The 108,852-nt window shown below is 39.7% G+C and overlaps 7 protein-coding genes and 1 long non-coding RNA gene across 16 annotated transcripts; 5 read left to right on the top strand and 3 right to left on the bottom strand.

Annotated features, from left to right (window-relative positions):
- Positions 1-11,236: 11,236 nt before the first annotated feature.
- Positions 11,237-23,422, bottom strand: LOC112563508 (DNA cross-link repair 1A protein-like). Its single transcript, XM_025237437.1, has 10 exons — positions 22,385-23,422; positions 21,476-21,574; positions 19,358-20,359; positions 18,741-18,874; positions 18,190-18,308; positions 17,554-17,697; positions 15,101-15,246; positions 14,692-14,846; positions 14,159-14,300; positions 11,237-13,224 (listed from the first exon to the last, which is right to left on the bottom strand). The coding sequence occupies exons 1-10, from the start codon at positions 23,139-23,141 to the stop codon at positions 12,995-12,997; spliced, it is 2,928 nt and encodes a 975-aa protein (XP_025093222.1). The 5' UTR covers positions 23,142-23,422; the 3' UTR covers positions 11,237-12,994.
- LOC112563513 lies at positions 14,238-17,556 on the top strand. Its single transcript, XR_003099070.1, has 3 exons — positions 14,238-14,351; positions 14,685-14,789; positions 17,419-17,556. It is a non-coding gene; the product is annotated as an uncharacterized LOC112563513 (long non-coding RNA).
- Positions 23,423-23,476: 54 nt separating the features above from the next.
- LOC112563509 (hexosaminidase D-like) lies at positions 23,477-32,643 on the top strand. 2 transcript variants are annotated; one of them, XM_025237439.1, is made up of 5 exons: positions 23,477-23,611; positions 25,610-26,428; positions 27,162-27,392; positions 27,799-28,452; positions 28,591-32,643. In XM_025237439.1, the coding sequence occupies exons 2-5, from the start codon at positions 25,616-25,618 to the stop codon at positions 29,509-29,511; spliced, it is 2,619 nt and encodes an 872-aa protein (XP_025093224.1). In that variant the 5' UTR covers positions 23,477-23,611; positions 25,610-25,615; the 3' UTR covers positions 29,512-32,643. The 2 variants fall into 2 exon arrangements, with proteins under 2 accessions (XP_025093224.1, XP_025093223.1); XM_025237438.1 differs by lacking the exon at positions 23,477-23,611 and adding an exon at positions 23,691-23,812.
- Positions 32,644-33,907: 1,264 nt separating this feature from the next.
- On the top strand, positions 33,908-40,062 carry LOC112563510 (hexosaminidase D-like). Of its 3 annotated transcripts, none has more exons than XM_025237442.1 (5): positions 33,908-34,128; positions 34,910-34,966; positions 35,757-35,987; positions 36,372-37,025; positions 37,164-40,062. In XM_025237442.1, the coding sequence occupies exons 1-5, from the start codon at positions 34,039-34,041 to the stop codon at positions 38,082-38,084; spliced, it is 1,953 nt and encodes a 650-aa protein (XP_025093227.1). In that variant the 5' UTR covers positions 33,908-34,038; the 3' UTR covers positions 38,085-40,062. The 3 variants fall into 3 exon arrangements, with proteins under 3 accessions (XP_025093227.1, XP_025093226.1, XP_025093225.1); XM_025237441.1 differs by having other exon boundaries at positions 33,989-34,966; positions 37,164-38,094; positions 38,830-40,062; XM_025237440.1 differs by having other exon boundaries at positions 33,992-34,128; positions 34,227-34,966.
- A 2,970-nt stretch (positions 40,063-43,032) lies between these two features.
- On the top strand, positions 43,033-48,008 carry LOC112563504 (hexosaminidase D-like). Of its 3 annotated transcripts, none has more exons than XM_025237430.1 (5): positions 43,033-43,209; positions 43,501-44,145; positions 44,717-44,947; positions 45,304-45,951; positions 46,094-48,008. In XM_025237430.1, the coding sequence occupies exons 1-5, from the start codon at positions 43,120-43,122 to the stop codon at positions 46,784-46,786; spliced, it is 2,307 nt and encodes a 768-aa protein (XP_025093215.1). In that variant the 5' UTR covers positions 43,033-43,119; the 3' UTR covers positions 46,787-48,008. The 3 variants fall into 3 exon arrangements, with proteins under 3 accessions (XP_025093215.1, XP_025093214.1, XP_025093216.1); XM_025237431.1 differs by having other exon boundaries at positions 43,035-43,209; positions 44,089-44,145; XM_025237429.1 differs by having other exon boundaries at positions 43,033-44,145.
- Positions 48,009-48,069: 61 nt separating this feature from the next.
- On the bottom strand, positions 48,070-72,564 carry LOC112563503 (transcription elongation regulator 1-like). Of its 2 annotated transcripts, none has more exons than XM_025237427.1 (22): positions 72,431-72,564; positions 71,569-72,149; positions 70,497-70,803; positions 67,534-67,704; positions 66,462-66,612; positions 66,178-66,234; positions 65,535-65,830; positions 64,724-64,853; positions 63,646-63,782; positions 61,440-61,528; positions 61,089-61,228; positions 58,596-58,650; positions 58,056-58,221; positions 57,172-57,380; positions 56,612-56,762; positions 51,378-51,545; positions 50,762-50,947; positions 50,338-50,514; positions 49,718-49,801; positions 49,436-49,536; positions 48,952-49,012; positions 48,070-48,533 (listed from the first exon to the last, which is right to left on the bottom strand). In XM_025237427.1, exons 2-22 carry the CDS (start codon positions 72,081-72,083, stop codon positions 48,393-48,395), a joined length of 3,492 nt encoding a protein of 1,163 aa, XP_025093212.1. In that variant the 5' UTR covers positions 72,084-72,149; positions 72,431-72,564; the 3' UTR covers positions 48,070-48,392. The 2 variants fall into 2 exon arrangements, with proteins under 2 accessions (XP_025093212.1, XP_025093213.1); XM_025237428.1 differs by having other exon boundaries at positions 61,440-61,525.
- A 20-nt stretch (positions 72,565-72,584) lies between these two features.
- On the top strand, positions 72,585-90,035 carry LOC112563505 (phosphatidylinositol 4-kinase type 2-alpha-like). Of its 2 annotated transcripts, none has more exons than XM_025237432.1 (9): positions 72,585-72,969; positions 78,361-78,561; positions 79,819-79,950; positions 80,239-80,392; positions 80,704-80,786; positions 82,508-82,607; positions 83,862-83,995; positions 84,445-84,504; positions 85,044-90,035. In XM_025237432.1, exons 1-9 carry the CDS (start codon positions 72,616-72,618, stop codon positions 85,197-85,199), a joined length of 1,374 nt encoding a protein of 457 aa, XP_025093217.1. In that variant the 5' UTR covers positions 72,585-72,615; the 3' UTR covers positions 85,200-90,035. The 2 variants fall into 2 exon arrangements, with proteins under 2 accessions (XP_025093217.1, XP_025093218.1); XM_025237433.1 differs by lacking the exon at positions 72,585-72,969 and adding an exon at positions 75,446-76,136.
- On the bottom strand, positions 89,442-102,643 carry LOC112563507 (proline-rich protein 14-like). 2 transcript variants are annotated; one of them, XM_025237435.1, is made up of 3 exons: positions 101,968-102,643; positions 91,613-91,911; positions 89,442-91,134 (listed from the first exon to the last, which is right to left on the bottom strand). In XM_025237435.1, the coding sequence occupies exons 2-3, from the start codon at positions 91,850-91,852 to the stop codon at positions 90,511-90,513; spliced, it is 864 nt and encodes a 287-aa protein (XP_025093220.1). In that variant the 5' UTR covers positions 91,853-91,911; positions 101,968-102,643; the 3' UTR covers positions 89,442-90,510. The 2 variants fall into 2 exon arrangements, with proteins under 2 accessions (XP_025093220.1, XP_025093219.1); XM_025237434.1 differs by lacking the exon at positions 101,968-102,643 and adding an exon at positions 100,629-101,014.
- Positions 102,644-108,852: the final 6,209 nt, after the last annotated feature.

Raw genomic sequence — 108,852 nt, 5'->3', positions numbered from 1 at the left:
ACTAACTTCTTCCCATCGATCCACGCGTCTTCTCCTCCCACTGCATCTGCCCTTCAGCCCTCCACCAATCCATCAAATGGCTTGGTCGTGCACTTTGTCTTTATCCGCCAGCTGTCCGTCCGGCCAGCGGGTCAGTCGGTCATCACCAGCAGTGGCTGAACTGTGCTCAGCCTGCATCCTACATGAATTTTGCAGGGTTGGCTATGGCGAGGTGGGGGATGTGATGGCAGACAGTTGATGACTGGCGCCGCGGTGCCGGCGGCCACTTGACTGGGTCACTGGGTGGTCAGGTCGCCAAATCTGGGCTGCAAGGGTCAAGAGAGGTACAGCAGCTGCATCACGTGTTCTGGCCAGTGTCCAGGGCGACCAGAAGGAGGGCGATGGGTGGCAGAAAATGTAGTTCAGTGGCTGATTGTCGCAGGAAAGCATGCGCATTCATTTCTACTTGCTGTCAAACCGACGAATAAGTCACGGAAGCGGACGGAGGGCTGGCCCCTAGGTCGTCTCTTCTACCAACACTTGATGCTTTGTGTAAAGGAAAACAAAACACAAACTGAACGGACATAAAAAGATGAACTCATGAATGGTCTTGTGACTGGCACGTGCCTGGCGAGTGGTCAGTGAGTGATTGTAGATTGTAGAGAGTGGGTTTGGGGTCAGTTCGACCCCAGCAGTTTCCCTACTCTTCGCATTCCGGCAAAAAGAAATGTTTAGGTTTTATTTTCGGTTGATAAAGGAGAATGTGGGGTTTGAACACTCAGTCTCGGGGTTCACGTACACTGACTTTAACACAACACCGCTTGATTGGACTTGTTGGCCGGCAATTGCACCTCCTGCAACAAAAACGGGAAATACCACTTCATTCGTCCATATTTTTTGCTTCATTTACTAATTTATGATTGATGCTTACAGCATAAAGCAAGTTCTTAATTTATATATTTTAACAAAATTTTGCAACCTAAACAGTTGCCCAATAAATATTTATTTATATATGTGTTTAATATATTCAGTGAACAATCTCTATTACCAGTTTAATAATATTTGCACAAAATGAATACAGAAATAAAGATATATTTAGTTTTCTTCCTCGAAGGGTGAAAACGAACTTTGTCAGTAAAAACTAGACCAAGAGGCGGAGAGAGACACGCGCAAGCATGTCGGGACAAACGAGGGCGTTTACCCAGTTGCTGAACGAGAGCAGTCAAGCATGACGGAGCCTGTTTCTTTGTGGGACAGGCAAATAGAGAAAGAAGAGGAGGGAACTGGCATTCACGCGCAGAATCGCAGAAGATAAGGCAGCCTCCATGTAATTTCAATAACCAAACCTTTCATAAAGGAGACTGAAGATCTCAGCCATCCCGGGTGCAGAATACCCTGTGAATGCACTGACCTTCACGCCCACGGCTGTGATGTCAATCAGTTGCGCAGTAAACTCGCTCACACCGACTGTGAACACTGAAGTCAAGGGTGCTGCACGCGCGTGAACAAGGAATCAACGACATCCACTGCTCCTCAAGCTTGTTTGTCGTCTTTTGTTGAAGCTGGTCCCCGAAACAAACATCGGTGACATTTTTGTGGACCCCCTTCCTTGCTGTCTGTCAGTCGGCATGAGCCTCCATTCGGTCGTCGAGTGATGAAAATATTCTTTCAATTTGCCTTTAAAGGGGCCATGATGCCAGGACGCCGATGTAACTGAGGAGAAGAGAGAGAACAATAAAGTGAAGTGCGTAAAGCGGATCCCGAAATAAAAATTCTCTTCAAATTATCATTTGCTCAGCGCCGGTGAGAGACGGGCACATTAAAATCCTGTGTTTGAAATGAAATACAGGGATCACATTTCATACTCCTTATGTTATCTAAACGGAATACATGAATCACATTTCATATTGCTTGTGTTATCTTAACGCTCCTGACCGACTTCTCATTCACACCCTGGGGTGCAGGTACAGTCTACCTAGAGAAGGGTACATCACGTGGATACGATGGCTCCTTCATCTTTGCCCCTCCTGCCCCACAGGTAGAAGAGGTTTCTGCTAGTCTCGAGCGTGTCTCTGATGTGTAAAACCTGTGTCTGTAAGTATCCCTTCAGGCATCAAAATGTCGAAACAGGACATGTTCACGGTCGGTGGCGAGGAGTCTACCTTGTTTTTGTCGCAATGATCATGTTAGTCTTTCTTCATTTTACCACTTTCGTGACCAGTACCAATAGCATCCTCAGCACAATCATCAGCGCAGTCATCAGCAGCAGCATTGTCATCCCATGACCTTTCACACCTTACACCTGGAGTTAGCTTGTGGCCTACAATCAGTATGACGCCTAAGGGAGTGGGGTTGGGGCTGACAATGCACTCAGCAAAAATGAACATATTGTGAAAAATAATTTCATTAAGGTGAAGTCAAATTGTTTTGAGTCGTGTTAAAGGAAGGGGTCTCAGCCCAGAACACAGCCCTCGCCTTCCTCTATCTGTCTATCATTACATAATAAACCAAGCTTTCACTCCTGCAGAAGAGCTACTGGGTGGGCAGAGATGGGGTGGTTACCTTCTGCTCAGCAGTCGAGCCCCCTACCACTAGGCTGCGCTGCTTCCCTTTTACTTTTTGTTAACAATAATGTTTGACTACACAGTAAAATATTGCGCAACATGTATTCAGCACGGAAATGACGTTCATTGACCTCACCCCCCTACCCCCACCCCAAACACCTTTTATCCCTTTTCCGTTGTAGGTGCGCACCTCTTGGTGGGTATGATATTTCCTCGCCAGACTGACCATCGGCGTTTTCTCTGGCGTTTTCTATATTTTTTTTTCACTTCCCTCTCTTATCCCATACCGCAATCCCCTCTAGGGGGCAGCACTAATCTCTCAAACCTACCAATCAACCAGAGATCGTGACTAGAATGACAAAGAAAGATGAATGGCTGATGTTCTGATGGCCACCACGTACAGGTACCTGGGATGCTGCTTTTCAGATAGAACGATATCATTGGCTTGTTGAAGGGGAACCATCTGTATATCTACTGGCAGACTCGACAGCCACGTCACATCCGGGTAACACTACCGTTGAGACGAGAGAGAATTTTGAATCTACCTGGGCCTTCAACAGCTTTTTCGTTTTCAAAAATGTGCTTCCGCTAATATTCCTCTGATTAACTCTCCTGCCCAAAGAGGGAGAATCCTCCTCAAGGATCGCAATCCTTGTTTGTAGCACAGTTTTCAGAATTACTCAAACTGAGTGCAGCTTTGTTTCATCCGCTTTCTCTGATTTTTCTCAAACGTACAGATGTTATCTCTGTCGACGCAAATGTTTGCTGTTTGTGGTTATTATTCGAATGCTGAAAGCAGTAAAAAAAAAAATTACTAAAAAAAATAATGGGGGAGGGAACAAGAGAAGCGTTTGCATAGAAAGGAAACCTTACAGATACAGTCACGCGACGCCTGAGAGAAAAATACAAGAGGGCTAGACGACTCATCTGACAGGAAGAGAGAAGAGGAGACAGCATTATCAAAGAAAAGAAATGAAGGACTAGAAGACGCTGACAGGAAAGAAAAAGAATGATAGCAGGAAACCTTTGGAAGCAAAAAATAAATAAATAAAGGGCAGAATTCACATAGAAGAGAAAAACACGAGCAAAATACTTTTCCAGGGAAAAAACAAGAAGAGAAATGTTTTGTTTTTAAAAACTACAAAGCTTGGCAGGTCAGACAAGTCTACAACAGGGAGCAGGGAGCTCTACAGTCTCACGGACACGAGTTGATACAAAAATACCGAGACAACAAAACTCTTCTGCAAACATGTTTTGACAATGGTATCTCAGTGCAGCCTGGCAGATGATGTTGATGGTAGCACAGCGTCCAGCAGCTTTATCAGTCCTAACCACCCAGTAGGTAGTTCTGACCTTCGTGGTGGCGGCTGTGAGGGGGGAGAGATGATGGCGCCACAGACAAAGGGACGAGCATCGGCGAGTATTAAATGACTGCAGGTACAAGTGTTGTGGGTTCGCTGGCAAACACACTAATCCCAGGAGCTTATGCTTGCAGGTCCCCAAATGTCCCCAAAATAGGCGTTTATGGGTGTCGGGCGCTGATCCTGAAAGACATCCGGGTTACAAGCGGCACGAGACGGGTATCATCATCCCTCGCCCTCACGCGCTCCTCTATACTTGGGGGTGGGGTGGGGGACGAGATGACGACGCCACAGACAAAGACACGAGCATCGGAGAGTATTAAATGACTACAATTACAAGTATTTTGGGTTGGCTCGCAAACACACCAATCCCGAAGCCTAGAGTTCAAAACACACTAATTCCCAGAGCTTATACTTGCAGGTGACCATGACGACCCAAAATAGTGTTTCTGCGTGTCGAGCTCTGGTCCTGAAAGACATCCGGGTTACAAACGACGCTACACTGGCGTCGAGCCCTCCCCTCCCCTCCCCCTACACACACACCTCATCTACATTTCTCCCCTTTCCAGTTTCCTCTCAGTCTTCTTTCATTTTCTACAGACGTCGCTCAATGCGCACCCCGTGACCCTGGAAATCCCAGAGGTCAAGCTAAAAATAACATTTTGACAATAACCAGAATCAAGTTGTAATGGTTACCAACCTAACGTGCGCTGAATGCAAGATGCAGGGGAGGGTGAGATGGAAACGTAGTAACTGAATAAAGGAAGCCACTCACAGACTCGCGTGCCTCGGTACCCATGTGTTTGTGTGTGTGTCCGCACGCACTCGCGTGTTTAGAATAATGTCAGAGATAGACGTCAGCTTCAGTTTCTGTGATTGTCAGGACCGAGCCTATTATAATCTGAGTAAAATATTCTACAAATTAATGAGAACCTTAAATTTGACACACAACAAATACAAGAGAGAGACAGAGACGGAGAGGCAGAGACAGGGACGATTTGAAGGACGGGGTGTGGTCAGCCCATATTTCTCTCTGATAATTATCTGGTTAGATTCCAAACCTCCAGCAGCGAGGCCTTGCAATAACAAAAACAACCTCGCAATGTGACACCTTTGTGAGTGGCCGTGAAGGTCGCAGCAGACATGACGGCCGCCATATTGATTCCACGGCTCTGTAGGAGTAAACACAGTTAATCGTGCAAACATGGCGGCTAATCCAACATCACCAAGATGCTAACACACAGGGTCTCCCTCACTCTCTTGCACTCATCATACATACATTGCTTTTTTCTGTCTCTCACACACGCGTATGCAAATATACAGTCTTGTTATCTCTCTTTCACAATGATAACACTACGCGCACTCATTCACGTTTTTCGCCATTCCTTTCTTATTCTTCTGTTTATTATTGTAATAGTCACTAGACGTCACATTCATTTTCTTTGTAGTTTGCGATTGTAGTGGCTTAGTACGCATTTCTTATGTTATTTGTTGATATTTAAAGACCTACCAGATAGGTGACACATATCACGCTCAAAAAACTGCTTTCACATCACTTATTAACGCCTCGAACATGAAATTGCAAGGAGACTCGAGAAATTAAATAAAAGCGATTTCGTCCATGGTTCAGCCCGAGACGAGATGTGAACCCAAGGCCTCTGTTCTTGTGACAAGCGAGAGTTTTAACTATTGCTCTACCATTTCCGCCACAGACTTCTATGATCTATGGAAGTCTGTGATTTCAGCCACTTGAAGTGCTGCCTTTCCCCAGGACATCCTAAAAGATAACTTGGAAGACGGTGTACGCATGCGCAGCACAAGTTAGCCAGCAGGGCCGGGAGTCGAGGCCATCCTGTCATCAAGCACTCCCGCTACAGACACTCCCTGGGTGGCAAGGTGGCGCCGCCAGTCACAACACCCAGTGGCGCTCCTGTCTGTCCGGCTGACCGACTTACAGACTTATTTTCACTCCACTTACCTGACCGAGCCTCGCGTTAGGTCAGCTTCTTGAGCGACCAGATTAAAAATAGAAACTGATGAAACTGTTCCTTTCCCCTTAGGGATCATGTTTCCTTGAGCTGCACACCTGTGACACCACAAGGGGCCACATTTTCTCGCACCTGTAAATACCCAGCGTTTGGTCAGCCGGATTCTGTTCCTCGCTGCTCAGTGAGATGCATGTCACGAATGTACACACCTCTATGTGATGTCTTGTCACATCGTCTGGCAGTTCTTGCCTGGCACGTTAAGATCACACAGACAGTTGCTGCACCAGTTACCAGGAGGAGGACTACCAAGCCTCCCGCTCTCCCTCTCTCACGATGCACGCAGGCTGGCGATAGTAGGCTCCGTACTTTCTTGCACCGGAAACGAGGTCGCAACATCTCTGCACTTTACTTAAGATACGACTGCTGGAGTAAAACTTGTTTTTCTCAGCTGCATTTTAAAAAATATCTTTTCGCCATTAAAAAGTTTGATCACAGACATTCTCAGAAACCTTAGAAACTTTTTACAAAGCAGCTATAAGCAGATTTAACGAGTGCAGGACTCAGCAGGGTGTGTAATACCATTATTGCTCATCACAGCAAGATGCCACAAAACTGGGTCGCGAAACTGTTACGACTTTGAGCTTGTCGATACAATTAAGGTGTAACGGTTCTGTTCTGCCTCATGGCAACCATGACTACAATATTCTTGCAAAGGCGTGCCTGATCATCATCATCTGCTTGACTGGCAGCTGTCGGACCCGTCGCACGCCGGCCAGCAGGACCTCGTCGGAGGAACTCGGTGAGACGCAGCAGCCAACAGGGCCGGTTTGGGTCATCCGTTAGGTCTCTGTCACTGGGCATCCGGTCTAGTCTCTCATGTTTGCCAGCCAGTCCTGTCCTGTTGTCTTCTTTCCACGTATTCCTGTAGGAACGTCTTCGGTAAGGTTGTACTATCACAGTCGAGTCAAGACAGTTTTGTAGTTTGACGGTGGTGAGCAGATGGCTCATGTGGACCCACCAGGGTGGCGACTTGCGCTGGGTATGAATTCGTTCTTGTCTTTCTAGTTGAGCAAGGTCCACGTCTCAGCCGCAGCATAGAGACGACAAGACACTTGTACAACTTGCATTTGGTGACAAAGCTGATATTTCTGCTGTCCCACAGTCCCTTCAATCTGGACATTGCTGTTGTCGCTGTTATGATGTTGAGACGGTCCGCCGCGTGGCTGCTGTCCCTGGAAAGTGTCATACTTGAAGCTGTGTCTTGGAGGCTTCGAGCTGTACACCGCTCAGCAGATCCCCGCCTTCCCCCTGCCCGAGGGTGTTCACCATGAGGTGACTCTTGTGTCTGCTCATCTTCATCTCATGTGCTCTGGCGCTGTTTGTGAGGGTTTTTTTTTTTTAAATTCCTTTCACCTGCTGTTGCTGACTGCCATCAGATTGATGTACTCAACCAGTACTGTTACCTTTTTTTTTAAACTATATTTTTCAAAAATCTGAGTGAAGACAGGCATATACATTAAGATTATTATATAATTTATTGATGGTACGTTTACCGTCTGTTGGACACACGCCTGCGCGAGCGCACACACTCACAACCCCTCCAGCTCTCTCAAAGACCTAAACAAATTTTAAAATCTCTGAATTCAAATGCTGATGAATTGGCCTTGAATAAATGGCATTTGCGCCTTAATTTTGTGTGTGTACATATTTCAGAGTGGGAAGCACACAGCGTGCGCATACAGGTTGCCATAACCGTGCAAACAAAGCAAAGGAGGTCCGTTGCCACGTCTTCTGCAACCATGCCAGCCACTCAGTCTGGGCTATTTTTAGTCGCCTTTCGAATCCCGTGAACAACTCGTCTGATAAACTGCCGTCTGCCAGACAATCGATCGACGTCTAGCCACATTTTTTTCAGCCGCAAAAGTTCAATATTTTGCGAACTTTCGATATGTATATCTACCTCCTTCCCCTTTGCCTCTCATGTATTCCGCCCCCGCCCCCAACCCCCTTGTCTGCGTTTCCATACATACAAGCAAACAATCAGAAGTGACCAGCATGTAGGGTTTGCCTGTCTTGCGATGTTTACATGGGGTTTATCATGGGGAAAGTGAGAGTGGCATTAGTGGGCAGACACCTGAACGTGTCCATCGGCACATGCGATGATCATTGCACATCCGGGTCTTTGTGTCCTCGCGTTACTTGGTGGCACGATGAGCGGCTGCACGGGTATGGAGGCTGGTATCGTTTTCTCAAGCCTTTCGCTTGTCAGCTGATTGACCTTTTCCGCTAGTCTGCACCCTAACGAAGCTGTAACAGTTATAGTTAAACAAGGCAGCGACCCTTGACAGCGGCCTTCACCTGCCAGTCGCCCCAGTCACGCCAGGTACCCGTGGGTACTCGGAGGCGAGAGAAGATTAGTCTGCTGGGCAACCATGCAGCCATTTGGTCCTCAACTTGAACTTTCTTGTCCTCCCACACATTTTGTTTGCTTTTTGCTTTCCCAGCAGTGTAATATTGTTCATCTGATCTCAGACGATAAAAACATTGAAGAAGACGACGTTCCTGACCTACTTGAACCTAAACAATCTTCAGAGAGAAATAGAGAACTCAAGCTTTTTATCGACATGTGGCCATTACTGTCAAACCCTTCTCAGCTAAAACATTTGTAAGAGAACCAAGCCAGTTGCTTAGTGTTGCCTGTATTTTCATGTCAGCGTTTCAATGTCCCTTGTCGCTGTATGGTGATGCGTTTTGAAGAAAAGTTTGACGGATATCACACTGTAGTGTAGGCAGTAAAACAAAAAGTTAGTCATCCTCAGTGAGCCCTACAAAAATCGTTTATAGAACGAGTACAAGAAAACTTCCTTATTGCGACCTCATCTTAGTTACAACTCAAAAACGTTTCACGGATGTTTTTCCCTGCATGACTATCAGCTCTATAAATAGCAGCTGTCACCACTTCCTCTCCAACTCCACTGACGACAGACAGTTAGTGTTCTGTAACATTTCTACAGAAGTCGTGTGTTGACAAAAATTTACATTTCTAAATAGACTGCTTCTGGCCAACCATTTACCCTGTATTTCTATTTTCTGCAGAAATCACGTAAAATAAGTTAAGTACGTTTTTAATGAGACAGCTTGTTCATTGTGTTACCGGTCATTTCCATCCAAACCATATCATTCCAGTCAAATCGACCCCGTGATGACCATCTCGTCCCAACACCGAAAGGCAAGCGAATTAAGCTGGTATTTGGTCACGTGACCCGACATGACACCCTCTCGAAGACTGTCCTCAAGGCACCTTGGTGGGTGGCCGGCGCCGCGGTAGTCAGAGGAAGAGCTGACTCACAAAGGTCAAAGACTGGACAGGTCGTCCTGTACAGACCTGCTGCCTGTCGCCCACAATAGACAATAGTAGCGACCTGTCAGCTGCCAGTCCATCCATGTCACCCCCCCCCCCTCACCACAGGCAGCGGTCAAGGGACGACAGACAAACTGAGTAGCTATTACTGTCGTTAGAGCAGTCAGCCACCATCTTACTAAATAGATATGTCCGCTTGGCAATGAGTACAGGGAGAACAATGGAATTAAATAACTTAAAATAGGTTTGTTTTTTCATATGTTCAATCTTTTCTGCACTATGACTATCCTGACTCGTCAGAATAAGAGAAACCTGTCGACTTGGAAGATGCTCAGCCTTTTCTTTTCTTTTGGTGGGGGATGGGGGCAGAACTCCACGTCGACACTTTCTTGCCTCCTCAACATTTGTTTGTTTGTTTGCTTGAGGGGACGGCTGATGTAAACTGTGGTCTAAAACTTTCGTTACCATGCCAACCACCAGCATAATTTTATATTCATAATAATTTTTCTGCGATCAGCGATCGTAATTTCAATATCAGGAACAGAAAGTCGACATTTATGCACAACGAATGAACAATATTAACATCTGTGCATGAAGAACGAGTGGCATTCAAGCATGGCGTCTGCGTACGACAAACTCATCTGCGGTCTTTGCGTAAACTCGTTTTTTCGGATAATGTAAATGTCTTATTTTGAAGGCGAGAATGAGTCATAGACTGACCGCCTGAAGCATGAAGCAGAGAGGTATAATCTAGCGAGTTCTTGAGTGACAAGTGAAGGCTTGAACCGAATTAGGGAATCAGTCAGCCGAGAGTATTTACACGTCCTGTCCCTTAGCTTGCATGAAGTGTCCCGTCAGTGATTTGAATACGATACTGTCGTTCTGTGATCCTCTATAAGACTTGATAAGGGTAAAACAGTCGCCATCTATCCCTCCCGGATCTTCACAAACGTCACTGACAGCGACACCATGGTAACTCCTGCCTTGTGACGTCACTGAGCACCAACAGACTCGTCGCACAGCGAAGTTCGTTGATCTTCCTCCATCACTGTTCGGCTGCGCGTGCGTCAACACTTCTACCTCCCGTCCCCGACTTCCCACCCCGAACTGAAGTCAACGAGCCGGTAAGTGCCTCATCCCTTGACTTCTGACCACGAGGTGCCTTGTCCTCGCAATCGTTCGTTCCAGAGGCCGACAGCTTCCGGCCGGAACCAGACTCCAGCAGGAATCTTCTGGAAAGATGGCCGCGAAACGGTTTCCGTAGAGAATTGCACGCAGCCCCAAACTCGGATGTTATTTCTGCAGAGTGCATTGAACAAATGGACCTCAAGGACTGACTCCAGGCACAGGATGTGTCTACAAGGGGAACAAATTTCTATCAAATGCCGGATTATATTTAGTTTTCATCAGTCCTACCCCTCATCTGTAGGATTAAATGACAATCTCCAAAGACAACTAATCCTTACTGTATTGGTGATAGGCGCTAACCCTTGCGCCACCGGACCACCATCTCTCCCCCTCCCTCCCAAGACACACACGGGCAACTGGAAAAGGGAGGAAAGCAAGAAACGACGTCGTTGAAGAATCTGGTCAACAATTACAAAAACCATGGAGCAGTCGGAAGAAATGTACAAAAGTGTAAAGCGCACCTGGAATAGCTTTGGGTGAAGTCTAGAAATGCGTCAGGTGAAACATTGCTGAGTGAATATTGAAATGTATGAAGTGTACAAACAGACAAGCTCGCCGAGATACGAACGCACCTCTTCGTGAAATATGAGAGTGCGTGAAGTGTAAAGTCGACAGACGTCAGATGAAATATTATGTAACCTGAATCTTTTTCTTCAACTAACAGTGGTCATATTGACTTCTTTCCGTCTGATTGACAGTTTGATACGAGGTATGCAGTAATGACCCTACTACACACATCGACTTAACCCTCTCCGCATTCATTTCAACAAATTAAGTGCAAAACACGGTACAGAATTCTGTTGTGCTGTAGTTTATTAAGTTATTATGTGTCAATATAATTCTTCTTGTTCCTAGTCAATCAGTGGAGTATAGGGCCGCAAGCAAAAAGCTGCAATCTTGTTTTGTATAAACAAGTAGTGTGTAAAGACGAATATATCAGAAGGAAAATGCATTCTGAAGATAAATGTCAATATATAAACACGTAAATCAGAAAATTTGAAGCTGAAATGCTGTTACATTTTAACATTTCCACACCACAAAGGACAAGGGCTTTGCTTTTAATTTAATCCCAATAACGCTCTCCGAGAATACGCGTCCATTGAAGCGAACAAGCCATGAGAAGTTTGGACATAATCCACAGGCTTCGAATCTTGAAAATATCCTTTTGTGCAAATTATTCAAAACAAAACAGTCTTGTAGCACTGCCTGAAGTGAAACACATCCATGTAAATCCAAAAAGACCCACCTGCGTAGGCATGCAATGACGATGCGGAACGTCTGCCGACGAGCAACACAAGGTTTTCGATCCCTGAGTTGATGGATGTTGAGGTAGACTACCCTGCTAACGACAGTGTCAACCAGAATGCCCTTGTAGAACTGAACACAAACACATCTCAGGCTCTTTGATAATACAAGCATTGCATGGAAGTATGTGCAACATCTGAATCCTTTACACATGCCACATATTTCAAGAACGAAATTTTTTTTTTTGCGGATGTCCTGCAGTTATTGAAGCAAGAGGATTGTGAGTAAAATGCCTTCTCAAGAGACCATAGCTTTAAGACCAAACTTCTTAAACAACTTTAGCAAATAGTTCGTCTATATTTGTCCCTTTGAAAGTGTGGACAGACAAGATAGCGGGGAGAGGAGCTTTCAAAGACTCCATAGCATAGAGTTGACAGCTTGTAGTTTATTCTAGCTTTAACTGGTAGCCAATGAAGAGAGTGAAGAAGTGATGTGACATGTTCACATTTGCGAGTCCGGAAACCGATGCTATGCTCACAGGTTGATTTTAACAGATGGAATGGATTGGTAAGGTCACAGTGTGGCAAAGTACTGCTGCAGTCGATCAAGGCCGCTGTAGTGTGAGGTCAAGGAGGCCACAAGCTAGTCTAAAACTTATGACATAATGATGTAGGTTTACTGGGGATTATTGCTTCTACCTCAGTGGTTCACAACTTCCAGATCTTGCTGTTTCATTCTGCTTTGTCCTTTGCCTGGCCTCATGCCAGATGTAATACTCACTTACTATTATTAGCCCCAGTCATCACACATGGTAAGTGATAAATCTTGCTTGCAGTAGTTAATTCATTGCTTCGTCAGGTTACATATCAAACGGAAATTAGTGCTGTTATTAAGATACAGGGTCCCACATATAATCTTCCAAAAGTAGTGTACATCATGACTTTACACTTCCGAACATTGTTTTCTAATGGTTTACAACACAATCAAATACCAACAGACCATAAACACATCACTTTGCTGAGTGATCAAGAAATTAGCAACAGTTTCTCTGGACTTGAAATATTATGTAGTATTTAGCACAAAGCAAATCTGCAAGACATTTAATAGCAGGATATTCATGCAGCACATTCCAAATCATCAAAGGATTTATTCATTATATATTTTGAATTACATGCGGATTATGATTACATGTTTTATGGAAGACACATTTGTTACTTCATCTTTATGAAGGACAGTTCTCGAATGGAATTCAACAAAGCAGTAATCCTTCCACAAAACCTTTGTTTCCTTAAAAGACTGCAATGTCATTTAATTCCCAAGCCAGTGTCCAAGGGACTGCTGACTGCTCTTTCTGGAAATGAACTTAGCTCCAGTATTTTCTGCAGTTTGTTCAGACAGCCACTGCTTAAAAATAGCCTCCATTTTTCTTCTGGAGCCAGGACTGCCATTGTTGACTGTTGGAATAATCTTCTTAGGTTGAAGGAACTGTACAAATCTCTTCATCTCTAGGAAGCTGCTGTGCTCACTGTACGGGACTCCTGATCATTAATTTGAAAATAAGAAAAAGATTTAAATGAAATTAGTTGTTAGTTTATTAGTTGTATCTGTACTGCTACACGCTTGTGTATAGTCATTCTATCCCTTTAATATCCCAGACTTTTAAAACCTAAGTGCAAAACCCTAAATGTGATGGAATGCAAGGCAACAGCATACATGCAAGTTTCTATGTCATTCAGCATGCTCATTTTTGTGTAATCACTATTTTTCACACAATCACAGCAAGAAATCACCAAAACTGACAATGCTTTATGTCTGTCAGATAAGCTGTATCAAACACTAACCCAACTGTATTTTACATCACAAGCAACTAAATTTTAGCCTCATGAAAGTTCAGAGGTTAAAGCTGAGAGCTAAAATCTGAATGAGTTACACATCCCTGTGAACATACAAAATATATATATCAGTTTGAATCAAACTCTATGCAGGTGATCTATTGTTGCGTTCTTTGTGAGCATAGAAGGTGGCTGTGCAAGGTTTGAAAGTACAGTTTCTTGCAGTGGCTATTTTCAAGGCCTGGCATATAAATTCTTCACTTAACTTTTCTGAAGAATTTGGAATTTCACAAAAAGATCATAACTGAAATGACTACAGGTGAAGTTTGTAAACGATTTCATTTCCTGTGCAATCTTTGAAGTAAAATATAAGCCAATTACTTGTTATGGCTATTATTATTATTCTGAGGTTCAGAAGAAAAAAAAAGATGCTGACCTAATTTATGAAAAATCATGTGCAGTTTCTTCAAACTAAAAATAAATGCTGATGTAAATTTTTTTTAAGGATGATGTGCTAAAAATATATACTGATGTAAGTTTTAGGGTCATGTACCAGAATACTAATCAACTTCAAATCTTCACACACCAAACATTTTCATCTTCAAAAGGAAAGGACATGGAACATACAGTCAAAACCTACCATAAACAGTGATTCCATTCTGAGAATATTTAGGCCGAATATTTTCCAGAGACAGACAATTTTTTTTGTATGTCCAACCAGTAGGTTCAAAGGCCAGGACAGAGGAAAACTGTGGACACTGTTGAAGGTGTGCCTCCAGACACTAAAGATCAGAACATCACCTACTTTGTTTGACAGTTGTAGTTCCTTTAATGTAAGTTTCATATTAAAATAGCTTTCACTCTTAGTCATTCCTTTCTTTAATGCTCTCTTGCTTTTTTGCCTCTCTCTCTCTCACACACACACACACAGAATATACTGTAACTAATGAAACACAACATATTTTAGAAATATTTCAGTGAAGGATAGATAAATCATTGGAATGATAAATGTATGGATTTTTCCATTACAGATATATAAAATGCATGGGCTCATTCCGTATTTCTGTAAGCTATCCCCAAAAGTTACTAATGTTAAGAATTTTATGTCTCTATGATCAATGCATTTCTACTTTTTTCTGTTCTCCTTATTCTCCATTTTCTTACAGTCTTCACCTTTGCATTCAGCTGACCCATGGGTAGAACATGAACACATCCATCTGACCAGCGTACACTGACCATCTTCTTTAACTGTGGGTCTTCCAAACAGTCAAGTATGCGTTTCTTTGTGGCTTGAACACACACTTTAGAATGTAGAGCCTCTGCTATGGCTGCACACACACATGCATACCTTTTCTCTATTATTCTATATATATAAATATCAGAATAACTTCCTGGTTCATACACACTGCAAGGCCTCTCCTAGGCCTTTTACTGAACATGTACAAAAGAATTTGTACTCTGAAACAATGCATGCAATACTAATAATAATAATAAAAAAATTTAAGTGATGCTCAAGAATGTCTGTATCCCTCATGTCAAGGGAGGCAATTCACTCAACATGCAAGATGATTGTCATGAGTACCTGCGAAGATTTTTTCTTTGCCAATGGTGTAAGCGCCACAAACCACAAGCGTTTTAGGTTCCTTCTGGACTGCTTTTAAGGCTGTGGTCACAGCAAACTGTACTACCTCTGACTGTGGTGGGAAGGCATACGATGTATTACAGTATCTGTAAATAACATCAGAATGTCATCCCAAGCAAACTAACAATGCCTGCAAAAATATATTAGGAGTGACATGAAATAAATACATTTTGCCCATGGCTGTTACACCATTAATATTTTGTGTGGAAATCTATAAAAATCTTGTCTGTAGAATGATTTAAATGTACCCAACCAAACTTTGTTTTCAAAATACGTAACAGTTATTCAGCACAAAAAAAAGTTTGTCATAATTTTCTCCAATAAAAACTATCAATTTTACTTTGATGATGAAAATGATGATAAAACAATATTAGAAAAGATCATAGTGATTGTAATATGCAGCTTGAAAATGTAAATGTCTGTTACAGTTACAATGTTATATGTTACATCTGAACTATGTGACCTTACATCTCAAATACAACTGTCTTTGCATTTTTTTTTCTGACAGTGCAACACTTTTCTTTCCATAAGACATACATTTTGTTTAAGTAAATAAATCATTGATTAAAGGTAAAAACTGCATTTTTGTGCTGAAGATATAGCTTATCAATAAAGACAGTTCGCCACTGGAATGTCAAGCATTAACAATATGCACATCTAGAAATCCTGAAAGAGTTAAAAGTATGTTTTGAAGATAAATTCATGATCATAGCTATATTTTTCAAATTGATGAACCTTAAAAATACACTTTCCTTTATGCAGGGCATAGCATTGGAAAACTTGAGTTCCGCTTACAGGGTCGGGGTCCAGGGGCCGACGTACCCCTGGTGGGGTGTAGGGGCAAAACCCCTACTGGGGGGTCAGCTGAAAGATTTTCAGTTTTTGAAGCATTAATTTCACCCTTTTCCTGCAACGTTTTGCAAATATTTTCATTCACAATAACATTAACAAGACACACACACACATGTATACCAAACATAAATCCATTGGGACCAATGAAACACACACACACAAATTATACTTATATAATTATTTACTTGGCTGTCAATAAAACTAGCAGGAATTGTCACAATATCAGCTTGCGTTGGTTTTTTTTTCTATGCACTGTCAAAACTAAAGAATGAAGACAGCTTTGTTTGCTTCTTTGGTTTGTCTGCGACAACTGTCACAATGTTCAACTACTTGTCAGCGTTTTGAATATCCTCCCCAGCACCCTTCTGGCTGCTGACAACATTCACTCCTTGGTTAGCATCTTCATTATCCTTGACACGTTACTAGGCTGTCAATAAAACTAGCAGGAATTGTCACCAATATCAGTTTGCATTGTTTTCTTTTCTATGCACAGTCAAATCTAAAGAATGAAGACAGCTTTGCTTGCTTCTTTGGTTTGTCTGCGACAACTGCCACATCAACTAATTGGTCAGATATATCCTCCCCAGCATCCTCCTGGCTGTTGACAACATTATCCTTGACAGCATCTGCTTTCTGGCCGTTGACAACCCTTTCTTGGTCAGGATTGTCATTCTGGCTGTTTGTTTTCTGCTTCTTGCTAGATTTTCTTTCGAGCACTGCTTCATCCAGTATTTTCCTTTTTTCTTTTGCTTTAGACGGCAGTTTCTGATCAGGTTCCAAGCCCATTTCATGGCAAAGTTTGTTCCTGGTTTCCTGGTTTGTGTTCTCTGATCGGCAGATTATTTTCTCCTTGTGAGAAGATGTGTCACAATGGACTTTGATGGCAGTGAACCCTTTATTCCCGTAGGCTACTTCTTTTCTGCATACATCACAATATGCCTTGCCCACTGCTGCGAGTTTTTTAATGCAATGATCGTAGCACAAGATCATAATCTTGGTCTGTTTCCTTTCTTCCCTCCTTTTCAGACACGGTAACACTGTATTCTTTTTCAAGCCATTCCCAATTCCACGAATAACGGGAAACCCTTATCGCTGAATAGCTCACCGCGCCGTACGATGTCAGATCTTGCCATCGTCGAACGTACCACAAGCTTTTTTCTTTGTACTCGCAAATGCCGCGCAGCGTAAGAACTGACTAAAGCCAACACGTGTGGCGCGCAAAGGAAGTAATACAAAATGCAAGAATCGGAGACCGTTTGGGAACCGGAGACCGTTTGAGTACAAAATGTGCTACTGACGAGGCGAGCGCGATCGGCGTACGCTACTTCGAAATCGGCGTAAGTCAGAAGTCAAGTCGGCGTAAATGCGCCGAACGGCGTACAATGCTATGCCCTGTTTATGGGCAGATACCACCTTGAACAAGACATCATGGCTGAGCTTACCTGGAATCAATGATCTAAAAGATGCTAAGAGTTTATTAGCAGACCTTGCAGTGGACTAGAAAGAATGACAGATGCAAGGGAGACAGTCCACCAACATACGTGGTATCCAAATAGAGTTCATCAACTCTGATGTTAGTCAATGCAGGATAACTCTCCATAGAAGTATCTGCACGGAAGTCGCCAGTATGCAGGATTTTCTTTCCATTCAGCAACTCAAACAGGATGATGACGGCACCAGGACAACTGGCAGCACACAGCAAACATTGGCTTACTTTTCCCCACCATGTTTCCACCTCACTATTCTTTCCCAAAAAATCCTTCCCTTGGCCCACATTGAAGCATATTAGGGTCCTCCTGATCTTCTTCACCAGACAACATATTTTGCGAATGTAATTAAATGAGATCTGCTTTTACAGATGGTTATGCTACTTTTCAAAACTATTTCAACATTATGTCATTATCTGGTATTTATAGTTTCATAGTTATTTTAAAAGAATTGACAGTTTTGCTTTGTGGTGCAACTTTTTTTAATCCCCATTCTTTGACTATGTTATAACACTCAAAGGATTCAAAGAAAAATTATGAATGTTGAAAGAAAAATATATAAAATATAACTCATTTTAAATGCTGCTTGTCTTTGTTACATTATTAAGAATTTTCAAAGAAAAAAAATATACAGCTAGTGGGAAAGTGAAGGGTTAGTAATGGCTACAAGATCAATTGCAACAAACTCACTGATTGGCCTCCATGAGAGTCAGCCACACATCAGTCACTTGACACTGCTTGTTTAGGGGTAAACGATTGATCCAACAGCTAGCCACACCGAGCTGCTTCTCTACTAAGTTGCCTGTCACCTGTGCAAAGAATGCTTTGTCACTCATCAAACACGTAAAATTTTGATTTTCCACTGATACTAGAAGCTCTTACCAAAACACAAGTTAGAAAGTAAAGGCAACTGGATAAGATAAAATGATTAAAAGCCTATGCTGTCTATACTGTCAGTGAAAGACTTGCAGAAAAGAATTCTTATGCATTTAAAAATAACCTGATCTATTAATATTATCACAAATAAAAGTATGTTTTATAACATTACACAGACAGGCCAGGTGCGCATGCAAAATATTTACTGGATATTTACATATGCAATCTTTTTTTTTTTAGAGTGGCACTACATATCAAACCCAATGAAGCTAGAATTGTTTAAGTGCAAAAATAGTGTTAAACTGGCATTATGCAAAGATAAGAAAACCTATGTAATGAATTGAAATAGTAGCGATAAAACTTACAGGACTACAGAAGATGGGATGGGAAAATCGTTTGTTAAGACCGTTATAATGATCAGAATGGAAGTGAGTAAGAATATAGGCCTCACAACCTTCAATCTGTCCATAGCTGAATGCATCAACAGTGATCTTTGTACCTGAAAACAGTACAGAAAGTGTTCTTAGGGTGTCTTATAATTTATTCAGTTATTATGCGTGTAATTTATTAGTATTAGCATATATTTTATTCAAACACTAATCTGAAGAGAAAAAGGGAAGGAAAGAAAGGATTTTAAAAAATGTTTTCTATAAAATCAGTTTTTCATTTCAAATAAATTTCTAGATATTTAGAGGTACTTTTAATCCATTAATTTTGCACTTTGTGGTGCACTAAAAGAGAGACCCATATTTTAAAATTTTATGGTTTAAATCAACTGCATTAAAAATGAAAAAGAAAAAAAAAAACTATATGCAGATAATCTTGTTTAACATTTTTATTTAGGATCATGTTAAATCAAAATAAAAACCAGACAGATGTTACAAATGAAATATTGATCCTTCACACCGTGAACAATTACAGTTCACTGATTTTCTAGTCTCTATGCTTTGGGTAAACTTCATTAAAATAAGAACAATGTTACCTGGAATTTTCTTGTAAAATGGGCATTGTTTCCCTGAATTTCTTCCTGGCACAGGAAGCCTGTTTATAGTTAGGTCAGAGTTCCCTCTCTTTATTCCACTTCTGCTGCTTTTTTGCAAAAAAGCAGGGTGGGAAGACAACGCAGGTGAAATTACATTCAAGGTCAGCTCTGAGGCATTTTTTGATATATGAAATTTCATGTGAGAAACAGTTTCATGGTCACTGTTCTGTTCCACTTTAGGTGATAAACTGTTCAAAGGTTTTTTAATTATTTCAGGTAATAAATGTTGAGATTGTTTAGTCGTGCGGCAATGGGGCTGAAAGAATGAAAAGAGTGACATCTGCCTTTTAAGGCCTGTCCGTGGCAGTTCAGAGCACACAACACTTTCTTGGGAACTTGGAGCTGAATAACTTTTAGAAGGTTCTACAGAAACTGAATTTGGGATCAAAGATTTTTCCAAACTGTCACCTGTATTCCTGCCATATCTCTGTAGGTCTTCTGAAAAAATTGCTAAAGTTTCATTCTCTGACAGCTCACTGTTGTTTGCCTCATTGAAAAATCCACCATCATTCCCAGTGACCTCTTTAGCCTTGAAATTTGCCTCGTCAGGTTCTGACTCCATTACTCGTTCTTTTATAAAATAGTTGTTGCCGGTAGAAAAGCTAACTTTCCCAGTAGTTCTGCTCTCTGAAGCTGGAAAATGAGTTGTAGGTTTTTCTACACTGGTCTTCAAATCATCTTTAGACGAAGAATGGGAATTTCCATTCTTGCCTGTAGGTGATAGGTAGACTAACATACTTCTGCTCCTAGGAGATCCATCACCTTGACTAGCCTGGGTGTCTGTAACAACTTTGACCTTCTTTGCTTTCGAGCAAGAGGTAAACAGCTTCCGTTTTGTGGATGAGCAGATGGTACCTCTACTTTCCTGACATTCCGTCATGTTTTGGGAACACTTATCAAAAGAGGAAACACATTCAATGGTGTGGTCTTGACCTGCATGCTCTGTAATTAAATTAGATTATCCTGTTAACCTTTCAGTTACATATAATTCAATGCATAACAATAAAATGCGTCTGTGGTAATATGCTTGCATATATTCTACTTCTATAACATTTTAACAGGCTGCATTTTTTTCACACAATAATGCAAATAATACATGCTATAAAAATCTGAAATAAAAGGTAACTGCTGTTAACAACATACAGTTTTCCCCTTCAGATGTCTAATTCCACACAAAAAATACTATTATGTGATTCACAATTATTTTCAAAATGTTTAAATTCTGGTACAATTAACTACATATGCATAGAATAGCAATTTCAAAGTAAACAGTACAGCTGCAAATAAATGTATTAAAGTACAGTCGTACCGGGGTATATCATAGTTCACTTATTGCAGCTTCACTGTATCGTATTTTCTTTTTAATATATCTAATTCTATATCATGAAGTTTTTGCTATATCATGAATGTTGTGGTATACAGGTATTTAAATATTGATGATTTTAATCATTCAATTTGTAGCATACTTCACTTGGTGAATTCACATCATTCCGAATTTTATATGTTGTTAAACATATGTAGGCTTAAGAGTGTAGAAAGTGTTTAAGAGCATATGAAGTGTTTATAAAAATGTGAGAAAGGTTAATAAGAGAGTGGGAAAGTTTTACAGGAGTGTGGGAAGGGTTTATAAAGTATTAATATATGTATAAATAATAAAATAAATATAATGCTACTTTGTGGATTTTCACCTATTGAAGGGTCTCTGGATGGTACTAGCCATCCTTTTTCTGACAATCAAATATCGATGACAGTGCTGACTGTGATATTTTGTCTTAACTGTCAAATACACATGATCCATCATATTTCTATCACTTGTACAAACACCTACCCCAAGATAAATTATTTTCGTGTGCAATAGTTTACTGATATTCTGTTTCACTGTGTAGCATCTAACAAAAGAGTTCAATTGCTATGATTCTAACTGAAAAATTTAAGTAGAGTTCTATTAAATTCCATTCTATTTACAAACCCATATTTCACCTTTGCCAACCCTTTCAACTAATTATTATTTTTTATTTAATGTAAATCATCCATGTGCTAATATATAAATTCATTTACCTTGAGTCAGTCCTGCAAGCTGCATTGCCAAATTTGAATGAAGAAAACGGCGATAGTGACTTGGAATGGTGCTATCACAATAAAGTCCTGCAGAACACTCTATAGACAAAACAAAAAGACAAACAAAATTTGGTGCATTAAAAATATATTTATCTCAAGCAGACCATTTCTTTCTTTAGATAATATAAAGATGAAGGGAAAACATGTCTAGTGCTCAAAGCAAGGAATGAGATCATCCTCTCCTTCATTGTGTGTGCTAGCTGCTTGTTCCTACTCACATTCAGTACAAGCGTTCTATACTCTGCTTTTATTTCTTTGAAGGCATTTGTCCTGCCTCTTTTTTCAAATTTCTTTACTCCTACATCTCAATCAGAAAACTTTGCTCTTTGTCTGACTACTGCACACTGTCTACTCCTGTCACTAAAACAATAATGTATAGCTATGAGCTTTTGAACTATGGTGCAGCAAAGTAGCAGAATTGTTCCTTCTTATATTTGCCACTTGCCCACCATTATTTTAAATATGAATTGAAAATTACATCTTTCCCTTGAGCGCTACTCCCAAATTCAGTCCACAATGCTACAATATTGCCCATCTTTCCATTCATTCATGTACTTCATGTTAATCTAGTTTTACACTATGTGCATGCTCCTATATCAGCATGATTTTGTGCATATAAATTACACATTATTATTATCAAATGCGCCAACAAGTGCTAATAATAAAAAGCCTTATCACAAACAGCCTTATGATACAACTGCTAATCTGAAATTTAAATTAATAGTTATAAATAAACAATACACGCACGCACCACCACCACCACCACCACCACCATCACCACCACCCATATATACACAGAAAAAAAACCCACTTGCACAGAGAGTCAAAATCAAAGACAAATAAAGAAACCTTCAGTTGTTTTCAAAGGGATATCCATGCACTGCATCGTGTGACTATTGGGTGATTCCAGTCTCAGAATACTGAAAGGCATCTGGCAAAAGGGACAACGTCCATCTGTTGCATTATTTCCATCACAGTCTGGAGACTTGTTACTTGAGTCAGATACTTTGCTGAATATACTGCATTCATGCTGGACAGCCAAATTGATTTTGGAAACTGAAACACATTCAGGCAAAGTTTCTGGAAGAATTTCTGATTTCTTTGGTGAAACAGATTGCGAGCGTAATCGTTGTGGGCCTGTGGATCCCATGGTTCCTTTTGAGTCCTTTGGGAAAGACTGAGAACAAATATCCCCAAGCTTCAAACATTCTCTCTCTTTCAGTTTGCCAGAAATATTCTTTATCTTCTGGTGTGACTGCCTGTTTTTTAGTTTGTCTATAGAAACGCTATCTTTAGTGAGCGCTTTTAGTTTTACATCATGGGATTTGCATTTCTGTAACTTTGAAAGTTCTGTTTTCTTTTTAGTTATCTTCTGTTTGGTAGCAAAAGAATTCTCTGTCTTCTGATTGATAAATGATTTTGAGTTAACGGATTTCGACTGTGTTTGCTTGACAGACCGGCTTGCCTTAGATTTAGCAGTCTTGCTCTTGGTTTCCTCATCAAGCTTGGTGCTCTCGGTACTCTCAGCCACTGAATCATTGAAGACAGATCGTCCAATTCTTCGAAGAGATTTGAAACTGAAAATATCGTCGTCATTGTCACACATGGTCACACTGTTTGATTTTCAACTGTGGTACGATTGCATCTGCGGATCATCTGAGACTTTGCTGCAAAAGCATTTCTGGCGCCTTTCGGGCAACCGATTATTTACAGCTTCTTTAGCAGGCGCAATGCACTGAAAGGACTGGGACAGTATTTATGTACACTTTTCAAAATGACTCGTCATATTTTTCGAATCGACTGCACAAATGAGTAAACTAAAATTCAACCGCATTGTTAAATCTTTCGTACAATTCGAGAATCAACTCGTATTACACAACCTCACGCTGTGACAAAGGTCAAGGACTGTGTTTGCCACTGAGGTTGTGACCTCGTTCAACCAATGGCGAGTCTCGGTACAACTGTGTCGTCGTCCATTCGTACTTTCGGTACCATCCGAGGTGCTGGCAATCCTGTGTCACGCACTCCACACCGCGATGACATGAAACAAACATCTGCATGATTACTAATTAACTGGTAAGAATAAAAATAGCGGAGTTTTAAGCAAAGGTGTGTTTGTATGTTGCTGCGCCCATTTACACCTCGGCGTCAGAGCTCATGTAGTTTCACAGGTCGATTTCGATGCCTTTTCATATGTAATGCGTTTCCTGGTGCAGCGTACATACATTCATGTCAGTATTTTACAATTGCTGCCACACCCTGGGAACCACATTATGCGTATGTCAAATTTGTTATCCTCTAGTTGTCACTGTGTAATTGTTTCCGTGTAACAGGAAAGGCTAGCATTATTTTCACCAATATAAATTTGTGCGTCAAATAAGCCCCTATTGTAATAATAGAGCATTTTGATGTAACAGTGTTCCCATAAAAGCTAAACATTCTCAACTCTATTCTGCAAGAAAAGTCAGCGAAATGGTCGGTAGTGAACGCTGTCTAGAAATGTGAACAGTACATAACATAAGTTACATAAATTGCGACTATACATTAATTTCCTCTTGCCTTGAATGGACTGAGCTTTTTGTAAAACTCTTTGTGATGAGCTACAGTTAGAGGGGAAGGGCTCGAATAACCGTCTTTCTTTAAGATTTGAAGCGTAAAACCGTAATACAAATATTAAACCAGCTTTAAATCAAAGATTGAACTTCAGAAAATGCATCAGGTACTCTGCTTATATTTGTCGCTACCTGTGTGTGCATGCATGGACTCGCCTTCATAAAATTTGAATGCTTACTTCACAGTCAGAATCTGTAATATCATCTTCATATAATATGGAAAATAAATATGGTCTAAGAATGGTATAAGCCAAGAGATTACAGGTCCAACACAAGTGCTGAAGCATATGTTGTAATATTTTGTATGGGGTATTGTGTTCCAGCAGCGGAGTGTCGGGAGGATTGACTTTACATTTGCCTGATTTCTTGACAGGGATCATTGATCCTTTCACATCTGTTACTACTATAAGATTTGGGTTGAAGTTAGCCATCATCTTATTCACCTTCCTTTGCTTCAAAAGAGCATTATTGTGTTTTTGTTTGATGAATACCTTGATTCCGTTTATCTTTATATCTTTTAAGTTTTGTTTTTTGCAACTTCATCTCTATATCTAGCTTGATCATATGCTGGGTGAGTGACACTCTCTCAAAATTTTGTCCTGTCTTGTCTTCCAACAAGAGGAAGTGAACTTAGTTGTGCAGTGTGAAGTCATGTATATTCTGCAAATTTCAAACAATTCCTGTTTACAACTTTTCCTTTGTATTTTGGCTGATCTTATGGTTTTTCCTCATTGGTTTTTTTTAAATGGTTCTGTCTGTGCATTAGCTTTTGATCATTGATTGATGATGGTACAGTGTTTTATATTATAAAACTTCATGAATTGCATCCAACAAGTGCTTGTAAATTTTGGGCCACTATCAAATAAATGACTTCAAGATACGTGAATACAGAGAATATTGGTGTGGCTGATTTTACATTTGTGCTGCATGGTACTTCTGCAATTGGATACCTGGAGTTTCTTTTCTAATCTAAAGTAATTGTAATTGTATGCACTTATCAATGATTGGATAAAATAAAATTCTCAGTATTGGTACCTAGCTGGTTGACTTTGGCAAGCCATCATAGTTTTGTAATATGCTGCAAGATGATTTCCCCTTCATTTTGTTGTAATGTTTGTGGAGACACAGTAATAAGTCAGACAGTATGACCAAAAGAAATTGAGAGAAATTATGTTTCTTTGCCTTTATTTCTCCCTTTCAGAACACTTACCAATTACTGATTTTGATTCTGCTGTCTGTCATCACTTAAGTTTGATGATGTGCACATACATTGGACTCATTTATAAGGCTTAAGAGCGAAAAGTATGATTGTAGGCATAGCTGTGAAGATTTCACATGTAGCTTCCCCCCAGAAGAGTGAACAGTAATGATTGTCCATATTTGGGCATATTTATGTCTGTGAAGGGGGGTTTAGGTGCATGCATATAATTGATTATTAATAAGTTTTTGCCTCTACTTTCAGGGACAAATGAGATTACTATCAGCCAAAAATAGAATGGCTTTGCGTGGACGTCTGGGACTGTTGACTTACCTTATTGTTGGCACGGCTGGCATTTTAATAGTCTACTATGCCTGGAATTCATTGTTTGCTGCTGCTGCCGTGCCTAGTTACAAAGTCAAAGAAAATAAGCGAGAGAAAGATATCTCTAGGAATCCAGACCCTAAATGGTCTGTTCTGGAAGAGCCGCCAAACGCTGTGAAACAGGAATTGCAAAAAGAAAGAGCACTTAACAGGTGGAAGCAGGAGAAAGCACTTCAGGATAGACTAGATGAAGAACGTCTTCTTCAGGAACAGGCTGCACAACAGAAAGAAAGGGAAAAGCAGCAAGAGAAGGCTCAGGATCAGAATTTCAGTCCAGGACTCTTTCAACATCCGGATCCTGCTGATGAAGCCTTTTTCCATCAGCTGCAGCGCTTGGTCCACCTTGATCTCAAAGGTGCCCCTCCCCTTGTGAGCTACCTAGAACAGTTATTTCCTTTGCTCAAGTCTCTTGGTGCTACAGGCCTGCTTATAGAGTATGAAGACATGTTTCCATACAGCGACAGCCTCAGCCTTCTTGCTGCAGGCAATGCTTATTCACAGACAGACCTGCAGCGCATTCAGATGGCTGCTCGCCAAAACGACCTCGAGATTGTGCCTTTGGTACAGACATTTGGACACATGGAGTTTGTGCTCAAGTATGAAAAGTATATGAGTCTAAGAGAACAAAATTTTACACCACAGGTCATCACCCCAACCAGAGAGGAATCCTACCTGCTACTCCAGCAGATGATTAAACAGGTATTTGATAATTACTGTATTTCTACTCGTGTTTCTATAATTTTATATGGTACATTTCTTCAATAATAATAATTATTTATGACGCATATATCTGTTACTGATAGAAGAGGTCATAATACTTACAAAGGAAAAGACAATTGAAAAACACACATCACAGACTGATATGTCAAACATTTACACATAGAAACAGCACTGATTGAAAAAAAAAATTGTGTTCATAATACCCAGACACTGTACACCTCAGACCAACCAACCCAAAGTGCAAAGTCAATTTCAGTGACTAATAATACTTTGGTTTATTTAACAATTTTGATGTATTTAAAATATTAATGCATTTTCATTTGCAAAATACAAAATGCATTGGTAATATCCTGTCCTGATATTGTGACACGGTACCAATTTACTTTCAAAATAACTTACTGACAGGCACTGTACTGATAATTCTTAAAGAGGTTGTTTTGTGTATACTTATCTAGTACTAAAAAAGTTGCTTTTGTGAGTTCCTCACCTTGGCAAAAATCCATTTAAAATAATTTTCTTTCATTGCTTGAAATTGGCATGATAATGGTTTCTTAAAGTGAACTTCTATTTAGGCAATAACAGTAAAACTGGAGACTCTAGATGCCAATGCAAATGCATGTTAGATGATAACTTTCTTCAAAAGGTAAGAGTAAGTTGCATTTGCTTTATCTTTCCTTGTTTTCTCTTATTCTTCCCATTTTGATCTGTTAAGATTCTAAAGGCTCACCCTGAGGCAAAACGCATTCATCTGGGCTGTGATGAAGTGTATGATCTTGGTGAAGGCCAGAGTCACACCTTGTTGATTAGAGAGAATCTTACTCCAGGGGATCTTTTTCTTCGTCATGTGACCAGACTGGCTAAGTTCATCCGATCAACTTACCCTCACATTAAGCCCTTGATTTGGGATGATTGGATTCGAAATATCGATGAAAAGACTATAGAGGTAACTAAGTTAAGAGACTTGAGTGTGCAAGTGCTGCATGCCTTGTTAGCCTTATTAACTGTTTTTTTTTCTTTTTGAAGGGGAACAGAGATATGGTTCTGTTTTATGTTGGTTAACCACTTCCTTTTATCGTTTTTAATTGTGGTACAACGATGAAGCCTTTTAAATCTACCCTATTCAGTTCTTCCAGGTACAAATATTAAAACTGTTTCAGTTAAATGTAACTTTGTGCACCCTAAACCCTTATTTTTAATTTGACTGTTAAGTTTTGTGAACTATTGTTCCATAGGTGTATTGGACCACAAATTCTGTTCCCTAAAACAATTTGTTTTATTGTAAATCTAACTTTGTTGCTTTTTCTCAGTATAAAGAATTTCCAGTTTTTTTGTTTCTTTTTTAATTCCAGTCGTCTGAATTAAACAAGGTTGTGGAGCCAGTGGTGTGGTTTTACGAGCATAACATCATGGACCGTATTGAGCAGCGGGTGTGGGAGAAATATGGCCAGCTCTTCGAAGGTGTGTGGGTGGCGTCAGCCTTCAAAGGTGCCACAGGTAGTGGCCAGTACATCACTAACTCCTCTTTTCACATTGACAACAACCTTCAGTGGGTAGCCGTCATCCGTAACCTAGGCATCCAGCAGAAGCTGGTGAACTTCCGAGGAATTGCCCTGACTGGCTGGCAACGCTATGACCACTTTGCCACATTGTGTGAGCTTTTGCCTGTTGGGCTTCCCTCATTGGCCATGTGTCTTTCGGCAACCCAGAATGGAGGCTTTAGTAAACAGCAGCAGGTAACAGCCAGTCGGGTATTAAGATGCTCTTCTCCTCTAGATCTGGAATTACCTGCTCTTCATGGAGAAGGTGCACATGTAACTCAAGACTGCAGCTTCCCAGGTAGTGATGTCTTTTATGCAGTGCAGCAACTGTGGGGCATCGTAACTGCTACAGAGCATAACAATCACTTGCAATCGCCTATATCAGGTTGGCTGACAAACTACCAGGTGCAGAGAGGTTTCTCCAGCCCTTGGCATCTGCGCAACATGCATAAAGAACTTGCGAAGGTAAGTAAAAACGTGGTCCAGAGTTGTGATGTTATAAAATTTGTTTAATGAAAGCATAAAACCTACGGACTTTTAACAAATTAGCAGCTGAATGTTTTGGAACAGGTTCACCTGGAGAGACTTTCTTGTTGTTGACAGGTAATTGAGCGTCTTCAGCCTCTGTTGAGGGTTCTGGAAGAAAACTTGCTGAAGGTCTATGACAGGAGTACAGTTGACGAGTGGCTGGAGACTAATGTCCAGGACCGCATTGACAAGCTAGAAGATATTTTAGGCAAGGCAGAGGCTCTTATGAAGAAAACCACATGGCCACGTCGTCCACTGGGGCCTCCACCTATGAAATCACGGTCTGATGAAGTTGGCCAAAAGCTGCAGTCTAAGGATTTTAATCCAGCAACCCAAGGTGTGGAAATGGTGCCCATCCAAGGACAGGTGGATAGCATTCAAAATGTGCCCGTCCATTTGAGAGCAAACATTCCAGGAAATGGGAATATCCCTGTTATAAATTCCCAGGTCCAAGGTGTGAATGGCGTCATCACCCATGGAAGTGAAGGATATTGGCAGGGTGTGAAACTATCTGATGTCCTGCGTCAGAGCTTCACTCCAACTGTACCCAGCAAACTGAGATACATTCAGAATGGAAATGCTGAAGATGGAAATATCCAACAACAGTTTATTGCTGACCCCAACCAGAAGAGTGGAAGTGCATTTGCAGATGTTAAACATGGACTAGGACAGAATGATTACATACAGAATTTCCAGCAGCCTCAGCAAGTTGTTGGTAGCCAGTACAAAGGTCAATCTGCAAGCAGTAGATGGAATAATGCTGTACCTCAAAATGGTGACAATCGTTTTCCATTTCAGCAGCAGGTCCAGACTAGACAGGGCAAAGAGGAAATAATACCAAACAGAGTTGATGACATGACCGGCAGGGCAAACAGAGGACGTAGTAAAGAGGATGGAGTCAGAGAACAAAAAGTGAAAGCAAAATGGCAGAGGGGTGAGAAGGATTTGGAGGGCACAAGATCAAAGGCTTTCTCTCTTGACCGTTCTCAGCAGTAGGGAAACCAAGGCATAAGCTAGAAAGATAAGGAGGATTTTAAGAATGTAAGAGCATCATTGAATGACACCAAGATAAGAAGTGGTTGACTATTACACTGGTGGTAATACACTGAGAAGGGTTGATTGTTTACAGGAGTGTGTAGGTGGGTTGGAAATGTTATTGTGGCTGTGAGGGACATGGGTTTTGATAGTGGATTTTACAAGAGGTGATGTGTGTTTTAACTTTTTTCAAGAATTTTTTCAAATTTCATTTCATCTTTTCTAAAGTGTTTATATTGCAATGTGATTCAGTCAAGAGATTCAAACTATGTGTGCATATTAGCATGATTTTATACCAGTCTTCACCAAATTTCAAAACTTCTCAGTCCTTTGCTGGCAGACTGTCTCAAAATTTAATGAAATTTCCAGACCTGAAAAACAAGTCTTTCCTGTTTCCTTGACTTGTCCAGGCTTATAAAACTTTATGTAATCACTTAATCTCATAATATATAGTTCACCGATAAATCTTTGCCAGCCTTATCTTGAAAATAAATTTGGTAAAAGAGCAGTGAAAACTATAATCGAGTTGTAAGGTTGTACACATTTTATACACATGTATATGTTTAGATGGTTGGACATATTGCCATATTGATGGATCGTTGTACTTCTATTTGCATACATGTTTGTTCACAAATGCACTGATCTCTTTGCTCTTGTGTAATTTTATGAAACAACAAAAATGAACGTGAAATGTGCTATACATTTTGTGGCAACACCTGAAGTGTGAAGCGAATGCAAACCAGGAAATTTACACTAAAAGTGGACAGATCTGGCAAGCAGGCAACTCACTATTTTCATTGTATTGTTGGCTGATAGAGTGAATTCTGAAAAGTTGCCCTTGACATTGTTGCTCGTAGGTGCAAAATGTGTATACTTATTAGTACTACCACTTTTGTTCCTTCATGACTTATTTGAAGGTTTATTTTCTGTCATTTTGCTTGTTTTCTTTTCACTCGGTGGTTCTTTTCACTCGGTGGTTTCAAAAAAACGGGGGGAATGGACTGTGGCAGTAATTTAGGGAAATATATGTCAACCTATTTTGCAAGCTTTCAAGGAATATTTAGGATCTGCAAATTTATGATAATGCTTAGGAAGATCGGCATGCTAAAATCTTTTTTGTCCAATGGGGCAGCATAATTTTTTCAACTTTTTACAATTGACTGTGTCAAAGCATTGTTTTTTTAAATGTTTGTCGATGTATATATAAAGTAATTCATTTCTTTATTGGCAGTGCCACAGGATTGAAAAATAGTCATTGGAGCTGACATGAGTTCTTGTTTTAATGTTGGGTATCATTTTTGCTAATGGCACAGTAGATATTATGCCTGTGTTTTGCCCCGTGAGATGATGTACACATTGTGACAACAGAAGTTAGGATTTTGTGTATGTGTGTTGTTGAATTGATGCTTTTAAGAACCAGATAGTTTAACAGTATATTTTTTACATTTGGGGTTAGGATAACTTATCACACGTCCTTATCCTAGGATTAAATAATGTTCATACCAGTTTGTTAAAATGATATGGCCAAAAAAATTAAGGTAACCACTTGAAACTAAGAGTGGTACTTTAGTTCTGTGATGGTCATATTGAGACTATGCATTAAAAACAAGAATCATTTGATAGTTGTTCTAACATTACCTTCAGCTTTTTTTATAAGCCACAGCCCCCTTATTATTGCAGTTCATATGCAATACTATGTATGAAAAAGGAGCAATCCATCCATGCCATGTAATTCAATCTAAGGTTTTTTTGTGGACCTTCTCCAATCTTTGGTTCAAGGCACTTGCAGCTTTGAAAGTGAGCCTGGCATAAATTGTCCAAGATCTGTTAACCCAACTCCTCACCTTCATCAAGGCCACCCAGGTGCTCTTGTATTTTATTCCATGTCAAATTCCAAATGTTCTCCTCCATTGACAGTACAAGTGTTGCTAGCATAGAGAATTCCATAAAGCAGACCATTTACATTCCATTCTTTTTGTACTTTAGTTTGCTTTAAGTATTTTCCAGAAGTAAACTTTGAAGCTGGTGGTTTTCAATAAATGGTGTACTTTCAGTCTCATTTTGGTAAAAATGTGTGCTTGTTTTGCATCATATATAAGGTAGGTGAGGGGGGATAAACATTTTAACCCCTGTTGTTCAGGATGCTTCAAGTGGTGCAAGGGGTCACTTAATCTGTAAGCGGCAAGCACACCATACACCCAGTCTGCCTAAATTAAGTCATTGATGTTTTTTTTTTAAATTTATTTAAACTTTAACATGCTTTCAGATTTATTTATTATTAACAAGTGTTTGGTGTTGAACTTACTGTAGATATGCTTTCAAGTGCAACATCCGCATCTTAAAGATCAAAATTTAATTTTTTCAAGTGATTGTATAATTAAAAATCAAGAGCTGTTTTAATGAAAAATGCAAGTGTTAACTACATTACTTTATTGAATTGTGCATGGAGAAATGCATGTTGAAAAGGTTTTTTTTTTTCCTAGGTAGTACCTAAAACAAAGTGGGACAGGAGAAAAAATGTGTAAATCCTCTACCCATCCTCATTAACTAGAACAAGAACTTGTAAAAGTCCTTTAAAGAAATATGAAACTTCTGTGTTTCCGGTTGGTGATTATGTATGCCTGATTGAAAAATGACTTTTAATCACCTGTACACAGAGTTCAAATGTAAATATTGTAAGTAGGGTGTTTTTACAGCTTGGTTTTTGTAAATACCGTGTGTAAGTGCTGTGAAGAGATTTCAGTGATGTAGATATCTAATTTTTAAACATTTCTTTTGAGATGAATTTGAGTAATTATGGAAAATAGTGTTGAATTCACTTCCTGTTTGCATCTACTTAATTGATACAGACAAAGAAGAGAACAAAACAAATTATCAACATCAGGAAAGAACAAATGCATATTTAAAAATATATTTAGATATTTCTTACCATATTTGTTTTGTGTTATGTTGTGTGGTTTTTTTTGTGTTCTTTCAGTAAAAATTGTGATCTTAAACAGAATTATTTTGCACATAAAATCACTGTGTACCTACATGTACACGGTTACTTTGTGATCTCATGTGTGAAAAATATAAAGTGACACATAAAATGAGTTTCCTATCCGTTTGTTCTAGCCAGATGGTGATTGATAGCGGAATGTTCTGAATATGGGGGGCGTTGCGCTTGATCAACCACGGGAACGCGTATTGTCGACAGGTGGTGAAGAGAGGTCTCCATCAGGTTCCTTGATGCCAGACCTCTGCTGAGTGGAACCGCGAATGCTCTGGTATAACACCCACAGGTGTGCAGGCTGCTCTCAGCCATGAAGTCTCGAGGATGGTTTGACAAGTGTTGTTTACGTAAATTGCTAGGCAGTGTTTTGTTATGAACTGTAATTATTTCGTAGTGAGGTGCGGGGAGGTCGGGTGTAAAGGAAACCGAGCCTGACTTCAATTTGTGGTTATTTTTTAAAGTTACATGATCCCAATAAACTGCTCAAAATTTTATTTTCTTCCGCCTTTAATTAGAATTTTAGTAGTGTGACCTAAAGTGGATTAAAGTACATCAATTATTATATCCATTAATAAACGAGCACCAGCAGAGGCCCATCTTTTCTTTTAATAAAATAGAAAATCAGTGGTAGGTCCCATGCGCGGAGGTTATGGACTACTTTGCGTGTAGGCAGAGGATACTTTGAACCTCTAACACCACCTCACAAATTGTTTGCATTAATATTTAATATTAAGCTTAAAATCTACTTTTCTCATACTGCGCTTTGCAACCTCCACAGGATGAAGAGAAGAAAATCATTTCCCCCCCCCCCCCACCCAGGCCTGTTGTGCCAAAAGACGAAGAGGACTACATTCTTTCAGTCAATTTAGAAGATAGTACTATCATAATTTAATTGAAAACAGGCTGTTTTTATGATCGTTGACTCATCCACTCGTGAGCATCTAGCATCATTAACTCGCTAATCGCTAATCAACTAAAAATTCAAGGACTGAGGGTTCAAGCACGTCGAGAGAAAATAGATCCGTGTGGATCTACGCTCATTTTTGCTCACAAGATGGCCACCACTGGTGACATTAATTGTGTTGGCCGCCCATCAGTCAAATGCCGAATTTCTCAGTTGTTTTGGGCAGCACCACTGATGAAGCTCTTGGATTCTTGTGCACGTGATCAGGCGGATGATCTCGTCCGCTGTCCGAGAACTTGCTGTGGCATTGAAAGAAGTCAAGAACTTTGATCACTTTTCATTTTGACAAATGAGTCATTCCAGTCACTCGCAAACACAGTCTTATCCCTTTCCATTTAAATATGATTTTACCTTTATTTCAGTCCATTGTCCGATTATAGTTTTCAGTTCCGCTGTGTCCAAGTTCTTATGTCGTCACTTGAGTTTGACGAGGTCCACGCGTCACACGTCACACGTCATACGTCATACGTCACTCTCGCCGTTGTAGAGACATGGCGGGTGTTTACAGGTTAAATATTACAGACATGTCCGCATGTACAACGTATATCACCCACACAATTCTCTGAGTATAAGTTCGATCGTGTACACAGCGGAAAAGATCTCACATGCAGCTTCAAGAAAAGTAAGCAGAAGTAGTTTTCAATATTTTGGCAAATTTGTGTCTGTGGTATGGTTACATATAACTGTTTATCCATAACTGTTTTTGCCTCTACTTTTAAGGGAAAATGCGATTGATGTCAACCAAAAAACGAATGCATTCACGTTTTGGACTGTTGCCTTACTTTATTGTTGGCACGGCTGGCATTTTAATAGTCTACTATGCCTGGAATTCATTGTTTGTTACCCCTGAAGTGCTTGGTTACAAAATCAAAGATGATAATAAAGAGAAAGATATAGCTATGAACCCAGACCCCAATTGGTCTGTTCTGGAGGAGATAAAACTTCAGGATAAAAACCAACTCAGTGATGAAAAACAGGATGCACAACAGACAAAGGAAAAGCAGCTAAAGAAGGCCCAGGATAGGAATCCCAGTCCAGGACTCTTTCAAAATCCGGATTCTGCTGATGAAGCCTTTTTCCATCAGCTGCAGCGCTTGGTCCACCTTGATCTCAAAGGTGCCCCTCCCCTTGTGAGCTACCTAGAACAGTTATTTCCTTTGCTCAAGTCTCTTGGTGCTACAGGCCTGCTTATAGAGTATGAAGACATGTTTCCATACAGCGACAGCCTCAGCCTTCTTGCTGCAGGCAATGCTTATTCACAGACAGACCTGCAGCGCATTCAGATGGCTGCTCGTCAAAACGACCTCGAGATTGTGCCTTTGGTACAGACATTTGGACACATGGAGTTTGTGCTCAAGTATGAAAAGTATATGAGTTTAAGAGAACTAAATTTTACACCACAGGTCATCACCCCAGCCAGAGAGGAATCCTACCTGCTACTCCAGCAGATGATTATACAGGTATTTGATAATTACTGCAGCTCTTAATCATAGTGTTTCTACAATTTTATGTGGTACATTTCTCCATAATAATAATTATTCTGTATATACCACATACACCTGCTACTGATGGAAGAGCCCATACTAGCTATAAAGGAAAATATAATAAAACATTCAGACACACACACACCTCTGACCGAAGTGTAGTATACATGTAAAGCGGTACTGATTAAACTCATTATACTTGGACGCTCCACTTTAAACCAACAGACTAATCAACCCAAAGCTCAGAAGCCAACAACACTCACCAGGCATAGTTTGGTGGTTTTAAAAATACTGATGTATTTAAGTTAATACATTTTTATTTGCAAAAGACAAACTTAGCTGAGATGATACTGTCCTAATAGTGTGAAAAAAATATTATTCTACTTTGACAATAGCTTGCTGACAAATTCTGAACTGATATTGTGATAAAAGTGTGCATTGTGTACTCCAAATCTTATTATTTCTAAATGTTTTCATTCTTTTGTGAAGCGCTTTGAGCCAGCCTTTAATGGATTGTATAAAGCGCTATGTAAAATTATTATTATTAAGTTTCTGAGTTCATTACCTTGGCATAAACCTATTACAATAATTTATTTTCCATGCTTAATATTGGCATGATTATTTTTTAAAGTGAACTTTTTGGTAGGCAATAACAGTTAAACTAGAGATTCTAGATGTTAATGCAAATGAGATGATGAAGTTCCTCAAAAGAAGAAATTAGTTGCATTTTTGTTTTCTCTAATTCTTACCATTTGGATCTGTCAAGATTCTACAGGCTCACCCTGAGGCAAAACGCATTCATTTGGGCTGTGATGAAGTGTTTGATCTTGGTAAAGGCCAAAGTCACACCTTGTTGATGACAGAGAATCTTACTCCAGGGGATCTTTTTCTTCGTCATGTGACCAGACTGGCTATGTTTATCCGATCTACTTACCCTCACATTAAGCCCTTGATTTGGGATGATTGGATTCGAAATATCGATGAAAAGACTATAAAGGTAAATAAGTTGAGACGAGTGTGCAAGTACTGCATGTTAAGTTAGCTTATTATTATCTTTTTTTTAAAAAAAGCACAGAGATGTGTTTCTGTGTCAGTTTGCCCCATCCTTTTACCTGTCTTAATTGCAGCACGGTGATTAAACCTTTTGAATCTACCCTATTCCAGTTGCAGCTATTGAAACTGCATTCAGTTAAACTGTAAACTTGTGCATCACAAGCCCATAGTTAAACCTTACTACAATATTCAGTAAACCACCATCCAATGGGTGTTTAGGACCACAGATTATATCCCCTAAAACTCTTTTATTGGGTGTAAACCTACCTTTGTTGCTTTTTCTCAGTATAAAGAACTTCTAGTTTTTTGGGGTTTTTTAAAATTCCAGTTGTCTGAATTAAACAAGGCTGTGGAGCCAGTGGTGTGGTATTACGAGCATAACATCATGGACCGTATACAGCAGCCAGTGTGGAAGAAATATGGCCAGCTCTTTGAAGGTGTGTGGGTGGCGTCAGCCTTCAAAGGTGCCTCAGGTAGTGGCCAGTACATCACTAAGTCCTCTTTTCACATTGACAACAATCTTCAGTGGGTGGCCGTCATCCGTAACCTAGGCATCCAGCAGAAGCTGGTGAACTTCCGAGGAATTGCCCTGACTGGCTGGCAACGCTATGACCACTTTGCCACATTGTGTGAGCTTTTGCCTGTCGGCCTTCCCTCATTGGCCATGTGTCTTTCGGCAACCAAGAATGGAGACTTTAGTAAACAGCAGCAGGTAACAGCCAGTCGGGCATTGGGATGCTCTTCTCCTCTAGATCTGGAATTACCTGCTCTTCATGGAGAAGGTGCACATGTAACTCAAGACTGCAGCTTCCCAGGTAGTGATGTCTTTTATGCAGTGCAGCAACTGTGGGGCATCGTAACTGCTACAGAGCATAACTATCGCTTGCAATCATCTATATCAGGTTGGCTGACAAACTACCAGGTGCAGAGAGGTTTCTCCAGCCCTTATCATCTACGCATCTTGCTTAAAGAACTTGCAAAGGTAAGTAAAAACGTGGTCCAGAGTTGTGATGTTATAAAATTTGTTTAATAAAAGCATAAAACCTACGGACTGTTAACAAATTAGCAGCTGAATGTTTTGGAACAGGTTCACCTTGAGAGACTTTCTTGTTGTTGACAGGTAATTGAGCCTTTTCAGCATGTGTTGAGGGTTCTGGAAGAAAACTTGCTGAAGGTCTATGACAGGAGTACAGTTGACGAGTGGCTGGAGACTAATGTCCAGGACCGCATTGACAAGCTAGAAGACATTTTAGGCAAGGCAGAGGCTCTTTTGAAGAAAACTACATGGCCACGTCGTCCACTGGGGCCTCCACCTATGAAATCAAGGTCTGATGAAGTTGGCCAAAAGCTGCAGTCTAAGGATTTTAATCCAGCAACCCAAGGTGTGGAAGTAGTGCCCATCCAAGGACAGGTGGATAGCATTCAAAATGTGCCCGTCCATTTGAGAGCAAACATTCCAGGAAATGGGAATATCCCTGTTATAAATTCCCAGGTCCAAGGTGTGAATGGCGTCGTCACCCACGGAAGTGAAGGATATTGGCAGGGTGTGAAACTATCTGATGTGCTGCGTCAGAGCTTCACTCCAACTGTACCCAGCAAACTGAGGTACATTCAGAGTGGAAATGCTGAAGATGGAAATATCCAACAACAGTTTATTGCTGACCCCAACCAGAAGAGTGGAAGTGCATTTGCAGATGTTAAACATGGACTAGGACAGAATGATTACATACAGAATTTGCAGCAGCCTCAGCAAGTTGTTGGTAGCCAGTACAAAGGTCAATCTGCAAGCAGTAGATGGAATAATGCTGTACCTCAAAATGGTGACAATCGTTTCCCATTTCAGCAGCAGGTCCAGACTAGACAGGGCAAAGAGGAAATAATACCAAACAGAGTTGATGACATGACCGGCAGGGCAAACAGAGGACGTAGTAAAGAGGATGGAGTCAGAGAACAAAAAGTGAAAGCAAAATGGCAGAGGGGTGAGAAGGATTTGGAAGGCACAAGATCAAAGGCTTTCTCTCTTGATCGTGCTCAGCAGTAGGGAAACCAAGGTATGAGCTAGAAAGATAAGGAGGATTTTAAGAATAGTGGTGTGAACATAGAATTTTTTTAATGATAATACAGTTTGATATTTTAATGAGACTAATAACCAATTTTTACTTAATTGAGAACAGCGGAAATCTCTACGATGTCAAAAATAATAAATAAACCCAGCAGTGTAATATATCACCTACCCATTAGACCTCTCTGAAAGTAGAAGGTTAAAGTATAGAACGAAGGAGCTCTACTATGGACTTTTTCGGGAGTATCTAGTGTGAATGAACAAAAGGTTGGCAAATTCACATTTGGCTACCTAGTCCAGAGTATGGTAATGAAGGATGATGGCATTTCAGTAAATAAGAAACCTATGTGAATCTAATGTCACTGACGCTTTCAGTTACTTATTGATTGTTGTTTGCGCTGAATTCTGCTGTACATTCAATATATAAAAACAAATGGGCTTATTTTAAAATCCTGCGGTACTTTCTGAAAAGTAGCCAAGGAGTTTCTCCTCGTTTAGCTGAGATCATTGATGATAATGCAGATTGGAATAATGAGGTTTATCCTGGAAGAAGTAAAGAATTTGTTATTGTGATAGCATTGTGGACCATGGATACAAATATATCACTATTAGCTGAAAATCTTTGAAGTTTAACAGGAATAGATTGTACACAGCTGTTATTTAAGTAATAATAATTAGTAGACCACATCAGTCCATTATGTGCAATCACTCGCACATCCTTCAGATGAAATGGAGTGTACAAACTGCATCACATGAAATGGAAAGGTGAAGATGGTGGCCACAGCTTCTGCTTGGATAAATGCCTGACACAGAACAGTAAATTCTTAGGTGATAGATTTTCTTCTGTTTTTCAGTCAATGGAAATATTCGTATTAGCGTGATTTTATACCAGCCTTCACCAAATTACAAACATGAACTGATCTCTTTGCTTTTGTGTAATTTTATGAAATAACAAAAATGAACGTGAAATGTGCTATACATTTTGCGGCAACACCTGAAGTGTGAAGTGAAGGCAAACCAGGAAATTTACACTAAAAGTGGACAGATTTGACAAGCAGGACTACTCACTCTTTTCATTGTATCATTGGCATAGGTTGCTGATAACCTTAAAATGAGAAAAGTTGCCCTTGATCTTGTTGCTTGCACTTGAAAAATGTGTATACTTTTTAGTACTACCCTTTTGTTTCGTCGTGGCTTATTTGAAGGTTTAGTTTCTGTGATTTTGCTTGTTTCTTTTCAATCTGGGATTTCAAAAAAAAAGGTGGGGGGGGGGGATGGACTGTAGCAGTAATTCAGAACCAGACAGTTTAGCAGTATATTTTTTTTTACATTTGGGGTTAGGATAACTTATCACACATCCTTATCCTAGGATTGAATAATATTCAGACCAGTTTGTTAAAATGATTTGGCCAAAAAAAAAATTAAGGTAACCACTTGATAGTAAGAGTGTAAGAGTGGTACTTTAGTTCTGTGATGGTCATATTGAGACTATGCATTAAAAACAAGAATCGTTTGATAGTCGTTTTAACGTTACTTTCAGCTTTTTTGGTAAGCCACAGCCCCCTTATTATTGCAGTTCATATGCAATACTATGTATGAAAAAGGAGCAATCCATCCATGCCATGTAATTCAATCTAAGGTTTTTTTGTGGACCTTCTCCAATCTTTGGTTCAAGGCACTTGCAGCTTTGAAAGCCTGGCATAAATTGTCCAAGATCTGTTAACCCAACTCCTCACCTTCATCAAGGCCACCCAGGTGCTCTTGTATTTTATTCCATGTCAAATTCCAAATGTTCTCCTCCATTGACAGTACAAGTATTGCTAGCATAGAGAATTCTATTAAGCAGACCATTTACATTCCATTCTTTTTGTACTTTATCTTTAGTTTGCTTTAGGTATTTGCCAGAAGCTGTTGGTTTTCAATAAATGGTGGACTTTCAGTCTCATTTTGGTAAAAATGTGTGCTTGTTTTGCATCATATATAAGGTAGGTGAGGGGAGATATTCTCGCTCCTTGTCACGTTCTTTCAGCGACTGAGAGAGAGAGGGAGCGCTGCATTTCCTCCTTACTTTTCTTTATGTTAGCCTCAACACGCTCTTGTTTTTCTTGTCTCCTCCTCTTCTGAGTCCTGTTAAATTTAACACAAAGAATTGCAAAATGCTGAAGTAGTTTGTAAACTGCTCATAATATTTTTTGCTCATGGGGAATATTCTTTAAAGAACTTGGATTAATACTTATGCTACAACAAAAGCCCTGGTACACGAATTGGCAATAAGTTCAGTATACTTGAACAAGATAGTGGCACAAGAAATAAACACAAACTGTACTAATAAATTGGAGAGGGGAGGGACAAAGAGATGATGGAACTATCACCAGCTGCTGGATGTAGTCACCATTTTTAATGACCACCCTTGAAAACTTCACTTTATTCTTATGATTACCTGTTAATTATGAAAACTTTGAAGGTGGTCACTGCACAGTAGACATGCAAAGTCTAATTAACACACGTCGGTTTCTGTACAGCAGACCATGAGTAGTGAATACATTCTCTTCATTGTTAAATAACTTTGAGCAGAGGAGATGCACATGCACATGGTTAGTGCGATCGCGCACCCAAACAGACGTACAGACGCTGAGAAAGATGGAGTAGCGGGTGGGAGGGAACGAAAACTGAGAAAAATTAGACGAATTGAGCTTACTTGATATTTTATATCATTTGTGTAAATATTTGTAAAAGCTCTCGACCATATTACTCGTTTAATTTGACGCTGAATTGCGTTGAGCTGTTTATTGGGGATGTGCGCTGAGGGCTCGGAGTCATGTGTGTGAACACCAGTCAGCAATTTGTAATAACAATATTAATATAATATTAGTAAATTTATGCAGCGTTATTGCCATGTAGGCTCAATGCGCTATGCAGGAGTGATACCAATCCGACAAGCATGCAACACACACACTCACACACACACACTCACACTCACACACACTCACACATTTAAATGCACATATGCAGGTCCCCACCACAAACACACATAACTATTTAGAGGAAAAGTGTCGGTAGCTGGGATTTGAAGGCGCCATGAGGCCAGGGACGGCACATGAGGCAACTGCGTACGTCGGTTGTCTGACCAGGAGTCTGATGGACTGGACCACCATGGAGACTTCTGCCCACGTCCAGCGTGCGCACATACACACACAAAAATTGCTGGCAAGATGCCTCACCTCAACACAAAGGCCGTGCACAACAGTTCACACGACATCAGAAGGTTTCAGTCCACGCTGCTGATGCATGTTGAACCAGCATCCAAAGTATCGCGAAGCGATTCAAAATGAGAAATTGTGAAATTTGCAAGTGATGGAAGTAGAGAAAATATATATGTCTGTAGACATCGCTAGTCCACAGCATCATGCGACGAATGACACAAGAAACCGTTACTTCAGATATGAGTTGATCTGGCACTTTGTGAATTGTCGAGCACTAGTAGAAGCTTTCTCAGAAAAGAATAATATCACAAAAGATAGATTACTGGAGTGTTTTTTTTTTAAGAGCACCAAATCAACAATCAACAGTGCTCACAAATGGTAAATGGAGGCCAGTTCACAGACATTGTATTGTAGATAACACAGTCATAAAGAATCTGTGATAACAGCAGATCGAGTTAGAGGTGGAAACAGTCTTGTCTGTAGATAACATCATCTGTACATCACTACCATCAACATGATACATGATGCATTGACAGTGAAGCAGAAGACTGCACCGTGTGACCTCACCCACGAATGGGGCGAAGAAGCCGTTACAAATTAAGAGGCTGTCTTTGGATGGGACAACAGAAGGCCGTAGTTGAAGCAGTAAAGCCGCGGACAAGCAGATCAACTGAACAGAAAGACGAAGAAGCATGTAACAAATAATAGGGACACTCACAGCAGGTCATCGGAGACTACAATACAGAGAACTAGTCCAGGCGAGGAGACATCACTCAGTCTCATTTAATGTTGATGTATTTTGTACACGCAGGTCACTGGTGTGTGTCATAGGCCGGAGACAGTGACTGACATGTCATCACAATCCACTCCGTATAGTTCAGACTACTAAAATTCTTATTAAAGGCAAAAGAAAATAAAATTTTGAGCAGTTTATTGGAATCATGTGATTTTCCCTTTATTTACACTACATGTAGACAAAGTTTGGAATTTTGTTTATTATTTAGATGAGGAGTGTTATTATACCTTACGAACAAATGTACATTCTGTGTGCTATTCACTCCAACCCTGACATTTCTAAATTGTAGCGATTAGCGCCTAATGCTTTGCGGAGGTATTTTGTTTGTTGTTGTTGTTGTTGTTGTTGTTGTTGTTGTTGTTTTTAAAGTTTTCGCGTTCGTTGTGAGCCATTATTGTCTTCTGCTGTTATTAATACAATTGAAACAAAACACAGTGTCGACTACTAACGGCTGATTTCGCCACGTTGCACAAATAATCAACTTTCCTCTTTATGATTTTTTTTAACTGACATCATCATCATCATCTGGCAACTGCTCGGAGGGAATAACGCACGTGCAACGTCGCATCAGGAGACTGTCCACGAGGCTGGAAATTTGGATATCAAGAAGTTTTCTGTAGATTGTGCTGTAAAAATGTATTTATTTTTGTGAAGCGCATTGAGCTTTCCCTTAGAGTAGGGATAAAGCGCTCTACAAGCGACCTAACAGGGAGGGCGACCTGTCGTAGTTTTGTAGTATATTGCGAGATGGATTCCCATTCATTTCCTTGTTATAGTTTTAGTGCGGATGTATTCGTGAAAAAATGAGAAAGAAGGGCCGAAAAAAAATTGAGAAGAAATGTCTAACTTCGCCTCTATGTCGTTGTTTTCAGTTCCGCTGTGTCCAAGTTCTTATGTCGTCACTTGAGTTTGACGATGTCCACACGTCATACGTCACACGTCATGTCATACGTCACTCTCGCCGTTGTAGAGACATGGCGGGTGCTTACAGGTTAAATATTACAGACATGTTCACATGTACAACGTATATCACCCACACAATTCTCTGTGTATAAGTTCGATCGTGTACACAGCGGTAAAGATTTCACATGCAGCTTCAAGAAAAGTAAGCAGAAGTAGTTTTCAATATTTTGGCAAATTTGTGTCTGTGGTATACTTTTCTACTTTTTACCTCTACTTTTATGGGAAAATGCGTTTAATGTCAATCAAAAAAAGAATGCATTCACGTTTTGGGCTGTTGCCTTACCTTATTGTTGGCACGGCTGGCATTTTAATAGTCTACTGTGTTTGGAATTTATTGTTTGCTACCCCTGAAGTGCTTAGTTACAAAGTCAAAGAGGATAAGCAAGAGAAAGATAGAGCTAGGAACCCAGACCCTAAATGGTCTATTCTGCAGAAGCCGAAAAACGCTGCGAAGCAGGAGTTGAAAAAAGAAAGAGCTCTTAACGGGTGGAAGCAGGAGAAAGTTTTTTTGAACCCAGACCCCAAATGGTCTGTTCTGGAGGAGAAAAAACTTCAAGATCGCTTGAATAAAAACCATCTTAATGAAGAACAGGATGTACAGCAGATAGTAAAGGAAAAACAGCAAGAGAAGGCCCAGGATCAGAATTTCAGTCCAGGACTCTTTCAACATCTGGATCCTGCTGATGAAGCCTTTTTCCATCAGCTGGAGCGCTTGGTCCACCTTGATCTCAAAGGTGCCCCTCCCCTTGTGAGCTACCTAGAACAGTTATTTCCTTTGCTCAAGTCTCTTGGTGCTACAGGCCTGCTTATAGAGTATGAAGACATGTTTCCATACAGTGACAGCCTCAGCCTTCTTGCTGCAGGCAATGCTTATTCACAGACAGACCTGCAGCGCATTCAGATGGCTGCTCGCCGAAACGACCTCGAGATTGTGCCTTTGGTACAGACATTTGGACACATGGAGTTTGTGCTTAAGTATGAAAAGTATATGAGTTTAAGAGAACTAAATTTTACACCACAGGTCATCACCCCAACCAGAGAGGAATCCTACCTGCTACTCCAGCAGATGATTATACAGGTATTTGATAATTACTGCAGCAATAGTAATTATTCTGTATCTACCACATACACCTGCTACTGATGGAAGAGCCTATAATACCACAAGACAATAAAACCTCTGACATGTATTATACATGTTAAGCGGTACTGATTAAAAAAAAATTATATTTATTATACTTGAACGCTCCACTTTAAACCAACAGACTAACCAATCCAAAGCTCAGAAGTCAACAACACTCACCAGGCATAGTTTGGTTGTTTTAAAAATACTGATGTATTTAAGTTAATACATTTTTATTTTCAAAAGACAAACTGTGCTGAGATGATACTGTCCTAATACTGTGACAAAATATAATTTTACTTTGAAAATAGCTTGCTGACAAATGCTGAACTGATATTGTGATAAAAGCTACATCATTTTACTTTGAAAACAGCTTTATTTCTTAAAGTGAACTTCTAGGTAGGCAATAACAGTGAAACTAGAGACTCTAGATGTTAATGCAAATACATGATAGATGATGAAGTTACTCAGAAGGTAGAAATGAGTTGCATTTTTGTTTTCTCTAATTCTTCCCATTTGATCTGTCAAGATTCTACAGGCTCACCCTGAGGCAAAACACATTCATTTGGGCTGTGATGAAGTGTTTGATCTTGGTAAAGGCCAAAGTCACACCTTGTTGATCAGGGAGAATCTTACCCCAGAGAATGTTTTTCTTCGTCATGTGACCAGATTGGCTAAGTTTATTCGATCTACTTACCCTCACATTAAGCCCTTGATTTGGGATGATTGGATTCGAAATATCGATGAAAAGACTATAGAGGTAACTAAGATAAGTGACTTGAGTGTGCAAGTGCTGCATGCCTTGTTAGCCTTATTATTTTTTTTAAAAAAAGAGCACAGATGTGTTTGCATTTTGTCAGTTTGCCCCATCCTTTTACCTGTCTTAATTGCAGCACGGTGATTAAACCTTTTGAGCCTATACCCTATTCAGTTCTTCCAACTGCAGCTATTGAAACTGCATTCAGTTAAAATGTAAACCTATGCACCATAAGCCCATAGTTAAACCTTACTATACAGTAAACCACCATCCAATGGGTGTTTAGGACCACAGATTACATCCCCTAAAACTCTGACATTGGGTGTTAACCTACGTTTGTTGCTTTTTTCTAATTCCAGTTGTCTGAATTAAACAAGGTTGTGGAGCCAGTGGTGTGGTGTTACGAGAACAATATCATGGACCATATAAAGCGGCCGGTGTGGGAGAAATATGGCCAGCTCTTCGAAGGTGTGTGGGTGGCGTCAGCCTTCAAAGGTGCCACAGGTAGTAGCGAGTTCATCACTAACGCCTCTTTTCACATTGACAACAACCTTCAATGGGTAGCTGTCATCCGTAACCTAGGCATCCACGAAATGCTGGTGAACTTCCGGGGCATTGCCCTGACTGGTTGGCAACGCTATGACCACTTTGCCACATTGTGTGAGCTTTTGCCTGTCGGCCTTCCCTCATTGGCCATGTGTCTTTCGGCAACCAAGAATGGAGACTTTAGTAAACAGCAGCAGGTAACAGCCAGTAGTGCCTTGGGATGCTCTCTTCCTCTGGAGTTGCCTGCTCTGAGTGGAAAAGATGAATATATAATCGGAGACTGCAGATTCCCAGGTAGTGATGTCTTTTATGCAGTGCGCCAACTCTGGAGCAAGGTGACTACCACAGAGCATGATGATCGCTTAAAATCACCTATATCAGGTTGGCTGACAAACTACCAGGTGCGCAGAGGCTTCTCCAGCTCATGGCATATGAGCAGCTTGTATAGAGAACTTGCAGTGGTAAGTAAAAACATTGTCCAGAGTTGTGATGTTATAAAATTTGTTTAATAAAAGCATCAAAACCCCACTGTCAACAAATTGTGTAAACTTAGCACCTTCTTTATAACAGATTCATCTTTAAAGACTTTCTTGCTGTTGACAGGTAATTAGTCATTTTCAGTCTCTGTTGAATGAGCTGAAAGGCTATTTGCTGAAGGTCTATGACAGGAATACAGTTGATGAGTGGCTGGAGACTAATGTCCATAGCCGCATTGCCAAGCTAGAAGACATTTTAGGCAAGGCAGAGGCTCTTATGAAGAAAACTACATGGCCACGTCGTCCACTGGGGCCTCCACCTATGAAATCACGGTCTGATGAAGTTGGCCAAAAGCTGCAGTCTAGCGATTTCAGTCCAGCAACCCAAGGTGTGGAAGTGGTGCCCATCCAAGGACAGGTGGATAGTATTCAAAATCTGCCCATCCATTTGAGAGCAAACATTCCAGGAAATGGGAATATCCCTGTTATAAATTCCCAGGTCCAAGGTGTGAATGGCGCCGTCACCCACGGAAGTGAAGGATATTGGCAGGGTGGGAAACTATCTGATGTGCTGCGTCAGAGCTTCACGCCAACTGTACCCAGCAAACTGAGGTACATTCAGAGTGGAAATGCATATGCAGATGTTAAACATGGGCTAGGACAGAATGACTACATACAGAATTTCCAGCAGCCTCAGCAAGTTGTTGGTAGCCAGTATGAAGGTCAATCTGCAAGCAGAAGATGGAATAATGCTGTACCTCAAAATGGTGACAATCGTTTCCCATTTCAGCAGCAGGTCCGGACCAGACAGGGCAAATGACTGGCAGGGCAAACAGAGGACATAGTAAAGTACGGGATTGAAAATGCAATTGTGGCTGAGGAACATGGGACTTGGTGGATTTTACAAGAGCCCAGTGTTATTTTTTATATTAATGATTCCCAGACCTTGTCTAGAATTATTCAGACATCCTTTCCCAAACCTGTTTTAGCTGTAACATGATTCAGTCCAGAGATTTGAAGTTCTCTCTCACACACATAACGTTTGAAGCGAAATAGTTTACTGTAGCAGTATTTGAGATTTGGCATTGTTTTCATGCAATCATTCCCTCGCTGTTAACTGATAACACAGATGAGTCCCTACGTGTCAGGAAAAACTTAGCATATTTGAAAAAAAAAGATTTCCAGTCCTTCAAAAAGTCAGCATTTAAAGTAATTAACGATCAGGAAATTCGCTAAAAGTATTATTTCTGTAATTGTTTCTTTTAAAAAGTGCTTTAAGTATAAATTTAAATGGCTACATTTTGGTGAGGGGCCCAAAATATGCGAGAGTTACACAGGTACTGCAGAACTTGAAATTATTGGTCTACTTTCTTCAAACTAGTATTGAAATGACAGTCTAGATTAGAATGATAGCAGCTGAATAGCTTAAATCGATCAGTTGTTCACCAACCAGCTGTAAGTTTGTAGGAGTAGGTAATGAGAATGAACAAAAGGTGTAATAATTTGGGAAGCATATGGATTAAAAGGAATTCTTTCTATTTGGTGTGGAACTTGTCATAAACATTGACAAGTGACAGCCACACATTTAAAAAAATGATAAAATTGAAATATTTGGTAAGTGAATGTGCTGTTCAACCTCAAGCATGTTTTGGTGCAAAAACATTTCTATTGATGACAAAGGGTCGTTATATTTTTTGTTTGCTGAATTGTGCATTAAGCAATGCACATGAAAAAGGACTTTTTCCTGCAAAGTGGGACAGATAAAAAAATCGTGCAGGTCGTGAAGTGATTCATAGACAAAGTACACAAAACAGATTATAACATCAAGAAAGAACAAATGCTTATTTTTAAAAAGGATATTTAGAAATTTCTTCCTATATTTGTTTTGTGGGTTTTTTTTTTTTTTTTAGTTAACTGAATTTTTCAAATAAAAGCATTGTGTGCCTACATGACTACTTTGAGAGCTTTTGTATGAAAAAAAAAAGGCTTAAGAAAATATATATGTAAAGCATCCACAAAAGTAATAAAGACAATAAAATGCATACTGTGGGTCAGCTTAAACCTTTTAACTAGAAACATGCATTACAGCAAGAAAAGACTGAGTTCTTTTGGCTGGTACTTTATTTTCCTTGAAATACCATTTGAAGCACCATTTTGTCCTTGACATACTGCCGCGACACAAAATCAAATCCTACTCAATAAAACATTTATGCTAACAATTACCCTTAGAGAATCAGGTTTTGAATTAATCCAACTAGCATTAAGCACTCAAAAATTGTTTATAAAATGATGCTGATTTCACACTAAGCCATACTTGTTTTTTAAAAGATGCAGTGGCAAAGGTTTTAAACAAGAAACTTCGAGGTACCCAAGAAAATGTCATACAAATTTTACTTAAAACGTCAAGCATATAGAACAATGGTCCTTTATTTCGTGCTCCGGCGAGAAGGCTCTGAGGCTGTTGGTGGTGGGGGTGGCCCCTTGCGGTCAAGGTCGTTGATGTACTGCATTAGAATGCTGCGACGTTCATCTTGGACACAATCCAGCGTCAGGTAACGCTTGTCATTCTGTAACACAAATATCTATAATAAGCATAGCCGCCCAGGCTTTCCTTCATGCACACTGCATATGAAAACATGCCGAATGAACAATACTCCCCGTGCACATGTATGCCCATAAATTAAAGTGCACATAGTACAGTTTAGCATGTTCTCTTTTCAACATTTTATTTTTTATCATGGCGTCTCCAGCTGCAACTATTATAGCATATCCTTTAGCTATACCAAACCATCTTCATGATGATCTCTTACAGCACATCCTTTAGCTATATCAACAGCATGTTCCTTATATCCGTTTATCAACAAAACGACACCAAGTATCAACTCTTTCTATCAACATAAACATGAATCTGAAATCAGACCCTCTGTTGTTAACATGAGTGCATACTCAAAAATGATGTCATGGGTAAGAGACAAGCATGCTCACCTGCAGTATCTTTTCAATATCTGCCAAGTGGTTTTCATTCTCCTCAATAGCCTTCTTGGTCCTGAAAGAGTGTAAAATCGAAACTGTTCAGAAACACAGTGAAAGACCCTACTCTCATGAAACCTTTAAACACTACGAATAAAAACAACACCAGCACAGTTCAAGGTTCTTGTATGTCCTTGGTTAGAAGATGCTGCATGCCCTGGAACTTTACAATTACATAAAGGAGAAAAAAAACCCTCCTCCCTCCATCCCTCACAGACATATAAAATATCTGAAGTCCTGTGCCATTATTAAAAGAAATCTTAGTTTGGTACATTTAAGTAGGTGATGTATCTAGAACATTTATAGGCAGAAATGAGGTCAGGGTCACCTACAATATTAACAGCAAATTATCAAATATTACACGAAGGATTAAAAAAGAAAAAAAAGCACTATCTATTGCTTCCTACATCAAATTTTTTTTTTAAAAATGTTTTCATACTTGTGTGTGATCGTCTTTGTTTCTTTCAGAAGCTCCCGGAACTCTGTTTTTGCATTGACAAACTTTTCGTGCATGTACTCATTGAATTCTTTTTCACGTTTCTGAAAAAAAAGAGGATATTTTCTATATTATAAAAAATAACCAGGTAGTTGAGTTGATGAAAAGGTCTAACACATACAAGTGGATATGAGCACAAGAAATATTTAAACAAGATTACTACACATTACTACACTTTGTTAAGAGAAAAAGAAATACTTTTCACATCGTATATATTATACCAACCCTGTCACTGGAAGAGAATTTGCTGTAGCGTGGATCATCCTTTATCAGTTTCTTAACCTCTTTCCATGAAGATGTCAAAGAAATCTGATAAAAGGCAAGAAACAGACCTATTAGCATTTTAACAGCTACCACTTAAGTTTTTATATATATCCACAACACACATGGGCAGGATCACTGGTGTTACTGTATATGACGAATGCTGACATCATATATGATTTTCTTATGCACAGGACATTATAATAATAAATGAGAATTTAAATAAAAAGTCATTAATGCATAAATTTGTTTAAGGATCCTGTTATTATTAAGCCGGCGCAGAAAACATCTTTATCTTTTATGAAAAAAGTTGTAGTGAGTAAATATTTTAGTTTAAAGGAACAAAAGGTTGTCATGCCAGAAGAGGTGTACCTACCAAGAAATTTCACATGTAATCAAAAGCTGCACATTTCTTCAAGATAACCAAGGAGCATTTGTAACATAGCAATTATAACAGGTGAAAAATAGTTTGTTGTGGGTTAAGGCTCACGTGAACTAGAAGGTAAATCTGAAGAAAGAGGAAACAGACATTTAAACATAGTACCAAAACATAGGAGGAGGAGGAGGAGAATGCTTTGCCTTACTGCAGTTTCTTCAAGCAGTTTGTGAAACATGTCTTTGTTGCGACGTGTCAAATTCTCAATGTGGGCCTCAAACAGCTTTTCCTTTTCCTCCTTGTCCAGCTGCTCTGTCAAATCCCAGCGGTGATCCTTGCGCAGCTGTTTTCGTGTTTCACGCCATGAACTCTCTGGATTCCGCACCTTAAAAAAAAAAAATTATCTTTTAGTTGACACCCAACACTCCCAATTTTTGAAAAAGAATCAGCAACATCTGTTCTTTCTTCTGACAAAAACAAACTGAATCCTCAAAACCTTCAAAAACACAAGTCTTATCAACACAATTTTGAACAGGAATACAATCAAACATTCTGCAATAAAACCCTTAGGACCAAACATAACTGGTCCTTTTTGTACTGGAAAGAAAACTAAATATAAGTGAATATTGTACCAAATCTGCAAGCAAGGCGTTGAAATGCTGGACAGCTTCATCTTTCTTATGTTGCTCTCGCTCCTTGTCACGTTCTTTCAGCGACTGAGAGAGAGAGCGCTGCACTTCCTCCTCACGTTTCTTTATGCTAGCCTCAATACGTTCTTGCTTTTCTCGCTCCTTGCGTTCTTCGTCTTCGGAGTCCTGCTGTTAAATTTAAAAAAAAAAAAGTTTGCCCAGTGCTGAAGTAGTTTGTGAACTGCTTATAATACTTTTGTCATAAGGACAAGACTCCCATGAACATGCTTTATAGAACTCCATGTTTCTTAATTTATGTAATAACAAAAACCCTTGTATAGGACATTTTCCAGACTGGCAGTGAGCTCAGTGTAAGACAAGGGCAAGAAACAAATGTAACAGTACAGTTACAAACTATAAAAAATAAGTTGAAAGGGGAGTGAGCAAGAGATGACTGGAAAGATCACCAGCTGTTGGAGGTACTCGCTTCATTCTTATGACCAACATTTTATCCATCCCCAACACTACACATACATCTGCAAATGGCTGATTGGTAGATTTTATACCTGCATCCTAAAACAATGCCACTGAAAAAAACGGATCGTGTTAACTAGCCTACCTCATCCAGGGTCTTGATGTAATCCTTGAACCAGTCCTCGCGACGAGAACTGCTGTCCACAGCCTCGTAACGAGGATCAGAGTTGATCTTCTTCTTAATGTCACTCCATCGAGAATGACGGTCAATCCCAGATGTTTCCTTCAACAGCTTCATGAAATCCGTCTTGAGCTACAAATGGCACAAAACAAAGAAGACCACGAATGAAACCAAGCTATTAGAAGCCTAAATATCTACATGTATGACCCTGCAACAGAAAGAAAATTACACCAAATCTGACAAGCATGGCCACTCACTAATGAATGACTTCAAGACAATGGCTGAAAGAAGATAACAGATGATAAAATGCAAGGCAGCAATCAGTTTATGAGCTTCACACACCAATCTAATAAAAATCTGACCTCTTCTAACAAAATGTTACCAAAGTAAAAAAAGAAAAGAAAACAAAAAACCCCACTGAAGCAATGACTCCCCTCCCCACTCAAAGGTCTAGTTTACTTTCTTCATTGTAAGTCATAAACTTATGGGTAAAGAAAAAATACGTGAATCTGAATTCTAAAAGCAAATGTGATAGTTGTGGTTGACATTAGTCTCTTTTAACTAGCACTTTACTTAACCTACTAATATCTCTGGAACATCAGAACCCTCTATGAAAGTGGCAAGTCGAAAAACAAAAAAAAGTGGCCCTATACTCCTCGAGGAGTATTAAGGACTAAACTAAAATATCTAAGGATTACCAACTTATTAACAGTGCTCGAAATTTTTCTCAATGATATTACTGACATTGTACCAGATATTTAGTTTGTAAAACAAGCAAAAAATATGAAAAATAATTTGTATAATTTAATTATTTTAGCTTTAGTATAATAGAATTTATGGTGTATATTTTTAACTGCAATCACTGCATTCACATTTCACTATGTTCTTCTTTCAACCATTGTTGTTGCAAAACTTAGCAAGGACCATTCCCTTTTAAAGTTATGCAAAGGGGAAGTTCAAGACATTAAAATGGCATATACAGTCATTTCCACTAATCTGGTAAACAATCAGACATTTTGATAAACTAAGGCTATAAATCCATCATATAAATTGTTCATAAGCTTTTCCACAATTTTTTCACTTAAAAGAGTTTTTAAAATTTGAATTTCAATTGTGTACCTAAAAGCTATAATGAAGCACACACTACAAGTAGTTGTCATGGAACTTTAGACATGAAACCTGCCCATAACAAATTAAACAACTCCATTAAAACTAGAGATTACAAACCTCCAATCTGATTATACTGTCAATTAATCATGAAAATATAGGATGAAATTCTTTTCACTTTTACTTTGATGGAATATGCTTAGATCATTATCCAACCAATGCAATTATTATGCAAGAAAAAAGTAGGTGTAATGTCTTTTAAGTTTTGGAGATCACTCACAGTGTGCGTTGTGGGCAGGTCTCACTGACAAACTTTGTAGCAGAGACAATTGGCTTTTTCAGTTTGTTTAGTTATTCATGTGTATGCATTCATATGTGGATAACTAAAAAATTATGTTCAAATGTGTGTGTTATGTGAAAAAGTGGCGATGCCAAGAAGACTAACCAACAGGACTCAATACTGGCCATTAAATGATGGGCCACAGAAAAAAGTTTGCATTGCTGTTTTGTGAAAAATTGTGTGCATGCAGGCATAAATCTTGAGTGTTTATGTGCAAACATGTATGTGTGTTCACCTGTGAATATACAAGCTTCTCTTTCTTAAATTTCTTAAAAGAGTATTTCCAAACTGTTCACAGAAAGAAGAGTACCAGCACAATTCTGACAAGAGCAAGATTGATAGCCTCTTCACTACCCATTAGTTTCCGTTATTCTTTAATTTCTGAATCCATGTTCAGGCACCAGAGACACATTCTTATGCAAATCCTTCTTTCTGAGAACAGGGATACTAACCATGTACATTAATCTGAGCAATATGTATCCATGTACATTTATAGAATCTACTGTAAAGAACCTATATGTATTCTGAGTCAAAAGCAAGTGTAACTTGTCATTTCATTGAACCTCAAATAAAATTTACAGATAGATCCAGCCAAGAATCAATGATCATGAAGGAAAGTAAAGAAGTAGATAAAGCAGAATGAAAAAAAGGAAGAACAAGAAAAATAAACATTACCATTTCAGCATATCATGGAAGCATACATATGAGCTTATCAAATAAATGTATAGGTGACAGCTTAACAGTTTTGCTAAAAATGTGTGCATAGAAAGCTGAGATGAATGGCTTGTGTCTTGAAAAAATTATATCAATACTGATGGACTAAATACCAAGTCCATCCATCAATCTCAATTTAGAAGTATCTATTGCCAAATAAAACAAGAAGTAAGTTACGGGTATGAAAAGTGAAGAGTATTTGACCTTGCATATTGCTGGATATTAACATTTAACTAATATTTGTCATTTGTACATAGGGATGTGTAGGTAATGAGTAGCAACAGCAGAATGAATGAAAGTGTGACAGGCAAAATACATTCTGGCTGAACCTACCTGCAAAGGGAATTATTTATCATTGGAAAAAAGCGCCATATAAGAGCAGCTGAATTAAAAATATTGACGTTTTGGAACATTTACCAGGTATAAACTATCTCTACTATTATCCACAAGGAGCTGGTTTTGGCTAAATAATTCTAACAACTTTCCTCTCTTCCACTTGCTCTAAATAATCCATGAAATAAATCCTCACAATACTTTCTTTTACCTTTTTACTCCTTAACTATACTTGCCCCAACACTTCTTTTGAATATGGTTGTAAGAGCACTTCAAGCATTTCTGTCAATTATATTCCCACCCACCACCCCAAGAACACAGTGTACATCCACAATGTTCCAATCAAAATTGCTTTCTTTCTCAGCTTTAACCCCTAAGCCCTTATCCCTTTACTCTCTCCATATTCCACCACAAGCCTGCAAGAACAGTCCAAAAAAAAAAAAAAAGCACTTGCTTTTGCTTCAGCACAAAATTAACAAGTAATGTTTAATATTAACAATTAAAAAAAGCAAATCTCAGTTTTCCTCATTAGCCATATTCCTAAATAACTTTATTGTCATTCCACCAAATGACTTAATAAGAAAACCTCTGTAACAGAGCTTCACAAGATGCAAATACTGTAGACTAATGAAAGCAGTCATATACCAGGCTCTTCATCATTTTGTCTTTTGTGCCGCGCAGTGTGAAGTAACGAGGGAAGAGATTCCCATTATGGGAGGGAACTCAATGACACCCTGACAGCACAATGCCAACGCAACCTGGTCGCCTACTCGATCTCGCCTCGTTCTTTGTTGGACAAGGGACATAAATCATTAGCACAAAATAACAACCAATGACTTTAAAGTAAATTTGATTGATTCATATATTTTCATTTTCTAGATGTGCTTGATTTTTTAAAAAAAGAACGATTTTTTTAAAAAAAAGAACAAAATGTTTCTTTTTAGTTTCATTTAATTTCTTTGAAAATGATCCTTTTAATATTTCACCTTGTGAGATGTACATTACAATTTACTCTTTTAGTTCTGGAAGTTATTAAAGAATAAATCTGTAAGAAATAAAATCTGACTAAAACACCCAATAATGTTCTGAAAGAGATACCTATGTCATAACTGAGTTAAAGTAAGAGAATCTTATGTATGACAGACTGGAAAAAAAAGGACAACCAAGCTGAAAACAATATAAATATTACAGATGTATACAATTAAATAAAACATTCAGTGAGCAATAAACATTAATATATAGACCCAAAATATTTGTATGGTGAAACCAAATGTATATTTCAAAGCAACTTACAGGACAAACTACATATTGAAAAAAATGATTAATAAAGATCTGTTTCTTAAAATAATTAAAATACAAATGAGTACAACCTTGCAATCATCACATTCTATGTTTGTAACATTCTTGAAGTCACATTCAAGTAATAGCACCACATAACATTAGCAAGATAAACTATCCCACAGTTTTGAACTTCTCAATATAGCTGCAGCACTGAAAGAGATGCATAGAAAACATGTCACAGTAATATATAGAAACACATCACAGTAATATATAGATTCTTTAGTTTCCTTAAATTATTGTTAATGTCCTCAAAGAAAGCAATACCAGCATTAAAATTCCGTACCAAAGAAAAAAAATGGACAAAACATGACAAACAAAGAAATGGTTGACTCTATAACAGTGGCTTTACAACTAAGAAGCCCTAACATTTCTTTTATGATGAAAGTTCACTTACTTTAAGATTAAGCTAAATAATAATAACATGTCTGACCATTAAGGCAATTAAAAAATCGTGTCATTTTAAAACATGCACATTTTTCAATAGCTTCTCACATTAGCAAACATGTCACTTATACAAGAAGGAAACTCTTTTGTATGACAGTTTACAACTCCTAGTTTGCTTATAAAAAACACCTGCATTTGCAAGGCCATAATTCTGAATATATACTCACCATCATCATATTGCTAAGAGGTGGTGGTGGTAGGGGGAAAAACCACATGAAATATCTACCTTTTACTTAGACTTCTCTTAAGCAAATGAACTTTCATCTTAAGCATTTTTTAAAGCAATTTTTGCCAAAAGCTCTTGCCAAGATCAAAGGTCCTGCTTAAATACAAGTTGCTGTATTTTGACACAATCCAAATTTCATAAATGATCAAACACCATGTGAACTTCACTTTTTCACATCCCCCCCCCAGCCCCCTCCCCCCAAAGCACCTACCAAAAACAGAAATAACTCACGATGCCCATAAAGTCAATTGATGTGTCTGCCCTGAAGTGAAGTCTTGCAAAACTGATAGCCACAAAAATAAAAAAGACCAGACCCATTCAACAAAGCCTCTAAACCCACCAGACACACCTACATCTTAATTGGCATAGACTTTTACTTAGAAATACCTTCCATGTCTACTTTATTCTGTCCTTTGTAATATATAAAAAAGAAAATCCAAAGGCCTTTACCTTTCCCATCAATCAGTTACCAGTTTCTGCTGCTACAAACTAATCACCATAATACAGACACTCCCCAGTGTCAAAAACATCTATGTAATATTTAGGTGTATGTTTAATGTTACTCACCCTTCAAGAAAAAAGATAATAAAGAACCCTTGATCCTGATTCACACTAAAATTGAACATATTATAGTCAACCATTTCTGTACTGTTTCAAATGTAGAGCTCAAGCCACCTTTATATTAATACCTACCTTTTCTCTTTGACTTGACTTCTCTTCCTTCTCACGGCGACGCATGTCCGAAACAAACTCGTTGAAGACAGACTCGCGATCTCTCATTTTGTCAATGCCTTTGAACCTCTCATCTTTACCATACTTTGAAGCAAAGTCACTGAAGGAGGACCTAAAACAGAAAGAGCAGCCTGAGAGGTGCATGGATTATCAAACATTTCAAACAGCAACCTGAATAGCAACGTTCCATGCTGTATTATTTTTCTGCTAAAGCATTTTTTCAGCTCTTACCCTAGAGTCAGTGGTTGGGGGGATGATAAGTTGAACTTGTTATTTTTCAGACTGGTGAATGAGGTACTTATTTATCCCCACTTTCCTTCTAAAAAAAATCTCCTCAAATGGTTTAACAGACAGCCAAGCAGCTATCAGTCCCGAAAATATGTACTTTTACTGTTTTATTTTTTTAAATATTTTTTGGAGGGGTAGGTGGGGTTAAACTAAAGGTTTTGAGGAGTGGGTGAAGCACAAAATTCTAAATTTTATGTTTATGATCATGTAGTGAACTGAAATAAAGAACTTACTTTCCATGCAGTTTGGCATCCTCCAACAACTGACGGAATGCTTCCTTCCTCTCTTTCATTTTACGGTGCTTTTCACGGCGCTCCTCCTCTGCCCGCTCCTTCACATACTGGTCAAACACCTGCTTACGTTCCTTCGACGTCAACAGAAGGTAGCGAGGGTCGAACACAATCTTGTGAAGCTCTTTCTCCCACGTGGAGAAGGCCGATACCTATTAAAGTTTTCAACTATTTTGTGACATAGGGGTTGTGTTGTCTGGGTTTTCCCAATCCCATAATCAATAAGTTTATAATAAAATCACTGCTATCAGCTCATTTCCATTCACAGAGGTTTAAAAGATTTCTTTAAAATTTTCTTTTTAGTCTTTTGATTAATGTGTGTACATTAATCCCAATAAGATAAAGTTGGCTAGGTCCCTTAAAAGATTGCAGCCACATGTATAAGCATCTATTGATCCACTTATCAGTCTGTCATGTTTACTTCTGCAGCTAGTAATATTTCACGTGACATAAAAACCAAAAAAGTGACATCAAATGCAAAAAATAACCACCTGAAACATGAATATCAGAAAGTCAATAATCCATACCACAGACCCCAAGAGATCGTACCCACTGATAAAGCCATGGTATCTTTTGAAACAGAGTCAAGTTACATAACTCCAACCAAATAACCTTTTGTCTACTGGAAGCCAGAATATTGGGACAATAAAGACCTTTCTAAACAGGCTATTGGCAACCATCCTGATATGAATTGCCTATCCCCCCCATGTGAAAAGGTTAACCTTAAGTTTGTCTAGAACTAGAAAATAAATAGCAGTTAAAAGCAAAACATTTTCAAAAGAAAAACAAAAAACAACAACAACAACAAAAAATCAACAAAGCTTCACCTCTTTCTCTGCCAGCATATCGCGGAACTGTTTCATCCTGATTTCAAGGGGGACCACTGCCCGCTGTCTGGCTGCCTGCACCTCCGCTTCTATGGCTGCCTCTTTGCCCATGTCGATCTGTTTTGGTGCATCCTTCTTCTCCTCCTTTGGCTCCTCTTTCTCCACCCTGCCATAAATAAATAAAAAGTTAGAAAAATATACATTGCAAATCACACTGACAGGAGTATTTAGTATGACGTGATTATGCACAAGGTTACAAAGAAAAAAAAAAAGTAAGAAACCTATACCTGATGTCTACATGGAAAAAACAAACAAAACCAAAAAACCGCTCATACGTTACACTTCAGCAAACAGCTTTTTCAAGAGAAATCCAGAATTTAAAGACCGCACAAATGTACTTGTCTACACGTCTAACAATTCTCATGCAAACACTATAATTTTTCTTGCACAGCCAGTTCCCAGTACTTGCACTTCATCCCAATGCCAAATATGCCTAGGACTCTTTCTACACATTTAAAAGAAAGTTTGGTGTATACTGACTTCTTGCGCTTTGCCTGTGGTTCCTCATCCTCCTCTTCTTTCTTCTTCTCCTCTTCTAAAAATGGGAGGAAAAAAGTAAATAAACTGTCTCCATCTTTGGCAAAATTAGCTCACATTATTTTGTGTACAGCTTTATGCAGCAACGACAAAATTATGCTGCAGGGGGTAGTTAGAGGGGGTTCCCAGTCACTTAATCCCCAGACACTTCATCCCCGACACTTCATCCCCGACACTTCATCCCCGAGACATTTAATCCCTAAGCACTTCATCCCCAGACACTTCATCCCTAAACTAAATTCTTAACTATAAAAATTATGAAGTCAGCGAAAAATTTATTGAAATTTATTAATTGAATTTCAAATAATTCAAATTCAAATCATGCTATTAACTTCAACGTCATTTGAACATCTACAACATTAGTTAAAATTCATATAAGCAAGTAAATGTAATGTTCTTCAACAATATGATATGAAAATTGTTCTTGAGTGTTCGGGAGGTAATTGCTGTTAATCAATATGAAAGGTAAGCTAATGATCGGAGGTACAGAAGACGATCCATTGACTCATATTTCTCTACAATGTTGCTAATTCTCCTGGCTAACTCAGCGTATTTCTTCTTTGGACGTTTCTCTGTGCCGGCGCATGATTGTAGAACAGACGCCTTGTGTAGCTGACAATCCTTACGTAGACCATCAAGGAATGTCCACATCGTTGGGTGATGACAGGAGAAGAGAGATTGAAGGGCGTGATGCCAACCCTCCACAGAGTTGTTTGTTCGTGTTATACAGGCATTAAAAATGCTTTATAGAAGAATAAGTGATTAGAAATCACACATTGCTCTGTACAGGAATAAGTGTGTGGGGATGACGTATTCTAATTCAATGCTTTGACAGAAGCAATACATAATGCTTTATAAAGGATTAAGTGTCTGGGAATGAAGTGTCGGGGAGGAGGTGTCGGAGAGGAAGTGTCAGGGAGGAGGTGTCGGGGAGGAAGTGTCGTGGGCTCACACTCCTGTCCGCCATGTTGACGGGTAGTGCGGGTTAGTCACCTGTCACACAAGTGTCGGGGATTAAAAGTCTCGGGGATTAAATGTCTCGGGGATGAAGTGTCGGGGATGAAGTGTCGGGGATGAAGTGTCTGGGATGAAGTGTCTGGGGATTAAATGTCTCGGGGATGAAGTGTCGGGGATGAAGTGTCGGGGATGAAGTGTCTGGGGATTAAGTGACCGGACACCGTTAGAGGGTACTATCTTATAGTGGTAACAGTTATGAATTATGTCAGACTAAGGGGCATATCTGATATGATTTCTTGGGGCTTAGACACTTAGACATAGGACTTTTACTCATTTGAAAGGAAACAGGCTTCTCTCGTAATAAATTTTATGTTTATAACAATAAGAATGTAAAATGTTGAATTCCAGCGTAAGGACTAGCTCAAAGAGCTTTAAGTTACCAGGTTATGCCTAAGTAAAATAACAAATACTCCACAACTCTCTCTCTCATGCACACCTTATTCTTAATTAGATTGTAGTGGGAAGTGTTAATGTAAAAAACATCTCCAGAACAAAGGGGTCTTTAACTCATTCCCCATGAATGAAAAGCAAAGTGATTCATCGCTTAAGACCAGAATGGTGGAACGAAGTACAATGTGTTCCAATATTTACACCTATTAACCTAAAGTAAAGACAACTATCATCAATACAACATTTTAAAGAGCATTTTTAAACATTTAAACACAGTTTTTGTTTTCTTCTACTAAATTCAAATGAAAGATGGTAACTGTATGGTATAGACTATAGAGAGCTCTTGTCATAAAAGTATAAGGCAGAAATTTAAAAAAATTATTTACACAACATATACAAACATTTAAGTGCAAAACAATGAAATATTTTTTAAGAATATACATGAGACTTCAAATGTTGCTATTTTCTTGTAATTTTTGGCTGTTAAACTGAGTCACCAGAAACCATCCCAAACATAGCAGTTGAAGAACTGACTTTTTGCCTACTTTTAAACGTAATGGAATATCTGATTGGTTGAAGTAATTTATAGTAGAACAATTCCTGAAGGTACCAACAATTTCTTTCCTTATTTATTAATTTTTGCACAGCACGATGTATTTTGTAACACTACACTGTTCACATTACAGTATGTGAAACGGGCACTGGTTATGAAGAAGTTTGCTTCTGAAAATGTGAAAAGCTAGGAAAGAGTCAAACCCTACTGAAACATGAACATGCCTTCACTGTTTAATATAAATGATTACTCTCAATAATCTTTAAATGCTCTAAAACTACAATTACTTGTCAGAATATTTTTAAGGGGAAGAAAAGGCAGACCAACAAATAGGAAAAGAGCCACTAATTAATTTGATAAAAAAAATCTGAAATAAGGAAAATTGTTTCTGATTTACTTTAAAACTTGATTTTATGTGCAGAACAAATAGGTTGAGCAACTGATAATAAAAAGAACGGATACTAGAAATGCCTTACCTTTGACTGGGTCCTTGTTGCCCTGAAGAAGCTTGTCCACATCAGACCGTCCCTGTAATTCCTCCGGTTTCTCCCACAAAGATACGCGCTGGCTTGGGTTGTAGAAGAAAACTCGGCCATCCCCAGTCCACACAACACACCTGGACAGCCAATGAATGCAATCTTCTATCTTATTATGTACTGTGGAAATCCCCATCTACTTAACAAAATAAAATCTTGAATTATTAGCACACGTGACACTCCTTTTGCTGCTAATCCTGTCAATATTATGCTGCTAGTTCACTTTGATGCAAAAGACAAGCTACAGTATTTTAAGACTTGCACCACCACCCCTTTTAAGAAACAACCCACCAAGGCGTGCCAGGAACAGGTGTGCTGGAGACAGGACGTGATTTGTCCACTATTTTCTGCTGCTCTACCTTTTCCTCCTGAACTGGCTGCTGTAACAATCATAAATACTATCTCAATATACTACACAAATGCATGTTCAACAATAACTATTAGCATTCACATTGATAACACTACCCTCACACAATACCAGCTTTTTATTTTTCATGTGCATGCAAACCCATGAACAAGCATGATGATATGATTATGTATAATTTTGTGCTGTTGATATACAATTGTTTAGGACAATATGACATGATCGCACTGGATAAATTTTGGCAACGACGGTGTAACAGATACACCGGGAAAAAAAACCCACATTTTTTACCATCTTTAAAGGCCAACATATTTTCTATATGATAGGGTTAAGTTCACAAAATATGAGTACATAATTATGCTTAATTTTCAAGATAAGCCTTCAAACATTGCCTTTCTCACCTGCCCCTAAGAAAGTAGAAGAAAATTACTCTAAGCTGGAGAGGTCTGTTGCACACAAGTAGCATTTGTAACAGCGAGTGTGGCTCAGTTTAGTAAATCTTTGCATGTCTTCAGGTCAAATGAAAAAAACATCACTCAGGTTGTTGCATTTAAGAAGTGATTTTTGCCCAGAAAATAAAATGGCTGATTTTGGAATACAGCCCTACAGATTTGAACTTTATTTCGAAGCTCTGACTGTTAAAAGACTTAAAAGGTACAAACTGAATTCACTTGACAGACTGGTAAGTAAATCTTCTCCAGATCAAAAATTTAATGGGCAACAATCATGGACATTGAGGTCTACATTGTATTATTATTGATTCTGTTACTAAGTGGGTGCATTTGAATTAATTTTTCCATGTGTATTTTTGTTATTAAAATACAAACAATTCAAATGTGCGTTTGTCGAAAATAAACCCCTGCAATTCTTTGTCATTTGATACATAGTTAATTTCCAGCACTGCATTTTCATTTCATAGTTACAGCAAGTCTGCTGATAATGACTTTTTTACCATTAAAAATATAATTACCAAAAGTCCAAGATTTTTCTGCACTGTGTAAGTGACTGAATAACAATAGATTTTGAAATGTTTTGAGCAAATTCTTGTGTGTAATGTAGGAATGAAGTTTGCATTAAACAAAGCATAGGTCTCATAGCAATTATAATACACTGGCGTTTGTAGCCAGTATCTTTAGGAAATACAACTTGGAATACAACTCTAAGCATCGAAGGGAACATTCAGCAACAGCACAATGCATTCTAGTTTATTTTCTTTCACCGAGGACTGCATTTAAAAAAAATTTAGCTCATGCACATTACACTATTTTTAGAAATACTACCTTATCCTCACTTCCTGTTTTCTTGACAAATCCAGATATGATTAAGAGAAAAACATTAAGGTAAGCACATAACCGGGTAGAAGACATTTTCCTGTTTTCTTTATGATGAAACCACTAAATATTAATATACTTCTTCAAATTTTGGACTGAAGAAGCATAAGCCACCCCTCATTATGTAAATTTATTTGGATGGTTGTAGAACCTTATTTTTATGTAATTTATATTTTAGGGGTAAAACATGATACGGATTACACCATGTAAATGATTGTCAATGGTGTCTACACAATAATAAAGATATCCCTACACAATTTGCAGATATATTTTACACATGTTCTATGATGAAATGAACTATTCTTAAACGGACTAATGTAATAGAAAAAGTTTTCAAAGTGTACAACTGATCTCTAAATTTTCTAGCTGTGAAAAAACATTTTACTCTGCACCTTCAGGTCCGAGTGTAGCTCAATTCAAAGAATACAATAAAAATCACGAATTCACAAAATTTTATAAAAGTTGGATAAACACTTCAGGAAATATTGTGACAACAGTGACATGAACAGCCAAAGCACAACGGAGAAATACAGATAAAGATTCCTAACCAGTTTTAGTTTTTAGTTTATAGGTCAATATGAAAATATTTCTTATTTATAATTATTTATACAATGATGTTGCACATGAGCCTGATTATTTATGGAACACTTTCTCATCATGATATGCACGTTTTTCTTTGGAAATGATGAACAGGACCTTTGCACCCGATTGCTCCATGCTATTTGCTAAGCCTTCATGAGAATTCAAAAAAGAAAACATTCTGTGTTATTCTGTTGAGGAATGGGGGAGATAATCTGCTTACCTCCTTTTTTTCTTCCTTAATTATGTCTGTGTCCATCTGGGTCTGTTCTGCTGTCAAAGGAGATGAACTGCCAGGTGCTGGTTCCTGTTTGATCTGTACAGGTGCTGCCTCCTGTGTTTGAGTTTGACTTACCTTTGCTATAAACCACAAAGCACTTAATAGTATTATTCTTTTGACAGTATACCTACATTCATCACCTTAAACTATTTAATGAGATCTGCTCTATATAGGTCTATTTAACTTCTATTGTTCTCCTTAAGGTTACAGCGCTGAGACAAATCCTGAGAATTATTCTATGTAAAGATAAGAACAAAATGTTTATGACTTATGGTCCAAGATGCTTATGTGACTCTATAGTTTAGTTTTATAGCTTAAACAGTCTCTTTGAGACTGATCATTATTTACTGAGTCTTGACCATAAATCAGACAGCCGTTTCCACTGCTACCAGGCAGAGAAAAGACAACACACATTAAATGCAAATCACACGGCTAGCACAGTTCAGGCTCATCTGCTGGTGACTTTTGTAAACAGGGTAACAACCATTAGACAAGTTGATGAGCAAATGGACAGTTCGAAAGGAAAAACAAACACTACGAGCAAGGAAAAATAGTCTGAGATAAGGAGCCAAGCAAGAATCACAGGCAGATAACAGGCAAAAAAAAAAAAGTCAAAACATAATGCAGAAAAACAGAGAGATAAAACAGGCTCCTTTAAGCTAGTAAGATGAATGGATATCTCCCTCTTTCCAGCACTTCATATTCCTTTCTTATCATCAGTGAATGCATTCATCAGGTCCCACAAGACACACTTTTTTCTACTATAAAATCTTTACAATAGATCCATTCTCAATATCTCTGCTTTTCTACGTGCTTTGTAATATTGCAAATTTCCTGGTTTTTATTTGTTTATCTATTTCTTTTCTATTTTTATTTCTATTTCTTTTATTATCGTTTTTCGAAATAGTACCAAAGAGGACTACAAAGTTATAAATCAAGTAATTATCACACCTCAAATGACAGGTGGATGAACAGCCTCTGTCCCACCCCCCTAATTATATCTAAAAAGACTGGCACTCACCCTCCCAGTCTGTAAGTATTTGTGGCTTCTCCCATGTGGACTCCATGGTGCGTGAGTTGTAGTAATAGCTTCGTCCATCAGTATTCTTGTGTTCTGACCATTCCTGAACTTCTTGTGGTTTAGGTGGCAACTGTTCATGAGACATCAATGAAAGCATCAATAAAAATTAGATCACACAGCAGTACAAAAAAAAAAGAAAAGAAAAAAGATTGAGAACAATCCCCTTCAATAATTCACCATCCCCACCCACCGGAAAAAAACTGCACCGAGAGCACTCATTTTCAACAAGTTTATCTTTCCATTACTTTGCATAAACCAGGTTTTTAGTCTCAAAAAGAACACCAAGGTGTAGGAGGCCCTGCCTGAAGCATCTCCATTGTCACAAAAAAAAGAAAAAGAAAAAAAAAAGCAGTACTATTGGGGAAGCTGATAACCTAGTAATGGCTTTTAAACCTAAGGTGCACACAACATTAAACAGTTCAGTACTCCAGTAACAAAGTGCATTTCCTAGCTTTCCCCTAGCTGAACCAGTTGTAGAATAGGTACCTGACTCCTCAGAAAGTTGGGAAGGTGAGGTTGCACTTTTTGACTTCTAAAATGCTGACTTTGAGATAAGCAGAGTTGCAACTGTAAGGAATGGAACTACCTTACCATTTTTACTCTTTGAAGCTGTCACAGTTACCTACTCTTGACAATACCAGTGTTGTACTCAAGAGTACTCCACAAGTTAGCAAGAAAAATGAAATCTGATGAAGCAACAAACACTGTGTACATTACTACAAGATAATTTAATACAGGTTTTAATCAGTACCTGAGATGAGGGAGTCTTCTGCATGGCAGTAGAGTCTTGGCCGGCAAGTGCGGCTTCAGGCGAACTGTTTTCACAGGCTGCAGCAGCTGTGGCAGCAGCTACAACTGCTGCTGCTGCCGAAGCTGCAGCAGCTACTGCTTGGCCCATGGAAGCCATCATCATTTGCTGCTGCTGGTGTTGTTGGGATTGATGCTGCTGCATCATCTGTGGGTTAAAGCCTTGCATCATGCCAGGACCATATCCTTGCCCCATGCCCATCCCCTGAGGCATTCCACCAACTGGCATACCAGAGTGTGCTGTGAAAAGATGCACTAGACAGTCACATTTTTCACCTAGCTACAAAGAACACGGGGTTGAAAGTACTACTTAGAGCTTGTTTTATGACAATAAAACGTCAATAAAAACTGATCTCAAACAAACCATTATAGGTGATAATTATAGAATTAAAAAAATATATACAGCTGGTTTCTAATTTTTTTTTATGATCTTAATGACACAGTGCTCAGAACCATATCAGGACCAAGCATAAGTAGTTTGATGAGCAGAATGACATTTTTATTAGTTGATATATTAACTCCTGGTTTGTCTTTAATCTCTCTTTCACACACCAAAAGAAATATGGAGTCTCAAAGTTAGACATTACCTGACATTGTTTGTGCAGCAGTCTGGTCTGGAGATGTCTGGTGATTGGTTACTTGAGCTGCCATAAAAAAAAAATCTAAGGTCACAAATAAGTATTAATCCTACTCTGATTAAAAAAAAAAATCCTTGCTGCAATCATCCATTTTCTAACATTTATATCTGGCAGTTTCCTTAAATTATATTTAACAGCAAATAAAAGCTTTCAACAATATTTAAATTTTGCAATTTTGAATTTAGAACAGTGTGATGGGATGCCAAAGGCAACAGGAAGAATAAAATTCTTGCCTTGAGCCATTGCTGCTTGGGCAGCTGTAGAGGGCACAGCTCGTCCTGCTTGTGCCTGTGCCATAGCCTCCACCTCCTCCTGTGTTATGATCTTGCAGTTCTCAGGCTTTGTCCATGAAGCCTCTCTCGTTCGAGCATGATAGTAATAAACCTAGAAAAAGGTAGCAAAAAAAAAAGGTACAAATAGTAAACTTAGTATGGTAATATAGCTTGCATATCAACATGTACTTAATAAGAAATGCCTACATAATCAAGGAGGTAACCCTTACTTTCATGTATTATTAAATAATCCTCTAAATTTGTATTAAAAAAATCCTCTCTAACAGCAACAACCATGCATAAAATGCTAGGAGCTTTAGATCCTCAGTTAGTATAGTTGGAGAATTTAAGCTACTTAGTTAAAAAAACAGTACACACCAATGTTTGTTATTATCTTGATTCTAGATGTTAAGACTGTTTTATTACTTTACATGCATGTAAAATATGTTTAGATAACTAGTAATGACCATTAACTTTCCTATCCATCACAAAATGACCTAAGAAACGAGGCTTCTAACCTGTTTTCAGACCCAACCTTTTTTTACTGGAATTTTTAGCTCTCTTACATTTCTATGTAATGGGAACAATACTGCCCCCCCCCCTATTTCAAAAAAAAAAAACAAAAACAAAAAAAAAACCATGCCTAATTTAATTGTTAAATGTTAAAGCTTAAAAACAGTTTTGGAATTGTGTTTCTTTAGTTTCTGAAAGCTGTTTTCAGATCTATTCATTCACTATTTCAGAAAAAAATTACTAGGTAATGAAACATTAAATGCTTGCTTATGAAAATGTTTCATAATTTATAAAAAAAACTCTTTATAAAGTAGCATAAATTCTCTTTGTCAGTATCATACAACAAGGACTATGTGTGTAAAGTATAATACAACTGGGACTATATGTATAAAGAAAATGCATATCAAATCAGCATATACTCCAACTAGTGCCTTAACAGCTTTATGCTTAGTATGCTCTGTCCAAATAGCATAGGTATATAACATGTGATACGAAAAGCCAGATAACATTGCATAACAACCTTTCCTTCTGCTGTTTTTGTTTCCACCCATAATTCTTGGTTAGGATCTAAACCTGCAAGACCACCCTGACCCATCTGTGGACCCATTCCTCCTGATGTTGGGGGAAAGCCGGGTGGTGGCATGTTAAAGTTAGGTGGAGGGAATCCTGGCGGAGGCATCATTGGTGGGCGCTGAAACATTATGAAGTGCACATACACTCACAAAGCCTTCAACAGCAATTAAGTACAGCATTTTACTGACATTTCATACCAAGTACTAAAAATGATATTATAATTAGTAGATAGTGGCAATAAACATTTCAAAATCAATTTCAAAAAAATTAAAGCCAGACAGAGTCCTGAGATTATGGCATATTATAAACTTAACTGTGGACTTTTTAACAAGTGCTCTCCCCAGATAGGAAAGCGCTTGTTGGCAAAGTAACATTAACAATATTTGAGATGGTAGGAAGTAAAACATCTAAGAATTCTCAAAGAAAGCTTGTGGGTATTGTGTCAAACTAACAAGTTGTTGGTTTAGCTCTGAGAATTATTGCATTTACATCAGCCTCGGAGACTGGTTGACAATCAGTAAGAGAGCATCCCAGGAGAACATCACAAGAGATGTAGTCAGATGCCAACATCAAGTCTAGGAATGATCAAAGGTCAGATCTTACTAGCAAAAAAGTCCCTAAAACCTTCCAGTGAAGCAGGGTAGGCAGTGGGCAGTGGTGTTGTCATGACAAGTCCAGTCATTCGATTGCAGATGTCAAAACAGGTTCTTAGGAAAGGTGAAGTTTATTGCTATTGCAACAATTACTAATGTTAAAACCTACTAAGTTAAATAAAGTTAAAGGACCGAAATTTCATCCCGCCCGCATTTTTTTCTGCACTGCTTAACTTCAGGCGAGCGCTGTGCGTGGGAGCTGTCACCTGTTTGACTGCAGCTTAGCTCTTGGGCCTTGACATTTGCATACGCAGCCTTGACACCAAGACCTTGAGGGAATACCTAGGGAAATCCATGTGTGCACATGCACAAAGCAACTTGTAGTACACGTGCGGGTTTTCCCCAAGAATCGTAGGACAATGCAACATCTTTTCACATCGCACTCTTGACAAAAAGCTGAAATACGCTGCATCTTGTGAGCATGGTATATAAAGTATTATGTTCTATTAAAATCCATTTGATATGTTTCCGTGATTTTCATTTTTTTTTTTTTTTGGCAAATAGTATTTGAGAAGGCAGCAGGATGTCATTACATCGAAATCTTAAACGTTGATGGAGTGCTAAATCATCCCATGAATCAATGGGATGAGTTCGATCGTGAAAAAATCTGCGAAGATTTCTTTCCGCTTCATACAGCGAGTTAGAGATGGGAAGGGCCGCCTCTACACTTGTGGGTGGAATCACCTGCTAGCGCAGCGGCAACTTGACCTTTGCTGCATATAAAGGCTGGGCAAACCTTTGATGGCCCCTAAGTGCCCTAGCAGTGCGATGTAATTTCGACCCCAAGTCTTTATTTTGTATTGTTTGTAAAGCATTACAATCTCGGAAAGCATTTTTTTTGGTACACCACAAATTGTGCAAAGACTCTTTTTAATGACCACACTGAATGGGTTGCAGTTTGACAAATATTGTTAAGTTGTTTGAAAGGCACACGATAAGCTTCCACTGGACAATTTTCATTTTTACCATCCACACTTTTAGTGAAGTGTCTTTTTCAAGCATTTAAACATTTTTCAAACATTTCAAGCCATTAAATATATAAAATAGCTATGAAAAGTACTTTGAACAACCAAATCAATTTTAACTCACCAGAGCCATGCCCCTCTGGCACAACCCTTTCTCTATGGATGCATGAATTTTCATCATTTCCAACAAATCATTTAAAAAATTTAAGGTACAACAGTACTTTGCTAAAATCCACTAGAATCAGGTTATACAGTACAACTTTATTAATCCACAAGGGCAAGTCAGCCACGTTATTTTTTTCTCTGTACCTTGACTTTGTTAGAATGTTACAGACCGCGGATTTCTAACACTGTTGTACTACTTTACTTGTTGTAAATTAAATTTCGATCAAATTTTTAACCTAGGCTGAATAAAATAAAACTGAAAACAAGTGCACTTTGCATTTTGGAAGTTAGGCTGGTTGAAAGACTGTACTTTGCCCACCCCTTCTCTACGTAGAACAAGACTGAGTTGCTAAAGCTCAGAAAGCCATTGTGTAGTCTGTGGAAACTCAGAATAGATCAATAAAGACTTAGACCAACAGAGATAAATTGTAAGAAGACTGCTGGTAACACAAGCAGAAAATTGATGACTATTTGATCATCCAGTTATGGACAGTAGTAATGACTTGGAGAAGAAACCGGTAAGGTGTCAGGCAGGAAAAAAAGAAAAGAAAAAAAGACAGTCAACAGGAAATGTGAAACTCATAAAGGAAAAATAAGTCAAACAGTACTTCACAGTAATGACACAAATCAAAACACGAAAAAAAGACAAAAGTCTAGCTGTTTTGTCACTGACAATTGAAGGCTTGAGTTGTTGCTCAGCTATATTACATCTACTATATCAACCAAGATTGTGAGTTATTACAAGTCAGATCTACAGCTTGGAAAGCCATTGTATTGTCTGTGGGAAATACAGAAAAGATCAAGAGATACTTGGGCAAACAGAACTGAAATCAGTCTGTGGTTATAAACAGCAGATACATGCTCAAGTCATGCAGAAACTAATGACTAATTCAAAGAAATTGAATTAACATTCACCTGAGCCATTGTTTGTTTAATACTTGTTGTAAGCCATGACCACTAAAAATATACTTATTTTTTTATCTGCACGTCAAGTCAGAGTAGTGACTGCCTGTAACTAGTATTAGCTACTGATAAAAGGTTTAATTTGCAGCTGGCTATAATCTGTTCTGTTTAAGAAATTTCTTTGCTTTGAATGAAATATTGATTTATGCTAACTTATCACTCACCATGCCTGGGGGTGGCATTCCTGGAGGAGGCATGCCATGGGACATTCCACCTGGGCCATTCATTGACATGTTGTTGGGACCACTCATTGGCATACCAGGTCCAGGTGGGCCCATGCCTTGGGGTGGACCATAATTAGGGTCAAACGGGGGTCTGCCAAACATTGGTGGCCCACGGGGCCCTCCTGGACCCCGCATAGGTCCTGGTCCATGTGGGCCTCTCATTCCAGGTGGCCCACGCATACCCATTGGCCCAGGTGGGCCTCTGAATCGCCCTGGTGGTCCAGGTGGTCCACGGAAAGGGGGACCCCTAAAAAAAAAAAAAGAAGAAAAAAAACCACAATTTAGCATTGAGCGAAAACATTCTACACAAATATAGTTAAGATATTATTCTGCTTTTAAGCTTGTCATACCAATGACTGCTGTGAAAAATGGAAGAATGCTATTGCAAAACTGAATAAAATCTCATTTTTGCATCATTTGTAATATAACCAGCTGTAGTCAAAGCAGAATTGCCCCAAATGTACCCTGCTTTCCCAAAGATAGAATGCAAACAAGATGTCTGTTTACATCCTTCTTGTGAACTATGTTTTTCGACATATTGTAGCTTTCCACAGTTCTTGTAGATTGTATGTTTTCTATGCTTCATTAAGATTGCTAACTTTCTGAGCACCTTGAAGATTGCAGGCTGTTTACCAAAACTACGAACCGTATCTCAGCATCATCTGACACTCTTCTTGTCAAATGGGTCTGCTAAAATCATACATTAGAGTCACTTTATCATGGTGGCCTTCATGAATTAGTGTGAAGCTGGATTTTAGCTGGGATTGTAAGTAAAGAATTCCTTTGCGACCCAAAATTTTGATTAGACACGATTCAGAATGTCAGTATCATTGAAAGTTGACAGTTCGCCTGTCTATCTCTTCACGCATTTATAGCGAAATGTCAAGTTTGACAACCTTTCTCCTAAAGAATTCTTTGCTGTAAGACCAGAACACTAAATTTCAATAAGAGAATAAAAGCAATACAGAATGATGGTAATAATTTAGAGATAAACAGAGGCTGAAATTGTTACCTTGGTCCACGGGGACCCATAAAGCCTCCTCGTCCTCGCATAGGTCCTCCTGGACCAGGGAATCGGTTGAATCTTCCCATATCGCCGGGCGGATACCCCATTTCATTCTGCATATTGTTTGGTGGCATACCCATACCACTTCCAGTCATATCATTCGGAGACATACCCATACCACTTCCAGTCATGTCATTTGGAGACATACCCATGCCACTTCCAGTCATGTCATTTGGAGACATAGCCATTCCACTTCCAGTCATGTCGTTTGGAGACATACCCATTGTCATATCGCCGCTTTGCATGTCCATTGGTATCTCACTATTTTGCATCCCCATAGACATGTCATTACTCTGTATTTCACCTGCTTGCATTACTGCCATTTTGTCTTCACTCAATTCATTCGGTACCATAAATTCTTGCTTTACAGATCCTCTGTCGAGCCTTTCGTCAATATCGGAGGATCCCTCCATTTCATAATTTGATATTCCGTCCATCGACACTCCGTTCTCTTCCTCCATCTTTGCTGATTATTTATGCACGCGGTGGTTGATACAAGAACATGGATTGGGAGGTGCAACAAAAACCTTTATGAACAGGAAAAAAACAGAAATAAATGAAATGGACAATTAACTAGTTTAATCAAATTTAAAGAAAATTTCAATAACAGTTTTTACGGAAATTACATTTTTTCTTTATTATTTTTTAAAAAGATTATAACCGTAAATACTCTTCATTAGGAATAAAATTTGCAATGTATTTTAAAGCTATAAGTAAAAGCAGTAAGTAAATAGTATCATCATGAATTTATTATTTATATACTTTTAATGCATTAATGAGTTGAATTATTTAAATGACATGTACGAACCTTACGGAAGTCCCTACCTCGCATTACTCTCCTTACCACCAAGCGGAAGTTGTTACACAGGTGCTCGTGATCTATGAATGCTATCTTCAGTTGTAACACGAAAATAATGTATACATCTGTGACATGTAGATCATTCAGTCAGTTTAGAATACCTTACTAATACTGAGCGATTGAGACTGCTCGACATGATAGATACAGATAGTGACACTGCGCTCATAAGTGTAGTGGAAGATATGCAGGCTGACAACCAGTTAGGCAACAGTGCACATAGAACTGACAGCTATCAAGAGTACAGAGCCAATCAACCCCGGTCTCCAACTGGTGGTCGAGGCACGGGTAGTGGTAACAAAGAAAGTTCACCGTTATTAGGACCTAAACATGACCACGATCACCATGAGCACTATTGGAACAGCTTTCCAGATGACCCCCGTTTCGAGGAACTTGTGAGGCAAGCAGAAGATGCGATAGAAAATAACGTTTTCCCCCAGAGGATATACCAAGGATCTAGCGGCAGTTACTTTGTAAAGAACGTTGAACATGTGAGTATTTCGGCTGGGACAAGCCACATAAATATACGTGAGAAATACAATCTGCTATACTTTAGCGAGAATAATATTACTGTTTCAAGTATTGTCCGTCAGGTATGACTTCCTTCAAAACTCAAAGGTGAGTAGATCCCCATTTCTCGACAGCGTACATCTCCCCTCCCACAGAGAGAGAGAGTGGGAGACTGGGGGGAGAGAATGAACAGCGACACAGAAAAGGACAAATATGGTGTTTACTTGCATAATATTTAAAAAATATGTGATCGATGCACAACACCAGCATGGATGAATTTGCAAAGCAACGGTTCTATACAGTTAAAAACTGTGGAGACAAAAGAACAAACTGTGGAGATAAAAGAACAAACTGTAAACTCAGCATAAACCTGCAGTACAAAGTCCAGCCCCAACTTTTTTTCACAAATCTATACTGAAATGTCACAGAATCACTAATGCAGTGATTGCATTGCACTAAATAGGGAGGTAGTATGAGGCACTCTCAAATAAGAGCGGAAAGATGTCTTTAAACTTGTTGACAAATGAAGCTTCACTGTAAGGTTTCTTCCACAGGGCTGAAGGCCTGTAATCAAATTCAAATATAGTTTTAGCAATGCTTTTCTAGTCTGTTTTATCTCATAAAAGCATTTTAAATCTAATGTTACCTATAGCATTTCACAATGTTGTACAGTGGACTGTATTATGTACTATCCTAGACACTTTTTTAAACTGTATTGTCCAGTCTAAGAGGAATTAATATGCTTCTGTCAACATGTTATAGATGGTGGTCTCCTGGGAAAGAAAATTGAAGGACAGTAAACTGAAGTCTGTTCTGTGTGTGTATTGTTTACATTAGACAAATAGAAGCCCTTTTTCAATATGGTGGATTATGAATTTACAGATGTTCTTTCCTATAGCTGCAAAAATAAATTTTAGAAACTGGTTCTTGCCAGATAGATATGTGTTGACCAGCATATATGTATGCACAACACAAAGCACATCATAAGAGGATAACGAAGTGGTTAGAGCATTTGAAGCTAGAGGTCTACAGTCCAGCTGGTTCAAGACCATAGTGTTGCAGGAAACCATTGACTAGGTATCTTAACCTTTAGAGGACTGGATAAGGAGAGGCAGCAAGAAAGCCCTCGCAAAAAAATCTAGCGTGGTGTAACATGACCAAACTTATAAAAAAGTTCCACAGCCTTAAACGTTAGCTTAACCCTTATACTGTACTACCATAATCTTCTTTGATAAATCAGGTACTTGTAGCAGATATGATGGTCACGCAGGGGGAGTTTTTCACTCACATTGAACTTCCAGCCTATATTATCAATTATTTTTTACTAGTAGCATCTGTTTTTACAAAATATTTTGGATTTAGTTTTATAGTTAAAATGATATGTGTGATATAGTGTTATGTTTTTTTTTAGATGTATTGATGGGCATTATAAACAGACACTAATATATTCCAATTCATCTGTAATTATATACTGCTTTCAGTTTCAGTTATGACAGAAAATAAAATAAATTCCTAATGAATTGTTGTATCCGCCTACTCTAAAGTCACTGGAACAGCCTAGAGTGCTCATCAGACTTTGTATAGCAGGCAGATACTTCTGAAAGTGTCTGACATTCTTCATGATGACAGGCATGTCCTGTTGGGAGAATTTTTCCACCTCCTATCGGGCCACCAATTCTGTGTACGTGCATGCAAGACCAATATTGGCAGATATGGATATGTTGTGGTATTGTTTAGTGCTTTGATAATGAGTTGCCCTGAATTGTCCTCTGGGATAACTAAAGTATCTAATTCCGCTGTATTAATCTCAACTGCACAAGCAACAAAATGTTACCTAAAAGTGACAATGCCAGTACTTTAGTACTGTAGTTGCTGCCATTAGGTTGAAATATCTGACAAACAAGGATCTAAAACTCATGGTTAGGCATTTGGAGACGATAAATGTATTGAAGATTCAATGCAGTTACGTGTTGCTACCTTTCATGGCAAAAGTGTTCAGTATAGTGTGAGAACGCTTTTACTTTTCCAGACTGTGTGTGTGAGAGAGAGAGAGGGAGAGCGTTGCCCTTATTTTAATGGACGAGTTCTTGACTACATGGTTATTCCTCAACCCAAGTAACTACGGCAAGTTTGTCTCGGAAGCAAAATGTTCATGACATCCTATGATACACCAGGGCGGAGAGGGATGTGACTGGCTCACGTATTACGGTCAAAGCAGTGATGGGAAAAAATTTTGAATAATGTAGACTAGAGATTTACTTTTCCGACATCTTATATATATTTTTAAAATTTCTCGCTTTTTATTTCGCTGTGTATGTTAATTATTGATTTTGCCGCCCACCGACCTCGCCATACGCAGTGGTTCGTGTCCCGCGATAACCGTAACGACGACGGACCGGAAACGTGTCGAAGTGAGTTTGTCGTGTCACATGCCGTGTAGAGCGACACGGAGAAGCTGGGGCTAGGCCTGTGTGCTGTAGGAGGGGGTGGTAGCACCATCTGTTACACTAGGTGTAGGCTGGCGTGTGCAGCAATTAGTATTTGTAAACAAGCGTCGTTGGTGAGCGAGCACCACTGATGTCTGACTGATGTCAAAGCGAGCGTTTGAAGACGACACACTGTTATTTATCTACTGTGTGGATAAGCTCAGAGTTTGGTGCGAATGCCATGCCACGTAAACTCAGCGCTCAAACTTCTTATCGTAACTGTACGTAACTATTGCGACATTACTACATCTTTTGCGGTTTTCTGTACGAAACAAATCATCGCGTGAAAAGTGAGTGGTTGAGACATTTCACAAAATTATCGACCTTCTTCATCAGAGAAGCTCAGGAGTATCGGAATGGATGGGGGAAATTTTTCACGGGACACTACCCGTATTCTCGAAGGAACTGATACCGGATTAACTGTGAATCCTGCAGAGAGGAGTAAGAATTCATCAACCAGGATTTCGATCCCAGGGGAGACTGGGACCAATGTTTATGAAGTGATCGGAGGTCTTCCAGACCTTGGCTATAACCACTTTCCAGAGGATACTGAATTTTCTGCCATTATCAGAGAGGCAGAGATGGCGTTAGATGCTGGACAGAATCCGTCTCTCATCCAAAAAGGCACCAGTGGATGTTACTTTATTAAAGACAGAGAAGGGGTATGTAGAATGAGCAGTGCATCAACTTTAAAGAATTGTGGCATGTTAACCTATGTATATGAGAAAACAGAGCGATAAAATAACAAGTAAAGTCATATTTTTGTTTCTTATAATAATTATGTTTAGCATTTACCAAGTGGTTATACAGTTATTTTAGAAAAGCCTAATATGCACTAAACAAACATTGGTACCAAGAACACCTTTAACAGTACACACATTTTTTATGGTGAAGTTGGAAGGAAGAGCAAAGTCAGTAGCTTTCTGGCTGCTTGTCAGCTCTATTTCTTGCTAGTGTGAAATAATGTAGTGCTAAATTCTAAGTCAGGTAATAAAAATATGTAGATTTAGATGAATGATATCAGCAAAAAAATTATCAAAGCCTTTGATATTGTACCATGTTAAGACACCAGTGAAAAAGGGGTATTTGAGACAGCTATAGCTCTAGTCTATAGTAGGTTTTTTTTTCACTTGCAGTTTATTTATAAGAAACAACAGTAACAGCTTTCACCTTACAGCCATGATTGTGTGGTAGAGGTGATTGTGTTTTGTGCATTTCTTTGTCAGTGTTGTGCATCCTTAGTCCACAACTGCATCTTACTGCAGTGATTGAGAGATTAAAAAAAATAAAGTTGTACGTTTTGTATGGTTCAGTTTTCCAACTCCCTTTACTAGACATACTTTTCCTCTAGTACAAGATTTACAGTTCTTTAAAGTGCCTGCAAATAAGTCATCAGAAAACCAACACAAAGATGAAAAACTTAACCTACCTGTGAATGGAAGGTGTCTGGCATCATAACAGCAGCATCAGCTTTTCAAACTACCATTGCAGTGTTTTCCTCAAAAATTGATAAGGTTGCTTTATTAGAAACTTGCAGCACTATCCGCTGCATAATTATTTAGTGTCTTTAATAAACAGCAAGTAAGCAAAGACTTGTTTTGGTGGAAACTATTCATCAGCGTTGATTAAAAACCTACAGAGCAATCTGTAATCAGCAGTTATTGGGGCAGCTTTGTTATAGTCTAATTGTTTCAGGAGCTTTTATACGACAGATGTCCATCCTGTTAACAGTGTATTGTAAAGTCGAAGGCAAGTTTGTTTAGCACTCACACATCTCTCAGCGGGATCTAAATTAACAGCGAAAATTAACTGTTTCAGACAAAGACAGTATTGATTTTATACATATGTCTAAAACAAACACAAACGTGACAGGCACATGAGCTTACACCCTGACCTACCAACAAAAAAAATTTTTTTTTTATTTGGTCTGGTAGATTACTACTGATAAATTTTTTTGATGTTACATTCTGTGGTTAAGATGCAAATTTTCTGTTTGCTGTATGGTGTTGGAGAATTTTCCTTAATTAAGGATGAACACAGAACAATGGGAACATGAAAGTCACTCTGCATCATTGGTTCAACAGGATGAACTTTGCCCTTTGCCATAGGGACTGCACTTCACATACCAGTTTATCAAATCATGAGACAAGATACATTGAACTGATTTTTGTTTTTCTTTTATGAACATATCCTGCTTTATAGGAAACAATGATAAGGAAGTACTTTTAGTCATTCCCTTATATAGTTGTGGTTTTATGTAATGTAGCACATACATTCAATTGTTAAAGCGTAAAGATACTTTAGTGAAAATGAAATACTCTTCCACGTTTGAAAGTTCAGTTAGGTTGTTTTCCAACAATAATTTTGTTAATACTGGAAGCCTACCCTTTTCTGATATAAAGATAACACTTTACTTTATAGGCCTTTAAAAAAACTATTTGATCTTGCCTTGAAAATTCATCTTTTTTGGATGATCTTTGATCAGGATTAATTGTCCCTGAAAGCCTTATTTTTATGTGCGTGTGTATGTGTTGGGGAGTATGCTGTATATTGTGGATAAAATGAATGAGGTGATTTAGTGTACCTAGTATTATGTTTTTATATGGTGTTTGATCATATGTTTAGTTTAATGTCTGTTTTAGCATTGAAAAGCACAATGAGCATGCTTAATGACGTTGCACTCTGTAAATGTACTATAATAATGATATTACTATAGTAATGCTGATTTTAGAAGATAGTATCAGTTTGAAGACGCTGGAGGTATACATCAAGAGAGTTGTGAACAAGACAGATAGCCTTAGACACTTGCATTGAAATCTCACAAAGATGCATTCTTCTCATTCTGGTTTGATGCATTTGTAACAAACTAACTTTTACATTTTGCAGAAAATAATAGGTGTTTTCAAGCCAAAGGATGAAGAGCCATATGGACAGTTAAACCCCAAGTGGACCAAGTGGATGCACAAGCTTTGCTGTCCTTGCTGTTTTGGCCGTTCATGTCTTGTTCCCAACCAAGGCTATTTATCTGAAGCAGGAGCAAGCCTAGTGGATCAGAAGTTGCAGCTAAATATAGTCCCCAAAACAAAGGTGATTTTCTCACTGTGTTGTACCAACAGCTGTTTAAGAGAAGTTCAGCAGTTTAAAAATGGCTGTTAATAATCATCCTTATCACAGTTATCATTGTTGATTGGCCAGAGTGTTGTGTCTGGCAAAGCAGGTGAGGTGGTCATTAGGCACAGCTCTTCAAGTGCTATAGATGATAGCTTATTTATCTCTAAATCAGAATTTCGAGGATGTCTTGTTTTAGAATTAAAATTTCCACCATATCTCCCACTACCCCAGCGGTTCTCAACCTTTTACTTGTGCCCCCCACCCCCCAATGAACAAAGGTACATCTGCGTGCACCCTTTAGCCAGCAATGTAAGCTAATTTCACTAATACTGGTATAAGAAACTTTTAAAAAATGACCACCTTCGCGCCCCCCTTGTATGTCGCGCCCCCCTAGGGGGGCCCCACCCCACCGTTTGAGAACTGTGACCCTACCCCTTGAAAGAACCCACTAACAGGCTGTAATTGTATCCAGGCTTTCCCTTTAGAAAGTAATAAAGTGGAGATAACTTCTGTTAATAAAAATAGTTCATTTTTTTAATTGCCTGACACTAAAGCTTTAAATTATTGTAGTTGACACCAGATTACTAACTTTGATGCTTCCTCAAAACTTGAATCTTATTGTCTTAAAGCACTAAGAGTTTGGCTCCATGAGAGAAGTGTTGATATTGCAAATAGAAACCTCTAGAGCTAAGCTGCAGGAAGATCGATGACAGAGATAAGTGTGTGATTTCTTGATCATGCACAGGCTTTGGCATCACTGTTGGTGAAAGGACCACCATGTCTGCCTGTAGTCCTTAACTTACAGGACTAGAGAGAATTATTTAAAAAAAATTTTTTTTTACATTTAGTTATTTCTACTTTCTCATTCTTTCAAAAATTTTAATCTGGAGAAATTGTATTCTTCGTAGAAGCTTAAACACATAAGACCTTTAAATGTCTACCACAGTACTAAACTTTTTTTTTTCTAATTGGCTGGAGTAAGTTTTTGCAAACTGTAATATTTCCCCAAGTCCAAGTAATCTCCATCATGCTCAGAAAGAGGTGAACAGTATACATTCCTTTTTGGTCTGCTTTTGATGAAAGACATGGCAGTCTTTTGATTATGTGGCTTTAAGTACTGTAACTTCATTGGGTTCTTCTGTTTGGTAGGCTGTGTATAGTATGAGGGTATGCACATATTCTTATCTACAGATCTTGTCCATTACTTTCATTAACTGCTTTTTTTTTTTTCAGGTAGTCAGATTAGCTAGTGAAACATTTAACTACAGTGCAATAGATAGGGCCAAGGCAAGAACGAAAAAGAACATTTATGCCAAGGTTCCATCAGTAGGTCGCCGCTTTAATAGAATTGGGCTTCCACCAAAGGTAGGTTTTGTATTAATTTGTTTCAGATATATTTTTCATATGAGAAAACTAGCATTACTTAAAGTTAGTTATGCAAGTTTGGACTGGTCATAGAAAGAACTTTTTCACATTTGTGACCTGCAAATTGTAAAATTTTAGGCACAGCAGGAGCTAATACAAAGACTGAAACAGGCTAAAATCATATGAAACAATAGTAAGAAGGAGGGCAGGAAAGGTATGTGCTGGCTGATGAATAAGAGTGTGGAAAAAACCCCAAGTGCTTACAGCTTCATTTGTATATTTACACAGGTGGGATCATTTCAGCAGTTTGTTGTTGGTTATAAAGATGCTGACTTCTGGTTACGACGATTTGACAATGAGGCATTACCAGAATCAACGGCTAAAAAATTCCAGCTACTCTTTGAGAGGCTGGTTGTCTTAGATTACATTATTCGTAATACAGGTAATGTTTCTTTTCTGAGAGCTGTTCATTTGTGGTTAAATTATCTGTAACACAGATTTCTGTCTTTTGAGACCTGTTGTGTAATCATCCCATTTGCACTCACTGTAAACAGCACTGTAGAATCCATATTAGTCTGAGGTTGTAAACACAGTGTGTGTCTCTCTCTCATTTGTGTACTTCTTTTTTATGAAAGTACATTGACTGTTTATGGATAAGATATATGGTAGTTTGGCTGCCTTTTGGTGACATTGAGACATAGTGAGCTGGAATACTTATAATGTTCTTTGGGTTTTTTTCTTTTTTGGTGGCAGATAGAGGCAATGACAATTGGTTGATAAAGTATGAGACTGCATCAGCGGCTGCTGTTACTCCTGAGACAGAATCTACACGAGATGTAAGCTTGTTTAAATGTGTGTGGTGTCATCTGCACCCCTCTCCCCCCGTCCACCAACACCACGTGCACACATACGGGCATGCGCACACACACACTTACTCTTGGCCTTGTATTATGTTTTACTTCTGTGGGGAGGTGAAGGGGAAATTGAGATAATGGATTCATTTCAGTGAATCCTTGAGGACAATAATAATAAGCGAATGTTAAATATACCATACTGCTGTCATTATCTGATACACAGATGTAATGTTTTGTGTCTGTTTCAAGTCATTTGCTGCAATACCAATGAGGACATATGAATTCTAATTATGTGTTATAGTATTGTCAAGACATATCTGATACCGGGTGTCAGAATATTTGTTATGCAGATGATGTTTACTGGTATATCTGGAGTACAAATGTAGCTTATGTGTACGACTTTCAGAACATGTACAGTATGTGAGTGGTGTGTTTAGATTCTAATGTGTAAATGCCAAATTTATGGGTAAAATTTGGGTCACAGGAACACAGATTTTCAGTTTTTAAATTTGTCAGACTCTGACTTTTGATCTTTTCTTCCTTTTTTGGAGGATGGGGATGAGGTTTTCATTTGTTAGAATATGAAATCTGTAGTTGAATTCAAATTTAGTTTTTGATAATTGTCACAGCCAAACCAGAAAGTTGCTTTACTGGTCTTAATTTTAAATATGCACAATTTTTTCCTGATTACCAAAATGAATGTGCTGTGGCAATTTCCTTCCACACACTACTCTTATTTTTGGAGTTTTTAAACTTGGCGAAATATGTCTACTTAACATGATTGAGGTCTGCCCTTCCATGTTTGTGCCACCAGCTGCAGGCAGTTCTGTGCAAGATGATTCTGATCAAATTAATTCCTGTGAAAATTCTTTTTTTTAGCAAAATTGTCAGTTTATTCTAACAAGCCTTGGGTGACGAAAACAAAGAAAGTCTGGAAGGGAATAAAACTGATGAGTGGGAATGGGGGCAAGAAGGGAGATAATTCTGATCAGAGCTCTGAGGATGCAGATAAACTGAATACATTCTACTCACCGTTTTGACTAGAATGTTACAGAAGAAAGATACAAGCTGAGGGAGAATCGAAGGGAAAGTGAAGTTGTTTTTGTTTTTTTTTAAATAATAGTATAGAGGAGGAGCTTTATTAGGTGCACGCTTATGAAGGAACCGGTCTTAAAAAAAAAGAGTTCCAACCATTATTTTTTTATATAGACTTTTTAATTGATGTCATTCTTGCTTCTTTTTACTTCTTTTTGCCTTTCGTTGGTTGAACCATTCTTTCCAGCCTTAATGTAAAAGTTTGACCTTTACAGATGTTGGCCTCCTATTTTAAAGTGTTCAAAGTGTGTCAGTTTTATGTGTACAGGACATTAGATGAATTTCACTTTTTGTTTGTTCAAATGCATTAAATATTTTCATAAAGATTATTTCCAGATGCTTTTTATTATGTCAGTTAATTAATTCAGAAAGAGAATGATAAACATATTTATTGCCTTTGTGTAGTATTTTCCTTTCTCCAAATTTTCCTGCTTGGAAAGCAGCATGTCTTCAGAGGTAAACCACCCTAAAAACATCTTCTTGCCATCATTTCAGTTTGAATATTTTATTGCCTAAAGATTTTTGAAAGATTTTCGTTAATCTCTATGGGGTGCGGGGAACCAGTTGAAATTATGATAGAACAACAGCAAGAAATCTGTGTTTTGCAGGATGGTGACTGGAGCATTGTGAGCAATCCTGAAATATCCATAGCCGCCATAGACAATGGTCTAGCCTTTCCATTCAAGCACCCAGATGAGTGGAGAGCCTGTATGTTTGACTTAGTTGCTATTTTTGTAACATTTTTATTAAAAAGAAATATAATGTCCCCCATAACCGTTTATTGTAGGAAAAAGTTTACCAAGGAGATAGCTGTATAGATTATAGATTGTTTCTAAAGAGTGCCTTGCATTGATATGTTATGTACACAGGTGATTCTTGGTTCTTTACTGCTGTTGATCAAGGCAGCACATTGTAGACACATAATAATAATGTGTACTTGTAACACACAGCATCATTACCAAGATAGATCACAATCTCTGTGTAGACCAGTAATGATAAATTAAAGGTAATAGACAGTGGACAGTGAGACATGCATAGGCACAATGAGCAACATAAAGATGAAGTAAAAGAGTAGAATGTAAAGAAATAGATGAAGGTATATAGGTACTGCAAACAGTGTAAGATGGAGCCCTTACATGATGGTTAACATGACATTATTACAAGGGAGTGAGAAGTAGTAATTCAGGGATAGTACTTTGTGCACAGATATTTTTTTAGAGAATATTTGAGTGTCCGAGTGGCAAATGTGATGTGGAAAAGAGTTCCACTGCTTGGCGGCACAGAGGGAGAATGTCTGCATGTGACTGTTTTTGTAGGAGGGAGGATAGAATGTGGGAGTCTGATAAGGAGTGAAGGTTTCGGGCAGGAGTGTGGACAGAAAAGATTTTAATAAAGTAGTGGGAGGAGGAGCCTTCAAAGAATTCATATCGTAGAGTTGAAAGCTTGTAGTCTATTGTAGCTTTAACTGGTAGCCAATGAAGAGAGTAAAGTGATGTGACATGTTCACATTTGTGAGTCCGGAAAACAAGATGAGAAGCTGAGTTCTGGACTTTCTGGAGCTTATGAATGAGGTATTGTGGACAGCCAGCAAGAATTGAGTTGCAATAGTCTAGTTTAGACACAACAAATGAGCAGATGAGAACTTTGGTGGTTGAGATGGACAATATGGCAAATGAAGCCAATCTTCCGGAGCTCATAGTACACAGGACAACAGATGTGAGAAACTCTTGATGGCCAGCATGCTGTTATTAATGATCACTTGAGATTTTGTATGTTATTTGTTTATCAGAGTTTTTTTTTTCATGAGAGGCAGAATGGAAGCTGTTTTGAAAAAAAATGTATGTATTGACTGAGCCATGCATACTCTGCCCTATAGTGTAAAATACGTTGTTAACAATTTATCCTTGCTTTCACTTACTTATTCTTCTCTCTCCCTTTCCACCTCCCATTTTTTTTTCTCAGACCCCTACCACTGGGCATGGCTACCACAGGCCAAGGTACCATTCTCAACTGATACTCAGGAGCAGATTCTGCCCCTTCTGAGCGACATGAATTTTGTGCAAGATATGTGTGATGACCTGTATGATCTTTTCAAGGTATTATTATTAAGATGGAGAACAGAATTTTCCATACATTTTGAGACATTAATGATTTTCATATTGAAAACTAAAGGGGAGGGAGATGGTGGGCTTAAAAACTGTGGGCCTTTCTGATATCTAACGAACAACCAAGGGTATCACAATTGGTATGGAAAACTGTGAGCCTTTCTGATATCTCACATATAGCCGAGGGTATTACTAAAAAAAGTAAAGGGCCATAGTAAAAAACAAAAATTGGTGGATTAGGTAGAGTTAATGATAGGGTTAATTGTATTGCTGACCAACATGAACAATTTTTGTAGTTAACTATTTTGTTGGGCAAAATATTGGGAGCGTAGACCAGAACTGCAGTAAACTGATTTAAAAATCCTGTAGTGGGCTACTGCTTTCTAACTCCTTGCATAGTTGTGATGGTAACTCCCACCCCCAACTTTTTTTTAATACAGCACGACAAGGGCTTTGATCGGCACACCTTTGAGAGGCAGATGTCAGTGATGCGAGGACAGGTAAGCATCCATTTAGTAAGGTAGGGACATTATGAGTGAACAAGAAATGGGTTTAAGATGCTTTGGATTAAAACTGCGTCAAGTTGATTGATTAATTTCCAATCATTACTTTCTAATAGACTGAAAGATGCATGGTATGGTGTAAGAATATTGTTGTTGCAAATCCTTTTACAGCTTTGTACTTCAGGAGTTCTCCAAACAGTGAAAATCATCTTTTGTTTACTCAGTTACATAGAGCAATTGTTGACATGCCACTCAAGTTTGGTGTCCTAAAAAACACGATACGTACAGCATCTAATGCACACTTTTCTATGGACAGCATTTTTTTAAAACTCCTGTTCTGGTGTGCCTGCATGATATGCTATAGTCCTGTTGTGTTTAACAGTAGGTGCAAATTAAAATTTGGCCGCCTGCTTAATGAAATCCCCATTCAGGCAAGCTCATTTTATAACATTTTATAACAGATAAACATTACTCATCATTGCAGATTGGGTCACTCCAAATTCTTGATTATTTCGTCATTTATTTGATTTCTGCAGATTTTAAACTTAACCCAGGCATTGAAGGATGGGCGGTCTCCAGTTCAGCTGGTCCAGATGCCTGTTGTGACAGTAGAGCGGAGCCGAATGCGACAAGATACGGACATTTTTACACAAAGTTTTTCTCATCGGGCACCTTTCTTTTCTTGGTGCTAATAGTTGCTCTTCTGGTTAAAGACTGCTGTAAACTGGTCCTGGTATCCATGCAAATAGTTTGGAGCAGAGTGAAATGTGGGACGCTGGTCAGCTCTGTCCATTAGCTCCTCTGCCTGTTGGCATCAGACAGCAGAAAATGCCACCTAAAGAATTGCACAGCCTAAGCCATATCTTCCTGTGAAAGCAAGAAAACAATCACATAATGACGAGAAGATGAGGTGCTGCTTTTGTAACTCAGTTGCTAATTGCGTTTCTGTGAGGGCTCCGCATTAATCCCAATTTTGGTTTGGTGGATGCTGTTATCTCTGTATTGCTGGGAACAACATCTCTTTTTCTGTCATGCGCTAGTGCATGTCAGGTGCTTTCAATAAGCGAATGGGGAAGAGGAGTTAACATTGAATGAAAAAGAAAACCCCTTGAAACAGCCATTCATTGCAGACTGGTTTGGGATAATTTATTTTCACTGTAATTTTGGTTGTATTTTCCTTTTGACCTATACCATTCATTGAGAATGTCCAGAGCGAAATGTTCAATTGCTCTCCATGCAGACGATATTTTTGAGTGTTGGTTTCCAGAATCTAGTCAGCTGCAAATCTGTTAATCATTATATGATCCTTTCTTTTCTTTTCTTGTCTTTTTTTTCATATGGGCTTTGTTTATACATGACCTGGAGCCTTGTGAGCTCATGTCTGTTGTGCTATATTTGCACTCATTCCCGCAGGAATTTACTTCATTGTCTTGAACCCCTTTGCCCTAGATTGGTAGGTAGTGAGGAATAGGTTATGCTGAATCTGCATTGGTGCTTCAGATCACCAATAAGTGACATCCCCACACACATTTGTCATTATAGGGAACTTAACAGGTGCAGATCTAAGTGTAACCACATATACAAACCAGGAGGTCCCCGGTCTGTTCAAAAAGCTGATTTATAAATAAATTTCATAAAATAATTGAGCTCGTGGTTGTTGTAGCTGATAAGTGGGGTTAGATCCCCTCCCGCTTCCCCCCATCTACGTCAACCCCCTTAAACTAACCCTATCACCACCATCACCCTCACCCAACCCAAAACTTAAGCAAAAACCCCTAAATAAATGTCCTTCTGGGCTACCAGTTGGGTTATTGTGAAACATTACTGGTAGTCTCACTATGACTACAGCAGCATTTCTGTGGTGTTCACCTCTAACTTAGAAAGCTAGGAGTGAAAGTAGTCACCCTTTGAGATCACACTGGAAAGTTGTGAATGTCATTTTGAGGGCTTCATATGGAAAAACACTTTAGATAATTTGGTGTTCTTGTGAAAATGGCTGGTGTGCTTTAAAGCATAAAAAAGTCTTTTTAACTGAAGGCTGAACGTTATTTGGAGGGGAACATCTGTTGCCACTCAGATCAGAGCCAGTAGGTCAGCTAACGGTGCCACATTATGAAGTCTTGTTTTCATAATGTATTTGCTATCATCAGCTTCTACTTATTGTGTAGAGTCACAGATCTTTTTAATGCAAAACATAAGATTTACCACTCTGTGAGCCTGTGATTCTGAAAATCCCAGCCTTTTTGTCTATGGGGTTTGGTCCACCAAATGATGTACAAATAGTTCTAAATACATTTTGGGGATACATCTGTGTATGTTAAGATTCTGTAATTCTGTTTGTGTCATTTTCATTTTGAGAGGGAAGGCACTTAAAATTTCAACTATTTATATTTTGATTTATTCTAAATAAAAGTTTAAAACCTTCTGCAGTAGTTTGCTCCACTTGTGAAATCGCAAGTTCAGTCAGCATAATAATGTGTATCTACGCTGTGCGGATAGGACTCATGCTGTCTGTCTTGTGAAATAATGTTTGGGCTCTTACTAAGAACATCAGTAAATACATACTGGTGTAATAGCTGCGACTTCTGAGGAACTCTCAACTCCCATTAATGATCATTGAAATGATTGATACAATTGTGAACTCCATTCACATTGGTAACTGGTATTCCTGCCTGCCTGTGCATTGCCTTATTTTCTCTACCTTTGGCCAAAACCTCTACACAACTAGTACTTTGGGTCTGTTGATCTTTGTGGATGATCTTAGGTCAATATAAGCATGTATTTTGTTTTAGATGGAAACATGAGTTAAGGAATTGGCTCAGTTACAATTAATGTTGGTTTCTGTATTCCATTATTATAACATACCTGTAACCAGTTTTGACAGTTCAATAAAGGTAAAGGCTATTTTGCTTTTTGCTTTTGTATTGTATCAATCAGCAAAGTGGGTAGTGGGGGGGGGGATTTCACTCTGCTCACAGTCATATATTTTTGATTAATGTATTGTCAGTTTGGAAAATTAAACATGTATTTTAATTTGTATGGACGCCATGTCTACAAACCCAGAAAAATTCAGCCTTGACAAGAAAAGTTGGAGGGGTTTGCAATTTTAGCTCTCCTTAAAATCAGTATATAATAGTGCTTTCAGAGAAGTATTACTATCTAATAATGGTAAAGACTATGATGATAACGATTTTGGACCCCTTATCAAATAACTTTGTCCAGAAGTCCCATTTTATGTACAGTGGCTGTGTATTTTTGTAAAGTTTTATAACTGTGCTTTCCAACTTATCATTTTCAGTAACCAATTTCATTTCTACAGTAGTCTATCAATATGGGAAAGCAGTTTTTTTTTTTGGCTTGTTTTTTGTATACAGGTACGGTGGCCACTAAGGGAACAGATGATAACAAAAGATTCTGGAATGATCAATGTTCTTTCAGTCAATATTAGAGTGTTGTACACTGAACATTCGTAAGGGTATAGAGATTTCACTTGTGCTAAAAGGTGGCTTAGTTAGGTATGAAAAAGTTATATTTATTCTTTAAAATATCTGTGGCTTCAACCAGTATGCTAAATTGACTAGTTGTGGACAGCGTATGGTGCAAACAGAGCAAATGTGTATTATTTTTCTTTATGTGTGAAAAGATTGAGCAGTCAGATAGTGTTTGTGCTGTGTGAAAGAGACATTCAGTTGGCAAAACATGCAATTCAAGATTGTATAGCTGCCTTCATGGTAATTGTTTACCTCCAGAGCTGTATATTTTCGTTCATTGAGATTGTTAATGTTTGAGTTTTGAAGTTTGATCTTACCACTGGGTATATGTTACATTCCATGTTTTCCAGATTGGAAAGATGTGATCCAGCCCAGGGCTGTATTTTGTACCTGTGTCACGTATCGATCTATTTGTTTACTAAAGTAATTCATGCAACACTAAGATACTTGTCCTGCTACCATGTCATATCCTGGTGATGGGAATTCAGTCACTACTCTTTTTTTATCATGTTAACAGTTGCAAATATTAAGAAAATGACATTCATTGTTCATTGGTGGGCTTAAGTTCAGTTCTCAAAATAAAAAAGCAGCACTTAGGAAGTTGTAGTTTATACCATCTTTATGAAGATAAAAAGGTAAAAGAAAATTTTTTTGTTAAGTATAGTACTCTTACTTCTCCCATCTCTTTTCAACATTCTAAAAATGGCTTTAGAATACACTGGACTTTTTTTTAAAAAAAAACTTCACTTTGTCCTTCAGTGGGCGCGTGCACATACAGCCTGACTAGCACAGTGACTGGGAATTGCTTTTTACTCGCCATTACTGAGGAATCAAGGAGAGAATGAAATACGTGTAGAGTTAAAGATGAAAACAATGTGGGAAACAATAAGGGAAAGCTATATCCACAGTGTCTCAACAAGGTTCAGTTGGAAATAGGAGAACCTAGTTTTCTCAGTTAACAAGAAGGGAACCTTACTAAACATAGGTAGTTTTTCTTTGTTTTGAGGTTTCTGAACAAATTGACTAAAAGTTACAGTTTGATGAGAAATGGTTGTAATGTTATATTTGCTGAAAATGACACCAAAAGGAATTTCTAGATTTATTGCTTAGGTTAGGCCTGGTTCGTTGTTGCGTATTTAGGCTATTGAAAATTTTTGTTATGCAGTTGATAATCCAGCTACTGTGAAGGGTTGAGTGTTAAAGTAACAGTTTTAATTATCATCAGAAAAGACAAAAAAGTGACTTCAGGATGTATAAAATTACATTTGTTTAACTGTTGTAGCGTACTGTGTTTAAATTTCTTAAAAAGAGGCATTTCTTTAAAGATTGTGGGTATTTGCAAGGGGTGTCATCTCTGCCAGACTTTTAAAGAACACCCACTGTCGTTTGTGATGGAACATCTTGTATATGCTTGACCAAGTCCTCTTCTTTTTTTTTTCTCCATCTGTCTGTTTGCTGATCATGGTGTCTGGTCTTGGATGCATCGTGAATTTTGATTTATTAAAGACTTTTGGGAAACATTTTATAAACACACCTGAGTATCCATAACAGGTATACAGCTGACAAGTGACAGTCGAGTAAAAAATCAGATCCGATAATCATTGTGATTCTGTTTTCTGGGTTTGTATTTTTTTATTTTGATCTCTTAACTTTGTGCTATTGTGCATTTTCTCATGGAAATGACTGCAGATACCTGTGATTAGTTGTGTAGATGGGAAAATGGAGGCAAGGAGTGGGAGAGGGGATGGTTGTAAAAAGAAATTTAAGACAAGATTTGGCCACAAGACCTACGCTTGCATAGTAATGATGGCGGTGGTTCCACCTACCCCTTCGTGTTTTTTTTTCTCCTTTTTGTACGGGAGGGAGTGCTACGTAATGTATAAAATTTATAGTTTTTGTCTTCCTCTGTGATAAATGAACGTTGGGGCATGTCAAACGAGGTTATTGATTGATTTTTTGTGGGGAGTTGCTGATATAGGAGTGTGTTCTGATTTTGAATGAAATGGCTGCAGTTGCTGAAATAAAAAGCCGTTTTGATTTGCACTTTTTGGTTTGCTTTTAGGGAGCTACATATTTTTTTTAATGATAGTAAAATGACAGACAATATACTTAAATACATTGTATTTATTGTAATAATATCAATTATCCAGCCCCTTTCAAGAGGATACTGACTACCAAAGAAACAGTTTGTTCAAGTCTTATTACCAAGTTTCGACATTTAATTCACAGGGAACCTTCTCTCGTCTTCTCGCATTTTTGTCTTTCAGAATCTCAGGAATACCCTGTACTTAAAATTGAGGGCGAGGTAAGAGGAAGGACCTTACCCTGACGCCCGTGTCACCATAGCAACTCGCCGCGGGCCCAGCATTTTGTTGGCAATGGCGACATTTTCTGTTCTTTTCGAGTGGTGGCATCTCCCAGGTGGAAGGAAAGTTAAAAGTGGTCGTTCCTCACCCACCCCTCTGCCTTACCGTGTATCACCCTCTAGCTAACAACCGTAGTGCTGCAGATGTCAGGAGCCCAGGTGGGAGCCGTACACAAAAGCGTTATCGCCCTTCGATGATCGGAGTTGCAGGCCGCGAAGTCTGTGAGGTGCAGGACTGTGTTCCGAGGAGGGAACAGTTCTTGCGTCACAGTTGACCGTTGGTGACAGGTCTCCATTTGACACCACTGAACGTTGCGACTTGCCTGAGGGAGTCTCCTGGGCAAGACCAACGTGTGTCGCAGAAACGACGACGCTATTTCCGGGATTACTTTTCTGGCGGCGGACTGATGTGGGCGTCCGCTGCTCTTCTGGTCGTCCTTCACTTCTGTCTGTCACAGTCGCAGTGCGCGCGCTACTTTCGCTGCTTCCATCGGCCGGGTGCTTCGGGGTGGGCGTGGTAAGCGCAGATAACTGTCGCGGTCGGGGGAGGCGAGTTCTGGCAGCAGTGCCATTAACAGAAGAAGGGGAGTCGCCGTTCCTGCTACTGACTTCGGGCGAACGAGGGCTCAGACGGTCTGGCGAACGCCACTGGAAGCTGTCGCGATATGTAGTGAGAGAGGGAACCCCGCCGAGGTCGTCTGTAGGTCCCGACATTTCGAGGTTAAGGCCATAAAATCTGCGCGACAGGATATCTGGGGGCTGAAAGTCCTCCTGCCCACAAACACCACATTTTGGTTGTTAGACATGAAGATAGCATGCTCGTACATGATTTCAAATACGTTAGAATAAGGTATTTAAAAAAATAAAGAAAATGTACCCCACAAAGAATCAGTTGATGTATTACAGCGCCAAAGAAAACAGTAATCGGCCTGTTCGTGCATTGATGTCTAAGTGACAAGAGTTAAATCACTTTGTTGTACAAACAGTATGTTTGGGTGTGGTGTTAGGAGTGAACATATCAACTTAAAGATAACAACTATCGTACTGGGTCAGAAAAGGAAGGAGGGATGTTGGTGAAATGTAGGAAAGCCGGAGAAAGCCATCTACAGATGCCTTAACATCCCTGACCCTTACAACTCTTGACTAAAGTGAGGACAAGCGAATATCTGACCACTCCGTTATCAGACCGCCCCCGTGCTGGGACAAGGTGTGCAGTCTGATAACTTGTGGTATGTGACAGTAACTTTACCTGGTAGGTGGACAACCCACTGGCCAGGCCGTCGCTCCACCTCCTATCTTTCGTTCTGGGAGCACGAAAAGACAGCGACCTGCCCAGAGGCGTGGACAGAGAGCGCCTGGCTGCTGGGCGTGGCACGCTTGCACTCAGCTTGGCATCCAGGGCGGAGCTTCGGCTAGTGGGCGTGACCTCGAGCTGTTTACTAGGCGTGGCTGAGCCTGATCTTTGCGGTTGAGATGGCGGCGTGATCATGGCCGACAATGGGCGTGGTTTCCTGACTTTCTTAGTGACGGCTGTGTGAGTAGCTGGTGCTGGAACATTAGAAACAACACACACCATTGTCAATATTAACATTCTTTACAAGAGAACGTGTATGTGTGGTAGAGCCTTCAGCCCCTCCACAATTTTACATTCAAACTTAGTTTGTGCTGAAGCCAAGGTAAGTGATTAAATGTAATTCAGTCCGACAAGAACTAGCTTCTACATCTCGGTTTCAAATCAGCAAGACATGGTCATGTAAACCATTTATTGACACCTCCCGCGCTGAATTTGTTCAGGCTTGATACCCACACGAGTTCCTGGTGCGGGATAGAGACCACTGTTCATGCGCTTCGAAGTCCAAAAGTAGAGTTGAATGCCATGCCTCCTCGTTGATGCAGCTTTGCTAAAATATTGCTTAGCTATAACGAAAGCTTTGAATACAAATGAGGAGTTTGTATGGGAAGGATTGAAAGAGGTGGAGGTATAAAATGTATAAAATCTAGCCTGCTAATCCAAGTCTATTAATGATGTGGTCACGTACGGCAGACCTTATCTCGTACTTATTTTCTCTTTCTGTGAAGCTTGTGAATACGCAACTTGTCATAGACGGAGAAAGGAAAGGTGGAAAGTTTCGGGGTGGCAAAGACAGCGAGACGGAAAGGGAGAAAAATCGACTCGGCGACCACACCGCCGCCTTACTGTGACGTTGCAGCAGTTGTTTCCCTTGTTCATGAATTAGCGGCGACCCATGTTGGTGACGAGCACGAGTCATACATGCATTCTCTAGTACTCTGATTCATCCGCTTTGGGGAGACCAAAGATGATTTATTATAAAGATCGTTCACTCGGTCTATTTCCTTTATTCTGGAAAGCGGTTATCTCCCTTAGCTGTAAAGTCCTTGGGGATACTCAAGTAACATCACGGACACATTCGATTTGCTCCTGCTAATAAAATTTCGAGCACTGAAAAATCTGTCGGCGAGCAAACTCAGAGACAAATGATATCCAGGCTCTAAAACCTGTGTAAACTCCGCGATGTGAGACGAATGTCATTAACGCAATTCAATAAAAACAATTTGCTGTCGAATGTAAAAATATCACATCTGGGACCCGTCTGTTCCATATGCTACTTTCATCAGAAACAAATATACCCTTTATAAAATAGCTTTGTATTACAACACAACTTTATTAGTCCACAAGTGCAATGACTGTGTCGTAGATGAAATAAACTTTTTACTTCCCGAGGTGTGTAGGGAGAGGGCTCCTGTGCGTTTGCGTGTTATTTCACACAGGTTTACCCTTACACACAAAAAAGCCTAAATATACATTTATACCTTGGAAGATTTGCGTTAAACGACGAAACGAAGATGGACAACTGAAGCGTGAATACGCGGGTGTGTATTACCGCCTGCAACCGCAAACGTCTGTCGGGAATTGCTTCTGTATAAATTGCAGTGTGGTTATATAAAGTCTGCTCACCTTTACAATATAATTAACAATATGCTCATCCAGTCACATACGGATACATGCTTGTGCTAAGAGACAGACATACAGACGAGTACTGACAAAGCTAGCATGAAAACCCTGAACTTGCATAAAAGTCGAAAAACGTTTTTCATTTCTTGTTACTCAAGGAACGACTTCACGCTTGGCTGTCTGCGTGTAGCACAGTCGGGTGCAGGCAAAGATGACTAACACTAATCGGATAGAGTATGCCAGGGTAACGAGGTTTTAATGACACCATTTATCTTCGGCTCGCTTCCATGGGACTTTAGTGACCTTTTTTAAAAAAATAACTGTGCGGATTTTCAAAAAACTTATGCCTAGCAGATGTACTGGCATTCGTGTTTATCTACCCGCCTGCAAGTAGGATCATTGACTTGTGGAAAATCCGCGCAATATTTTTTTTGATAGGTCACCAAGGAAAGGAAACTGCGGAAAAGACTGGATAAGGTCTCAACATCTTAATACACAAGTAAGAGGTAGTCCTAACATGTTCCACACTTCCTTCCCCGCCCTTCCCTTGTGTGTGTATGTCATCTCAAAGTGGCCGCTGTTTCAACTACCTCCATTTTTTTTTTAAGAATAAACATTAGTTTGTCGTTTTATTTATCTTCTGTGTCTTTATTTACCTTCTTCGTTGTTTTCATAGTGTAGGCAGCTTAGCGGCTTGATTACAAATACATCGAGGGACAAGGGTTTGGATCCCGCCTCCGTGTACGTTTATTTGTATGTGGAACCTATTTACATACATTCATTTCCTCCCCCAATGGATCGCTGACTCGGGTCACGTGACCTAGAAAAGCCCTAGCGCTGGCACGAGAGCCCAACCACATTCACAATCGTTTGCGAATACAGATAAACACAAGTTTTCTGTTGAAATGTTGCTGACGGCCAGAAGATAAGCATCTGACTACACCGATACATGTTCATTTAGTCTTTGAATTTCAGTTAAGTAACTGACATCGACAGAATAATTTAATTATTTATTCCATGAGTTAAAAAATATCAGCTAGGTCTAGCAAACGTTCACGCATCCATGCTTGTCTACCAGCCTACCCGTTTCACTCAAAAGGGTACCTTACGGTAACATGGAGCTCTCGGGTCAGAGGCGGACCTGACACTTATGATCCTAGCCTCAGCAAGGTACGATTTTGTAAGTGTCTGCTAATGATGACTATGCATCTGACATGCTTCTGGTTATTCCAGTGACAGCCTCTCTCTAGTACCAGTGACAGCCTCTCTCTAATACCAGTCACAGCCTCTCTCTAGTATCAGTCACAGCCTCTCTCTAGTACCAGTCACAACCTCTCTCTAGTACCAGTCACAACCTCTCTCTAGTACCAGTGACAACCTCTCAATTCACATGATGATATCTACATCTTTGGAGCCTGATTGTCGTATATATAAAGTCCAGCGCTCGTCTCGTTTTCGGGACTCGCAAATGTGAACATGTCACATCAATTCTTTGAAGGCTCCTCCACCCCCACTACTTTACTAAAATCTTGTCTGTCCACACTCCTGCCCGAACCTTGGCTCCTCACCAGACTCACATTTTATCTTCCCTCCCACAGACAGTCACAGACGTCCTCCCTTTGAGCTGCTAAGCAGTGGAACTCTCTTCCTCGTCACATTCACCCCTCGGACTACAAGGCTACATTCACACGCTCTGTGAACACATGTCTGTTCACTAAGTACTATCCCTGAATTACTATCTTAACTCCCTGGCAACACTGTCTGTCATGTTAACCATCATGCAACGACTCCATTTTACACTGTTTATAGAATCTACATCCCATCATACCTTCCTCCATTCCTTTACATTTTACTCGTGTACCTCTTTATGTTGTTCAGTGTGTCTGTACATACCTCACTGTCCACTGGCTGGACATTTATCTTATTTACTTTCATTTATCTTTATTGGTCTGCGGACAGTGTGATCTGTCTTGGTCGTGATGGTGCACTTTAGAAGTTATTATTATATAATGTAAATGTTTATTCGTATGGAAGATTTATATACTGCTCTACTTGCGTATGTGTCAGTGTGTGCGTGCGCGCGTCCATATGCCCATGTGTTTAAGTACGTATACGTCTATGTATGTATGTACGTGCATTTGTGTGTGCGTGCGTGCTTGTTTAAAATTACCCGCGTGCCTTTTTATTTTTTTCTTGGCTTGTCATTTCTGGCTTTTCCCGTCAAAGACGACGGTAAGTATCTGTGTAAGAGGTCCTCAGGTAGGTGTGAAAGTTCTAAATGAGTTTACTTTGCCGGTGACTGTACGCGTCCAACGCACCGAGTCACGTGCTTCCCCCCAGCAGCCCCGTGCTACCTCCCGTCGACCCACTGTTCGCCATCTGTTCTCTGCCCCACGAGCGAGCAGCCAACCTGCAGACATTGCGGCTTGGTTGCCTCCAAAGTATTTTATCGGCGACAAGTCGAGAATCTGCTTGCTAGTTCCTGTGGTCACGCGATCCTTAAAAGAAACAAATTAACAAAAAGTAAAAAAAAAAAATTGCCTGCACATTCCAGGCTGAACACTCATCGCTTGCTCTTGCTTCCCTATACAAGTCCTTATACATCCCGCGAGCAGACTGACCAGTGCTAGGCTCAGTGCTAGCAGAGTCTTTGAGTTTTGTGCCGAGTCAGCAAGAGGTAGCAAAATCGTTAAAAACCAGCGATAGTGCCAAGTAAAGGACAGATAGCCCCAGTAATTCTAATAACTTTGAACATTCTCAAAAAAATCTACAGTATACAGCCCGGAAAATAATTGTCTTTCTTTTTTTTTTTTTGGAGGGGGGGGGGGGGGAGAGGGAGAGAACACCCCAGAGAGAGGGAGGAAGGACACTCACACATACCTTGTTCAGAATGGCATTGCACTCTTTCAAAGGGTGTGTACCAACATAACAGTGAAAATAAAAACGGGGTACATAAGTTGTCACAATGTTCAGAATGCAGAAAGCCTTAGAATTAAAGATACACGTTCTCAGAGCATGATGATTGTGTGAGGCAAGCCACATAAAGAATAAATATTCAGTAGTTTCCTCAAAGTTTTCATGCAGGAAAAAACAATTTACAAACTGGATTTCATTCTCTTTATCTCGCTTAGGAAGGTGGAAATTACAGGTTTTCATGTATGGAAAGATCTACATTTACAAGGTAAATTACACATGTAAATATTGGGTCAATTGGCACGAACACTCAACCTCGCCAACATTTTTTTACTTCCTATGATTATCTCAATCATCTGCAGTCCGTTGCATTTCACACATCGTCACACACGGAACACACGTGACGTCGTCGTTGTACAGCTCGCCAAAATCTCCTGATCGTTGTAGATTATCCCCCCTCTGGCATGAAGAAGTTATGTAACCCTCGGGCTCAGCACAGAGTGATTTCCCCTGATATGCTCCTAATGATGACAACATACGATGAGTCATGTAACAGGTTCGTTAACGACTGCAGGGCTAAGCAACCGCTTTACGGCACAAGACCTGCTCTGCCAACTCGCAAAGTGATGATAAGGCTACCAGCGGCAGCTGTCTCCTCGATGACGTGTCCCGTTGTCTCCTGGGTCGCGATGAAGGCATCTGTCGCCGCAACGAGATGAACAAGACATAAATTTCATCATGTGTTTGTCTGCGCGTGCATGTGTGTGTGTGTGCGCATTTACAATACGTTGATTAAGTACACATTAATAATATGTAATGAAGTATGTATATGTAATGTATTCCTCTCTCTTTTAACACAGAAGTGTCTCAAGTCCAGTTTATTTTGACGAGGACAGTGCCCGCTCACTAAATGCCTTTCCTTCCTCATCCCTCATACGGGGTCAGGTATCCATTCGACAGCTCGAGAAAGTAAGTCGCGCGACTTACGGGTATCGACCCGACTAATCCACTTGTAATTAGGATTATGAAGTGTGAGTGCCACAAGCCTCTTGCAGTACCCGCTTACAAGGCTGTGACAGAATTATTTCTTGATTACACGTTAAACGCCAGCCACCTCTTGGGCCGGACAGTGGCGCCCACGGGTACATCTTTGCTTATTCCTCCGAGAGAGTTGACAAGACAAACCGCGCCGAGCCCCGTATCAGCCCGGATATGACGTAACAGCGTCCACACCACAACGACCTCTAAGGTCACTGGCATACAAGTTCAGTGTTGAAAGAGTTGAAAGGAGGGAGTGGAGCTGCACTGCTATTGACCTCCCAGTTTAAAGACGATCATTAGTATTTGTTGGGTCGAGTTCGACTTTCCGAAACTTTCCTACCAGTTCGTACGCGCGTCTTACTTAAGTGTAAGAAAATAAATGCCTACAGTCGTATTCTGTACACAGATGCAAATCAGATTCAGTGGAGCGGGCAGAAAGCCAAGTTGAATGCATTCTGTGTTAAATCCGGTCACAACACAGTCGACAGTCTGTCCTCATTCTTTTTGTTGCTCTGTTTGCTTGCAGGAACCAGCCTAGCATATCACCAAGCTCAGACACCTTACAACTTTCAAATGAGGTAGTGTACTATTTTATATTTACATCGACAGGACAGAAAATTGTAGAAAGAATGATAATGATGACTTTAGGGCAGCACGCCGGGCTCCTTATACACTGAACAAACTCCACGCCCGACCTCGTCTGAACATTAGCATCAGACTGAAGTCACTCAGCCGAGTCGTCTGGTGACAAACGTCATCAACAAATGCGTTTTTGAAATCTGACATACTTATTCGGGGAATAAAATATTAGCTTGGGGCCTGAGCAGACACGTGTGAGCGAAATATTCCTACAGGCACGATGCAGCCCAGTATTAAATGCGACGCACCTAAAGAAACAAATATTAAATGAGATATTCTCTGAGAAATCACCACAAAACGCGACATTGTAAAAACAAAAATACAGAATACAATCCTACGTCTTCAAGAAAGCACACTATACCATTCAATGTACAAATGTACAAACGTACAGCAGGAAATAAACTGCCAAACTCGTGACATCACGCATGTCCGTGTACACACCCCATTAACACTGGCTCAGCTCTCTAATTGGCTAAAGTCTTAAAATGTCAGCGAATCCATGAACACTTCTGATACCAGTGTTTTGGGGCCTTTTTAGATATAGTTGTACTTGTAGGCCATTATCTGTAAAACTGAGGATTATCTACATTAAAAGTTTAAGGAAATACCATCTAGAACTAGGCCCAGCGTATTCATTTGGGGAAGATGGGCTTTGTCGCGACAGCAGGACCTAAAGCTAAGCCCTTATTGCTGCAGTGCTCCACAAAGCCCTCCTACAGCTTAAAGGTTCACAAACACAATGCACTTGTGTAGACCTTTAAAACCGCCAGACACCAATAAGCAGTGCTCAGCACAACAGACAAAGGTGTTCGTTTGGTGCAACGAAGCAAATCACAGTCTCCACACCCTCCGACCTCAGTCCCCTCCTTCTCGGCACTCCTTATTTTATGCTGAGGCCACGAGATGTTTGCTTCTCTCTAAACAGCGGGTCAGGTAGCCTAGTGACACGAAGCCTTTACACAGAAAAATTGTATGTAAAAACGTTTTACGATAAGTATTTGCTGATTGTGTGGCTGTCTAAGCCAATAGCTGACACTGACGGCAGCACATAATTCCCCCTCCCCCGTAATGTGTGTGTGTGACTATAAAAGCCACTGACTGTGTATGTGGGAGGGGGGCGTGGGTGGCCGGAAGGGGGTTGTTGTTTTTCCAGTGCAAAAGACACGGCACTTCAGACTTGTTTATGTCTTTGTCTAGCGAACGATATCCACTCTCTACAGGGTACTCAGTGTATCACCACAAGAACAGTTTAAGTAACAACACACACCTTAAAGAAATTATGGTAGTCATCGGACGTATTTCAGCGTGTGCACGTGTGTGTGTGTGCGCATGCGTGTATTTCTACATTACGTTTCGTAATTTCCCTCGCCTTTCTTAAAATTCGACTTTTCCCCCGAAGACTATTATCCTATGTATTCTCTGGCAGTCGTCGGTGACCTAAAAGAGAATCAGGTCGCCCCCATTCTCTCTCTACAACCTCCAGGCCACGGACAGCGCTTAGCCACGAGGACTGAAGGGCGGCAACTCCAACTTCCGGTAAAATAAGCGGAAGTAGCTTAGTCTTAAAATGTGACTACTACACGGACTGTGCGCCTTTCTTGGTTTGCTCGTCAATAAAGGGACACAGCTGGCCGTGCGGTGACACCAGACCTGGCAGAGGAAAGCTTGTAATTTAAATTAAGGATTATTTTCCCCTCAGACGAGAGCAACCTTTCAATGGGAGACCAGGGGCAGATGGCCAGGCTTGTGCACACCCTGCCCCAAACGCTGTTCGAACCCTTTTCTTTCATGACCTCACTCGTGCTTGTGGGAATCGCCGGAAATTTATGGCAGTTCCTATCAGAGCACGTGGCCCAGAACTATCGAACCTGCGCCTGCTATCAGACTTTTTTTTAAAGTCCACTATTAATGCTGGTTACTTGGGGAAACATCTCTGAGTTCACTAGTCAGTCATAGCTCAGTCGCTATCTAGTCTACTGAATGTTAACGGTCTAGTCTTACTTTCTGCTTCTGTCAGTCCGTGTGTGTGTGTGAAGTTGTGCACTTAATCGCTATTCGTCTCTCTCGTTAGAATAGATGTTAGAAATTTTCTTTCTCTCACTCTCACACACAAACCCAGTAGACCATGCACACATCTGTGCACACAACTGCATACACACAGACATGCACACAACTGCATTAAACTCCTCCTTACACAACATCAAGCATACAGAGATCTGCAGCTAACTTGATGCGAACATTTGCTTACTAACCTGAACTCAAGTTTTTACTTGGTAAATACTTGCAAGGTCTAATTTATTTGTGAAAAATAAATCGTCACAACTACAGACAGCAGTCTCAATAACCACATAACAACATAATAAATATAGCTGTAAACTGCCTGTCAATCGCACGCACACACACAGCAATAGATAAACAGGCACATCGAGAAATCTGTCAGCTCATCTCTCTTTTTCTAAAAACCTGTAGCCCTGAGGTTCACCATCCGGTCCCACTGGATGGCCTGACATTTGGATGTGATGGAGTAGCCCACCAACAGGTTCTAATCTCTGTCACCCAGTCTGACGAGATCAACAGACCCCAATACACTTTCCTCCACAAGCAACACTAGACAGTCAGCGACTTACAAACCAGTGATAAAACACGAGAGGCGTTCAGAGGACTGGCAAGTAAACAACAACAACAAAAATTACCGTACCTTTGGGTCCATACGTGGAGTCGGGATCCGTCATGGCTGTTTCGCAAAGGTGTGCTAGCCTCCGCTCTTGTTCCAACCCAAAACACGGAGTGTGAAACACGTGCTCCGAGAGTGCGATCACACAGCAACACACACAACAGCAACACACACACACACGCGCGCGCGCGCAGGGCGCGGCCTGACCTACACGTCTGTCGTTATCGACTCTGCCGCGGAGAGTGCAGCGACCCCCAGCGCGTGCCAAGGTCAGCGCGAGCCGTCTGTGTCTGCGGTGGAGAGTGGCTTGCTGGGACACGTTGCACCTGTCGTCGACTGGCGGCAGCTGAGCGAGGGTCGTGGACACATGGGTCACGTGCGACACTAGGAAGTGACGTCATGGACAAGATCAGCCAGGCGCGGTCTGTGATTTCACGAGCTCGCACACCTGGCATCTCTGAGCTTTGAGCGCGCATGTAACAAAGCACAGTCCCACGTGTCACTGCCAACTTTAAATTCAAAAATAGGGAAATATTTTAAAATATTAGTTTACATCTTGTAGACGAGCGATGCAGCCAATGAGCGGAAGTTTCACAGAGGATGTTTGACCTTGGGGAATTTGTTGTATATTAAAGGTATGTTGAGAAAGTGTATATTAACTGCGAAGTTTATTCAAAATATTTTAGATTTATGTTTATTACGCATGCGCATACGCTCTTCACTCCTCGCAATACACGGATATACTTGGTACTTGCAAGTAGGCTTTAGACACATACAGCCCCTCCCTCCAACTTGTGTGTGTGGAGTGACAGAGAGAGAGAGAAATTACACTTTTTGTACACGTCATGCCATGCTCTCGCCACTCGCACATCGGATCTCCAGCATGCTGTGTGAGGAAGAGCCGTGAAAAACAAATCCTCTTAATTGTTAACAATGCTATCTTTACCACCATCGTCCTCTTTACCATTACAGCAATAATAAGAAGTTTCATGGCTTCTAGTACCATCACTTTAACATCATCAACGTCGTTATCGTCATGGCTCAAGAACAGTAACAAAGAAAACAACAAAGATGAGAGAAAATTAGACAAGACTAAAACTGCTTTTTTTTAAACCCATCACAGATTAGACCTATCTGGGGTCCAACCCTTGCTGGGCCTCACAAACAAACCACGACGGACAACCTTGACTACTACCTCGTCTCTTGTTTTATCCCATCCATTCCTCTCTCCATCTTGACCACGTTGATCTTGGGACTATAAACCACCACAGCACTTACAGCACTTACCATTACTGCTAACACTAAATCACTGTTCCTCCTTTTCTGAAATATGTAAACAACACATGACTGCACTCTCACTGACCTGTCAAAGATGTTGACCCACACTCAGTCTCGTCAGGAGTGTCATGGCTTCCACCACCTTGGCTTTATCGTCTTCCACATCATTATAGTCATGGCTCGAGAAGACAAGGGGTTAATGTTCGCTCTGGCGTGTCAGACTGAGCACTGTTCAGCCTGCTGCTGGGACTGACGAGTACTTTTACCGGCCCGTCGCCATCACTTCCAGCAGCTGGGCCACTGGCTTCTGTTTCCTTTATCGTCTGCTCACTATCACGGCAGCACCACCAGAGCCCGAGCTCCAGTCTCCAACAAGCTGTGAACACCACCCCACCGCCTCAGCTCTGGGAAGAGGGTAGGAGGGTGGTGAGGGAGGGAGAAGACAATGGTTTCAGGCCTGCAGGCTAGCACTGGCTCACTGGCGATCGTACGGTGACGCACACCAATCTGCCCTCGCGCTTCGAGACTTTTTTTTTTGTTTGAGTGGGGTGGAACTTGCTTTGCACATTGGACCGACTTTTTCCACCACGACCAGGCTGTTTATCATTTCCGTCGTGTTAGTAAATGGAAGAACTTAGCCGAAACCTGAAGAAGGAACTAGTCTTGAGAAATGCTGACATTTGAGGGCTAACTGGGGTTACCAGTGGAAAACAATAGGAGGGGGAGACAACAATGCCATCATGTACCGAGCATCGACAGGAAGTCCAGTCTGGGCTGCGTTTCCTCGTGCAGCTTTAATGATAATAATAAAAAAGTGAAAAACAAAAGAAACGAAGGATAATACTGCAATTATACTACAGATGCAGCAGCTGCTGCTATTACTACTTCAATTAATAATAATTATCAGGCATTTGGTTCATTGAAACGACCGGGAGCTACAAGCCAGCTGTCACTGACAGACGATGAGGCCGCTGTCATCGAGGGACCCTTTCTGCCAAGTGTGACATTGTCACAGCAACTCAATGACACATTGCTTACTCTAATTTTTATTAGTCTCACAAACCTGCGCTTTATTTTCCTGTCATGTATCCAGAACTCGCTTTTTGAACTGTGATATTTTATTCTTCGTCTGACTCGGTGACATTGTCCATTCCCTGGCCACCCACCCCTGAAAAACACGAAAGACTCCCACCTTGGGAGGGAGAACAGCTCCACCTCCAATGAATCACAATTTATTCTTAAGTGTACCTATAAAAACTGTTTATGACATATTGAGAGATTCGTCTGATTGTTGTAGATTTCTTAGCCTTTGAGGTAAAATGTGTGGGTGTCATTAGATATAAAATATATCTAGCGGAAGGAAAAACGTGAGTAAATGAAGGCAAAGTTCCGTGAATGGTCTTAACGTGCTGTTAGCGGCGGTGAGAACACTCTTCAGTGTTGTTTGTTAGTCAATTAGTGTGTTTGTGTGAGAGAGAGAACGCCCAAACGTAAAGCTCTGGCGTTATAACAACAAAAAGGAAGAAACACGCTACTGCTCAATTCATGGGAAGCAACTGATGAATTAGTCTCTATGTTATGAGCTACGAGTTATTCCCCCTACCAAACCAATCCGCCGTCAGTTCTTGAGTTTACTCTCTAATGCAACTGTAATACATATAACAAATCTTTTAATATATTACAGTTATCTGTGATATCCTTGCATGTGTTATAAAACGTAACTGATAAATAACTGCCTCAGAACCAAAAAGTGAAAGACCATGGGTAATAATAATAAAAAATTCTGTTTCAAAATAATTATGTCTATTTACGCAGAGGATACAATAATCCTCTATGTGGCAAGTGTATTTATTTTTATCCCTGTATGAATGTTGACTTCGTCCCAAACATACTAAGTGAAAGGCACCACTTCTTTGGTCAATAAAACATATTATCATCTTTGTCAAGTTTCTAGTGCCACAGCCTTTCAGGTATGGTGTCATAAGAAACCAGTCGTTGGGATCTGCCATCTGCAAAACAGATTACATACTGTTAAGGTACTGTATTCGTAAAAAATTATCATTATTACATTAGGTTCGGCAATTCCAAACCATTTGAAATCGGCAACCGATTAAACCAGTAACCAGAAGCCGTTTGCAGTTCCAAAGGCAAGATGATGAGAGCGTGATGGCGAGTTGTTTAACAGTGAGAGGTTTCTTGTCACTGTCTCTGAAATGATGATGATGTGTTGTTGCTGTTGTTTGCATCACAACATGAAAGATTAAAAGACATAATCTGTTTCTTTAGAAATCAAGCTGAACTAGTGTGTAGCCTTCAGCAGCCATGTCGATGGATGAAACTTTACACATAGCAGACAGATAAAAAGCCAGGTTACCAGGTTTCTGTTGGGTTAATTTCTGCTTTGAAATGACCCAGCTTGTGATTTATAGCTGAGTCCAATTAACTGGGTCCCGGCCTTTGGTGAGAAAATGAAAAACGAGAGTTGTGTCCCTTGGCCTAACATGGTTGAGGGTCAGCTCTCCGCATTTCTGCTTTCTTCTTGGATTTGTTGTGTCTGTACTGCCTATTGTACTGAGATGCACTTTTTTCTGGCGTCATAGGCATTATATTCGATTGTTTACTTGTCTGTGGCTTTTATTTCTTTTATTAATCTGCTACTATCTACTCTCTCGTCGCCGTGATTCCTCTGCTCGCGCCATCACAGTTTCTTCTATCCTCCCTGGGCAGACTTTACATCAGTGCCGACTGCCGAACACTCATGCATTGCAACATTGCACCGCAATTTCTGCTTTGTGATCATCAGGATATTCCCCCGACCATTTGATCTACGTGCTTGATTATTGTTTTATTCTGCTCCAGTCCAATGACTGTAGATATGTGTCTCACCGACATCTTGGTTTGTGGATGTCATCTGGCAGACGAGCGACCTGGCATCCCGTTAACTTTACAGAGCTACAGGAATGTTGTCTGTCTTGTGTTTTTGTAATGTGTTCGTAATGCGTGGAGAGACTGGCTTTGGCTGGAATACCGCACTGTTAAAGCTCACACAATTATTAGTATTGTAGCAAACTAGTGGAGCACTTCTCATGTCCGGTAATAAGTGCACAACGCTTCTCATAAACTCGTCACATGACTCGCTCGCTCTTTTAACCTTCTCTCGCTCCCTCCCCCTCTCTCTTTCATCGGTACCGTTACACATTAAGACATCGTGGAAATGTGATCAGCGTGGTAAAGGTACGTCTGTGTAGTATTTTTTTTTCTTTTTGAGCACCATCAACATCTTAAAGCGGAAAAAATAAACATGCTCGGGGAAAAGTACACCACCCAAGCGGTACATTCTATCAGAGTTGGCGAGGATCGATGAGTGATGAGAATTTTCAGGGACCACTACAAAAACACATATCGCAACACTCTGCTTTATTTATAAGACACGGACATCTCCCACAACGAGCAAAATGTTAAATGTTAACTGAAGACGGCTAAACAGATGGAGGTGTACGTGCGTTGTCCATTCTGGTACGTATGCTGTTGTCATCCGTGGACTTTTAAACTAATTTAATTCACATGCATTAATCTTAATCCTTGAAAATATGTAATTTTTCTGTCTCACAAATAGAAATCAGCAGTATTAGCATCCCCGTGTTGTTGTTTGTTTTTTAACTGCTCTTGACTCAAGCTAGCCTTGACCATAGGTCATTAGAGTGGTGAACGCCGAGACTGCCTTGCACGGAAAAGACACTATTCTCTCACTAGGGATGTGTGGGGGTGTGTGAGGGGGAGAGGATGGGGTGACAAGAAAAGGCCACTTCAATCATATGTGATCCCTATTAGTAGAAACAGCTGCCCTCTCTTCCGATTTCTTCAAGAAGCTGACGCAGAACTTCGCATGGCGCTGGTGCGATGCTGCCACGCCCCCTTGCATGGCACAGCGAGTCTGGAGGGGAGAGTGTGGGAGCGAAGAAGGAGGCAGGGGACGAAAGAGAACACGCGACGTAATCGGAGCCCTGTTCGCCACAATTATTCCCCCTAACCACGCCAATTGTCTGCCAATTGTCTGTAGTGGAAACCTGACCGGCTATTGAAGGGTGTAGGCAGACACTCTGTTGTCCTGCTGTTAGACGCGGACCCCCATTTAGCTCAAGTACCTTAGGTTCCCAAGGACTCCCAGTGCCAGAAACAGACTCTGAGAATTGAAAAAGAAGCAGCAAGGCCAAACTGCTCGAGTCCAAGTGGCAAGTCGTGACTTTGCGCAAGTCACTTTGCGGGAGGATAACCGAACCGGAGTTCATGACTACGTCCGTCTCCCATTCACCCAAGCCAGTCTTGTTTACACCACACCTCATTATCACGTGACCACCAACATGTAGGTTAAATATTTCAGTGTTACTTTTGCAATGTATGTGTCATGTTCATGTGTGATAATGACCGTCATTAATTTAAACCATTTGTCCCACCTCATCCTAGATTTTATGAATGTGCTCATTATTCATTTATCTTGATCGAAAAGAGCTCGTTGAGAAAATTTGAAAAAGCGGGCGAAAGGAAGTCGGTGAAAGGACAGATGAAATCGTCATTTATTTATCGACTGAGAACTTGACTGACGCCTTGTTTGGGGCCACGTGACTGCAGGTTTGCGCGTGCTGCTGACGTCATAACATGGCGTTTCCGGTCGGGGTTACCCTCCCTCTTACCACAGACCCTCCTCTTCCTTTTAACTTTGCCCAGAACACAGACCCTCTTCCCTATAGTCGGATGAAAGGGGGCGCAGGATGCTTTCCCCTCCTGATATTGTTGACGCAGCTAAGATTTTGCAAATTATACCCGATTAAAGCTCGCACGAGCATAGCTGCCCACCCCTCAGACACATTCCCACCCGTGCACACACTACACAGACATAAACACATACTTTAGATGTAAAGCCATACAACCATCAAACAAAAGTCAGCTACTCGATATCCTCGGACTAAAGGTAAATAGGACAATCTATTAACGAGAGAATTTTTAGCGTAAAATCAGCCAACGACGACTACTAGAAGTCCTAGGAGTCGAGAACGAACTTCCGGCCCGTAGTTTCCACCCCTAGCTCCCCCTCCCCCCAGCCTTCTCCACTTCTGTGAAATAATATTCTATCCACCCACCCGCATACTTGACCAAAAGGCAAAAACAAAAAAAATATATATCGATGTGTGGGTCTATTTCAAGAAGTTGTCGCTCTTGACGTTCAGTTCTCACAAGTGATGATTGTTGTCTTGCGGTCGTTTGTCTCGCGCTGTTTCTCAGCGCCACGCGGCGGTGGTCAGGAGAGACGCCAAGGGGAGGCGACCATTTGGAAGTGAAGCGTTTCTAAACTTAGCCGCGACCCCCTGACCAAAAATACACCGGCCAGCCAGCGTGTCGTCATCCGGAGGAAAGTCACGTGACTTGCCGTGCTCACCTCTTGAAGCGACACCAAGTGCGAAGTGACAGACGCCTATGTGTGTATTACAACTAACAACCTGGGTTATCGGTAGCGGTTATCCCACACACTATCACTGCTAATAACCGACTCGATATCAAAAATATAAATTAGTATAATTAAAGACATCGTTGTATCTGGTGTAAACGTGACTTCATCTTTCAACAGAAAAGCTTCAGAATGTAAACTGAAAGATTAGGAGGAATAAATGAACAGAAAAAGTCATCTCGTGCATGCTTCCTTTTCCAGTGTGATTTACTTGTAAACAAAAGTTTCCTCAGGATGCATCTTTATAAAGATAACAAAATTTCAGACAAATTAAAATAAACAATTTAAAGCAGTTAGAGGCTAACAATTTTTTCTTCTGTTTTAATATATTAAATTTGTATATCTGTATTTTGGAATGACAACCTACCTTAAACGCTTTTCATCTTGTACGATACTAACAAGTGTGCTCACATGCAAAACTAAACAAAAGAGTAAAAAGTAAACTAAGCAAACAAGTGCTAGTGACAAGATGATTACAAGATAAGGATAATGTGTGTCAGGGAAATGTTTTATTTCCCTTGTGAACGTAGTTCGCGAGTGTGTGCGAGTGTGTGTACCGCGTGAGAATAAAAGATAAAAAAAGGGTGTAATTCGTACACCCGTGCAGGAGCACAACTGATGACACGTGACACTAGAGACGACAGCTCACCTCCAGCTTTTTCGCTCAGTGAACAGTGTGTGACATTCCCAACGCAGCCGCCGAGACGCTTGGTCCTACCTGTACAGGTGTAAATACAGACAGGGGAATCTGTGCTTTTAGTTCCTTGCCCAGTCAAGGTAAGCAAATATGTGTTTATGTTGTCCTGAATTCTCAATTCTGATTTCAGGGCAAAAGTATTCTTAAATTGTTTCATGAGAAAAATCTTAACGTCCAATAAGAAATCATGCGATGAGTTTAACTCAGGGAGACTAATAGTAGCAGTGAATGGTATAGTCTCATTAATCATTAAGTTACAGAAACTAATGCGGTGATGAGTTTAACTCAGGGAGACTAATAGTAGCAGTGAATGGTAGAGTCTCATTAGTCATTAAGTTACAGGAACTAATGTGAAGGAACAGTTATGGAAGACCCGCTGAAACAGATCCCTAACTACAGGAGGGCCTGAGAACCTTCTTCCTACACCGGACCCACCCAGGGGTGACTGTCAACCGAGGGAGGACTGGGTGGCTCGATTTTATCCGGGTAGCCCTGGAGTTTCTTCCCTTGTGGGTCGTCGAGGAATCGAACATTCTGTCAACGTTTCCACTGATGTCCAGGCCAAAGAGTCTGGATGTGTCTACCAGCATTGGTGTTTCCATGGAAACATGTGCAGTGGTGTGTTCGTGTAGTTGCTAGTGTGACAGCGCACCTGCCTGGCAGTGAAAGGGTGGGAGAAGAGCATTCCTGGCGCTGAGATTCGTGAGAGTATCCTACATCGGGACTGCAGATGACGGGAATTGTAAGTGTTATCTTCGACTTACTCTAAT

The sequence above is a fragment of the Pomacea canaliculata genome, linkage group LG5 (genome assembly GCF_003073045.1).
Source record: "Pomacea canaliculata isolate SZHN2017 linkage group LG5, ASM307304v1, whole genome shotgun sequence".
NCBI lineage: Eukaryota > Metazoa > Mollusca > Gastropoda > Architaenioglossa > Ampullariidae > Pomacea > Pomacea canaliculata.
This window is presented reverse-complemented; position numbering and strand designations above follow the sequence as displayed.

Excerpts from the sequence above, each read along its gene's own strand:
- LOC112563509 (XM_025237438.1), top strand. The coding sequence starts at position 23,765 with ATGTCAGTATTTTACAATTGCTGCCACACCCTGGGAACCACATTATGC. Across the intron at positions 26,429-27,161 it reads TCCAGCAGATGATTAAACAG|ATTCTAAAGGCTCACCCTGA; the intron begins GTATTTGATAAT and ends TGATCTGTTAAG. Across the intron at positions 27,393-27,798 it reads TCGATGAAAAGACTATAGAG|TCGTCTGAATTAAACAAGGT; the intron begins GTAACTAAGTTA and ends TTTTAATTCCAG.
- LOC112563504 (XM_025237429.1), top strand. The coding sequence starts at position 43,120 with ATGTACAACGTATATCACCCACACAATTCTCTGTGTATAAGTTCGATC. Across the intron at positions 44,146-44,716 it reads TCCAGCAGATGATTATACAG|ATTCTACAGGCTCACCCTGA; the intron begins GTATTTGATAAT and ends TGATCTGTCAAG. Across the intron at positions 45,952-46,093 it reads TGTATAGAGAACTTGCAGTG|GTAATTAGTCATTTTCAGTC; the intron begins GTAAGTAAAAAC and ends TGCTGTTGACAG.
- LOC112563503 (XM_025237427.1), bottom strand. The coding sequence starts at position 72,083 with ATGGAGGAAGAGAACGGAGTGTCGATGGACGGAATATCAAATTATGAA. Across the intron at positions 64,854-65,534 it reads AGAAGACTCCCTCATCTCAG|TTGCCACCTAAACCACAAGA; the intron begins GTACTGATTAAA and ends TCTCATGAACAG. Across the intron at positions 51,546-56,611 it reads AGTCAAGTCAAAGAGAAAAG|CTCAAGACGGATTTCATGAA; the intron begins GTAGGTATTAAT and ends TGCCATTTGTAG.
- LOC112563505 (XM_025237432.1), top strand. The coding sequence starts at position 72,616 with ATGATAGATACAGATAGTGACACTGCGCTCATAAGTGTAGTGGAAGAT. Across the intron at positions 79,951-80,238 it reads GAATTGGGCTTCCACCAAAG|GTGGGATCATTTCAGCAGTT; the intron begins GTAGGTTTTGTA and ends ATATTTACACAG. Across the intron at positions 83,996-84,444 it reads ACCTGTATGATCTTTTCAAG|CACGACAAGGGCTTTGATCG; the intron begins GTATTATTATTA and ends TTTTTAATACAG.
- LOC112563507 (XM_025237434.1), bottom strand. The coding sequence starts at position 100,662 with ATGACGGATCCCGACTCCACGTATGGACCCAAAG. Across the intron at positions 91,912-100,628 it reads CTCCACGTATGGACCCAAAG|CACCAGCTACTCACACAGCC; the intron begins GTACGGTAATTT and ends CTAATGTTCCAG. Across the intron at positions 91,135-91,612 it reads GTGGGTTGTCCACCTACCAG|GAGGACTTTCAGCCCCCAGA; the intron begins GTAAAGTTACTG and ends GTTTGTGGGCAG.
- LOC112563510 (XM_025237441.1), top strand. The coding sequence starts at position 34,232 with ATGCGATTGATGTCAACCAAAAAACGAATGCATTCACGTTTTGGACTG. Across the intron at positions 34,967-35,756 it reads TCCAGCAGATGATTATACAG|ATTCTACAGGCTCACCCTGA; the intron begins GTATTTGATAAT and ends GGATCTGTCAAG. Across the intron at positions 37,026-37,163 it reads TGCTTAAAGAACTTGCAAAG|GTAATTGAGCCTTTTCAGCA; the intron begins GTAAGTAAAAAC and ends TGTTGTTGACAG.
- LOC112563508 (XM_025237437.1), bottom strand. The coding sequence starts at position 23,141 with ATGTGTGACAATGACGACGATATTTTCAGTTTCAAATCTCTTCGAAGA. Across the intron at positions 14,301-14,691 it reads TGGGTCAGCTGAATGCAAAG|TGTCTGGAGGCACACCTTCA; the intron begins GTGAAGACTGTA and ends TCTGATCTTTAG. Across the intron at positions 13,225-14,158 it reads GAATGGAATCACTGTTTATG|GAGTCCCGTACAGTGAGCAC; the intron begins GTAGGTTTTGAC and ends ATTAATGATCAG.